The 132,468-nt window shown below is 46.5% G+C and overlaps 2 protein-coding genes and 2 non-coding genes across 5 annotated transcripts; 1 reads left to right on the forward strand and 3 right to left on the reverse strand.

Annotated features, from left to right (window-relative positions):
* Window positions 1-25,975: 25,975 nt before the first annotated feature.
* Window positions 25,976-65,975, reverse strand: LOC119461472 (uncharacterized). Of its 2 annotated transcripts, none has more exons than XM_037722790.2 (15): window positions 65,819-65,975; window positions 64,239-64,909; window positions 63,094-63,134; window positions 59,531-59,876; window positions 54,638-54,836; window positions 53,737-53,830; window positions 52,499-52,596; window positions 48,322-48,355; window positions 44,259-44,395; window positions 41,781-42,006; window positions 35,654-35,773; window positions 34,097-34,211; window positions 30,761-30,833; window positions 27,836-27,969; window positions 25,976-26,166 (listed from the first exon to the last, which is right to left on the reverse strand). In XM_037722790.2, exons 2-15 carry the CDS (start codon window positions 64,893-64,895, stop codon window positions 26,059-26,061), a joined length of 2,382 nt encoding a protein of 793 aa, XP_037578718.1. In that variant the 5' UTR covers window positions 64,896-64,909; window positions 65,819-65,975; the 3' UTR covers window positions 25,976-26,058. The 2 variants fall into 2 exon arrangements, with proteins under 2 accessions (XP_037578718.1, XP_049528781.1); XM_049672824.1 differs by having other exon boundaries at window positions 64,239-64,903; window positions 65,819-65,972.
* A 187-nt stretch (window positions 65,976-66,162) lies between these two features.
* Window positions 66,163-109,179, forward strand: LOC119461474 (histone deacetylase 11-like). The gene is given in 11 exon segments (XM_037722793.2): window positions 66,163-66,323; window positions 69,550-69,779; window positions 74,957-75,057; window positions 77,147-77,210; window positions 77,213-77,262; window positions 78,467-78,646; window positions 79,910-80,006; window positions 80,774-80,843; window positions 84,178-84,286; window positions 102,960-103,151; window positions 108,855-109,179. Coding segments are annotated over 10 exon segments (1,080 nt in total). The 5' UTR covers window positions 66,163-66,323; window positions 69,550-69,589; the 3' UTR covers window positions 108,882-109,179.
* On the reverse strand, window positions 98,883-98,954 carry Trnaw-cca (transfer RNA tryptophan (anticodon CCA)). The gene has a single exon. It is a non-coding gene; the product is annotated as a tRNA-Trp (tRNA).
* On the reverse strand, window positions 99,401-99,472 carry Trnaw-cca (transfer RNA tryptophan (anticodon CCA)). The gene has a single exon. It is a non-coding gene; the product is annotated as a tRNA-Trp (tRNA).
* Window positions 109,180-132,468: the final 23,289 nt, after the last annotated feature.

Below are 132,468 nucleotides of genomic sequence, written 5' to 3' on the forward strand. Positions count from 1 at the left end.
GCGTGCTGTGTTCTCACCGCTCAGTTTGCATTGAAGCGATAGACAGCACGAGGTCACTTCGCTCGCTGCTGCTGCTGCCGCGCTTCCTCACGCCAGCGTTTTGACGGCGAGTGTCCGCGGTCATCGAGCGTGATGTGTTCATGTTTGCCTGTGCGCGCTGACACCATGCTTGTTAATTGAGTTAGTAAGCAAATGTTTGCAAATTTATAAGGCCGATAGCCGATAGAACTACTATCCTTACTTCGTATCGCTGTCTACTAATTTGCTATCGCAATCGATGCTTCGCCTTTCGGGCGAGACTGCGACTTTTTATTGTTAGCTACAACCACACAATCAAAACATAATAAATCAAGCCAGGGAAAGCATAGGAGAAACCAATCGCCTTTCTTTTTTTGCTTGCAACGCAGATATAATAAAGAAACAATTATGGCAGAACGCATCTCGCCACGACTGTCGATGGTAATGCGATTAGCATTCGAGTAAAGCACGCCGTATTCCCGAAGTCAGTTTATTTAACATTTGTAGTGGTCATTGTGAGAAGTCAGTTGCGCCGGCATGCGACATACCCTGGTATCAACATACCCCGGTATCGACATACCCCGGTATCGACATACCCCGGTATCGAAATACCCCGGTATCGTGCCACTTTGCTATGGCACTCCTTGCCATGGTCGCCCATGAGAATGGCGGCATGACAACTTTGTGACGCCGACGAAGTGACGACTATCGAATGACGAAGGAATGACTTTGATCGAACGACAAAAGCGGTACACTTTTTTTAAAAAAGTTTGTACAAATGTAGTAACTGCAAGGAAAATGTTATTAACTGCAGCAGTTACTACTTTTCTCAGACAGTTACTATTTACTACCTCGAAAGTAGTGGGTGTGTTGTTACTACCTATATAGTGGTCAAGGTAGAAACAAAAAAAATCATCCATTAATAACGCTTGAGTGCACCTAAAACGCGCATTCGCTCATAGAGTAAAATGTTGACATAACTTCAGCCATTCAGCCCCTCGTACCTTCTAAACGCCTTCCTTTTCGCTCTTTTTGATGGTGGCTGCAAAATATAATTTGTACAGCCGCCATTTAGAAAGACATTGATATTTCCGTCAAAATTCCTTTCGCCTGAACGACCGGCAAGACCACAATGAAGTGACGATTCTACAATGATGACGATAGTACCGTATTTACTCGATTGTAACGCGACCACGATTGTAACGCGAGGGGTGACTTTTCATTGCGTCCACCAAGAAAAAATAAAACCGCGAAAGTAACACGAGGGGTGACATTTTGCTGCGTCCAGCAAAAAAAAAAAGCAGAAAACCGCTAAAGTAACGCGAGACCACCGGATGCATGAAAAAGACGTAGTTTCGCCCGAAAGGCGAAGCATGAATTGCGATAGCAAATTAGTACAGAGCTACACGGAGTAAGGACTGTAGTTTTATCGGATGTATAAACCTGGACCCATTCGCTTACTAACTGAACTAACAAGCATGGTGTCAGCGCGCACAAGCAAACATGAATATACCACACTCGATGACCGCGCACAACCACTGTCAAAACGCTAGCGTGAGCAAGCGCGCCAGCAGCAGCCAGCGAAGGTTCGTGCGGTCTATCGCTTGAACTGAAACTGAGCGGCGAAAGCACAGCGCGTACAAAGGTAAGAGCCGTGTGGAGATCGCTTTCAAGATACGGTGCGCGCGACATCCCGCAGCCGCGCAAAGTATGCAGCATGGTGGCAGAGTAGAAGCCCCGCCCCCTCCCTCCTGCGCTGCCTTCCGGCTTTCTCCCTTTCGCGTGGGAAATTGAGTGGCCAGTTCCCCTTGCGCCCTGTCGCAAGATACGCAATTGGTGCCGCAGCTAAACGTCGCCTCCGCTCCCTCCCTCCCATCCCCCCACGACCTTTCTCACTACGGAAGACTTCGCGTTTGCTCTCCGCCGTGCGTTCGCTCTCTGTGAAAGCGCGCGCTTTCCCTCGCACTTTTCACTCGCTGATTATAATTGGGTGCATCATTGCACTTTTTAGACAACTTGAATTTGGGTATTCGATTGTAACGCGAGGATCGACTTCAGGTAGCAAAAATCTGGAAAGAGAAGCTCGCGTTACAATCGAGTAAATACGGTTTATAACGACGACAGCGCGATGACGAAATCATTACAACGGGATGATGACGATGGCGTGACGACGACAGTATGACGCCAACCGGATGACAAAGATGGAATGACGATGACGTCATGACGGCGACGGTATGACAACGAATGCATCACAACTATACGATGATGACGTAGTGACGACGATGGCATAACAACGGTATATGAGGACAATGGGATGACGACGACTGCATCACGAATCCTGTATGACAACGATGGCGCAACGAGTGTCGGATGACAAAACTGGACTACGATGCAACGACCATTGCGGAGACCCGCCACGGAGGTTTATAGCGGCTATGGTGTTTCACCGCTAAGCTCGAGGTCGCGGAATCAAATCCCGGCCGCGGTGGCCGCATTTCGATGGGGGTGAAATGCAAAAACGTCCCGTGCATTCGGGTCACGTTAAAGATCTCCCCTGGTGGTAAAAAATTCATCCGGACTCCCCCACTACGGCGTGCCTTATAATCAAATCGTGGTTTTGGTACGTAAGACCCCAGAATTAATTCATTCGCCACTACGGAATCATGAATCGCAGATAGATAGATAGATAGATAGATAGATATATAGATAGATAGATAGATAGATAGATAGATAGATAGATAGATAGATAGATAGATAGATAGATAGATAGATAGATAGATAGATAGATAGATAGATAGATAGATAGATAGATAGATAGATAGATAGATAGATAGATAGATAGATAGATAGATAGATAGGCTTAGAACGCCTGAAGTAGGCAAAGAATGGTAATCGCATTAAAACTATACGAAAGCGGACGAAAAGACAACCTGCTGCAGGTGGGAGCCGAACGATCCCGCGTTGCCCGTGTCAATGTGCGTGCGCCCTTCCTACCAACACGTGAAGATTTTACAGATTTCGCCGATGATCGGTGAGTCAGCCTAGACCTCTGATCCTTCACTCATATTCTAAAATATTGTTCCGTATGCTTTTATTGAATTTCAAATAAACTAAACTTATTAACATTATTAAAAGTAACAAAGATGCATAACACAAACACGACAAATTGTCCTATCTCGCAGGTTGAAATCACTCTACCAAAGTGGTGCCTTCTTTATTTAAGTAGCACAAAATGTCGGCAGCCCCTAAAGCGGCGTTTAAAGAAACCTCATCAGTGCATGTGCGAGTTTGACAGCTCGAAGACGGCAAGAAATGAACTTGTACAATATTTTTGTAAAGTTGGCTTCGTTGGCACTGCCAGTGCTCAGATAGGCAGCGCGCGTACGCACACGCGCACACGCACGTACACAGACACACAAAAGAATAAGAAAAGGCCCACGCTGCATTTATAAAACTACACTAGAGAGTGACAAACTTACTGAGTGACTTAACTTACCTGATAACCCTGCCGAGCAAAGAAACAGTTTAAAGGGTATATATTCTTTCCAGAGACTGCTTGTATTTATTCGACGCGGCAAATGTTAGTTACTAGCGAAGGAAAATGCGCCAACGTTTCCCTTTTTTGAACTTAGAGCCGGAAAGTCAGCGTGACGTCACGGCCACAATGCATTATCAAATGTTTGGGCCGTTTGCTAGGGGCGTGCAAAAAAAAATGTGGTTGATCCCTCTTATATAGGAATCGGTATAGAACACGAAAGTGAAACGTGTCTTCACAGAAGTAGTGTAATGTTTATTGCACATTGATATATAATGTCTATTGGTGTTTTGTGGCTAAAGCGCCCTTAGGCGTTGATGCACCCACGCTGACGCCTGGTGGCACGTCTCCTCCATCACGACTACCAACGTCGATGACCATGAGCAACCATCGTGCATATGGAAGCTGCACTACGCTGCACACGCTAGCACAACGCGAAAGACGAAGCACGTAACTGACACACTAATACAACGCGCAAGACAAAGCACGTAACTGAATCGTCACCGAGTCAAATCAGCGCGTACAGCGCGTCGTAATTGCAGCCTCCGCGATCAACTTCAGAAACATTTTCAGAGCTAATTGCGGAGGCCACGCTCCGCTGTGCTGAGTACGGTGAACGCCACCTAGGTGGCGTTGGTAGTGCTTCTTGATGCCAGCGTCCCTTCGAATGCTGGCATCGAGGCGTCGTAGTGCTGAGACCACCGAAGCGTTCACTGTCGGTGCGCGTTAAGGCCCGACCACATTCGGCGTTTTCCCGGCGTTTCCTGGCGTTTCGTCACCCGGCGCCGCTCAGCGTCGACGCTGAGGGAGGCGCCAAGCCGAAACGTCGTACTCAAGGCACACCAGAAATCTCGGCGCCGGCGCCGCCGCCGGAAGCGGCTCGATGAACGCCGACGTGGCGCCGACCAATCAGCGCTTGGCCGCGGCCGCGCTGCTGGCAACTTTTGCAAGCGACTTCCGCAGCAACCATTTCGCTTGCGTGCCACCATGTGGCGCCAGTGTCTCGTCGGCGAGGCGGCGCCGTCTCAGAAAGCAGCCGCTCGTACCTTCGAGCGCGCTGCCGTGAATGTTTTAACAGGAAAGTGTTTTATGCCGGGGTCCACCAAGACTTCACTGACGTATTTCCGTCACGGAAATACGTCAGCTTACAATGTACACGAACATAATACAAAGAAAGAAACCAGAAGAAAAAGTTCCACAAACATGCAAAATCTGGAAATCGAGCCCACGACCTCTCGCTCCGCGACGATAGATCGCCGAGCGTTTAACCCATTGCGCCACAAACGCATTTGCAGAGAGCTACACAGACGCGCCTTATATATCTAACACTCCTCCGTGTACCCGCGCTCTTGCTCGGGGCGGTGACGCCGCCTACGAGCAGAAAAGAGAAGTACTGCATTATGACACTAACGCGCACCGACAGTGAACGCTTCGGTGGTCTCAGCACTACGACGCCTCGATGCCAGCATTCGAAGGGACGCTGGCATCAAGAAGCACTACCAACGCCAGGTGGCGTTCACCGTACTCAGCACAGCGGAGCGTGGCCTCCGCAATTAGCTCTGAAAATGTTTCTGAAGTTGATCGCGGAGGCTGCAATTACGACGCGCTGTACGCGCTGATTTGACTCGGTGACGATTCAGTTACGTGCTTTGTCTTGCGCGTTGTATTAGTGTGTCAGTTACGTGCTTCGTCTTTCGCGTTGTGCTAGCGTGTGCAGCGTAGTGCAGCTTCCATATGCACGACGGTTGCTCATGGTCATCGACGTTGGTAGTCGTGATGGAGGAGACGTGCCACCAGGCGTCAGCGTGGGTGCATCAACGCCTAAGGGCGCTTTAGCCACAAAACACCAATAGACATTATATATCAATGTGCAATAAACATTACACTACTTCTGTGAAGACACGTTTCACTTTCGTGTTCTATACCGATTGCTATATAAGAGGGATCAACCACATTTGTTTTTGTGTGTGTGTGCCGCATAACTATAAACAGGGCTTAAAAACCTTAATCGGGAACATTACTCATAGTTCATTTGAATGACATTGCACACTGCTTCTGGTTAAATCTGTCTGGTCACATTGTGCGACGCTGGACTGGCGCTGTTTGCGTGCGTCTCATGTGGCTGGGTGACCTCTCCGGTGCCGTTAATGCAACGACGCCGAGAGACGCAACGGCAGGAAACGCCGGTGAAAACGCTGAATGTGGGCCGGGCTTTAGTGTCATAATGCAGTACTTCTCTTTTCTGCTCGTAGGCGGCGGCACCGCCCCGAGCAAGAGCGCGGGTACACGGAGGAGTGTTAGATATATAAGGCGCGTCTGTGTAGCTCTCTGCAAATGCGTTTGTGGCGCAATGGGTTAAACGCTCGGCGATCTATCGTCGCGGACCGAGAGGTCGTGGGTTCGATTTCCAAATTTTGCATGTTTGTGGAACTTTTTCTTCTGGTTTCTTTCTTTGTATTATGTTCTATGACGTATTTCCGTGACGGAAATACGTCAGTGAAGTCTTGGTGGACCCCGGCATGAAACACTTTCGTGTTAACATTCGCGAAATTATACATATGCTGAATCAGGCGGCTGTGCGGTTCCCGCTTATGGACACGCAATCAATTAGATCCCGTCAAACGAAACCCCCGTAGTCAGAAGTTAGGGCGGAAACTCCAAAGAGGCGCTGCCATGTCGATTTATCTATATATATATATATATATATATATATATATATATATATAGTTAAAAAAATTGAAGAACGTAGGACAAACATAACAGGACGTTACTGACGTTTCGGCCGGGGTCCGGCCTTCATCAAGAGTTCAAAACGCCTCTTGATGAAGGCCGGACCCCGGCCGAAACGTCGGTAAAGTCCTGTTATGTTTTTCCTACGTGCTTCTATTTTTTGAACTACTTCTGTGCGGGCTCCTGTTATTATTTACTTCACTGATATATATATATATATATATATATATATATCAGCGAAGTAAATAATAACAGATATATAGATAGATAGATAGATATAATATATAAATATAATATATATATTTGCGCATTGCTTACCCAAGCCTCCGCTCGCGTAGGAGAGGTCAGTTTAGTATTTCTAAGGTGTAATTACCAATCCAGCCTAACATTATATTCATCTTGCATCTTCCTTTCCAACAAAAAGAGGTCTTTTAAACGGCTCCTGACCAAGCCCAGCCGTAAGAATACGCTTAGTATATGGGCCATCCAGGGAGTGTTCTATACCGCAATAACAGTTTTAAAGAGTATTTAGCAGTAACCGATATGGAGAAGCAAATGAAATTCCGGGTTGCAAACAGGCGAGGTATACCCTCCCTGCTACAGACGCCCTCCCCGTCACCTCCACCAGCACCCACAAGTAACGTTCCTCTCACACATCCGTCCACATAGGAGATGATGGCCCACCTCCTTTAAATGCCACAACTCCCTTCCCGTTTCATTCATTGATTCATTTCGCATGTTATTTTCTCGCTGCGCGGTCTGTTTCCAAAAGTGTTTTGCGCGCTCTGCGTCTCACGGGCAACTCCGAGTTCATGCTGCGTTCTGGCTGCTTCTGCGCAGATGGCACAATGCTCGTGAAGCACAAGCAGCCCGCCTGTGACGTCATATCAGAAACAAGCCGAGTGCATTTGTCAAGGAAAAGCGCGCGAAAGGCTGCTGTCGAAATTCGCACCTTTTTTTTTTAAGTATGAAATGCTTTTAGCTCCCGTTGTATAGACCACCTTCAAGTTACCTTGAGCAAAAAGCCAGAGCCGTTATCCGGGCACTCGAACGAGAACATCCGGGCATCGTTGCGAGAACAAAACAAGATCATGAGGGCAACCAGTCAAACGTTAGCAAATGCGGTCTCTCGCCCCCAACGCTTTGCACAGGACCGCATTACATACGCTAATTACTTCCCAAACAAGTTACAAAGAATATTGCTTCCGATTTCTTTCTGTTTGTTCACAATAGCACTCAAACTGTAACTTCTAGTACGCTGAAGTTTTATCTGTCATTACCAATAGCGACGTTCAAAAGGCAGATAGAGGGCAACATACACCTTTTGTTGCTGAGACAGGAGTGCCTGTGCTCTTTTGAACGCCAGCGGTCCGTGAGTCGTGAGCGGTCCGCGACAAGAACATAATTCATAATAATTTAAAAGACCGTAATAATCAAGCACTAAGCGCATTAATTAACAGAAATTTGTTAAAATCGCTTCTATCATCAGCAGAGGCTTTGGCTCCATGTGCGGGGTGGTTTGGCTTCATGTGCGTGGCGGTTTCCCACCAGTTGTGCCTTAGCACAGGTGCCAAAACGGATGATGTATTGCTAAATACAAGTTAAACGCAGGATAAAACAAGGTAAACACAAGGAAAACACAAGGGAAATCCGGCGAATCGATGCTCCGCACTTCCCCAGCTTTAATGTTGAGTGGAGCTGCATTACCGCCGGGTTTCCCATTGAATTAGCGCCGAGATTTTTCTTTTTTTTTTTCTTTTTTCTTTCGCGATCGCGACATGATTGTCATAGCATGAGCCACGAACTAAACTGCGCTTGTCCGTTCGCATTGCCGAAACATGCAGAGGGGCCCTTTAACGGGGAAAGAACAAGGAGGGAGCATGGCGCAACAGTAGTGAAGCCGAACGAATCGGCCCAGCACGTGATTGTCACGTCAGGGCAAGCGGTAGGTTCTAGTGCTCCCGCTCTGCAGGTAAAACTGCGGCAAGGCAGGCGGAAAAGTGCGCATCTATTAAAAGCTACCGGGAACCAAACATTCCCGGCCAATACGCCCAGCATGGAGGAAGGAAAAAGTTAGGAGAGAGCATTACGGCGCGCAGCCATCCTTGGCAAGCGAACGCTCCGTGACGCCAGTCCCTTTGCTTAATGTCGGCCCAACACGTGACCTCTTGCGTCGAAATCACGGAGCAAAAATCGAGATTTCCCGAGACGTTTGGTCTCGAATGGGCATGGAGGAAGGAAAATGCGAATGGGTATCGAAAAAAAAAAAATCAACCGGAAGTACTAAAACCTACCGCGCGCTCTCACGTATCCTCCACGCTCTGACGTTTTCACCACGTGTTGGGACGACACTCTTGGCTTCAATCGCCTTGCACGATGCTCCCTCCTATCTTTTTCCTTTCTCCATGACGCCCAGTCTCAGAGGTAATGTGTTGGGCCGATACTGTGAGGGAAATAACGAATTGAATGGCTTCGCGGAGAGTTCACTTGCCAAGAGTGGCTGCAGCGTGATGCAACGCTGCCTCCAAGTCTCCTCCGTCCGTGCTTTTAAGCCACGCGCACCGCGTTGTCTATACACGTCGAAGATGGCTTGCCTGAAGTCCTATAATATGCACTCACCTCTCACGCCGCGCGGCTGTCCACCACGTGCTCGAAAAGCTGTACCTCTCCTGTCTGCAGGATGACCGGTCGTGGAGGTAGGTGACTCGCCGTCACCCGCACAGGGCTGGCGGTCGCCGCGATTGGAGCGCTCCTCCTGCGTTCAGGCACCAGTGGTCACCAAAAGCACGTGACTACTTCTGTTAAGTCACATTCGAGAATTTTTCGCTTTCCGTGACAGCGCTCTCTCAGAGTACGCCGATTGGACGAAACGAAGGTCGTCAGGGAAACGTAAGGGGCGTTGGTGTCGGCACGGGATAGCTGTACAGCCGGTGACAGAAGTTTGTGGACCGCTTCCACATAGAGAACGTTGAATTCCGCCATGCCCTGTATGCCTGTAACTTCCAGCTTAGAAGGGTCGGCTGCCTTTCCTGGCTCAAGACTCGCGCGTAGTCTATTACTTAGCACAAGCGCAGTCACTAAGCGAGTTGTTTCTACGTCAATTGGCAAATAACAGCCACTAGAAAATCCAGAGAGCCGTTCTCACCCCGATACATACCGTGCTAGCCCTTATGATATATATATATATTGAGCAGAAAGATTCCTACGCTGACAAGCTTGAACATATAGTGAGCCCTCCTTCACAGCCGTTCTATATTAGTTCTGGTGAGCACCCCACCCTTTTTGATGATACTCTGGATCGCCCCTGCGGGCAGCCGGGCATCTTAATTTGAATTTCAGTAGCCCGTGTAAGGACGATCGCGCGGTTGTGTCCTTCTAATGACCACTCCCGACTTATGAAGTGTTCGTTATTATTCGGGATCATATGCCGTTGTTCATTGATATCAGTAATAATTATGGTCAAGAAATTAAACACAGCTCGAACTTTTCCTGCGGTTGCTAGCTGCAAAATTTCTATGCCCTTACCTAGTCTGCTCGTGGGTCGGAAGCTTTACTTGTGTCTAACGAACGTAATATCGTCGACAATTCAATCTACTATAGATGTTGTAGTACATCCAAAAGTCAATGAAGACAACCACGTCACAGGATGCCTCCATAGCTATAGCTCCGAAGGCAGTAATTTAAGCTGGGTGGTCTGTCATACTGTGATTCTAAGTAGCACTAAAAAGACAAGGACAGGCATGAGAACGGCAGCACCATTCGAATGCCTGCCCTTGCACTTAAAGGGCTGCTTAGGTTCCCAGCTAAATCCTTTTTAACACGAAAGTGTTTTATGCCGGGGTCCACCAAGACTTCACTGACGTATTTCCGTCACGGAAATACGTCACACGAACATACACGAACATAATACAAAGAAAGAAACCAGAAGAAAAAGTTCCACAAACATGCAAAATTTGGAAATCGAACACACGACCTCTCGGTCCGCGACGATAGATCGCCGAGCGTTTAACCCATTGCGCCACAAACGCATTTGCAGATAGCTACACAGACGCGCCTTATATATCTAACACTCCTCCGTGTACCCGCGCTCTTGCTCGGGGCGGTGCCGCCGCCTACGAGCAGAAAAGAGAAGTACTGCATTATGACACTAACGCGCACCGACAGTGAACGCTTCGGTGGTCTCAGCACTACGACGCCTCGATGCCAGCATTCGAAGGGACGCTGGCATCAAGAAGCACTACCAACGCGTTCTCGCAGAAGCACTACTAGGTGGCGTTCACCGTACTCAGCACAGCGGAGCGTGGCCTCCGCAATTAGCTCTGAAAATGTTTCTGAAGTTGATCGCGGAGGCTGCAATTACGACGCGCTGTACGCGCTGATTTGACTCGGTGACGATTCAGTTACGTGCTTTGTCTTGCGCGTTGTATTAGTGTGTCAGTTACGTGCTTCGTCTTTCGCGTTGTGCTAGCGTGTGCAGCGCAGTGCAGCTTCCATATGCACGACGGTTGCTCATGGTCATCGACGTTGGTAGTCGTGATGGAGGAGGCGTGCCACCAGGCGTCAGCGTGGGTGCATCAACGCCTAAGGGCGCTTTAGCCACAAAACACCAATAGACATTATATATCAATGTGCAATAAACATTACACTACTTCTGTGAAGACACGTTTCACTTTCGTGTTCTATACCGATTCCTATATAAGAGGGATCAACCACATTTTTTCATAAAGTTACTGGTGACTACTCAAGAACGGGCGTCCCCAAAGACGCTCCTGTTTGCTTGAAATAATGCACGAACTTCACAATTTAAAAAAAAAAATCAATCCTGGGGTTGTACGTGCCAAAACTACGATATGATTATGAGGCAAGCCGTAGTGGGGGACTAAAAATTTATTTTGACTACCTGGGGTTCTTTAATTTGCACCCAATGCACCTCAGAATAAAACGAGGCAGACGTGATAATTTTGTTTCAGCCACTGGCGGCACATTATCATGACGCGAGCATGCTAAACACACTGCTGTCGTAGCACAGAATGTTTCTTCTCTGAAAAAAGAAAAGGAAAAAAATTAAAAAATGTATGCATCTTGATGCATCAGTGCGTGCCTCAATAAAAAATAATTGATCGCACTTTACTTTCTGGACAAACCGCGCATTTGTATTCAAACACGACTTGGTATAAGGAGCAGACTTGTATTTACGGCAAAAAGGTAACCAATTTATCAATCTATTATTTCAAAATGCACTTTGATTGTAGTCTCTAGTTAGGCCAGACGATGATTGCGTGACGACGGCGAGACGAGAATGGCAGATACCATGTGACGTAACAACGTACCTAGTGCCACTTCATACCCATGTGAACTGTAGACTGCACTATCTACGGGATCGTCCCGCCATTGCGGACGGCGCCAACGGCGCAAAACTGAGCAGCGAGCTAAGAAAAAAAAAAAAAAGCAACGCTTTAGAAGAGAAAGCCGGGATCGATATGGGAGAGAGAAGAAAGAAGCCGTGTCTCTCCCATTTGTTTATGACCGGGGAGCGCAGCTCTTTACAAAGGAAGACGACGTGAAGAGTCGACGTTGAAAAAAAGGCGTTCTTCTCGACAGCAGAACTCCTCGGCTGCGCACGAACAGTCTCGCACACTCGCCTGGCTAAGCAATAAAAGCGGGGCACCTTCCGTCCTCCAAGTGTACTTAATGTCACGAGCCGATCAGGCCTGTGTGCTGATCGAGGGACTACTCCAATTACGCCCAGAGAAACGCAATGAACAAACGCCTTTATAGCTTAAGGCTTGCCGCTCCTGGATGGCCATTAGGTTCTTTTCGTGCGAGGCAGTAATAACAGGGGCGCTGAAGTTCAGTACATATTAGGGAGCCTACATGCAAGCGCTTGCATGTAGGCTCCCTAGTACATATACTCCGTATGGAGTTGTGGAATCGGCCGGACATACGTGTTGCGATTTGTGTTCATACGACTGTGCAACACTGTGTAATGTTCGCGTTCTTGTCTCGCTTCTCATATTTCTATTGTACATCATGCTACATGTCTGCTGTTATATATCTGCTGGTTATAAGCTAACCGCATCTCATTCTTTGTTGTTGTTGTTGCAAATCTCTCTCTCGCGAAAGCTGATTGCTCGCGCACGTGTTTGTAATGTTTATTTGAACCCATACCAGACGAAACAGTGCGAAGTTTACGGTGCGGTGTAAATAATTGCGGCAGCTACGCGTCACCGTTTCGGCCTTAGACTACTTCAGTTTCGGAGCTCCGCTTGAAAGGCGGCCGGTACGGCGGTTGCGAGAACTAGTGGCGCTGCGGTCGTGTCTTTCTGGAGGAAGAGGTCAAGGAAGTTGGCAACCAAGTACAGGATAATCGAAACTGTAAATAGACAACCAGGGGTCATCAGAAAGAAAGTGAGAGAAATAGAGACCGTGAATTGGATGCAAAGAATGGAAACGAAAAGGACAATGGAGATTTACAAGAATGAGAAGAAAGAAATTAGAAGGGAAAATCTGTACGATAACACAAAGGGCAGTGCCTTGCTATTCGAGGCTCGAGCCGGTTGCCTAAGGACGAAAACATATCGGAACAAATATTCGGAACTAGATGAGACATGTGTATGCTGCAGTAAAGATCCAGAGACCACTCAGCACATCCTAATGGAATGCGACGGGATCCACCCAGCGAGAACCGTAGGTAACGTGCAACTCCCAGAAGCGCTTGGGTTTAAAGTGGAAGGAAACATAAACAGATCAGCCGTAGAGATCAGCAAGAGACGATTAGAGTACTGGTGGAAAAAAAGCAGGGAAAAGATGGATACGACCTGATCTCTTAAAATCATAGGCAGCGGTACAAGCTAAATTTTTGAAAAAGGTATACAAAAATGCTAGATAAAGAACATGTGTAGTATACCTGATTAAATCAAGCAGGCTAGGTGACTATTTGTCGCCACCCCGTTTCAAAGGGGATGCCAATAAATCATCATCATCATCATCTTCATTAGCGCAGCTGCAGCGCGCGGCGCCTTATTTGCGCTGCTTGTGATACGAACGCTGGCTGGCGTCGCTACGGACTGTGATGTGATTCGCCATTTATTTGCACTACTTGCGATACAAACGCTGGCTGGTGTCGGTACGGGCTGTGATGTGATTCGCCTTATTAGCACTGCTTGTGATGCGAACGCTGGCTGGCGTCGCTACGGGCTGTGATGTGATTCGCGTTGTTCTGGTTTCATGCGCATTGGGTTATAATACGAAAGGTTCCCGTATGCCTTCCTGTATTGCACCAGGCTGCACAAGTGGCTATCGTAACGATGCTACTGGACACCATGCACTTCTTCGCACCACCACGAAACCCAACAGAATTCAAAAGGTGGAAGCAGGCGTTGCATCGAAAGGACAGGCGGCGCACTGGTACATCAACGGTATGCGAGCGTCATTTCGAGGCCGAAAGTTAAGTACTACAGACATATTGCAAATGGACAGGAATTGCTAATTCCACGTGGGAAATGGGAGCTGGCGCCCGGCGCTATCCATCGGCTATTTCCTGGCCTTCCCGAGCGAATCTCCAAACCAAGGTTGGCGTGCAGGCAGAAGCCGCCGAGACGAAGACCGCGTGGTTTGGCCGCTGCGCTCAACGAAACTTGCAGTGATGCTGCAGCTTGCGCGAGTGATACGTGCGTAGACAGTGCTCAAGAGACGCCGCCTCCGTGCCCGTCTGATTGTCACGCTTCTGGCGTCGAGGATTTGACGACCGTGACCCCGCCTTCCAAGAATTGGAGGCTCGAAGTGATTGACGACGAAACCACTGGAAAAACGTGCGGTGTTTTCTACATGCGTCAGCTCGTGGCAGAGCAGCTACAAGATATCAAAACAGTGGTCATAGACGAAAACGGAAGATGTGTCATAAGTGGCTACAACGAGCAGCATAAGCAGCTACTGCGAACTGCAACCAGTGTCTTCGACGTTGAAAGCCTGCTGGCAGAAGTTGATGCCTTCAACATCTGTTCAGGGATAAGTGGTCCGACTGAACAAGTACGGGCATCAGAAAACATTCATCACAAAATTGTATTGTGTTTTCAAAACAGCCAGTATGTGTTAGCTGTCTCTGAGGCCAACACCAAACAAGAGCAACATATTGCGGAACTTGAAAAAGAGGGTGCTTCGAGCCACAGCGGCCCGCCAGAAGTACAAGGAGGAAATCTTGGCACTGAAAGAAAAGCTTTCAAAAACTCCAGATCACGGCTTTGAAAATGCACTGGCTGAGCTTCCGCCTTTGCAACGCCTGACATTCATGACAGCATTCAAGCAGCTCAAGGCGAAATCGGCATATGGCATGCGTTACAGTGCTGAGTGGATCTTGAACTGCATGATGTTGAGGATATCAAGCCCACAAGCTTATTAGCTTATCAGTGACGCGTCGAAACAGAGGTTTGCTGCGCCGCTGCGGCGTCACGCGCTTGAATTGTGAACGTGAAGGCAACGGAGGCGGCTGAGGCAAGCAATGGACGCGTCACCACGTGATCAAACATGGCAGCGCCCACGGGAGCGCCGCGGAAAGGGTCATTAGGGCGAACGCGGATGTGGAAAAAAAGTTCACGTTATTAGCTCAAGGGATAAGAATAAGTATTCGCACAACCATACCAGCATACTTCATAACACGAGAGAACCTTTTGCCAGCCGTCACTATCCTCGAAAGCCGACGCCTCATTACGAAACCGAAACCAGTAATAGAACTCGACACGTGTGTCGCCATTCTCTTTGATCGCTCCCAGCATTTTGAAACTTCTCCAACAGTACAGTAAAGACCAACTAGCACCGACTAGATCAATGTACCAACTAACATCATATTAAGCTGTTAGGCCACCAGCGCCACGATTACTGATGCAACAGTTTCCAAAGCGATTTAGTTTCTTTATCTGCTAAAAGACGGCGCAAAATTTCGTAGACCACGAAAACGCGAACCAATCATCGTACCATTTTAAGCACGGTGTCTACAGGGAATTGCGTGACTAGCTCCAACTACAGAGCTTGTCTTTTGTCAGGTTTTGTCCCTTGCCTCCGGCTGTACCGAATAGTGCCGGACAACACCCTTGCAAAACGTCACGCTACCGAATGCTTGTCGAGCGCGAAGTAGCTGCGCGTGACAGCTATACATATAGATGTCATCTGGCAGGGTCATCGGCACACATCCGCGAACGAGAAACGTGAACAAGAATAGCAAGGATCCTTCGTTAATTAGGCTTTGCAAGACTCTTATACGTACCCATTATCGTTCGATTGTTTCCGCACGAAAAAACGGCTCCGCCGAAACGGACGCTACACCCTTGGTTACCACAGTGAGCTAACGAGGAGCTCATCCGGCTCCACACGAGAATGAAAGCAACGTACGAAATAACCGATGATGCTTACCGTCGGCTGCGTCGAGTAGACGTCATCGTGCGTCGTTGGAGGTCTCCGAAGGATCGTGTAACTGGCTCGACTGACGGGCGGTGTCTTCAGAGCCCCGGGGAATCGTGGTCGCGTCCGTGGAGACGCCGTAGAGGAGGTGCCCATGCGCCCAACCGAAGGCGCTGCGGCCCTCATTCCCTCCCTTTCGTCCTTCAGACGCGTGCAGATTTATGAAGCGTTCATACGCGAGATGACCGAGTGTTGAGACCCGCGCAACGATCGCGCGATGCAGTTCAACAGAACCGCCAACTGCGCAGCGATGGTCACTCGTCCTTCGGTGGAGCTCCATGCTTATTGTAGAAAACTCTATGCATATCACTATGTGCAAAAGAGGAGGCGTTGCTATGTGACATAAGTGGAGCTCCATGATAAAAGGCTTCTCAAGAAAGGAAGTAACGTAGCGCAACCTTGTGAGCAAAGTGCACAGACTTCTTTATTGGTTTCAAAATGCGGTTCAGATCAACGTTTATAGATACTTTTTCAAAGTATCTATAAACGTTGGTTCATATGACGCTGGTAGACAAGTCAAATTTACGTCTCTCTTTTTTTTTTTTTTTTTTGTTACGGCCGCTTGATAAAAAAAAAAATTGGCTGTGGCTTAACTCAGTTATGCATGGGTGTGCGTAGCGAGAGGTACGGTTAATCTTATTGCTTAGCGTGGTTCTGTCTACAACGGCCGCTGTCTCTACGGTTACATCTTTATCGTTTAGCTTCGTACGTCTGATTGTTTAAGTTTGGTTGTTACCTCTCGTTAAGTTATGGTTACATTAAAGACTAGATGTTTTTTTAAAGTGTAACGCATTTATTTTGAAAGTCTTCACCTTGTTGTTTCTCAATTGCCACAAAGACGGCCCGATGGTCGGTGAGGCGAGGATAAGGAGTTGTCGTCCAGTGACTTGAACATGTTTCGGGTGCTATCAGCCCAAGCCCCAGGGGACGCGTCGGCTTCCACGGGCGATAGCGTTCGGTTCTTTATTCTATGGGCGTTCCTAGCGCGTTCCTAACGCTTTTTCTACGCCGATCCCAAACAATAGTCGTTGACTGGTGGCACCGCGGCGGATCATGCTGTAGCTGCATTCACGGCACCTTGGCTAGCCCGAACGGCGCTACCTGACGAGGATAGGACGCGTCGGCTTTCACGGCGACGGCGTTCCTAGCGCGTTCCTGACGCTTTTTTCTACGCCGATCCCAGTCAATAGTGGGTGGTTGACCGGTGGCAACGCGGCGGATCGCGCCGTTTACGATGCACGCGGCAGGCCGCACATTTTTTTTTTTTTCTTTCTTTTTTTTCTGTGACAACTTTCTGTGGCAAAGACGGGAAAGCTCCGGGCGCGTGGCTGCTGCACATGCGTTACATTTTTTTTTCTTTTCTTTCTTTTCTTTTTCTGTGACAACTTTCTGTGGCAAAGAAGGGAAAGCTCCGGGCGCGTAGCTGCTGCACATGCGTTACCGCGCCAAGTTTCCGGCAGCGTTTGACAGTGCTTTTGTTTGCTCGGAGCAGACGCTGAATCGACGCAGCTTCCACGTGCGTTGGATTCGCGTATGCCCAGACGCGGAAGGGAAAAGCCGCAAAATAAGTAAACTTTTACACTCAGTGGTGTGTTCTGTCGTATTTAACTGTTGCTAATAAACTGTTTATGATTTCTCTTCCGCAGCCTAGACTAACGTTCATTAAAACGCTGGACTCTTTTAAGAAACTACAAGGGAAGGTACACGACGCCAATGAGCCGCGCCCGGCTCATTGAGCCCCGTGTCGCAGAAAATCCGACGTCGGCGTCGGCATTGCCGCCGACGGACGACAAAATCATCCCCAACCACGCAGGCCCTCCAAATATATTTTATCACTAAAGTTGCTCACATTTAATTTGTCTTGCATTCTTTACAAAGTTATTCCTCTGAATTTTGAGAGTGACAGCCCACAAACAATTGTCACGAAACAAAACACCGACAGCGCATGCCTTTTATTCTAAATTTTCTAAGGCTGAAATATTAAAGATGAAAAAATTAAAGAAAGCCGGCCCACGAAAAAGGCCGCGTTTCTATCAGAAAGCGCGCCTTCGCGCATAGCGTTCCCGCGACTTTTGTACAGCGGGGGCGCGGCACTGCGGGTCACGTGACTTCCGCTTAACACGTGTGGTCATGGGAATCGTGGAGCTCAGTGGCGCACCGACGGGGGGGGGGGGGGATTCGGGGGTTGTAACCCCCCCCCCCCCCTGAGGCCGACTTAAAACCCCCTTTTGTTTCCTTACGCATTTGAGTACTGTAAATAAGATGTAAGACGCGCAATCGTCTGCACACTCGCAAAAAGCGCATTTTTTTTACAATTTCCTGTGAAGAAATCGAAATTAGTGCTGTTTAGATGGTATTGGCAAACTGTCAACCCCCCCCCCCCCCCCCCCCCCTGGCAGAAATCCTGGGTGCGCTACTGGTGGAGCTCCTAGGTGTCTAGGGACATAATCGCTTAGGGACTTTAGAGGCATTAATCTGCGCGGCCGCGCGTCGGCTGCTAGTTAGTGTGGCCCTTATCTCCGAGCCCGGGCGCAGCGACCTCGCCGAGCGCAGCTCCTAGGTGCGTAGGGAGCGAATCGTTTAGGGCGAGTTGAATGTCTGGCGGTGTTTGGCCACGCCGGCCGCGCTTTATTACTGTAGCGTTTGTTCTAGTGGCGGAAATCCTTGCAGTAGTGGTGGTGTGGCATGACGGCTTTTGATCCCGGTGAACTATGGTGGTGTAAACAAGCGGATACTGCTCGCGTTTGTGCCCCGGTGCGGCGGTCGTTGGGGTGTTGCGGAGCGCAGCGTAGCAACACCCCAAATAAAGAAATACTGCTCCAGTCAGGTAAAATGCTTCCTCCCTGATAGTGAGATTATCTTTGGATCATCAAAACAGGGATGCGTTTATTTAAGAATACCATCGTTTCTCTCTTACAGGCGCGAGGACAAGCGGGTGCGAGTGAGAAACGATGGTATTCCTAAACAAACGCATCACTGTTTTGATGATCCAAATATATAATCTCACTATCAGGGAGGGAGCAGTCTACCTGACTGGAGCAGTATTTTTTTTATTTGGGGTGTTGCGGAGCGCAGCGTAGCAACACCCCAACGACCGCCCTTCGCGTCGGCGTCCGGCACCGCGGCTTCCGCCGCGGCACCGGGGTACAAACGCGAGCAGTATCCGCTTGCGCAAGAGCGTACGCAATTTTCTCTCTTGCACCCGCTTGTCCTCGCGCCTGCGGACATACGACTGGCGGTCCCTCCAAAGACCGTCTCGTGCCAGACCAGTACCTCAAAAGTCCTTAAGCGATTATGTCCCTAGGCACCTAGGAGCTCCACGATTGCCATGACACGTGTTAAGCGGAAGTCACGTGACCCGCAGTGCCACACCCCCGCTGTACCTACAAGCAATAGGTGACCCGTAAAAGGGCAAGAGATTCTGGGATGCCCCGTCTGCTCGCTGTTTGCGGTTCGCGGAAGCGCAGCCGCCGCCACCGCTTCGCCGCTAAGCCTATTGATACGCTTGCAGTTCGGCTTTGTGACATTCCAATATTACCCGGTTGCAGGCGCCTAGCAAAACCATGGTTGGCTGTTCAGCCGTTGGCTGCTCAAATTCAAGAGTTAAAGGTAAGCTCATGTAACTACTGCCTTGCAGCATCCCTTGCTGAGTCAGCTGTGCACAAGCATCAGAGGCATGGCTGCCACTTCCAAAACTGAACCATCAGTGAACAAAAAGAAAATGAACGTACAGTGCCACTTATCATGCGGCGATGAGCTGTGTAAATGCCGACACGGAATGATTCCCCAAGATATTTCTCTAACATTGACTCAAGCAACAATAACTATTTAAGTACTCGCATGCACATATAGAGGTATTATGAAACATGGTTTTGCGGCTCAAATTTAAACGGGACACAGCGAGATACATATATAATACTCGTAACGAACTAGCCCACCTTAGTTCATTGAACACAGCTAGAGGTAATGAGCAGCCGTAATATGTCGGCGATACGGCCATTTCCCCCATCTAAAAAAGCGAAAACTTCCAACTACGTACCACTTTAAATGAACCTCGAGTTTCGACCAAGAAATGCAGTTTTCAGCGCGCGGTTTTCAAACATTTTCAGCACTTCATTTTCTAATTCTGCTAGCTGCGCCGTTACTGACGATATCAGTTACCCGCCGTGGTTGCTCAGTGGCTATGGTGTTGGGCTGCTGAGCACGAGGTCACGGGATCGAATTCCGGCCACGGCGGCCGCATTTCGATGGGGGCGAAATGCGAAAACAGCTGTGTGCTTGGATTTAGGTGCACGTTAAAGAACCCCAGGTGGTCCAAATTTCCGGAGTCCCCCACTACGGCGTGCCTCATAATCAAATCGAGGTTTTGGCACGTAAAACCCCATAATATAATTTAACGATATCGGTTTCAGCCATGATCACAGCTAGGGCAGTATTTACCAGGCTACTATGGCCATCGCCTCAGCACTCAATTTTCTAAGTAATGCTTCTGTACGCTTGATAAATTATCAGCTAAAGATAGCTTTTTCATCTGTCTGAACGTGAAGGCAGAGCAGTCAGTGACGGTGCGTCCAAGCAGCAGCAAATGTTGAAGAGCTAAACCTGGCAAAAAAAAAAGGCTGCCGAAACGAAAACCAGAGTTCGTTTATGTATAAAAGTGTATTCTTGCCTTTCTTGGCTCGTCATCGTCGCGCCCAGAGTGAACTGAAACCTAGAAATCAGCTGCATGTTGGTCATGCAGCTGATTGCAACTGAGTGCAACGACATTGTTGGTCGACAAACCAGACGGAAAGCTTCGCACGACTGACAGTTGAAACCGCATAGAAAAACACGTGCGCCGGGCATGGCTGCTGATGCCGCCACACCGTCCGTCGAACCGGAAGCTGCTACCAGACGACGCGCCCTGCGATTGCTCGTTTTACGGGTCACCTATTGTAAAGTGGCTGCTGGGAAGTGTGAGAAACATTCAAGAACCTTTGAATGCTATCACGTTGCACTCCTGAAGGCGAAGCTTAAGCGTCCTCCAATTTTTTTCGGGCACATACATTTTCAGGACGACGTGATGACACCTTGTAAAGAGGTGGTGTGCTCAGGTTCACATGCACAGAAGGCAGACGTATTATAGGCACCACGATGCGCTAACATCAACATTTTATTCTTGGGAAAATTCATACTTTTATAGACCATGTTATCCAAGTTCTAATAACAAAAGGCGTAAATCGTACCCTGTAACCGCACAACTTGTGTCGTCGCGGTTAGATGAAAGTGGCTCGTTCGGCGTATGTGCCAACCGGACTCATCGAAAGGATACTTCCGGAGCTCGTCGCCGGTCAACTTAATTTGAAAGGCGAAGTCCATATTCGTCATATACGCACGTACAAATTGCCACATAGTCTGGATCAGAACCCCGGGCTCGCTTTGTTCTATAGGTTATTTTACGCGCAAGACCATGCAGTATATATTTTTTAGCACACCGCAGGTTTTGTGACCTTTGTGTATACCCGTGAGTCTAAACAAATGAAAAACCAATCGTTTGCATTTGCCACTGCCTCATCAGAGCCGAAAATTTAAAAAAAACGGCATGCGGTCGAGGCAGAGGGTACATCGGCTGTCATCTGCCGATGCGAGGACGATGTAATGGCGCCATTCTGGAGTCACCGCTGTGCCTGTGAGGAGACGACGTGGAGACGACGTGGCCTCCAGGTTGTGGCTTCAGCTCTGGTGAGGGATGGGTGCGGTGGCGGCATCGTTCTTCTCGAATTAGGAAGGAGAAGAAAAGAGAGGGAGAAGAGGCGATTGGTTTGTTGCATACATGTACACACGTGCTACCTCTTACAACTGCATTCTTAATCTGTCAAGGCACTTTCCGTCCTCGTAAAGCAGTTACAACGCACTAGGCCATTCCCTCTTTCGCAATCAGATTTCGTAATTCGTCGTTCTCTCTTTACGTCATATGCATATCGTTCATCGCGTGTGCAAATAATACAAGTTATGATGCCACGACCCAGGCCGATGCACCCCTCAATTGTACGGCGATAAGCGAACCAAATAAAGATTCCGTGGCGATTTATCGGTAAATGCGAAATAAATGCGCTATAGAATTATGTTGCACCTCTAGGAGAGAAGTGCAACGAATGGTGGTCCGGAGCAGACCACCGTCAGTTGCAAAACACACACACACACACACACACACGCACGCACACACATGCACACACATGCACACACGCACTCACGTCGAACATTGTGTAGCAACACGGAAATCTGGCTTCTCCACAACAAGAGGTTCACTGGGGGCAAGTCTGTTTGGAGATTTAGGCAACCGAGTCTGTGCAAGCGTGCGCAGCATCGCCGAGAGTGGGGTTGAAGATTATTAATATGCAGAAGGTAAAGAAAATGTTCAATAGCCTGGCAAGAGAACAAGAGCTCACGATCGCCAGTCAGCCTCTAGAGTATATGCAGGAGCACGTTTATCTAGGTCAGTTGCTCACTGGGGGCCCTGATCATGAGAAGAAAATTTACAGAAAAATAAAAATGGGTTGGAGTGTGCCTACGGCAGGCATTACCAAATCCTGACTGGGAGCTCACCACTGTCGTTGAAAAGAAAAGTGTAGAGTCATTGCATTCTACCGGTGCTAGCATATGGGGCAGAAACTTGGACTGGCATGCCGATCATCGCCTTCTAAGGGCGCGAAGCGACGAGATCAGGGGCCGTATTCTGAAACGTTCCGCTTCGGCAAAATTTCTTTTTCGCTTTCAGGCGCGCGATGATTGGCTGTTTTAGCGAAATTGGATGAGCTGATTGGATAGTTGAGCCCGACGTCATTCAATTTTGCTCAACCAGCCAATCAGCGCGCACCTGAAAGCGAAAAAAGAAATTTCGCCGAAGTGGAACGTTTCAGAATACGGCCCCAGCAAGACCTTGGTGATCTCGTAGCTTTTTCGCGCCATTAGAAGGCGCTGAGTGCCCGGCGAGCCTAGAGTTACTGTATAGGCTCGCTCTCTGAAGGGAGCCTATACAGTCCGCTAGGCCAGTCGAAGCTCGCGCGGTACTGTTGAAAGAATCGGTCGACTGTAACGTAAATTGCAACGTTGTTGAGATTAAAAAAACAAAAAAAACAGGCAAGTTTGCACTCGGTCGTGCAAAGCTTAAGCACAGCGAAACTGTCGATCCTCAAGTCTTACTGGCTGCTACTGCTAGGTATTAACTTGGTTGCTGCTAGGTCTTAACTAGGTTTACTTTAACTACACATGTAGGAAGGTGTTCTCGAGCGATCATTTTCGGAGGTACCTTCCCTACCGCGACATTTCGCGTGACTAGCGCTCGACGCATCGGCACCTACAAGCGACAGCGTTCCTGGCATGCCACAAACGCAGGCAGAGTAACCAAGGTTGGCACAGTGCCAAGAACGCAGTTGCTTGCCAACGCCGAACGCGTTGGAGGCTAGCCGCTCGATATCAATCGGCCAGCTTCGCTGTGTCTTGAGCTTTGCGCGGCCTAGTGCAAGCTTTCGCCTTTTTTTTTTTCACCGGGCTGAGAGCGCTGCGGAGAAAGAGAGGCGGGGGTCGGGAAGGAAGGGAGCTGGCGAGGAGCTGGCGCATGCTCCGCGCCGCCCTCCTAGTTGCCATGGCTACGGCGCGGCAGTTTCTTGATAAGAACCACAAACTACGGCTGGCTTAAAGAGCTTCGCTGTTAAAATGTTTTTACTTACTATAGGCACGCAAGGGCGCAAGCAGTAAACAATTATAGCAAAAGCGTTGGAATGGATCAGCTTAGCCACCCCAGGGGTGGGATTGGTCCAACTAAAGTATCACCATTAAATGTATAACCAACTAAAGTAGTATCACTACTTTAGTGATACTACTTATCACTAAATTGATAAGTTTATACAGTTTATTATATATATATATATATATATATATATATATATATATATACAGTTTATTTCTTATCGGTAAAAATGGGCTACATCCTGTTCCATGAGAGCCAAAGACTGAACTTAGGAACTTTGAATAACTTTTGCTGAACTGCAACGGTCAAAATAATAAACGCTGCAATCCGTCACGTGACGCTCACGTACCGACCATTGGGTTCCGGCACGAAATGCGAAGATGAAGCTTCGACGTTCACTTTCTCTTCTGATAATCGACCAATTACCGCGAAATCAACAAAAGTAGAATTCTGCAAAAATACTTAATCTAAACTGATTCAGTGTTTCTCTTTAATATCAGTTTAAGTAAAAGCGTTAGCTCGGTGCCAGCTCCGTCTTCTCTATTCAAATACATGTAAAACGCAGAAATGCTTTTATGAGGCAACCGCTGGACCGATTTCCATTAAGTTTGCTACATTTGGGCGCAAATAATTAATTTTAGTGACGAAAGGAAGCACTATGTTTTATTAAGGACTGAAATGCTTTACAAAAATTGCTAAATACTCTTTCATAAAATAGAAGCGTCAAGTTTACATACCCGTAACTCTGCAGCAAAAACAGATATCGCAGTCTTGTAAATTGCCTCTGTTAGAGCATCTAAAGCGGACAAATTTGATACACGAATTTCCAGCTTACATTAATTAGTTACAATGTTTACAAGGGTTTCGCACAAGTCTTACTCACCATTAAATCAGTGGTATATTTGAGAGGGGTGAATAATTTGTCAACATTGTCCACATTAGATGTATCCATAGGTGCCGTTCGCCGAATTGTGATACGATATTTTTTTTTCTTTCATCGCGATTTAAAGAGTTCTTAACTTCGTAGTTTCGTTTATTGAAATTTCGGAATTTTAACATTTTTGCTAAGAAATCAACGCCTTAAATAATAGATCTGCTTCCCACAGTCACCAAGACATAAATTCTTTACTTTCCAATGCAACAAGCATAACCAAACTTGAGGCAGTGGTTGCTGGGAAAAGCGATTTCTACATTGCTACGTATTTGGATAGCAGTTCCCGAGTTACAGCTTCCACGGTACACGAGTGTTTTGGCATTACGCCCCCGTTGAAGCGCGGACAGGAATGTAACCTTCGAGTTCTTGCTCAGCAGTGCAACACTACAGCCTCTCTAGAGGGCATGGCTGACACTTGTTGACGAAGTTGGTCTTGTATACTGTTTAAGAATATAGTGCAAATGAGACACCAAGTAGCGCCCGTCGACACAATGCAAACGTTTTGTCTGACAAACACGAGTTATTTAGGCGAAGTGATGTTTCGGCACTATGAAAATGTGCATCTTCACGTTTTTCAAAAGCAATACAATCTTTGCGGTTGTGTGGTATACAGTTGAGAGGCCTTCTTATGAAAACACCATATGCCGACTTGCAGGAACCGTGCACTAAGCAACGCTATGATGCACCAGTGAGACGAGGACGGATCCCAGACGTTCCTCATCGGATACAAATTAGATTTTAGTCGTTTTTTTATTCTCTCCCTAACTGACACCAAGAAACCCACTTGTTTTTCCCATTGCAATTACCAATATATGCGCCACTAAGTTACGTTAAAATTGTTAAAATATGGTACGCCTAATTTGTATAGGTGCGTAAATATAAATTTTTAAGACAAATTCAAATAGTGCCAGAATCAAGTAAAATATTTTCTGAAAATGAACAGCTGTTTTTACAATTAATATAAAATGATGTTCACATCCTAGTAGTATTTATAACCTTAGCAAGTTTCTCTGAATGATCACTGTATAGCCGGTAATGTTTGTCTCCCACACCGATGTAACCTGCTCCACTACATGAGTTGTGTTTTATGCCTATAATACTACGCCCACAGGGATGAAACCTATCACACTTTTGGTCTAGTCTTATGTTTGATTGCGTACAGTTGACACTTTAAGATATTAGAAATTCGTATTTACTAAGTGACTGGTATTCAATATGAAGATTGGAGCAAATATGACACTATATTCATTCATTACTCCAAAGCTTTGAACATTTGCGGACCCCTATAAATTTGGTACCAGAGCGGAGAGGGGCGCAATAATTTGACTTTTTCTGGGGCAGTGAAAATATCTTGCTGCATGTTAGTACACAGAGCGGCTCTATGTTTCAAATCGTCAAGAAGATCCTTTCGCTCTTCAGCAAACTCCGGGCAGTCTAACGCTCAATGCCTTGCATCACCATGTGTGCGACAGAACTAATACACTTCTCTTGTGTAGACATGCTGGAGTGTTCGTCATTGCCTTCGTGTTCTGCTTGAGTAACCACACAACATTCATGAATGGACACATATGCTAAATTGAAAAGTTGGCAGCCTGTCCTCCATCTTTTATTGAGCGAAGAAATTAAAAAAAGAAAAGAAAAGAAAGCAGGAACAACCCTTCAGCAGCAGGAAGCATCGTCACTCTGCTCCTCATCATCACTGCTGTGGTTGGGTTCGGACGACGCTTTCGCCACGTAAGGTGCCCATCCGCACTGCAACAGCTGCGCCTGACACAGCATGGAGAACACAAAACAAACGTTAAAGGCGCATTCTCATGATGACACACAGATAGACCGAGATGAGAGTTCAACCCTTTAACTGCCAAGCCCAAACTGCACTCCTCCTAGCTGTTTGTACTGATATTGTAAAAGACGAGCCATACTCTTCCAGGCCACAACTTGTGCTTTCCTTGCAAGGGACGAGCCGTGCTCGTGAACTGAATTCACGCCGTGCATTTGAGTTTCAACACTTGAACCCATTCCCTGATGCTTTTCAATCCATTTGGTTTACCTATGTCCAGATAATTACATGCAAACCTTGTATGGGTGCAGAGCCAGTCGTTTTTTCAGAAGAGATGTCTTTCATTAATTTGCCGGGTCAATATAAAAATGTTGCAGTTTCGCCTGTAAAGCGAAGCACTGATTGCGATAGCAAATTAGTAGTCAGCTATACGAAGTAAAGATAGTAGTTTTATTGGCCGTATAAAGTTGTAAACATTCACTCACTAAATAAATTAACAAGCATGGTGTCACGCGCACAGGCAAACGTGAACCCATCTCACTCGATGGCTGCGGACACTGGCTGTCAAAACACTCACGTGAGGAAGAGCGGCAGCAGCAGCGAGCGAATTGCCCTTCTAGCTGCATCTCACTTCAATGCAAATTAAGCGCTAAGCAGTGAGAACTCAGCGCACATCACTATGTTATTTGCATATGCCAGCACAAGCTGGAAATTGAAATAAAAAGCTGCGTGCCCAGACTGTGAAAATATTTGGCTCTTTCACGGATCTCACAGTACAAAAACGTTTGCAGTATACAGAGCGGCTCTATCATCTATACATCTGGCAGCCATGCATCTAGTGGACTAGCCCCGTGTAAAGAGGCAACTGGTAAGGAACGCTGAACGAGGAGTCAAAGCCACTGTCGCTTCAGAGCAGGATCCAGAGGGATGACACTGAGGGCCTAGCAACACCCCCTCCTGCCTGAAATGTGCCCACACTTCATCAGCACTGCCAAAGTTGAGCGGTAGTGTGTGCTACACAGGGGTGTGCAAACACTTAAAATTTTAAATACATATCAAACACTTTCATTCTAAATCAAAGTATTGGGATAGAAAAGTTCAATACCTGCATTCTTCAAGTATATGATTAAAGTTGAATATATGGGCGTGCTGCAATTATTGGTGCTTTGCTGCTATGACAAAAGGCCATGCACCAAACCATTTCAAGTTTCCACTGTAAGCCACCCAAAATCTCTTGTGTCATTTGACCTTTTGCTCATTTGGAAGCTGCTCTGTTGAACGGACGTCCAAACAGTGTTGTGTGTACTGAAGGAAAAAAAAAATTGCATTGTACTGCCTTTGTTCTTTAGGTTTCTTCTTATATTAAAAAGCAACAAAAAAAAATACCTGGTATTCAGCTTTATACAATATATTACTACTCGGACACTACTGATATTATTGAATGCGAAGTACCATTTTCGAATTTAGGAATGCAGCACGAAACAGTTTTGGTAGTAATAGCTGACATCAGAGAGCCAGGACAAAAATGACTGCCCTGTTACACTCACAATTCCTAGAAGGTTTTTACGCCCATACACGAGCAGTCCGTATCACTTGATACACCATCAAAGAGAGAGAGAGATGGAGAACACTTGAATTTGTGCTGCACAACTATACCTGAACACTGAGCAAGGACTCGGGCAAATGAATGTCGCCACGGATCAGGGCATTGACCTCTGCCAACCGCTCTGGTGGCTCAGGAGTGGCGATGTAGAAGAGGTGCTCCGAGGGATCAATGGCACGCACGAGACCTGCAATCAAATAGACTGCTAGCCTCTTCACTGAATTCACCTCTTGCATCTGCAGCGAGGCGATGTATGTCCAACTTTGTTTTGACAGCGAGCTTACCTGGAGAGTCCACAAGTTTGTACAAAAGTTGCTACACTGAATGATTGGTTCTGCTACAGAGCTACTACAACAATGCATAGGCGACACTCTAACCAGTTGCAGTCGAGATTATAATTTGAGCCACCTACAGCCCTTCAACAGCTCAAAGGGATACTGATACAAAAAATTTTTTATCCCTCTTTTTTTTTTGCTTTTGCAGATAGCTGTCAAACCTGTAACTGCAATGTCATACCAGAATTCCTTGAGCATGCAAAAAATCACCAATTATATCCTCTCTTTAAGGTGAATATTTCAAAACACACATGGAATGTGGCTTCTTGGCTTAGGGTTTGTTTTCAAGTTATCCTGGCACATCCCAAAAATTGTAGGTAGTGGTCACAAACCACTGACCCACATGCCAGACAGGCTAGTCCATTGGTTGCAAGCACACAATGACCGTGTGTCGCCAAAAAAGCTGACCACATGCCGCATAAACCATTCTCTCCTCTTTTACTGTGCACTTCTCCGCATTCCACATGGGATAATATGCTTGGTTCCCTGTTGTCGCTTCTGGCAGAACGCACAGTACCCTATGTCTCTCTCACCTTCTCTCCTTTATTCCATCGTCTGAAGCTTTCAACAAGACAATCAGAATGCGGCTTTGTCTACTGCACGGACACACACACTTGTGATACCATGTAATTCCCCTCCCCCCATTTTCACAACGTACAGAGGCTGCCCTTGACAAACACTACGACCACAAAACTTGGGGCACTTTTTGAATTAGCAACGTTAAAAGTTGTGGTAATCCAAGATTTGTTGCACGTTCAAGCCATTGAGGCATCATACTGTGATTATGGAGTTGGCAGCTGTGTAATAGACAGAAAAAAGAAAAGCAAGATAACCATTCTGTGTCAGTTCTTTGATGAGAAGACGCAGTATATGAGAGTTCATGCGCACCACCTTCATAGGGTGAGACCAGCACGTCCAGGAATTGAAACTCTGAACTTGTACTCTGCAGGATTGTGCCATAATCATTAAGCCAAAGTGATGGGTCAAGCTGGGATTCTGGCACTTGCCAACACATTCTCTAAAGCTTGCAAAGGTAAGCCGCACAAAATACAATAAGCCGTTTCAGAGAATTAAGCTCAATACTTTTGCGCAGAGCACCAGTGACCATATTGTACCGGTGATGACATTCCTAACAGTAAGAATTCCACGCAAAAGAACACTCGGCATCCCCTTAGAATTGGCTGGCAACACATGAGCGCAATGATGAAGTTGAAGACGTGAGAAAAAAAAAAGAAAAGAATCACGAACATGGTGCGGACTTTTTTCTCCCTCCTCTCCTTTCCTCGTCCTGAGGGCTGGGCCCATTTCTCGCTATGAATTACAAGCTTGCTCAAGCCTCTGCACTTGCACAATTTACTAAATATACCGGCGGATCCACTACGAGAAATTTAAAGGTCAAATTGTAGGTATTGTATAAAAATAGACTTACCATTCAATTATTTAGATTTGTGTATTGCAAGTGTCAGACATTACTACAGTGATGCTACAGTTGTAATTAAAAGTGCACCTACGACATGTTAATTGTTATGGTTCAGCATTTGCTTGCATTAGTGGCAGGGTGCAATGAACTTTTCTTGAAAATGCTCCATGTTTTAGAAAATCTTACTAGGCTGGGATAACATGAGACTATTCCAAACTGTTTTTATTCCAAATGTTTTATTAGCCATGCGTGACATTAGCCCGCCGTGATAGGTCAAAATGGCTCGGGCCCCGCCCATGTGGGCTGAGCCCGAGGCATTTTGACCTATCACGCAGGGCTAATAAAACATTTGGAATATTTTTACTTTACCTTGGCCTTAGTCGGAAAGACTGTACGAAGAAGTATAGTCTTTGTCAAAAATATAAGGGCTATTCAGCGCCTTCACAATATATGGCGTTCGGCTGTGTGGTGTGGTTTTTGTGGCACCCCTGACACCTCTGGATGACGGGTATGAAAATGCTTTCCATTCCCGAGGATGCAGCATGTAGTCATCCTGGTGGTCGCAGGCAACATAGCCCTTACAGTTTTGACAAAGAGTGTACACCCATGAGCAAAATATAGCGACCACAGGCTGGCCGAAAAAACTGAATTTATTTGTAATTTAGAGCTACAAATAGAAATTGATGAATGTACTGGAATGTTTGCAATGCAGTCCTCAATTTAATGTTACATTCACAGGGGAAGAAGAAAATCGGCCTTATCACGAAATTCCTAGTACGTATACCTTTGCTCAAGGAGCACGTTACGTGAAAGACAGGAACTGCAAATCAATGTTCTTAGTATTCCTTTTTTCCCTGCAATTATTCCACTGAAAAAATTGACTAATTTGCAAAAAATCTGCCAAGGAAAAACTTCCAGAGAGATAAAGAGATAATTTATTTACAGAAAGTGAAAGAGACTGACTTGCGCTACTGTTTTCTCTGGCCTGCTAATCTAAATCCACTACAAAATGTACTGTTCCCTAAAACCACATTTTTGCCTCTAAGACAAGCCTGATATCTGCTAGACATGGTGGCAAATTCACTTGGTAACATTGCAGGAGCCCAATGATGGCTGCCATTACTTCAACCAACAAGTGCCAAGGATATCTGTTTAATGAAAAACTTTCGCACCTGTCTCACAAATTCATTTGGTCAATGTGCAGTTGGCGAAAAAAGACTCACCATATCCAAGGCACTCGTACGGGCCACAGCTGTCGATAAACCTCGGGTAAGAGGGGTTCTCCGTTTCCAGGAGCTGTCGAGGTATGTGGAAAGAAAAAGACAAGATATAAAAATGATACTGGCAAGTACTTTTACTGCAAACAGCAGTTTGTTCGACAATTAGGTTTGTTCATGTTTGTTTGTTCATTACTCTTTTACTCAGCAGTGCTCTAATGCTAAAAAAACGTCACCAAGCAAGTACTATACCTGGAATCAAACCAATGACCATGCGGTTTCAAGTCGAGTGTTTGTCAACAAGCTAAAATTCACTAAAGTTTGGATCGACTACACCACACGGAGGACTACAGGAGGACTACACCAAACAACGTTGGTAGAGACGCAGTGCTTGAAACATTGATGCACGTGCACTGTGGTGTGTTCTTTGCTTCATCGACACTCCCATTGAGCTGCATGTGTGCTATCTACAAGATTTGAAGGATTTTGAATATGTGAAAAATGTGCCAGACGCAAAAACGAACTCAGTCAAGGCCACCTTGCTCAAACCAGGAGTGCCTTGTGTGCAATTATTTGCCAATGAAAGAAATAGTGGAAGCAAGTAGCATGCATTTTAAGATTGCAGGGAAGTCTTTTAGCATTGTACAGGAGTCTCCAGGAGTTCTTCACATGGCACAGCAGTTCTGTCAAAGTTTTCTAGGAAAACTAGTGCGCTCTCAAGATCATGTCAGAGTCTCAAACGTATTGAGGAGTCCAGGGCTCACAATTGCTGTTTACGGCAAATTGAGTCATGCAAATCAGACTCAATAGAGTTTGGGAATGCGTTCAACCATCCATTTACAAGCGTTTCTCCTTAGGGATGTTGAACTGGCTGCGGCAACGGCTGCACAAAGAATGTACTACCCCTTAGAAGAGCAATAAAAGTAGACTTACCAGACCTTACGTCAACCCCACAGCAAGTGTCAATATACTAAATTACAATGACAACCACTAGCTCTGTGATGCAAGCAACAGCAGACTGTTATGTTACACTTTCCAGCATGTGCTTAGTTTCACACAAACTGCAGTTATGATGTTGCACTTTAATGGTTCTAAAGTCCGTATTAAAGGACCTTTCTAAAGGTCCGTAATAAAGGACCTTTTTAAAGGCCCGTTCTAAAGGTCAAAGAACCATAATGAGAAGATTGCACCATTACTGCAGGTTAGTCAAAAGACAACAGAATTTGTATCAACATTAAGGAAGTCAGTGCAGGTTACTCTAAGGTGAAATGTCATGGTTCGGTAAAAATACATTAAAAAAGATTTAAATTAAATTCTGGCATTTTACGTACCAGAACCACTATCTAATTATGAGGCACGCCTTAGTGGGGGTTGTGCATTAATTTTGACCACCAGGGGCTCTTTAACCCTTTCAATGTTGGGTTCTTTTGGAGATGACACACCCCCAGCGTCGTATTTTTTTAAAACCAATCATCGCTATAACTGGACTGCTATAAAAAAAAATGCTGCCGAAGATACCTTTGTACATAAAATGTTTATTCATACTTCTCAACAGTGTGTCAAGCGTTAGGCGCGCTGAAATAGTAAGAAATGTGCACTTGCTTTCCCGGAAGTTTCAGGTTTACAACTGCACTGTGCAACGCGTCAAGTTATATATCGAATTATCTATACACAGTTAAACCTGGATATAACGAAATTGACAAATTCCCGAAAAACTTCGTTATAAAGAGGATTTCGTTATATGCAGATTCGGCACGAAAATTCGAAAAAGAAACACTTACCGTATGTACTATCGCTCAAGATTTACTCCCAATACACTAAAGTTGCGATGAACAAAAAAGTCCCAGTTTTGCAAGAAAGGCGAAGCATCGATTAATATACAAGTAAAGATAGTACAGTCAAACCTCGTTAATACGTACCCACTTAATGCGTAATTGCGGTTTAAACATAGTCGCGAAGATTCCCCCACCCAGCCCCCATTGAACCTCATGTATTGACCGCTTAAGACGTAGTCGCTCATTGCCCACCAAACAGTTAGTGCGTACTATTTTTCTTGTTCTACATGCACAGGCACAAAATCGGCAAAATCTAATGTGCGCAGACGTTCGGTTCTCGAGTTGCGAAGCCCGGACGACAATCGCCAGCTATAGTGAACTTACAACATGGCCACCATGACGTATTTCCTGCTCGCACAGCTGTTGCCGATTGCCATGCACAAAAGCATGGCCTTCGAGATAAGTTCCCGGTAACGCAGAGAAGCTGCCGGTAGGTGGGTACGAATTCGCTGTCGCCGTCGGAGTAGTAACCGCGCAGAAGCACTTTTTATTGCGAAGCGCATTTATGCGGTCACCGTGGACGCTGCTTTGAGGTTCCGTGTAAAGTCCAAACACGGCAGCATCGTCACCGCGCGCCGTATGCTGTGTGTGCGAGTGCAAGCTTGTGGGGGTCAGCCGACTCAATCTCGCGCGCATGAGGGAGAAAGGGGGGAGGCAGAAGCGCGGTTCCGCGCTAGGCACGGCGGTGGAGGCGAGAAAGGGAGACGTTTACTTCGGCGGCGGCCGCCATATCTTGAAAGCGATCTGCGATTTGGAAAAAGTGTGCGCCCGCGTGGGCTTATCTTCAAAGCGAACTGCAGACAAGGTCAATATCTTGCGTTTTACAGTCGCGAAGCAGCTGGCGCCATCTTGTGCCCGCTGCGCCAACCTGCAATGCTTTCCGTGGCTTTTGTTCGCAATCGGCGCACGGGATGCGCTGCACGGTAATGGCGGCAGATACGAACTCGCGTAGGCAAACTTTCACCCCGTCTTGATTAAGGGCAACTTAGGAACCCAAATTTCACGATTAGTCTGCACGAAAACGCTGCACAGAAGCAAAATTTCGATCGCTATATCCGATATGCGGTGAATAACATATCGTTATATGTCTTTTTTTCCCTCATAGCCCTAATGCATAAGTTGATACTGTTAAGCCAACTTATCGTTATAACCAATATATCGTAATATGTGGTATCATTATAAGTGGACTGCACTGTATGTGGTATTGTTATAAGTGGACTGTACTGCAAGTATGACTATAGTGCAGCCATTATATTGGTGACGTTCTTGAGACCACATCACTATAGCTATAACTGCACAGTGTCCTGCATTTATATTCTATTAACTTTCAAAGTAGACATTGCACTTACGGCTGCTTTGTTCTTGCTCAAATTTCTCAACAAATCTGCAATGTTTGTTCCAGGCCATTAAAGACTGGATTGGGTTGGAGGGTCATGCAGAGCTAACAAAAGTGCCAAAAGTCACATGACGGAAAAGTTTCAGCAGAGGCACCCATCCGCTCACTCACCTTGTCACTGGGGACGACACACAGGGCTACGACACTGCCACGGAGCGAGTACAGCAGATCCTTCTTGGGAACGGAGTTGTCACAATCATGTACAGCCATCGCACACCATGGGACCCTGTGCCAGCACATACAAGTGCCACATGAAAGATTAGGAACAGAGGTCCAGCCCTCACAGCAGTAGCCACGCAAACTTGCCATTGCAGCTAATGCATCGTGAAGGCACCACTGTTTAACGTTGATGCTTGGTCAGCTTGCACACTGGCAAGGAAGATGATGCCCGGTCATAATAAGCCATGGCCCTGATGTTAATTAAGCCAGTTCAATTTGGGCCCTGTTCAGATTGGTTGTCGCTCACTCTAGCTACTGACAAAATGGATGACTGCAGACATGAACTTGCATCTATGGCCACTGCTGCTGCCCTGGGGAGGGCACAACTAACTTTGGTACAACTGATCTGAGGAGAAAAAAAAAGAACAAAGTTTGTGATGTTTTGAGACCCAGACGGGTCCCTTGTTCACAATTGCAAAAAAGGCTGGGCCCTGTGTTGAAAAGGCATGGCCCAGCCCTTTCTACATTTGTGAACACGGGACCCGTACAGGTCTCGAAACATCATAAACTTTGTTCTTTATGTTGTCTGTGGGAAGTGTTTATCTCCAACAAAATATATGCCCCTCACCAGACGATGTTTCGTTGAACCCTGGATTAAATAACTATATTTTTATGGGTGTCCCAAAGCAACAGCTAGCCCCAATACGTGCCTTGCCACTGGCTCAAGATTTCTGGGGTACAAACAGAAGTGTGATTTATGGCTGTAAACTGCACATCTGAAATTACCGAAGAGCTAGCATAGCACAACACCTGGCGCAAGGAGTTCTACTGGGGTGTTGTGAGTCAGCGCAGGCTTAGATGCACGCTGAATAAAATACAGAAAACAGAGGACGAGGAAGGATGAGACAAAACAAAGTCCTCCATTTGCACTGTTCTATTCAATACGGATTACCAACATGCCCATTCCAGACCTGCCAACCTTGGAATTTGAAAAACACTACAGTGGAAGCCAGAAAAACACCAAAATTCCTTGAAACATACTAAAAGTTATTTGATTATTCAAAATTCTTACTGTTTATTAAAGATTCACAAACATTGTTCTGTAGGGATGTTGTCAACAGGCACTTTGCTTTATATAGTCGCAGCAACAATTATCTGTGCCAAAAACGAAATGTTAATGAGGTTTACTAATGAAATTTTCAAGTAACTGCTGTCGAAGATTCGGTTGCCGTTATATCTTGGTTCAATGAGTTGATGTCGCTGCCGCGCGAGTACAACAGTTTTTTCAAAGGGTCTGGAGAATTGGGCCACAAAAAGTTCACTCGGCAATTGTGCCTGCCTTTCCGTTTTGAAGTTAGATTTGCTCCAACTATATGCAAATAAAATAACTGGAAATTATTTGCTCAATGGGACGATTGTAAACAAAGGATTTAAAAATCGGGCATTCTGCTATAACATCGTGAAAATTTGGCAGGTGTGCCATTCGTATATACACTCAGACGCACGCACCTGAGTGGTGTGTTGTTCCACAGCCAGTAAGGTGTCTCGGGCAGTTGGGCACCGTCACAGTTGCCCAGCCGTCCCAGGTATGCAAGGACCATGGCCTCTCGCTTGGCACGTGCCCACGACCTGTACCGGGTTAAAGGAGAACAAGGGGCGGGAAAATCATGCGATTGGTATTCATTTCACGTGGCCACCAAGTTTGGCAACTGCGCTGTTGTAGATCTGCTTAGCTGATGAATGTTGCAGCTGCTGGGCGGCCATTTCGGGCATACAACTGTAATGCCATGGTGAATAAGATGGAGACATGTTTGTCTGGCAAAATGTTTGTTTATTTCCACAGAAATAAAATTTCTGCAGAGGAGAAAATAACACATTCATCACACTGCATGTGCTGAACTTGGCAAGAGCACTTGAAGAAAAGGAATAGAGGAGGAAGAATAGGACATGTCATATGGTACATGAACTTTGTGTGGAAAAAAAGAAAAAAAAAATGAAAAAGGGGGTGGGGAGGGGATAAGAGGAACAGCTTGTGCTCTTTACCATGTGCAGGATCAAGTGTCGTCAGAGCTCATCTTTACTTCTCGAGAAGATGCGCTCCAGCATATTGTACCTATCTTTCGCTAATCCATGTATAGTGCATGCTGATAGGCATGGGCCATGTCACTTCTGAGACCACAGCTCACCACTGTGTACACTGTGTGTGTGCTTTTGTAATATACTCAGTGATAAGTGGCCTGCACAATCTCAGCAGTATGCCAGCTCTGCTAGCTGCAGCAATTTCATGCATGTGCTTACGCATACAGTTTGCATCTCAATGTCCACAATGCTCGTCACAGCCCTTCCTGGACATGCGTGCTTTACAATAGTGCGTTTGTCTACAGCTGGGGAAATGCGGAGCCTTACCTCTAGGCCTCTGAAAAAAAACGAAAAGGATACTTTTTTTTGCAAGCACGGAAGGAAGGGAAAGTTATCCTAGCACTGCTTTTGAGTGAGAAGCTGCTTTTGTAATCTTGACTTATGAGCAACTACAGACATCACGCAGCTGCCACAAGGCACACTCCATGACATGACAGGTTACATCTGCTTGTGCAGTGAACATTTCACTGACGCTACATTCAGTATCTCATTTATGCAGCTTGAACTCGCAAATACTGCCACCCTTTTAAAATTTACCATTAAACATGTACTGACACGATATTTTCGAGTCTTCCTTTTTGCTTTAGGTGAAGGACCGGCACATCTTAATCCCAGAAAATATACTGTCAAGCTTCACAGCGCCACAGAACAATTGAATATACAGTTAAACCTCGATATAACGAAGTCGGTAGAATGGGCAATTTGATTCATCAAATCGAAATTTCTTTGTATTGAAATTCGACCTTTTATGCAAATAAGTACAGTCGCCGATCGACTTTCTTACAAGGAGGGGGCTGCAAACTTTTTCCGAATCATCGGGCAATCGAAAAAAGCAAATATGAGAAAAATAAAATCATTTTTTTGAACACAAGTCGGCAACGAAAAGCGTGGTTTCCTGCCGCGTTAACGATAGGTTCACATCGGCAGTATGAATTAAGTGAAGCTAGCCACTGTTTCGTGCTCACACCGCCACCGCAGCTGATAGTGTCGCCCGCAGTGCGACGACGCTATCATGAAAAGCGCCAGCAGCGGGGAGCGAATGCTTTGTCTGCCTCTCGCTTCAACGCGTCTCCGAACCTTCAGATTATGCAACCTCCAGTACTAAACGCGCGGGAAGACAGAGCACACGATGCCACGCACTCTCAGCATGCCCACTCTTTACACACATGGCATATTACCTCTAAAGCAGGGTGCGCGAGCTGTGTATGCGCTCAGCCACGTTGACAGCCATGCACGGCCACAGGAGATGCGCACAAATCTGCCCCTGCCCTCCCCCCCCCCCCCCCAACTCACCCCTTGCGCGTGCTTGATCGCGTTACTGTGAGCTCGCTCCTTTTCCCCACTTTCCCCTTGCTTGCACATGGAGACGGCACTCATTAAGCCACCATCTTTTTTGGCTCACCCTCGCAAGCTTTCACTTGCACCCAAAGCAAACAGCACGGGGTGCAATAGGACCTCGGCAGTCGCTCTTCGTCGAGCAGCGTGCGAATTGAGAGGTGCGCACGCAAGCAGCCACTTGTAATTCAACCATTTGACCACCTGCGTCCGTGTAGATTTCTATTTATTGCCTCGGTATTCCTTCACGGCGGCAGTGGCATTTCGTTATATTGAAATTGCGTATAAACACACTTCGTTATATTGAAGTTCTGAATACATGGTATTCTATGGCCAATAAGTTATGAAAAGTTAAATACTTTGTTATATTGAGGTTTAGCTGTAATAACTTTTCTACAGTCATTTTTGGTTTTGTTTCTACTGTGTCGCGACATCACGGCACAGCATGCGGTCATGCGGGAGCAGGACATTGAGACATTTTTACACTTGCTCCGGCTTGCTTGGTCGTTCACAAGGCTGCTACATTGGTCCTCACAACGAGTAGCAGCATACGACGTGACCAGGGGAGCTGGAGCAAGTGTCAAAATGCCGCAGTGTCCCGCTCTCGCGTGACCACATGCTGTGTTGTGACGTCACGACACAGTAGTCTCCTGGTAAACGAAACCAAAACTGGGAGCAGGAAAGCTATATCAAATTATTAACGGCGCTCTCAGACTTGTCACTATTTTTTCAAGGGTTTACAGGTCTAGAAGCTTCATTTAATGCAGAAAAATTGTCGAAAATATCATGTATGTAACCCTTTAAAGGGGCCCTGAAACACTTATCGAAGGAGAGAAATGCCTTTGAAGTTAAACTAGACTACGGTATTTCAGAAATGCTTGGCAGCAAAAGGTAGTTCAACTTGTTCAGTAGAAGTGGAGTTATTGGCAATCAAAGATGGCCTTTCATCCCTTTTCGGGGTGCTCTCGCTCTTTCTTGAATGCCTTGTGCTGCAAAGGCTACGGACGAGCGGGATGGTGCCTACAGCACTCCACCTACTGAACGTCAGCGTGGTGCACAGTTAAAATTCTGTTTTGGGTGCTCACGTAGATGCCGCTACTTCTGATTTTGGCTGCTACGATGTGCCAAAATACGACGCGCATGCAAGCAGAGCGCGAAGTCACCTTTCTCTCGAACGCTCTCATTTCAACCCGTTGCAACAGAAGCCATGATCCTTACTCTTTTCTGTGTGCTTTAGTTCGTAATAACGCACATTCCAATACGTGGCTGCTATTGGTCGTTGCAGTCGGCTACAGCACGGCCGCCGCGAGAAGATGCCCCGAGTCCACTGGCTAAGCACACTGCGACTCGCTGAGGACGTTTAGCTTACATTTAGCACGTCAGAGGCACCAAAATCAGAAGTCATGGTGTCTACGTTAACATCCAAAATGAAATTTGAACTGCGTGCCACGGTGACATTTCGAAGGCAGAGCATTGTGGCCATGCCCCACCTTGCTGCAGCGTTCACAGTGCAAGGCATTGAAGAAGGAACGGGAGTGTGGCGGAGGCTTTGTTTGATTGCCAGTAATTCTGCTTCTGCTGCATGTATTGAAGTACTTTTTGCGGCAAAGTATTTCTGAAATAGCTTATTTTCACTTCAAATGCCTTTCTCTACTTCGATAAAAAGTGGTTCAGGGTCCCTTTAATGCTAATGCCTTAAAACTAGGGATCTGATTCAAGTTGGTCATTGGCGGGACATCAGGGTTTTCCAGCAAGTACTACAAAGTTCGGAGGTTGTTTGTAAATTAACAAGTAATAATTACAGTAAAGAGCGTTGATAACTTCTACGAAATGAAACATTTTATTCACGAAAAACTGGTCATCGAACTTTTACGTATCCCTGTTAACATACATTATCATCTGCATGAGCAACATGTCGGTCTCCATCCGAGACCTGTCCGATGTTTGAACGTATCTCAGCTGGGGGAAAGTTCTCTCGACATCGCAGCTTCCATTAGCTAGGCACAACAATGTCAGTGCTGCATTTTTCAGCCTGGGGTAGCGAGCGGTAGAGTCATTCCAATACTTAATGAGTTCGACAGCTGTGTTAGTGGAACTTGCTTCCAGCACGTACTAGTTAAATTCATTGTGAAGCGAATCCACATCGTTGGTCACGGAAATGAAGAGAGCTCGATAGTCCTCAAATGACTGTGGACATCAAATGACGCAACGGAATGTCTTTGGTTGCGGTCTGGAGATCTTCATTCTCTTCCCACCAGTCATCCAGTGTCTTTCGTTTTCTTCCCATCTCCAATGCTGAATTTTTCCGTGCCGCATACCAGGGCCCTATGTTCAGCTTTGCACTCACCAGTCACCTGGGGAGTGGGAAGTGACGATGAGCATCATGCATCTAAACATCATGCCAATCAGATGCACGATTCGCATCATCGTCAGTTTCCTCTCCCCTAGGAGACTAACCTCTTATCACATCAATGCATGCATTCATCTCCACGGAAAGAGTGCAGTCGCCCTCTTTCCCTTCTGCTGTGCTTGGTCAAAGGGGGATTGATAGTCGCTTTTCTTCAGCCGGCTTCCGTAGAATGTCACGGTGAGTTACTAACTAACTGTTAGGCGCGCTCGTTGGGCGGTTGGTTGGGAGCCATGCAGCATCCACAGTGCTGCACGCGGCTTATGAAATGAACTATAGGTCACTGGAGTTCACCTAAGCCAAAAGGACCTAACTTCGTTGTCCCGAGGCAGACTAGCTAGCGCGTGTGCACCGCAAACTCGGTGCAGCATAAAAAAAAAAAAAAGGTTGGTATGTGGTTTTGAAATTGGGGAGTATCCAGTTCTACCCAATTGTCCTGAAACATGTTCGGGGTGTGAAAATCGGGTAAAATCGTGTTTTACCCGAAAACAAACAACCCTACCTACGTATAATACAGCGCAGAGTCTGAAACAGCCCACACCATCTGTGAGTTAAATTTTATCTTCTTGTAAGACTGGCTCACCTTCCTCTGTGACACAGTCATGCCAGCACTTCGCCACCATCCTTGCAGCGAATATGCACTATCGTCGCTGTATCAGTGCTGACAGTACAAGGACAAAATGCCGCCACGGGTTTGCAATGCCAGCCTGCTTGTTTGTCGTCTGCTGCCTACACTCATCGAAACCGCAGTTTTGAAAGTGTAGTTTTCATTCTACACTACAGCTATAAAAAATGTTTTCGTGTAAGTGCGCGGAGCTGCACTTTTCTACGCTAAGTAAGAAAAATGGCAACTTCCTACACTAGCTACACTCGTGTAGCAAATTTAGGTAAAAAAAAAAAAAATAGCCCTACTAGCTTACTATGAAGCGATATTTTCCAACGCGTCTAGCCAGGAGTGGCCAGGAGTGAGCAAACACTGGCAAGCGTGCTTGTGACCTGACCTTAAGTTTCACGTGGTTAGAGGCTAGTTGAGTGTTCAGAACTAATAGAAATTAGCGAGACCTGACAGTTAGAACACCAATAAGCATTGTGGCCAAAGTTACATTCCTACTTGCGCGGATGCAGCCGAGCTTGAGCAGACGGTAGTGGGCTTTTTCCAGAAGTATGTAATTCTTTTCAAAATTTGAAACCCAGATTTTCACTTAGTTCAGCTTGTTAGTAAACTGTACATGGAGTAACAGCAGGAAGAAGCACACTGATCCTAATGCGCTTCTTGATTAATGTAAACTGTCGACCAATGGCAGCGCTCTATGGGAATCTGCCAGCTGATGTCAAAGGGCAACCGCTGGCAGCCATGAAAGAGTGAGGAGAAGGCCTCTGTTAGAAAGTGACTGTTTGAGAGAAAGGTGACTTCGCACTCAGCTTGTCAGCCCCATGCACCATGCACAAGTGCAAAATTTGGCTGAAATTTTCAGATAGCAACATATGATATCCACGGAATGCGTTTTTTCATCAAGTCCGAGGAGTGGTTCAGGGCCACTTTAGAAAGGTCAAGAACTGCACATTTAAAGCCACTGCTAAACATGCTGATTGTGTCATGTGCCTTGCATTTCTCCTCTACACTGTTGTCTCCTTCTGAAGCCCTGCACGAAGTTTCCACCACAAGTGGCACTGCTCACTAAAACAACAGCGGTGGATTATGATGCGCACATGGTACCCATAGCAAATAATAATCAATCCAGCTGAGCTGCGCACCTTCCCCTGTAGGTGGAACCAGGCAACACATAGCACGAGAGATCGTCCAGGGGCCCGAGGCAGTCAGTGCCGCTGCGCGATGTCATCCAGCCACAAGCCGATCGCAGCAGTGTGTCGTCCAGTGGCGGAAGAGGAACGTCACTGTTCTCTTCCTCGGCGACCAGCTGCACCAGGTCCGTCGGACGCAGCCACCGGATCACATCCACCAGAAGCGAAAGACCCAGCCCTGCGTGATCATGTAGTTCTCAAGGTGTGTTCAACTCTCAGCCTAAAAAAACTGTGGGCAACCATACTGCCATCTCAAGCAAAAGAGGCACTGTGTTTGCAGGACACTATGGACAAATATGAAATTAGGCTAGACAGGTAAGACAGGTACACACTCTTCTCTTTCAGTGTTTGGTGGGCAGAAAACCTGAATTTCAGATATAATGCAGACAAAAACATACAGTTCCTAGTAATCTTAATTTACTGCTTTGACTGTGTCTGAACAGCGTGAGATCTGAGAACTTCCAGCTGCAACTAGTGATGGGATTTACTTCTGCCCAAGCAGGGAAATTGAGCTCTGCTACAAAGATGAAGAGAGAGACAAAGTTCGATAACATACATGGCGTGTGCTGTTATCACCACTGTGGAGTTTCAAGCGCTTGCAATAGTTGTGCGATGCCATTCTGTTGCGTTGTGTTTCCGAGAGCTCCATGTCCTGTGCCTCCCTGCTTGAACGGGATGGCAGCCGGTCATAAAACACTGTCACTCGGCTGTCATCCCAACCACAGGAAGGTCAACGGGCTTTCCCCATTGGCCAACTTTCTGGTGGGATTCGAGCCATGCTTGCGTGCACGAGAGAGGAGGCCTGAGGAGACCACATCCAGGCGTCAGAAGGTGCGTACGTCTTCCTCTCTCCCCGCGGCAGCCCCTTTGTCCACACCGGCCGGCTGTTACTTCAGCTCGTCGGGGTTCCAGCCTCGGCGGGCGCGCACACTCTTCTGTCATCTTGTTGTCCTGAAGCGGTGCCTTCTGATCGTGCCCCTGTCTGTGCCTGTGTTTATTCCGATATCTTATTTTCTCTGCTTTGGGGGTGTACAACGGCAGATGCTGGCTGAAGGATAGGTGGCCTCTCTGGACTGGGTTCTTTGCTCTTTGTTCTCTCTGCCGCGGTGAGCTGTTAGCTGCCACTGGTGACGATTTGACCATGTTGCATAGCAATTAGATTCAGATTTGGTCGTGTTCTTAACCTTGTGTTCTGCCGAAACCGAGCCTAAAAAATGCTTAGCCTTGCACTCGGCCACATAACACTTGAAACAGCGAAGCTGGGCAATCGTAGCCCAGCATTTTCCGGAAGTGCGCGTGAACTTTTGACCTAATTACTCATGATGATAATTTCTCTTTGCGCGTCTCAGACTTACGGCCGTCACGGTGCATTGCATAGCGCAGCTTGCAACACCGACACCGCGTTGAAATGCTGACAATACGTTCCAGCAAACCCGCTCCGTGAATGCGTCTTTCTCTCTCTCTCTCATAGCACACAATACCTCTTCACCTCGCAGAGCACGAGCGTACGAATGCGCCAGCTGTGGATGAAGACAACGACACTCGAACGCAATCATATGGTTCGCATAAATGAATGCTCTGCAAGCGTGGCTATATAGCCTAGTGGTTACGACGCTCGCCTTGGGACCGGGGGTACGTGGGTTGGAATCCCGCCTCGGCAAGAAAGTTTATTTTCTTTTATTTCTTGATAGTTTCTTGATATGAACCACGAACCAGAAATTACGGCTGGCTTAAACAGCTTCGCTGTTAAAAATATTGTTTGTTCTTTCCGGAGAGCTTTGCCTAGGGTCTCCCTTGCTGCATGCGCGGTCTCCCCGTCCACTAGCAGGGAGCGGCAGGGCACACACGTGCATCGGTGCGTCGGCACACGGAACTGGCCGAGCAGGCACAGACGTGGTGCCCTGTACGCATGGAGGCTCGTCGTGCTCGAACCCGCGGTAATCATTCGGCGTATACGATCAGAGCATGCGCGCCGTGAGTGGTATGTGAGAGGGACCACCACCATGCATCTCTCTTCGTCCTTCCAGAGCTACTTAATTTCGCATGATGCCAGACAAACTAGTACAAAATACTGCACTGGTTAAGTATCCCCAACCAGTTGCTTCTTTGCATCAAGAAGTAGGTTAACTCAACATACAGTTGACTGATAAGCTTTTCCCATAGTCACTTCGCACACACACTGTCGACACTATGTGAAGCTTGAAAACAGTGTACGTAAGGAAAGAGAGAGCAAGGCTTGCCTGATTCAAAATGCAACAGGACAACTTTGGACAAGGACATAAAAAAGAAGAGCAGACAAGGACAAGCGCCATCTTTCAACAGGCTTGTCCTTGTTTGCTCTTCGGTTTATGTCCTTCTCCAACGTTGCGCTGTTACATTTTGAATCACACAGAACTGGCACAACCTTCGACGTTACTAAATGATACTTACCATTGACCCAACCCATGGTGTTGACGAGAAGTGGCGTTTTGGGTGCCACTTGCCGAGCATGGTCAATGAGCGCACGTACGGCAGTGCAGTAGGAGTCAGGCTGGCTGGCTGGGCTCACATGACCCAAAAAGTAAGCCCTGCATGCAGAATGCGAAGTAATGTAGCATGACAGGCCATAATGTAAATTCTAAAAAGACACTCAATGTAAAGATAAAGTCACAGTATAGCCATTATAAATCATGTCACAGAACAACACGATGATGAAATTGACATTTTGGCACCTGTACGGTGAACCATGTTCAAATGTCAGAAACGGAAAGTGCTAGTTTTCCTGGACACATTCTTAAAATTGTGATAATTGAGGCTGCAGAACTGTTTTGCATTTGCACATCGTTTTGTATGCCGCAAAGTGTGATCTTTACTGTGCAACGCCGCCAGTTTATGCTGTGTTGCACAAATTCAGATCTGTGCTTTCCTTGTACATGCGAGCATAACTACTACTGTTCTGCACATGCACAGACGAACTTGGTTGGCACACCCGCCACTTTCGCAGTCCTCAGTCTAGCCCTCTGGCACGATCACCGATGAATGGCAAACTTCCCGTGATGGTTTAGCTGTTTGGCCTAACCAGGGCCGGTATAATGTAAAACTAGTCCAATCTGTTGTTATTCCAAATCGGCCATTAGCCCTCCGTGACAGGTCAAAATGGCTTGGGCACTGCCCACATGGGCATGCCCGCCCATATGGGCAAGACCCGAACAATTCTGACCTATCACAGAAGGCTAATGGTGGATTTGGAATGAAAACATACGTTCACATTTGTTTTCAAACATACGAATGGTTTTACGTTATATTGGCTCAGTGCTGCTTTACCCGGTGTCGGCAACCAAAGATATGGTTTAACGCCACGTTGACGCAAATCTATTCACAGGGGCTGTATGGGGGGAAACCAAGAAACCATCTCGCTAGTGAAAGTGAGTACATCGAACAACCGAAACGGCTCGATCTTCCCGGTGGCCATATTTAACGATATCGCGCATCGATCATGCGTCAAATCGAACCAGATACCTTACAGAGTTTAACACTTCAGTTACATTTGACATTGGTTCAGTAGAGAATGTGGTGGTGCTGTGAGATCAATGTTCGAATCGAACAGCTGCAATAATCAGTCTATGAATGTAAACAAATTCGTCTTTGGCTTGTGTTAGTTATGAGCCATGCGATGCGACTTGCTCATCGAAACTGAAACTACCGATTATACGTATTTAAATTAATATTCGTTCATTTTGAATACTTCACAAATGTGTAACAGCGAAATTTGAAGAGCATAATAATCTATTAAATATTCAAACATATTGAATATTCACAAAAGCCTAAAATTTGGCCTCCCTGGTGTTCTCAAACGGACAACTATAGGTAAGTATGTGAGCATTTGTAAATTTTGCCCACATCAAAATGCGGCTTCTGAGGCTTGGAATCAAGCCCGCGACTTCGTTCTGAGCAGCAGAATGCCACAGCCAACGAGCCACTGTGGCTGGTGTGCCGAATAAAACATGGCAGAGAACCTTTATAATTTTTGTTAGTGCATCAGAAACGGCATACAATCTAGTATTCCTCTCATAAGGTACAGCAGAGTGACCGTTCACCTGATATTTTCTTTCTTTCATTTCTTTAACTCCTTGTGCAACATCACGACAGTCCCTGCTGGTTCATCTACCGTATTTCTCGGTGTATAAGACACATTTTTTTTTTCTGAATTATTTGTCGGTGTGTTACAGACCGATGCGACTTATGAATCGTTTTTTTTTTTTTCAGGAAAAACTGCTTTGAAAATCGGATTCGATGTTATGGCCACGTGAAGCCTACTGGGTTGACTTAATTGTTACAGGTTCTGTGCACGCTATCGAGGTACCGGGTTCTTCTCGTGATCGAGTTCCCGAGTGCCGTGCGAGAAGGACGGAGCTGCAATGCAAGCAGCGCCAGTCGACCGACCCCGAAGTCGCATCTGCAGATCGCTTTCAAGACACAAACTACGCAGTTGCTACCAGAGTACAAGCCGCCTCCCCCCCCCCCCCTCCCTCCCGCGCTGCCTTCCCACTTTCCTTCCTTGTGCGCGATTCGGCTCGCACATACAGCATACGGCGCGCGGGGACGATGTTATCACCCTTGGAGTTCATACAGAACATTTCGGCAACAACAACGGCAGAAATGTGCCTGGAGTGTCCATATCATTGCTATCGTAATTATATAGGAAATATATGGCACCCATATGCTTGCGCATGACCCGCGCTCACGGAGTGAAATGTCATTGTAATTTTTTTAATATCGCTTACCGAACGAACAGGCACGTCTTATACACCGGTGCAACTTACATATGTTTTTTTCCGGAAAAGCTGCCGTTTCGAGGGGGGTGCATCTACTACAAAGATGCAACTAATAGACCAGAAAATACGGTATTCCTTTTTCTGCATCAAATATTTGCTCTTACAATAAGCTTGTTGCTGTTCCTGAAAGTGGAGCTCTCGTAACACATACCCAGTCTTGAGATTCTAATGTAACTCAAGTCAAATGTTTGTGGACTATCAGGACCAGCATAATGTATCATTCCGTTATTGGCTATGTGCGCAGGCTGCAATAATATTGAGCTTTTTCATGTAGCCCGCAGTCCACAATCCTTCATCTCCAACTGTACAATGTTTAACAGAATAGCCACTAAGCCACCACGGCAGTTTGATGCCTGCTTCCAGCCAGAAGAACAGTTTTCATTGCACTCATGTTAAAGCAAGGCTTTAGAACCAAAGATTGAAAACCAGCAGTTGGTGTACAGCTTCTGAGAGACTTGTAGGTTTACTAACAGCAAATAATCGTTCAAGCCGACATACCTAGCGCACGAAGCTGCAGTTCCTGCAAGAAGCACTAAATTATACGGCATATCCTTGTGCAAAAGAGCACACCTGTGTAATGCCACGTTCACACTGGAGCATTCGGCATCAACGGAGACCAGAAATGTCCTGCCGTCGAAATGACGCATTGTTCACATTGCTTGCCCACCTCACCACCAGAGCTCTCAAGATACCACGAAAAAAAAAAAAAAAAAGAAAGAGTGCACAATATTTTACTACTAGTGCCATCTATCAAGTATGCGCTTATTTAGAAGCGTCTCTGGGTATCCCGGATGTCCCCACATGGCCCCACGCTTTCACCACACGCGTCGAGTTTGCATGCTTTTTTTGTGTTTTTTTGTCAATCAGAAAGATAAGCCTCGAGGAAGACGCGATACTTCTGGGACTCCTGGCAAGCACGTCTTCGGCTACACATCAAGAGCAGAAGAGGCATTTGCCAAAGAAGAGACGACGACAGTTGCGGCGGTAGTTCAGACTGGTTCGCGACGACGGATTCCGGTGGCAGCCATGACAAAAATCGGCCTGGAACCGATAGGTGCAAATAGGGCCTTTTAGGCAGAACTCGCCGCCTCCGAACTGTATTCCGCGTGCAAGACCTGACCCGCAACCTTATGTGCAGTGCAAAGCACGAGCCCATGTCTGAGGATGGCTTTACCATTGAAAAATGCACCTCCAGTGGATCAGGTTCCAGCTGCTCCAGATCTACAGTTACGTGCCAGCAAAACGAATAAGGCAGAAAATGAAGCTAAAATGAAGGCTTCCCGAGGTCGTCGCGAACGGTGGCAGGCACATCTGTATTTAAAGTAAGTATACATGTCTCGGCTTCTAACTTGTGCATGAGACACAACCGAAACATTCTGACCCGGATTCAAGAAAAAGAAAACTGCGGCCCTTACATGACAATATAAGGTACTAACTCAGGTTTCCTAAATACTGTGTTAGAGGCAAGTTCCTGGGTGTGTCTCATAAGTTTAAGGCCTTAACAAAGCGTGAAAAATTTTGGGGTGCTGAAATGCTACACAGGCTCAGCAGTTGCCAGAAGAGGAAAGCCACAACAAAATAGATGCTGCAACTCTAATCAAGTGAAAATAAGCAATCAGATTATATGGTAGCATGAACACAGAAGCACAGCATAAAATATAAGGCCCAGCTACACTCACTTTTCAGGTGTCCGGACATGCGTAAACGGTGGCCCTGCAAAGATTCACACAAGCACTAGTCACATTGCTTTGAACATCCACATTAACCTGCAGCATGGGCCAATGTGACCTCCCATGCAATGCAGACATTCATTCACAAGCAGCATTTTTGCCATCAAGAAAGCGATCCCTGCTTTAAGGAAGACACACAATATCTTCGCCACTGCAAGAACCAATCAGTCCCGAGATGACAGGAATTTCAGCTTCCGACATTGCTCTTGTGCAAAATAGAAACAGGATTTGCTCTTTCATTCAGTAAATAAAAGTGCGTTGATGTAGTAAGTAAGCATTTGTTTATTGTTTTCTTGATACCCTTGACAACTTCACATTCGGTTAACTCGGACATTTTCTTTCGCTCCCTCTATTCCAAATTAACAAAGTTTCACTGCACATTGTTCCACTTGAGTCGCCAGTCTTTCTCGAACGATTGCCATTGATATCGTGACTGAATTACATTATATTTGTCGTGCATGGCACCACAATGGTCGAATGGCATTTGTTGCACCGAATGTCCTTCAAATCTAATGTGACAGTCATGTCACATTAGATTTCCTTAGATCATGTCACATTAGATTTCCGAATGTCCTTCAAATCAGTGTGACAGGGGTATTAATTACTGATAGATTGCTACATTTTTGTTATGCAATAACAGACTCTCGAGCATGGGCAGCACCACATTTTCTTGCCTTAAATTTGTAAGCTTGAAACTGATATTCAGCTCTTTTTTCTTCTTGATTCAATTTGATATTCAATTCGAAATCTACTGCAGTGGAACCCCGTTGATATGTTCCTCGCTGCTGCGTTTTCCTGGCTGCTACTTCGCGTTTTCGCGGTCCCGACCTAAATACCATTTAGTTCCATGTTAGTAGAACCGCACTGATACTTTTTTCACGGAATCGTAAAAAAAAAAAACAACGCAAGAGCCGAGAAACTGGAAAAATTCAGGTGAGAGTAGGGGTTAACTGCACACAATTTTATTGAAATTCTTACGTTTGAAAAAAAGTCGCAGTTTCGCCCGAAAGCCGAAGCATCGATTGCAATAGCAAATTAGTAGACAGCTATACAAAGTAAAGATTGTAGTTTTATCGACCGTATAAACTTGTAAACATTCGCTTATTAACTGTATTAACAAGTATGGTGTCAGCGCAAGCAAACATGAACACATGTCACTCGATGAGCGTGGACACGCTATCAAAACGCTGGCGTGAAGAAGCGCGGCATCAGCAGTGAGCGATGTAACCTTCGTGCTGTCTGTTGCTTCAATGCAAACAGAGCGCCGAGAACACACAGCAAGCACAAAGCTACGAGCCGCCGACGCACCTACAACGCAGATCACTTTCGAGATACGGCCCGCGCGACCGCTCGCGGCGGCGCACTACGCAGTTGATGCCAGAGTACAAGGCCGTGTGGGTGCGCACTTTTTCCACTTCGCAGATCGCTTTCAAGATACGGCGCCGGAGTAACCCCCGCCCCCCTACCTTGTGGGAGACAGAAGAAGCGCGCTTCCTCTCCGCCTTTCTGCTTCACGCTTGCAAGATTGAGCCGCAATCGTCGGCTGACCCTCGGACGCGTTCACTCGCACATACGGCGCGCAGCGACGGCGTTACACCCTTGGACTTTATATGGAACAACTATGTGCCACAACCAATTTTAGGGCCCCAACGTGTCACAGACACCATCTTTAGATAGCAAATACGGATCTCAAAGGCCACGCTTTTAATAGTGGAAACCGAAAATACGTCATAGGTGTTGCGCTCGGCACTTTGGGTGGCCAATCCCATCGTCAAGCCGTCAAGCCAAGTGACATAAAAAGTCAACATGGCCGCTCGGGCTGGCGCGGGGCGGCAGTTCGCAACGCATGATGCGGGAATGGTCCCACAGTTGCGACGCAACAGCGGGGTTCCCAATGCATTGGGTCTTATGGGAGCTATGCCGGGACTGGCCGAAAACGACATAACAGCCAGGAAAACGTAGCACCCGGGAACGTAACAGCGGGGATCTACTCTATCAAGTTCCCCCTTAATACGTCGTCAATCTGTAATATTTCTGCATGTTACGTTGCGTTTGAACATGGCAGTCACGTAAATTTAGTGGTGCAGCCAGTTTGTATGTTGCAACAAGCGACTGGCACGTTGCAACAATTGACCGCAGTTTGCAATAAGCGACCAGAGTTGCACAAGCCAGGCGCTGCACATGTGCACAAAGCAGTTGACGAAGCACCCAAAGTGAAGTGTGCATCAGTTAAAGCCTACTGGGAACCATGCACACTGGGCCAGATCCACCCAGTGCAGTGTTACATTTATTTTGGAGCCGGCAAGGGTCTTATACGATTAGCATAATCGCGGGTTCTCTCAAGTCAGCTTTGCCGCAATGGAGCTATGTTATGCGGTGAAGCATAAGTAAAATATTGCGGTCAAGCATATCACGAGGAGAAAGGGGCCACTGTTGCAAAACATTGTACAGTATAGACCACTTATAAGGTAACCCCTTAGAGTGCAGGACCGGATATAATACAGTCTTTTCAGACTCCCGTTACTTTTCCCATAGCAATCATAAATGCATATCACTTATAGTGCAGTTGCGAGAGACGAAATACCGGTTATAGTGCGGCTGCCTGGAGGTTCGGCAGTCCACCGAGAGGGCGAACGCTCCCCTCAAGCTGCAGATCTGCTCCGACGTAATGCGCGTGCCCGCGTCGAGCTCCGCGACCTCACAGTGGCCAACAACCGGCGTCTAAACTCTAACAACACAACGCAACCAGCGTGTCTGGCACAATCAAGCGCATTCTAACGTTGCTGGCGCATGAATACCTGCATTCCTATTTGTCGCTCGCCCCGCCGAGCCACACCGGCCACACATCCCAGCATTTCTTACACGGACCGGGCAGAATGATGCAATGGCGGGAGCACGCAAGAGCGCACCCGTCGCTGTGGCTCTCCGCACATTAACAAGCATGGTGTCACGCGTGCACAAGGAAACATGAACACATCTCACTCGATGACCACGGAAACTCGCTCTCAAAACGCTATAGTGAGGAAGCATGGCAGCAGTAGCGAGCGAATTGACCTTTATGCTGCGTCTCGCATTACAATCATAATCACAATCAATAACCACAACCTGATTATGAGGCACGCCAAAGTGGAGCACATCGGACTACCTGGGTTCTTTTTATTGCGATAGCAATTATATGGACACTTCAACCGGATTTCTGCCGTCGGCGTCGCCTTGAGGTTCTGTATAGATTCCAAGGGCGATAAAATCGTCGCTGCGCGCCATATGTGCGAGCGAAAGTGCGCGGGGGACGCGCACGCTATCACGGAGAGCGAACGCACGGCTGAAAGCAAACGCGACCGTCGCGCGAAAGGCCGTGGGGGTATGGGAGGGAGGGAGCCGGGGACGACGCTGTGCTCCGGCACCAAAGGCGTATCTTGCAATCGGGCGTACAGGGCCACTCAATCTCCTACGCGAAAGCAAGAAAGCGGGAAGGCAGCGCGGGAGGGAGGGGGGCGCAGCTTATACTCTGCCAACAACTCCGTTCGTACTTTGCCGGCTGTGGCAGTTGCCAGCACGGTCTCTTATCTCCACACGGCTCTGACCTTTGTATGCGCTGTGCATCCGCCGCTCAGTTTCCTTGGAAGCGATAGACAGCACGAACCTTGCCCGCTGCGGCGGCTGCTGATTGCTGCCAGCGTTTTGACAGTCGCTGTCTGCGGTCATTCAGTGTGATCTATTCATGTTTGCTTGTGCGTGCTGACACCACGCTTGTTAATTCAGTTAGTAAGCGGATGTGTCCACGTTTATGCAGCCGATAAAACTACTATCCCTACTCCGAATAGCTCTCTACTAATTTGATCGCAATTGATGCTTCGCCTTTCGGGCGAAATACGACATTTTTTATTAGGCACTTAAATCAAAATGCATGAACGTTGTTGCACATTGCCTCGATTGGAATAATGGGTTTGATACCGGCCGTAGCGGCCGGTATCAGACCCACTCAGCAGCAGAATGCAATATCCGCTGAGCTACTGCGGCAGGTACCAGCGTGCTCGAAATTGTGCGGCTGCCTCCACGGTGAAAGCATGAAGTCACCTCATCACCCGAGCAGTGAGCGCCATCGCAACAAGCTACAGTGGCTCACCCAGCAGTGGTTCAGTGACGCGGGTGAGTGAGACGGTGGCCGGCGGAGTGAACTCGCATTGGCCAGGATCGCAGTCCAAGTACAGCACCTCGGAGCAGCTGTTGAAACAGAATAGAGAGACATGTGGCATGAGACTTCACACAGGTCCCTCTAGAAAAAAAAAAAAAAGGCAAGTTCAGATCTTACTGCAAATGGCAGCTATGAACACGGCCATAGTCCAATCACGCTCATTTCTTCATCACGCTTTGGTTCAGGCATGGTGCAACATAATTTGAGGTAAAAGAACCCAAGACCAGTGAATATCTTATTTCCTTAAGGGGGGAAAGCTGGGCCTTAGACACTAATGGCGGCGTCAAGAGAGCGTCATGTTTTGCTCTGGCAGGCTTTGTACGCATCGTATACCGGCGTCGCCCACCACTTCGATTTCGTTTCAGTTTCCCGTTGCCATCTTAAAACACTGCGCAATAAGAAAATGCCAATATGTGCGACAGGTCACTCGGGCTCCACCTTCTTGACGTGCGTCAAACGTCTCGTGTCGCAACAATCTGCCCCGAATACACATGCCAAGACTTCCTGCTAAAATGCCCCGCTCGAAGAAGCTCCTGACCGATGCTGAATTTGAGGAGCGCAAGCGTAAGCTTGCCGAAGCCTAAAAAACAACGATGCAAATCTTGGGCCGCTCGAGTCCCACCTGCTCGGTACATCTCTTGCTACAACGATTCGCGCAACGCTTCGCATGACGTGGATGTCCAAGCACAGTAGAGTCTGGAAATTTTTTAGTCACTTCTGATCGCACGTTTTTCTGATTAGTACGTTTCCTCTCAAGCTTTTTCCGACACATATTAACGAGGTTCTACTGTACAGCACTCTGTTTATCACTTTCAGTGAGCGTCCCCGTGAAATTCAAGTTCACAAGCTTTTACTGTACAGTAATCACACTGACCGCACCGAAGTGCCTTAAGTAATGTAGTAACTAACGAAGTAACTGAAGTAACTTAACTGCATGAGCCAACTCTGATGTAACTTATAAACTAATTTATATTTTAAAAAAAGTAGAAAGCAAACAGTTTTCAAAATGGCCAATGATCTCAATACATGGCAAAGCACCTTTTCGACGTCGTCAGCTCCCAGCAGAATAAATGCAGCAGTAATGTGGCAAGGCAGCACTAGTTCCCTCGCGGGAGTCTCACTCAAACCAACAAAAGGATGACAGTTAAAGAAGCAGTTATAATACTTACAAGTTCAGCAGGCTGTTGACCAGTACTCGAAGCAGGGATGACTTCCCGGTGTTCTGGCGTCCACACACGACGATGCAGGGCACAGCATGGCCCTCTGTGTGAACACAACCAATTTTGTTTCAGTTAAGAGCACGCAAATTGTGTGCGTACAAGGTTCAGTTTTGTCACTGGTTACTTCTTCATTGAGAAATTTGTGAAATGACGAGGAAGGTTTGAAAAGAAAGTATTAAATATCGAGGCAAATATGAAAAGTAAGTGTGAAATGCTGATAAACATGTGTTGAGGCAAGTGTTTCAAATGTTGAGGTTTTCAGGAACATGAAGAGGGGATCGCAGCAAAATGTGCACATGTAGATATTGAACGCATGGCATGCAGTTTCATTCAAGACCGACTTCAAGGGTCTGTAGGCGACGGGAACCTCAAACAATATGGATGGCACAGAGGACGGCTAGCTTTGGAAGGGTGCCGATGAGGTAAGCTCGTCAAATGACGGGAACAGAAGCAACAAGTACGACTGAATAAAGGCGTTAATAATCGGCTGCCAGTGGCTGCATTATTCACACAGCTCGAGGCTTCAGTGAGTAGCCACGAGCCTGCCTCATGTAAGGCCCACACCTTGTAAAAATATCTGAAAAAAAAAAAGTGCACGCCATACACGAGTAAATACACGAGTAAATATGATATTTGCGTCATGCGCAGAAAAGACAAAACAAGTGCAGCTGGTGTTTAGCTTATCAAAGTTCACTTCACTTCAACAGTCTGCCTTAGAGGGAGCATTATACATAACCATGCACACTTGCTCACCCCAGCACAGCACAGCTTTGGGTGCATTACCAGGGCTTGCCGAGACAGACTGTGACGGCCCTTCGATTGAAGCATGCAACGAACTTGGGAGCAGAACCTGGCTTTGCTGTCCGCCGATGATCCCCAAAATCGACTGCACGGGCCAGGTGCCTTGCCAGGGCGGATGTCCGCTGCCGCCATGGGTCGCGTTGCAAACTGGACGGCTGGTCCATGGTCAGTCGGAATCCCAGTGACTGGAAGGGGCCCCGTAGTTTGGGCATGCTTTTGACCCCAATGGGCCAGTTGCCTCCGGGCACCTGCACATTGGTTATTCTCTCTCAAAAAGTAATTCCATGTTCCTGGTGGGTTATTTACTTATTTATTTATTTATTTCAATACTTTCAGGGCCCAGGGGGCGCTACAGACGTCTTCCAGAGGACATTAAAGAGAAATATTATTGGAGCTTACCCCTCTGCAGTAAAAAAAGAAAAGGAACTCTTAATGTGAGAGAAGGAGGCTCGTGAGAAGCCAAAAAAAGAAACAAGAAACGCAAGGAGGGTGGTGACACCACCTTGAATATCCTGGCGAGCTAGTGAAAGTCAGGTCATGGACATAGACTGCATCTGTTAGGGCCCAGTCAATTTTTGGGCTACAAGATGGACTGAATTTTAAAAATACTATGGCGGCTTTGCATACCCAAAGGCCCAAATTCCTTTGAACACCTTCTGCAGTTTTTTTTGTTCTCTGTCGGCATCTTTTAAATGCATGGCCGATAGCGACCACTAACTTTGTGTCCCCTATTTCTAAAACTCCTCATTAGTTTTGCTTTTTCCCTGCTCTCCTGATTCTTTCTATACAATCTAAACGTGCTTGATCAGGTTGCATTGCAGCAATTGCACTGCTCACAATTCTCGGCCAGTCGTGAACAACTGCAGACCATTTCTTTCACTTTCACTTTCATTGATTAGTTGCGGGATGCACCTTTTTCAAACAGCAATTGGTGGCTTTTATATTCAAGGGAGTGCACAGTGTGATGCCAAACAGGTAGGAGACATGGCCTGGGACTGAGTACGTTTGACTGTCTCAATAATAAAGCTGTTTGACTGATCAATTGATTGATCGGTTGACAATGTTTAACATGCCAAAGGATCACAGGAGCTGTAAGAAATGGCACAGTGAAGCATTCTAGATTAGTTTTGACTATCTAAGGGACCTTTAATGAGCACCCAACCTACTCAGGCATAGGAATCGGTCAGCTGATGCAATGCAAGCACAAATGGAGATAAGTGGAAGAGGCATTTGTCCAGCAACAGATCTAAATTAGGTTAATTATGATGAATCTGCACACACAAGTGCTTTTCTGGAATGTGGCTGCTGTGGTCACGAATCAAACCCGTGACCTAATGCGCAGCACTGCAGCCCCTGTTCCACTGCGGAAGCATTGTACTGTCTTAAATTCACTGCGCTATTCTGTTAGATGCCTCAACCTACCTGCCTTGTGACATTTACAACACGGTACGGTCTTCTTCAGACAGAACTGCTTCAATTCACAGATATGCCAACATTATTTGTTGAAAAATATTGCAGTCGAAGTCAAAAAATTCTAACATTTCATAAGAAATAGTATTAAAAGTTTTTCACCATTCAAGATTTAGACTTTGTATTAAAAATGTCGCAGCTTTGCCCGAAAAGCGAAGCATCAATTGCGATAGCAAATTAGTAGAGAGGTATTCGGAGTAGGGATAGTAGTTTTATCAGCTGCATAAACTTGGACACATTCGCTTACTAACTGAATTAACACGCGTGGTGTAAGCGCGCACAAGCAAACATGAATAGATCACACTGAATGACCGCAGACAACGACTGTCAAAACGCTGGTAGCAAGTGCAGCCGCCGCAGCGGGCGAGGGTTCGTGCGGTCTATCGCTTCGATAGAAACTGAGCAGCGAATGCACTGCGCATACAAAGGTCAGAGCCGTGTGGAGATCACTTTAAGAAACGGTGCAGGCGACCGCCACAGCGGGGCAAAGTACAAACGCAGTTGTTGGCAGAGTAGAAGCTGCCGCCCCCCCCCCCCTCCCTCCCCCGCGCTGCCTTCCTGCTTTCTTGCTTTCGCGTGGGAGATTGAGTGGCCAGTTCCCCTTGCGGCCTGTTGCAAGATAAGCATTTAGTGCCACAGCACAGCGTCGCCCCGCCTCCCTCCCTCCCATAGCCCAACGGCCTTTCGCGCGAAAGTCGCGTTTGCTTTCCGCAGTGCGTTCGCTCTCCGTGACAGCGCGCGTCCCCCGCACGCTTTCACTCGCGCATACGGCGCGCGGAGACAATTTTATCGCCCTTGGACTTTATACGGAACCTCACGGTGACGGCGACGCCAATGGCAGAAATCTGGTTGAAGTGTCCATATAATTGCTATCACAATAAAAAAAATAGCAGTCTTTTTCCGTATGAACACTGTGATCAAGCACTGTGCTCTGTGGTCACAGTCAGAATGATCTGCGACACACAGAGATGATCATAAACTTGTTTACCCGCCGTGGTTGCTTTGTGACTATGGTGTTGGGCTGCTAAGCAAGAGGTCGGGGGATCGAATCCAGGCCACGGCGGCCGCATTTCGATGGGGGCGAAATGCGAAAACATCCGTGTACTTCTATTTAGGTGCACGTTAAAGAACCCCAGGGGGTCCAAATCTCCAGAGTCCCCTACTACGGCGTGCCTCATAATCAGATCGTGGTTTTGGCACGTAAAACCCCATAATTTAATTTTTTAATAAACTTGTTCATAAACTATTCACAGATGGATGGCCAAAATTTTGGTTTGCTTTATGCGTTGGTTCTATGAGAAGTTGGCAATGCTGTTGGTAGGTCTGTATAATCGAGTGGGTTCGAAAAATAAGACTTAAAAATATCTAGCGTAGCTTGTACTGGAGGCACAATGCTAAGTGACAGAGGACCTTGCAAGTCCTGGCTTTTGGGCTAGGCTAAGCGCTACCAAGTACTTCCCAGCATTTTCTGGATTTTATTGAGTATTGATCAATTAGCTATTGATTGGCTATCGCAAGGTATTGGCCACATATTTGGGCTAGGCTAAGCACTACCAAGTCTTCCCCAGCATTTTCCTGCATTTATTTATTGATTATTGATCGATTGGCTATCGATGACTGACGAAGCTTAAGTAGTCCCAACCATGCTTAGCTAGACTTAGCCAGGCTCAGCTTCGCTAGTTCACAGGGGTATGTGCATTGCGCTTGGACCCTTTCTGCACTACCGCCAGGATTGGCCCACATTTTTTGTCGACAACTAATGGAATAATGGCTGGCTTAAACAGCTCCGCTGCTAAAATCAGTGGGTGACAGTATTTCTATTCCATTGAAGCAAGTTATGCCCTAGGCCAGACGAAAATACAAAAAAAAAGAAATACCTTAAAATGATTGATGTCAAGACGACAAATGTAAAGAAGCTCTAAAAACAAGGCATTTTACAATAAGATCGTAAAAATTGGCACGTATAGATTCATCTTTGTTTTGATTCACAAAAGTTCGCTTTTGTGCATTCGCGCCTGTTGGCGCAGTGTGGCAACACATATTTTTGAGCTGGCAGAGACTCTTTCAAGGAATCCAATCAATAGTGCTTTCTTTAGCCAGTGTGCATCAAATTATAGCACAAAGGATAGTGAGGATATCACTAGATTGGAATTTTGCTTAAGTAGTAAAGCAGGGACGATAATTTGGTAGCCCATTATTGTGAAGATCGCCACTGTTTCGTGCAGTATATTGGCAGAAAGCATTTACTGCTACAGAATTCACCGGTGTACCACACAGTTCTGTAGTACAGTGCATAACGAAGACTTTGTGGGAAAGTAATACAGGAAATGTTAATGCACTGTTCCGCAAGATTATGGATGAGTATCTTGAAACTGGCAGTGATTCTAGCAACCAACCAAGTGGGCGCTGGGTTGCTAGCTGCTCTCATATTGAAATTGCAACTGTCCGCTAATGTAACTAATGTTTAAGATACACAATGCATTTTAATAATTACAAAATAAATTAGTAATTAAAACAGTATTTATGATCTACACTGGCACAAATAATGTGCCACAAGAAAAGATAATAAATAAAGAACAACTTAATTATCTCAGCAGCTCTGCATTTAAAGTAAGTGCAACAAAATTGTGAGCACTGCAAAAAACTACCTTCAGATAGTGTAGATATAGAGCCACCCTCTGTGCAACATCTTGCATTTGAAATATGAGTGGATGCATTACGAAAGGCAAGCAAACATAGACGTTTTTCAATACCAAAACTAAAGGAAACGCCACCATTACTGCTCAGTGTAAGCGACGCTTGACTCGGAACATGTGACACCATGGCACGGTCTCCAAGATTACGTTGTGCCTGTGTCCTGCCTGTGGTGCACTAAAAAATCTCTGAGGCAATGTGTTCGGACTCATATCCTCTAACCACCAGGTACATGTGTCATCTGCTTAGGTGCCATGCGCCACACAATGACTTCTAATAAAAAATTTGAAAATTACCAGCCCTGCAGCTTTGCCAAAATTGCTTCGGCAGTACATAATACAAATTCATTACCAATTGAACCATAGAAGTTTTGTTGCTGCTGGCCTTTAAGAGTAAATTCCAAGTTTACTGAAACATCTGACCGGGATAATGTAAGGACTCCAATTATTTTCCACAACAAGCTTCGTCAGAGGTCCGGGCGGAACTTCAACTACATTATCACCATGATCGGCTTGTCACGAGTGGGGGATAAGAATCGAATAAAACAAAAAGAACCCTTACATCACACTGGCCCAGGTGCACAAAGCATTTCATATGAAATGGAAGAGACTGCAGTATCGTGAAAATGGTGCTGGACCCAAATGCATAATCTCTGCTCAAACATCTAATAACATGCAAGCATGAGCAACCGAAGTGACATTGTTGGTTAACCCCCTGCATGCGTTTACCCATCTCCATTTACGAATGTGTGCGCGGCGCGCCTGCCGCGCTGCCTCACCTTCTCGAGTAGCATGACCGCGGTCCCGTGGGCGAGCAGCGGCCGGAGTTGGGTCCACGCATCATCCATGCCCAGCCGAGCAAGTGTCCGGCGCAAGTGCGTGGCCTTGCCGCCGCCCCTGGGGACCTCCAGCGGGAGGGGCCTCACGTGTGCAGAGCCTTGAGGAAAGCCCGAATGGATGATGCAGCTGTCGGGCCGGATCCTCGCAGCCACAGGCCCGCCTATCACCACGTGGCCCTCGATGTCGACAATGCCGTGCAGGACACGCAGCTGCGCGCGCCCTGTGAGCCGCACCGCGGCTGGGTGCCGAATCACAACGACCACACGATCCGCTGCCATGAACACCCTGCACATGCCACACCGGTTGTCGACGGTCACTGGCTCACTGAACCGAAATGAGTTCATTGCTCCAGCATTAAAAGGCAAAGCTTTCTTTGTAAAGCAGCACGGGCATTGATGGTACATTAGTTGGACTGTAGAGAAGAGGAGGACAGCGGAAAGCAGGCTGTGAGAGGAGTGAGGTTGAGAGGAGGAGGGTATGTGTAAGGCACAGTGCAAGCTGATTCGTCGCGTCAGTGATGATATCATCCCTGCCACGACGAAGTGCACACCTACACTTGGTCTTTACCTTAATTTTAATTAAATTCTGGGGTTTTACGTACCAAAACCACAATCTGATTATGAGGCACGCCGGAGCGGGGGATAGCAGATTAATTTTGACCACCTGGGGTTCTTTAACGTACACCCAATGTACAAAACATGGGCATTTTTGCATTTTGCCTCATCGAAATGCGGCCTCCGTGGCCAGAATTTGATCCCACGCCCCCGGGCTTAGCAGCGTAACGCCATAGCTACTACGCCATCACGGTGGGTCACTTGGCCTTTCATCCCTGCTTTAGGTTGGTATGTTGTGTAACGCTACAGAGACGGCTCCAAATGAAGGGGCCTGTCGATAAGTGAAAAGTGATGTAGCACGAGAAGCTGCTTTAGCCAACAGAGGTGACACTCGACGCTGGTGGGAGGAGGCCGAGCCAGTCAAACAGTGAGAAGCTTGATGAACAACTTCAATGGCTTCTATACAGTTTTCATTTAAGTCATAAAATGTAATGTGTGAAAAATCTGTATAGGAAAGCTGCAGAGTGTGCCATCCCGTATATGTGCTGGTGCTGCATGCCATCATATACAGTGCAGGGGAGCAAAAAAAAAAAAAAAAAAGAGAGAGAAAGAAACAAAACAACAAAACAAAAAAATCTGGAAACCCCACTGCTATGAATTTTCTTAGAAGGCAAGACTATTGCACCTGGTCAAGCTTTCAAAAGTTACTTGGCAATTATTACAGTTCAAAACAGCGAACAGCAAAATAGAAAATGGTCATTTGCTTCTTTTGCCTGCCCTATGTATCACCATGGACCTTTGTCTACAAATGTTCAGCTTGCCTATAGAATATGCACTCTGTTACACTCTGACATCCTTGTACTCATTACGCATTGTGCGCTTGCTGAAAACGGCATTGCCATGCTACCGCAGCAATAACGGTGGCAGTTCCCACATAGGAAGCTGTACTTTTTTAGCTGGGTCCCCCCAAGGCAAATTCTGTAAAACTGTATGGTATAAAACAATAAATATGCAAATGATAATGAAAGATTTAAAAAAAGTTTCATATGCCATGGCTGTGGATAAAGAAGGATGAAGAAGCAAAGGTAACTAAGTGCTGAGCTGAGCCTTCTGGCATGCCAGGGTACAGAACATACAGAAAGGTGCCCCCATACCCCACCCCCCCCTTTAGAAGAAAAAAAAAATACAAAAAAGAAAAAAACAGAGGTGAACGTAATGATAGCAAGAAGCTGCAAGTCTCACAAATGCATGTATAATGATGCAAAAGTTTTGCTTTAAACAAGATTCTGTAAATGCATGCATCAAATTGTGCTCTTCATCAATTCCAGCTTTAAAAACAAAACATCATTTTTTGAATTGTTTTGCATTTCACAGATGCTTATCATTAATGAAGCAGAAAAAGAAAGAAAAAAGGATCTATACAATGTTCATTAGCAAAAGAACACTTGTGAGTGTTATGCAGTAAAAATTTCCCCGTATTCGTGAGCAGTCTCTCTCTCTCTCTTTTTTTTCTATATTTGGCCAAAGACAAATTAGTATAGAAGGAATTAACTTTCTTACAGCCATGCACTCTTAATTTAGGAACGAGAAGGGCAAAAGCTTGAAGCTGGATTTGATGAGAAAGGTCGTCTGCCCTTTCCGCTACACCATCATCAGCCTCGTTGCATAGGCCACCTCAGCATTCCAAACTTCATCCTCACAGAATGGCGAATAAAAACATAGCTTTGCCCGCCAACATCACTACGGACTGAGCTATGCTCCTGAGGCAATCAATGGGCACCTATACTCACGGATGACTTTCTGTAGCAATTTCTGTAGCAAACATTTCTGTAACAGGGGGCAGAGCTTAAACACACGTGTTACTACACCAAGTAGTCTGGCAGCATTTGACAGCATTTCCAGTTTTCTGGAACAAATACTGAATGAGCATAGCTTCCACGTACGAAAGGTTTCACATCTGCCCAAACGCCCCCCCCCCCCCCCTCCCGCAAAAGAGAAAATCAGAAAAATTACCAAATTGAACACTCCGTGGCATATTTTGTCGTAATCCGCATTTGTATATAAGATGTATACATTTTCTTCTCCGCAGCTTATGCTAACGCAGACAAAAATATGGGACTTCTTTCAGGACTGCTCTTGCTTATGTGCGGTTCGCTTCTGTAGCTTTCTATTCATTGCCACAGAAAGATGTCCATTAGTATAAGAGCCCGATATGCTTAGCCAGCTCGCGTAACACTCCCGGCTAGCAGTTTTTGTGAGGGCTTCATATGGTAACCAGACCTTAAGGGTGGCCTCTGTGCTTGTATTTAGAAGTGCTTAGCAAGCAATCCTGTAGCGGATGAAAATTATGTGCGCACCTCAAAGAAGTTGTTTCTGAGAAGATAGTGCCATTATTTGAGGTGCAAACAAAATGCCGCTGTCCACAGTGACAGTCTGCTGTTATCCCAGTAAATGAGCACAGAGGCAGATGAACTGTTGAACTTTGCTGATTTCTTTTTTGAGTTTTTTTGCGCAGGTTTTACATACAGTTGAACTTCATAATAACAACATTTCATTTGGCAGGAAAATACCTTCATTATAACCAATATTCAATATAAACATATATTCGTAACACACTGATACCAATGAGATATGTTTTATATTTACTCTGCTATATTCGATAATTTGTTATATCTGTTAATTGTTACATTGAGGTTCGACTGTATTATGTAACACAGAATTTGTTTTAATTCATCTTTGTACAAGAATGTGTAATCTACTGGCCATTGACAATGTGCAGAATTTGTGAGCATAAACTGCTGCTCAAGTGCAAAAAAATCCTCCCATCTACATAACAAGCTAGTAAGCTGCTATGCTGGTTCAAGAAACATGTTAGAGTTTACTAATAAAAGCCAGAAAACCGTAAAGCCCATAAAACAGATAGCTGTCTGTATGTACCAGGTGCTCACCTGAAAGTATTGTTGTTTCTGTTGTCTTCCTCACTGTTCACCTGAAGAGGAAAACTTCAGAATGAGGCACTTGTTTTTCTTTTTATGACTTGGATAAGCTGTTGCTATGACAGTCACAAAAACTGCACTAATGATTCAGTTCATGGCATGCTAAAAAAAAAAAAAAATATTCAGCTGAGTTAGAAGAATAGATAATTCACCTATAAGTCTCATCGTTTTCTGTGTGCCAAAAGATGACTTTGTTGCACAGAAAATTGCCACTAAAGGTCCCACTACTGTGCCTCACTTTGGATCGGCCGTGCCGGAATGGACAAGTTGATGTAATCCCCACATGAACTCCCTTGCTGTCGCTCTCTGTGATTCTGCCAGTGCTAAGATCACATGAAAGGTACCATAGTCTAAGACAGGTGGCACCCCTGCGATTTTCCATTTTTGTCATTTTCTCGCTAACAAAAGCTCTATTCTCTCTAAGAATGACGATTTCGTTATTACAGATGCCTAATCATTCAACCTAGATCAGCCGAATATTTTCCATTAGTGTCCCTTAAATAGGTACACCAATGCTCTGACAGCGTGCTAATCCTACCAGACAAGCCCATTTTTTAAAGCCAGTCAGGAAAAAGAATAGTTAGAGAGCCACTGGAAACTGACCCAAAGTGCGATCGTTAAAGTGGCAGTAGTCCTCCATTTGAATTATGCAACATGTTTATACAACTTGTTGCTATGATTACCTTGTTGCTACAGTAACCTAATGTGTAGCTAGAATCTAAGCAGGGAAGTAACATCTACTGTTAAAGTGGCACTGAGATTTTGCTCCTGCTGTCCACTTAGTTTTATTTTTTGAAATGGCTTTTAATTAAACCAATATGTCTGAAATATAGTTATTGTGTCCATCTTGCTTACTGTAGTGTAACAGCACTGTTCACAAAATGCATGCATGCATATGTTTGAATTTATTAAAATCACAATTATGTAATGCACTGTAATCAGGCAATGCACTGAAATCCTGTAACGTTGGTACATCTTTAGAATCACTTGTGTGAGATCACTTGCTGATAGTATTAAATGCAACACCCATTTTTGTGGTAATGGTGATATTTAGTTAAAAGAAATGCACTCGCATACAGACCCCCCCATGCACTGACCTGCTCATCAACGCTACCTTCTTGGCTGCCATCTTCGTAATCCTGCAGCAAATTTTGCGATTGCAGCAGCAGTCTGTGCACTTCCCTCTGACTGCACACATCCGCATTGTCACTTTCGCAAGACGTGGAGCTGTCGCCGCTGCCAGGCACATCCTCGTCACTAGACGCACCCTCCAGAGCGGCGTCCTCACTGTCACCATCGCTGTTGCTACTGTCGTCACCTCCCTCCGATGATTCGTACTCTTCGAATGCAGGCTGAATCGATCTGGCGACAGGCGTCCTGCGCCGTTCCTTTCGTTTCTCCTGCCGAGACAAACCATCACTCCATTCTTGACCGTCTTCCGAAACGTCCCGGCCTTCTTCGAAATCCCCATCCATGGTGGTTTTCTCTCCAGACTCCCCTCCGCTCGCTGTTGGGAACAGGCTGCCCTGCCTTGCTGCACGTGCTGAAACGCTGGCATTGGATCTGGATGTCACCGACAGGGTGCCAACGGCGCTCGGCTCCATCGGTGTTACAGTCCATGGATGTGGGTCACGTAACGGCTTGACTACCCGACCGGCTTGCAATGCTCGCCTGAGTCGGGGCATCAGCTTCCGGCTAAGCATCTTTCTTCGCCGCCGCTGCTGCGGGATCTTCCTCTGTGCAGGTGCCCGCATTTGACTACCTGCAGCTGGCAAAAGAAAACAGCCCTTGTTACAACGAGTGGGTTCTTCGATTAGTGGCAACAGTCTCTTGTTTACTATTTTGCGATTCAAAGAAGTGACTCTCATGCTGAAACGAATTTTTAAAAATCCTAAGTAATCTGCAATGCGTAATCTGTCGTCGTTACTATCAATTAAACAGAAGGGTTTTGAGCAGGAGCATGGTGCACAATCCGCTCTAAGAATGTCGTCATTTTCACCTGAAGTGAATTATCACTCGGCGAATCTACACGCGGAATACGACGCTGGTGGCGTGTACTGAGATAAAAAACGTCAATAATTCTCGAAGCGCCAAATTTCATGAGCTCCACGGTAGACACCAACAAGCCGTGAGCACGGTCACAGAGGATATGCGGTTCAAAGGATGCCGAGGTAAGGCAGTAATTCGGGCTAGTTGGTCATGTCACACTGTTTATAACTTACGATGAATAGCGCGAAGCATAAGGGACAAGAAAAAATAACCAACTCGCCCGACATTCTGTACATACTGGGAATCTGAGTAGCGCTGTTATAATTACAAGGACAGAGCACTGTGTGTTGTATTTTTAAGTGCGCTTTAGTCATTTAAGCGCTACTCCAGGGCTGAATTCATAAAGCTCTTCGTTCGTTAGTTCGCTTTCGCTAACAATCGGGATTGGCTGGCTAGCATGCAGGGACGGCTGGAATTTTCTCTTTCGAACAATTGTAGTAAAATAGCCTTTTGTGACAGGATGCCGAGGTCTTCTGTCGAGTCCATCAAGCACAAGGCGTATAAAACATGCTCTGTCCATGCGCACTTTACTTTCCCTCCGGCTTTCACGACTAGGAAGCACGCTTCTCCAACTTCGCATGTTCCCTGACGTCCCACGAACGCTTACGTCGTTAAATTGTCTACTCACCGGCAAACCCCGTTGCTGTTGCTTACTAAATCTACAAAGGTCAACTTTGAGATGCGTTGCCGCGCTCAAGTGTGATTCTCTTCCTTTTTACGCTACTTTCACACTTTACTTTCACAAGTTGCTTCTCGCCGCCATGCCGCAACGCGTGATGACAGCATCGATGAGACCGAGAAGGAAACCATGCAAACCTAGCCGAACAGATAGAAAGTGTTGTTTGTATGGATATTAAAAACAACATGAAACCTTTATTTCATCTGACGTAATTGAAGCAACCTTTATCCAGCAGGATTATTAGCTGCAGAACACTATACACCGTAGCTTGAAACTGCATTTGTGAAGTGGCAACGCTGAACTAAGATACAAATAAAAACGACAAGCACAAATAGCAGCAGAAGACGAATGCTTGCGCCCGTGTTTGTGCGCTCCGTCGAAAGATTCTGAGCTTCCTTATCGGGGAGCCGATGTCGCAGCTGCGCGTAGCGCTCCGTCTACGCGTCTGAAAGCCGTAAGTTTGTCCCCGGTTATCTCCCGCATCGCCCGCGGTTTTCGCGCGAAAGCAACCGAGCTGTGTCGAGACGCAGCCAGCGTACGCGGTTGGAGCGGTTTCGGTTTTGGCGCCAGCGCAACGGGTTTTCGCGGCTGTGTCCTAGAATGTGGATACGCGTAATATTTCGGAGTGCTACAAGCTTTCAGCTGGTCTAGTTGTCATTTGCAACCGACCGTCGCGGTCCAACGCAACTGGCCTTCTAAAATCATGTCGTCCGCGCTCCAGCTACGTCGACGCGCACGCGTCAAGTTGTGGCCTGCGCGTCTGAAGCCGATTTTATTTTATTAATTTATGCTTTTTTTAGCGCACTGGCAACTGGAACAGCTTCGTTGCTTGCATTAAGAGATGAGACAGGTTTTTAAAACTTATGTCCATTAATGCGCAGCGCGAGCTTCTCCATATTTTTTTTTTTTTCACTGCATGCGCTCGATCGCCAAGATCAGCGAAGTGGTGCAAAATAATTTAATTACAGGAACAAAGGGATCGATGCATCCCTAGGATTCAGATAGACGATGCAGCGTAGTCCCGTTTTCCCTCGAAGTCGTGCGATGACACGTGTATTGTTTCTCGCGCGCTAATTTGAGGCTGCATTAATTATAATTATGCATAAATTGATCCGCAACGTCGTTATGCGCATGGACACGTCTCATTTACATGAATGGTGCTTTTATTCTGTAGCGCTTAGTTATATTTTTTATTAGTCTAACCACCTTTCCGTCTATAATTATGTAACTTATTAGGCGTGTGAGGACAAAAATATTAGACTTTCCATGCCATGCGATATGACCAATGAAGAAGTTTACACAGATTTTGTAATGGCTTTCGGAAGCACATATTTGCCATCTTGCAGAGTGTACCTTCCATGCAATACTGATACCACAGATGTGTAGGGTTGAGAAAAAATATACGCGTCAATAACCCATGTCCCGAACAAATTGATCTTGAGGAAAATGAAAGTGCGAAGAGATCTGAAGGGCACAAAAAAATGGTGAGGAGGCAGGGCAGAAGTGCCCATCTCATTAATTTTCCTGTCTACTCAGCTAGCACAAAAGATTTACAAGGCTATACTTAATTCGATCTGTACTGATTCACTAGCTAAGACGCACATTTTAAAAACACTCCATAAAAGGTCCATTTAGAGGATAAAAATCTGTCCTGTATCTCAACTGATGTTCAGTGGGCACATGATTACTCCAAGGAGTTCTGGAATCCTTCTTAAAGTAGGTTAGAGAAATCCTGCCTTGATTAGGGACATGAAATCCACATACTCTATCAAGTAATCTATCATTATAGGCATATGAATGGATATAAAGATTTTAGGCAGATATGTGTATCTGCTCTTATGCTGTTCTACCCTTTCCTGCTCTTGCTCATGCTCTGCTTTTTTTTTTTTTTTTTTGTCTCTTCATCTCAGCCTACACGTCTCAGCTTGCAGAATGCAGGTTCACTTAATACAGAAATGACAGATACAGCAACATCAACAAAATTTATTGGAAAGGTTCAAGCGATCTGAATGTTTAAGCACAAATAATATACATGGGCAATACTTGTAGTGCAATATTTGACAAAAGAGAAAACACTTTACAGAAGAAGAACACAATCAAAATCAATTTGAAATGTTAAGATAGGAGCACCTGGTTATTATCTGTACATACATTATTTGTCAAAAGTATACGAAGTATACTATGTTGCCTGTCATCGCCAGGCTGACTACAGGCTGACTACAGGTTGTTTAAGGGAGTTCCTGTGGTATGCCAACAGTCCGAGGGAAAATAACTCTCGTATTCGCCGTCTGGATGGCTGGAGGGTCAAGAGTGCCGCAGAAACAGCACCACACAGCTCAACAACATGTACAGTGAAGGCACAGTGTAGCCCGTATATTTTTGCATAAGACTGTATCTGCAAATTGGGCCCAATGATTCGTGAAGAACCCTGGTTACCCTATGGTTACCTCGCTTCTGGCATGCATCTGACACACGCACAAGCAGTGCTACTCTGGTTTGCAGTTCACATGCATGCACTTTTCTGTATCCATGTTCTTCTCGGCACGCCCCAACGTAGAGCTATCGAACACTTTACTTCAAGTTGCAAAAACAAGGTGCTACACGCGCACATCCAACAGCACTGATGAATGCAACAAGACAACGGCGAACAAAACAGATTCCATCATACTCTCGATTTCATCCAACGGCACTTATGTCTTCAATTAGAAGTCCTTCAATGGCACATGCTGCCAAGGCATTAGCTAGGGCAAGCATGAAAAAAAAAAAAAAGCAAATACACTGTAGCAAGAGCACACGTGAGGACTGCCAACACAATGCGTAGAGGTTTGCTGCTTGGGCACCTGTCAAATGCAAGTGCGAGCTGATATAACTGCCTGGGATAGCACCATCAACCTTCTAACAATGAGCAAGAACATTGTTTATCTGCAGTAAGTGGGAGCCTAAAATATCTTTATTAATCAGTAATGTTAAGTTAGTGATAATCATTGGTTGTGCATGACTCCTCCTGGACACCCAACGGTTATCTCTAAATTAACACTACGTAATAATGCTGCCGACATGGGACATTCTCATCTTTGACTCAAAAGTTAGGGCTGCACAGATTTGCAAGTTCTAGACAGGCGTCTTCCGGCATATTGCCACATTACACACTATAATGCGCAGTTAATTTGGACCATATTCTACACAGAGCACTGGACAACCAACTGAAATTCAGATGCGAGGAAGTCGGAACATGTTAGACTGTGCCTTCCTGCTTCTAAGTTAAGTTAGTGTTTATGACACTGTTGTGATTTATTCCATAGGGTCTAGTTTTCGATTAGTGATGTAATTCATTAGTGATGAGATTCATCTAATCTCATGTAACGAATGTTGTAGTTTTTTTTAAAGGCAAATGAACATTCATTACAAAAAACGAAGAACTAAGTAAATGACTACCCAGAAATTAGCAGTCTGATTTCACTCAGTGTTGGTCTAAGCTGAAAAATGAGATGTCGTGTGGCGCTGTTTGTGTCCTAAAGCTGAATGTGTGAGCTTCACCACAGTGCAGAACGCACAGAAGCCGATGTGCACAAACCACCAAATTCTTATCAACACTGACCGTACAACATTGGTTATCTCTCGCTGTGCCAAAAGAGTTGGGATTAGTAAGAGCTCTGCTGTATAACTCTGCTGTGATGCAGGAAGCTACAGCGGCTGGATTCTGGGTTTGGCCGAGTGGCCATGCGTGGCTCCTCCCGAACTTCTTCGCAGCAAAGCACGGGGGGCACGGAGTACCATCCCGAGGGCTACGGCGAGCACGACCAGCTGCCCATCGTGTACAGCGATGCTTACAACATCTCCTTCTATGGCCTGGAGAAGGTGCACCCCTTTGACGCGGGAAAATGGGGCAAGGTGTTCACGGCACTCAGGCGTGAGTATCCTGCACGTGGATATAATGTACGTAACATCATGGAAAAATCGAATGTAAACAAAGAAGTTTAAAAATAAGGTATTTTCAATACACTTGTTAGAATCTATGTGGAGCGAAGCTTTCGTGAAGTGGTTAATTAAATGTTGTAAAAGTAAATGCGATGTGTGCAGTTCTCTTTGTTGTCATGCCATGCAATGTGTAATCTTATTCAATGTTTTGTTTATGCAATGCACAGGTCATAACTTTAATCTCATTCCATGCTTATAAGAACGCAAAAAGAAGCGCGAACCAGAACACAGGTGAAAAAGGCGCACACATACATGCATGAACGCACACACAGTATCTTTTTCGTCCATGTCCGGTTTGCGCTTCTTTAACGTTCTTATGGATCACCAACGTGCCCAGATTGTCACTCTGATGAGCAGTGTATATGCTTATACACTGTTTATGCTTATTCACGATTGAGCTATGCTGTAATGCAAGCAGCCAATCATGCAAATACACATCCTGAGATGCAGATCTAGGGATGTCATGATTACATAAACAATGTTTTATCTCTGTTGAGGAAAAATTGCTGAGGAGAGGTGTATGCAGAAAGAAGTACGATGCAGAAGACAGTAGTAATGTTGACTGTTATTCACCCATTTCATTCCTGCATCTTTGGCCTAATGTAAACCGGCACGTGCGCACGCTTTTGTGAGCATGTGCTTCATTCAGCTAGACAGCAGTGGTTACGGCCAGTAAATTCCAAAAGAGTTAGCAAACAAAGCTTTGCTTTAAATGTAGAACATCCCTTATGAGGTGGCCACTTGAGAGTGACTCTTGTTTATTTTAAGTTTTTTATAAGTGAAATTATATTTATACTCTTATTGCTACGCGACGTCAGCAAGCTTTGCTCTGTGTCAATATTCCTCAACAGTGTCAATGAAGCCAGTCTGGCATTTCGAGACCAACTTTAATATATAATTAGAATGTCTTGTAAGTGTTTCCAAAATTTTGTCATTTTGTATGCAAGACCATTTATATGCAACCATTTATAGGCAAGAAGCTTGTGGTAGAGTTCCTGCAACTTCAACAATACATGTCAGAACTTCTTTATATGTACTACACACATCATTCTTTGTCGGTGATAATGCAATTGTATGTCTCACACAAAGGATACACTTTCTCATTAAGTAGGGGCAACAAATTGATTGAATGCTTGGTATACCATACTGCCACCTGCACCAAGCATTATGTTGCAGCGCAATTTTTGTTATCTTGTTGTTTCTGGTATACAGTATAGACCACTTATAACATAACTGCTTATAGTGCAGGACCGGATATTGACCCTTTTCGCGGCGATCCCGTGGGCGCTGCCATGTTTGATCACGTGGTGACGCTTCCATTGCTTGCCTCGACTGCCTCCGTTGCCTCCTTGTTTACAATGGAAGTGTACGACGCCGGCGCGGCTTGGAAAACCTCTGTTTTCGGAGATATCGTAGACGGTGACTAGGTGGACGACACGAAGCTTTGATGACAGCTTCAGAGAACATGCAAAAGCGCCTTCGGAGCTGATTAAGCTGTAGGTCCAAATGGCGCAAGCAGCGTATATGGTGCTTGTTCTAAAAGCGGGGCTGAATATGTATTCCAAGCTATCCAAGCTTTCCGATTATGCATTCAGTCAGGATTAGTGTGTTTTGCTCTTTGTTCTTTATTCAGCAAATATTTTGAAGCAGTGGCTTGTCAGTTTCTGACTCAGCGAAGTTCCTCGATCGGTGCGGCCACTATCTGATTATTTTATGCCTAATCGCTCGCGGGTGGGTTCAGTTCCGATAGATTTGTTCTTGCTGCGCATAATGCTTGAAACGTAGCTGTTTTGTACATTCTAATACTTTGTAGCAAATATATATTACAGCTAGTAACTCGCTTACTCTTGTGGACCATCACGAAACATTCAGTTTCTACCATTCGTGCGCCATAGGTGTAGTCCGTCATTTATTGTGCATATACAGTGCGCATATATTCAAGAATGCGCCCATTCAGTTATTCTTGATACGTCGGCGATAGAGTGGGCATACGTTTTCCTGCCATTTGGGACAGATGTGTATATATAACGTGCGCGAAACTTACTATGACAGGAAGCGGCGCTACTCCCTTTGTCATTGTTTAACTAGTGGTACTCACTCTTGCCGACGTTCTGGCGATGAAGCCCTTTCTTTGAAGGTTAGCGATACAAGGCTGGCGGATGAGCAAATTTCTGTATCCTCGAGGAAAGCCTTACATCACGAAGTGCCGGTAACACGTTCGGACAGTTGCAGCAGCGGTCCGCAAACTTGGCCACACAGATTCATTCTATTCCTTAACATGCCAGTCACTATTTTTGCAGCCAACTACTGCACACGTCCTCAATCCACATGATTCAATCTAGCATGATTGGAGCACAGTGTGTTAGCGAAAACTCAGTTGCCTTTCCGACAGCTGATCTCACAGAAGCAAGATAGAAGCGGTAATGGTTTCGTATTCGTGCGCTGTCGCTGAGGAGAGATATGGCGCGCCGCCGTGAGCGCCATCTCGTTTCTCTAAAACAAACTGCTCCGCGAAAAGGGTCAATAGTGCGGTCTTTTCAGACTCCCGTTAATTTTCCCATAGCACTCCATGTATACACGTATCGTTTATAGTGCAGTTGCGGGAAACGAAATACCGGTTACAGTGCGGCTGCCTGGGAGTACGGAGGTCAGCGGAGACGGCGAACGCTTCCCTCAAACGGGCGCCCCCAGGAGTGCTCGAGGAAGAAAGAGAGACCAAGTGGAGGAGAAGCGCACTGTGGTGCGAACGAACAGCCAGTGAGGCTGAAACCGGAATCTTGAGTGCGAGTCGTGAAATATCACGGCGCGCATAGCGAGCGAGGGCCACAACTCTGCCAACTGCCGGCCAATGCTCGTTTCACGATAACAGCAGTAAACGAAACTTCAGGGAGCGGGCAGCGCCGGCACGGCACGGCGAAGTGGGCACGCGGAGACCGTGGAATGTGAGGGAGGAGGGCGGCAGGGAAGCGGATTTCGCCTCGGCAACTCCGCCACTTCGGTGGCTCCCCTCGCCCTCCCTTGTAGCTTCCTCACTTTCGACTGTCACCGTGTGCGCCCGCCGCCGTGCAGGCGCCGCTGCTCCAGCCGGCCCGGCGCCAGCTCCCCGAAGTTTCGTTTTCTGCCGTTATCGGGAAGCGGGCATTTGCCGGTGTGGGGCAGTTTCGTTGGCCAGGCTGGGACAGCGCCGCTGTTTCCCTCTGCGCCGTAGCCACAGCAAGGTCAACAAGTGACTAGAAAGTAGAGGAAGCATAAAGGAGAAAGAAGGGTTCACTGCCATTTTCTACGTGTGGCTACGGTAGCGTGGCTGAGACGTCGGCACGTACACGCATGTTCCGGCGCAACGCAGAATCGGCGACCTTGCCATTTGAGAGAGAGTGAAATTTCCGCCGTATTTTTTTTTCTTTCGTTTTTTTGTTTTGTTCGTGCGCGACATTGAGGGGTCTCGCCTAAGCTTTTACTCTATGGCGGTGCCGGAGCAATACTGGTCAGAGCACGCTGCGTGATTTGGTTCGAAGTAACGAGATTCGACTGTAAATTGAATGCAAACGTTCTAGCTGCATTCCTCGACAGTCGCATATGCGTGGCGGCTCGGTGCACATGTTTTGCATAAGTGTGGGCCTTGAAAATTGTTGCTTTGGTTATAGTCCGGTACCGCTTATAGTGCGGATATTCGTGACTCCGGCGACTTATGTTATAAGCGGTCTACACTGTAATATTGAAAAGGACGAAAGCCAACGTCGACGTGGATGGACAGGGGTCCGAATAGGGTGTGAATGTTAATGAACTGTCTTTTTTTCTTTTGTCCCTTATCATTTTCTGCAGAAGCATTAGGTTACATAAAAAGAGCATCACACGTCTTAGCTAAAGTACTGATTTAAGTCTGTTGTGAAGTATGACTGATTGGTGAAATTTGCATACTTCTATATTTTCACACAGAACAGGAGTGTTCAATTCCCAGAAAAGGTTCAACTCTGTGTATCTGTTGGATGGTTTACATACCTATGATCTGGCTGCATACTGTGGCTGGCAAGGCTCTGACTGGTGAAGGTCAACTGCAGTGAAATTTTTGACCCCACAAAAAGCCTAGTTTAAGGTAGTGTACATATAAAGGAGGCCTCCGTGCAAAATCTTACGTGTGAAATATGGGTGGAAATATTGCGAAAAAGCTAGCAAAAATAGCCGTTCTTGGTACTAAAGCTGGAAAAAAATAAGACGTCATTACGACTCACCAGAAGTCATGCATGACCTGGAATGTGTGAATCTTTGGCATGACTTTTGAGATGAGGTAGTAGCTGCGGCAGCTCGCGGCACACTGAAAACTCTCTGAGGCGACATGCTGAGACTTAGTCATAGCCCCTCTGCATGTGTCCTCTGCTTACGTGCTTTTTAGAGGTGTCTAATAAAAAAATTATGCAATTGCCAGCTGTGCAGCTCTGTCAAGATTGCTTCATGGGCACGTACTACTCACTTAAAACCAGTTTAGCCGAAGGGAAATTTTGTTGCAGTTGGCGTTTAAGGCTAAATTGCTTCTATATTTCTATTGTGTGACAAGTTTCAGTTTTGGTTCGTAGGCTCATACACAGTCTTGGAGCAGACTTCTCCTGTTAATTATCGCGTCCAACCTGTTGTTGTTGTTGTGCGAAGATTGTCCACATCTCTCGTGTCACAAGGCGTTCTCCATCTCTTTAAGTTGCGGCCAGGCTGGCCGCTCGCACGCGGGGGAAATTAGTGTGGGCATTTCTTAGGGCACTTCTTCATCGTCTGCACATGATTGTCATCACATCGGCTCCTTCGTCTTGATCGCTTGTGGGGACTCGTCTTGAGATTGATTTGTGCCTTGATTGTGATTGGTCCGCCATGTCTTCGTTGCGTATTAAAGGTTGTATTAACTGCTATGTCACACTATTCATACATTTGTATTCATATTCATTGCTTCTATTTCTATTAAAGAATAAAAAAATTGTTTGACCTTCATGTGCTATGAAAGGAGAAAAATTTTGCATGCCAAAATGTTAAGAAAAATTGTTTGTAATGGCTGGAAATTTGTATGGTAGATTGGAGTTACGAGTGGTAAACAAAGAAAATGTTTAACAAACATGCTCTGTGCAGGTGCTGGGCTTTTGACGGATAGCAACTTCTACGAGCCTCATGAGGCGACTGACGAGGAGCTGTTGGTGGTGCACACGCCCTCCTACATCAACAAGCTTAGAGTCAGTGCCTGCACTTATAAACATGATAATGATCTGTGAAAGTGTGTGACACTAGCAGTTAAGGTAATGCATTATGATTTTTTTGAAGGATTTCTGACTGAACTCAATCTAGCTTAAGGTAATCTCTTAGCACATATACGGTAATTGCCTTGCTGACATCGGTAAAACGGTATGCCAATAGTGACTAATCGATGAAGTAAATCAGTGAAGCATGCCGTGTAAAGAAAAAGTGGGCAGTATATGTCATTTAGCCCTCTGTAGTGCTCCATGAGAAGGCGCTTTGATATATGTTTGTGCGGAATGGCATTCACATGCTTCGCCATTTCTGATATGTTTATATGTTAGTGTCACTTAATGTTAGGCGTGTTGACAGATATTTCTAGCATCTTCTATGTTTTTGTTCACGTGTGCTCATGCACAATTTTCTGTTTTCCCATGCTTCAAAACTAAATCTTTGGTTGGTTTATTTTGTGAAACATGAAAAAAGCGCTTCCTTTCAACTGTGTCACTAATTAGATGAATGCAGCTCGATAGTTTGGTGTGACCCAAGGGCTTGGAGCATTTCTTGACATTACTGGTGAGAAATGTGCCTGTGTCCCTCCCTCTATTGGCTTCTTTATTGTGTACTCGCAGCTGTTGCTATTTCAGGTTCCATGATCATTTTCCATGTGCATTTTCTTTCCCCATTTTATTTTAGCACATAGTGTGAGTGGCTTCTTAATTTTAAGCGCACTCCCTTCCGTGCCACGCTATTAACCACAATACTGACCAAATTGGCCAAACTATTTTGAGAGACCCCATTTGCCGACTGTTTTGCTTCCTACACTGGAATAAATTTGCTCCTGCTTCCATTGGCCGACTGATTGTGTGCTGCCATCTACCAGAAGGATGACAAACCACTGAGACAAAACCAACTCGTCCATGACATTGCAAGAAAATAAAAGTACCGTCGATGTGCTGAGCTCATCCTTGGCTGTCTTTACCAGAAACAAGTGGCCGAACCCAGCTTGTCCATGGCACGGAAGAGGCTAACCTTACATTTTAAATAATTTGAGGCCGTTAAACTTCATTGAATAGGAGTAGCGTAGGGTGCCTCAAAATTGAATGTAGTGCCTAATGAAATGTAATGAATGTAATTCCAGGCCCAGTTGTTCACAAATTTTGGGTGATCTCCCAAAATTATGAGAGTTCAGTCCTTGAGAAAGCTAAGCCATTTACGCCATCGACAACCAAGCAAAAGTTAAAGCCCAAAATTTTGCAGAGACACTTGCGACTGCTTACGTGTGAGTATGCGAAAGCATTATAGTCCCTTTGGTGAAATAGGCCACATCTTTAGTCACCCCAGTGCCCTCTTGTGATGAGACGTGACGTCACGCGTGCAGTGACGCACACACTAATCACACCTTTAGCCAGCCAGAACCGTGGCGTCGGCGTGGCGTCGGGGAAGCGTGCCAGTCTCGCACCCTGGTGGCCCGGGTTTGATTCCCACCCAGACTCAAATGTACCAAATTTTGTTTTCAAAGCCATTAACTTACTTTGTTTGCAGGAACCTCCCTGATAAATGCGATGTCAATCCAGGCATTTTTTCACATGTTTTTGCTCTTTGCAGCGTCAGGCATTTTTGGTACCGTGTTTCGATCACAGCCGATGCCGACAAATTTTTGCGTAATTGGGCATATAATGCCTTTGAATTAATAGGCATGCATTTTCGTTGGGAGATAAACATCTTTTGCACTGGGAAGCAAGAAATAAGAACTGTTCGTAAAACAAAACAGAGCTAAAGAGACAGGACAGGCATAAGAACAGCAACACTGTCCTTGTCTGTCCTTGTGGCACTATTTAGTGTCCCAGTATGACTGACCTAATAGCCCAAATTACCACCTTTGTGTAGGTTGTGGTAGTTGGGAACACGTTACATGTATTGTTATGGAGACTAGGCCTCAGCGGAACCATAATCAGGGAAATGCATCACCAAGGAGCATATTACCAATGTTCTACCATTAATTGCTTGCAGGAGGGAACAACGCACAACATCAAAAAAAGTAAGGTTTGCTGATGTGTTATGCAGCCTTTTCCGTTTGGTGTGCAGTGGAGCGCATATGTTGCCACGGTGACGGAGGTGCCTTTCATGGCCGTCCTTCCCAACTGCGTGGTTCAAGACGGGTGCTCAAGCCCTTTCGCTTCCAGACTGCTGGCACTGTTCTGGTCAGTATATGGTCCCTACCTGCCCATCTTGCATGACTGTGTATAGCCTGAAATGAGTCCTGCAGCTCATGGAAGCTGTTAACCATTTTTTGACACCACCTGTCAGTGTTGTGGCAATTAAGAACTTTGTTGCCGAACTTTGTTGTTAGCCACCACAGCTGATAGAGTTGCCCGCTGTGGGAGGACACTATCATGAAGAGCGCAGGCAGAGGGGAGCGAATGCGTCTGCCTTTCGCTTCAATGTGTCTTCAACCGAAGCTCGAGATTATGTGACCTCCATCCAGCACTAAACATTAGGAAAGACAGCACACATAAAGGCATGGCCAACTCGGCTCGCCTACGTTTGCACCCGCCACAGATTACCTCCAAGATAGGGCACGCAGGTGCATATGTTTTCAGCTGCACTGACACCCATGTGCAGCCACGGTCATGCTAAAGGAAGAGACCAAGCACAGTTACTACATCCAAGCACAGTTGACCGGGCATCACTCGTCATCGTTGTCCAAGGCCTCCTTATCATTGTCAACTGCCCAAAGCATGTCATGTTCGGTTTGGTGCATGGCTTTTGAGACCTCGCATTTTTGGATTATGGGGCGGGATTTGGACAACACATATTACAGTTTTGATTTCATAATCGATTCTAACATGCGTGTCATGGTATAGCGAATTCTTCGGGAAAAAAGTGCGTGTTAGAATCAAGTAAATACAGCATGTTGAAATGAGGACATCTTCGACGCTGCGGTTCATGCACAAAATTCAGAACTGGCAACTTTGCCCTTAATTTTTGTTGCTATTAACTATCCTTTTCGCACCCGGTAAATCAGTTTCCGGAAAGATATGTCACAATAGCAAACTAACAATAAGGTTCTTCTTTAGTTGGTATCCTTTTGTTAATGGCTCCCTCACAGTCCAGCTATTCATTTCACATGTAAGCATCAATAAATGAATCTCACAGACAGCTTTTGAGCAAGAAGAACCAGGGCAACTGAGATGTGTTATTTTCTGTTAGTAACAACCATATGAAGCCAAAAAAATTGTAAGGGATGCTTTCCTTCTCTTCATTGTCTGTGTAGTTGATTTGGTAGTTACGAACAGATTTTGTATGTCAAGAGGATCAGTACTTCTACGAGGGTGGAAACTTGTAGTGCACTACCTTGCAAAAGTACAGTTGCAGTGTGGCTAGATGAATGAGAACAAATTGCAGGCTGCACGGCTCGCCCTGGATCATGGCTGGGCAATCCACCTGGGCGGTGGATTTCACCACGCAAGCGCCCACCGAGGTGGCGGCTTCTGCTGCTACGCCGACATCACCCTCGCTGTGCGCGAGCTACAGCGGCATGGCAACATCAAGCACGTCATTGTGGTGGACTTGGACGCACACCAGGTGTGTCTTGTTTGATGAGACAGCTGTGTAAATGGACGGACTCGTTAATTTTTTAGGTGTTGGTGTTTTTTCGAAGTGCAACAAATTTAATTTGTGTCTAAGTAACACATTAGCAGCCTTTAATTTCAAGTGCTATTGGCGATGTATTGCTGAACATCTTGCAACTTTTTTTTATCTGAAAATTTAAAAAAGAAAATTGGGACTTATGCTAAATAATAATTTTAATTAGCATAATTGGTGTTCCTTAGGCAACATGGCTTCTTTGTCGCTGTAATTGTCCCTTAACGACATCTCATAATCAACACTGATGTCCTCTGAATGAGAGTTGACAAGTAGTTTTGGAATTTTTGCATCGTCCAAAAAACGCATGGGCTTTGCGGCGGTCCTTCATGTTGGAAAACGAGATACGAGACAATGCAACAGTTGATATAGAGTCACTGAGTTGCTTTTCTAAGCTGATAAGCTCTGTCCCATCATCTGTTCTGTAAAAACAATATATACCATGATATTTTAATTTAACCAACTTCTGAGTAGGCGGCGCAACCAGTCTACTGATGCTTAATGGCTTAACGAGCTGACTCACTCCGATTCAGACCCACCTAAGAGTCTATGCTTGAATGAGCTCTGGTGACACCAAGGGAGTTTTTTAGGAGATTTTGCAGTTGGGCTAGTTTCTAGATGATTTGTCCCACTTTCTTGTCCCATCCTTTGAGCTCTTATTGTTTTTAGAATCCAAGAGAGTGTCAATATGAGCACCAGTGGGCCCGAGAAAGTCTTAAGTGGGTGTAAGTCACAGTTTCAATAGGTAAAATATATTCCTTGTGAGTGAGCCTGTGAAAATTCTGTTCATTGTGCAGATCTGTGGGCACCTGGGCCTTTATTTGTCATGTAATTTATCAGTTATTCTTTTCAAGCAGTAGCCGTGGTTGCAAATCGATTATACTTTCAACAGTCACTTGTGAGCTATGTTATGCATCTTCATTATCCAGCAAACAATACATAAACAGCTCGACCAACTCATTCATATTTGTGAAATCTTACTAAGGATGGTGAAGGGAAAGTAATGCAAAAGCAGTTGATTAATATACCTTTTTTTTTAATGCTTGATTGTTCTTCTGGGGCTGTAATAATTCATAAATGGAATCGGTTAGCTTTCCCTGTAACGTAAGTGTGCTAATAACCGGTCATATTTATTCTTCATCGTTTACAAAAATAGTGGCTTGAGCTGATGGTTGTGACTAAATTATGAAAATTGCAATGCAGGGCAATGGATATGCACGTGACTTCCTAGGCGACAAAGATGTGTATATAATGGACGTCTACAACAGAGCGATCTACCCGGGTGATGAGTACGCCAAAGGTACGCAGACAAGGGCAGCTGTAGGATTTTCAGCATTTTGCTACCTGGTGGGGGTTGCTCACTTCCCCAGCTTAGTGTGGAAGAAAGAGTAAAGGCAAGAAAGTAGTGAAGGCTTTTTTTCGTTGTGTTCATTTCTCTGTTGTCCTGTCTTTCTTCCTATGCATCTTTTCAACACCTCTGTAACATGCCTCCCTCTTGCAGCTTGTGCAAAAGAGCCAATCGCGACCATGAAATTCGATTCCAATTGGATCAAGCCTGATTGGAATCGAATTTGACAGTAGCGATTAGCTCTTTTGCACAAGCTGCAAGAGAGAGGCAATCGTGGTTGACAATTTCGGTCTGGGTCAGGCTCAGTCATGATCAAAAGTGCTCGTATGACACTGGTATGAGTTGCCTTTCCTGCACTTTTGCGTTTGCAGTTGAGCCTCATTACAGCGAAGCCACATCCAGCACATTGAAATTGACATTGAGACATTGACAGTGGCATAGACATTGAGAATACTTATGATAATTAACAAATAAATTGACAAGGCTTGCTTGTTATAATTAGGATGTTTTTTTGGGTTAATGCAGCCATAAGAGAATTCTGGAATAGGCCTCAGTGTGGCAGGTTAAACGGCTGAAAAAGTTGTGACAGCCAAATCTTGCTTTGTGGTGTTGGTGCGATATGTATTATGTGCATAGAGATTGCGTATTGTGTTCCGCTGTGGTGCTTAACTGTGTCATGGCACTCACTTTTGCTAACATATGTGGAATGGGCATTGCAGGGGCCATTCGGCGCAAGGTGGAGCTGCGGCCAGGCACTTCAGATGAGGCCTACCTCAAACTGGTGGACGAGTGAGTGACCGAAGCATGCCATATGCTTTGTCCAGTGCATGCTCATTCTTTTGTGCTTGCTCTCATTTGTATGGCACAGTGACTTGCTTTAGACCCTTTACGTGATTATGACGACCTCAGTAAACCATAGCATTTTTTATCTGTGATGAGCCAACTTGTAACTAAACTTATGCTTTGATATCGTATCTATAATGAAACCCATGAATTTTGTACTGTACTATTTGTAAAATATTTTTTCTGATTTATTTTGAATTTTGTCCCCGGTCGTCTCGGGAGGTGAACCAGAAGTGCTGCGCAAGAAACAATAGTGTCATTCGATGCTCGTGCCACTAAAATGTGATAACTCTCATCCAATTCACAGTGGCCATAACATACTAGTGCACGCTGCATCTCTCGTGTAGCCAAACTTTTCTGGCTAATCTTGATCACTCGCAATAATAAAATGTTCAGGATTTAGCACCTAGATCCTGTCATCAGATTAAATATGATTAAGTTTCATTGCAACATACCGTATTTACTTGATGGTAATGCGACTTTTTTTGAAGATTTTTGATACCTGAAGTCGATCCTCACGTTAGAATCGAATACCGAAATTCAAATTGCCTAAAAAGTGCAATCGTGTACCCAATTCTAATCAACAAGTGAAATGTGCGAGTGAAAGCGTGCGAGGGACCCGCACTTTTACGGAGAGCGAACGCACGGCGGAGAGCAAATGCGACGTCTCCATAGCGCGAAAGGCCGTGAGGGAATAGAATCGAATACCGAAATTCAAATTGCCTAAAAAAGTGCAATCGTGCACCCAATTCTAATCAACAAGTGAAATGTGCGAGTGAAAGCGCGTGAGGGACCCGCACTTTTACGGAGAGCGAACGCACGGCGGAGAGCAAATGCGACGTCTCCATAGCGCGAAAGGCCGTGAGGGAATGGGAGGCAACGTTTAGCTGCGGCACCAAGCGCGTATCTCGCGACCGGGCGCAAGGAGAACTGGCGACTCACCCACGCGAAAGGAGGAAAGCAGGAAGGCAGTGCGGGAGAGAGGGGGTGCGGCATCTACTCTGCGTACTTGTACTTTGCGCAACTGCGGGCTATCGCGCGCACGGTATCTTGAAAGCGATCTCCACACGGCTTTGACCTTTGTATGCGCTGTGCTTTCGCCACTGAGTTTCTGTTGAAGCGATAGACCACACGAACCTTCACTCGCTGCTGTCGCCGCGCTTGCTCACGCCGGCGTTTTAAGTGGTTGTCTGCGGTCATCGAGTGTGATCTATTCATGTTTGCGTGTGCGCGTTGACACCATGCTTGTTAATTCAGTTAGTAAGCGAATCTGTCCAAGTTTATACAGCCAATAAAGCTACTATCCTTACTCCGTATAGCTCTCTACTAATTTGCTATCGCAATTGATGTTTCGCCTGTCGGGTGAAACTGCGACTTTTTCATGCATCCGGTGTTCTCGCGTTACTTTAGCGGTTTTCTTCATTTTTTTTTCTTTTGCTGGACGCGGCAAGAAGTCACCCCTCACGTTACTTTCGTGGTTTTATTTTTTCTTGATGGATGCAATGAAAAGTCACCTCTCGTGTTACAATCATGGTCGCGTTAAAATCGAGTAAATACGGTACTTGATACAATATTGGCATTGTCTGCCATGACTATTCGAACTAGAGAAAAAAGAACTATGTGTTTTTTGCTCTGCAATCACCACAGATGGCATGCATTTCTGATTTGGTCATGAAGGTATACACAGATATTAATCAGCCCACAAGGCTACGTTTCTAAACTTTACATGATAATGTATGACTTCATTTGTTCTGAAGAGCTTCGAGTTTTCAACAACCTGCTTAATGCTTCCTTTGTGCTTTTAATAATTAAATCATGCTTTATAATTGGCAGTGTATTGACAGACATTTCCTAATGTTGTCAATGCCAGAATGTGAAAATTGTTTGTTATTAATAGTGAGTTTACATTAATGCTGTACAGTTCAATAATGTGGCTGTTTGGGCATGTTGGTAAGACATGGCAAAAGCTTCAAGCGCACAACCAGACGAGGATGGTGGAAGACGAGGATGGTTGTGCACTTACCAACACGCCCAAACACGGATGGTTATGTCATATGTTACCAACACGCCCAAACAGCCACGTTATTGATAACGCTCATGTGTCTCAGTCGTCTTTCACCGTCCTCGTCTGGTTGTGTGCTCGGAAGTTCTTGCTGGGCAGTATTCACAAACTACTATTTGAAAAGTATTCAATATTTCATTTGCTTCACTTATGCTGCTATTCGATTCACATTTGGTTCGATCTCCAAAATTACCAGTATTTGCACAGCCCTATCTTATCGTTTCTACATTTCAATTAAGCATAACAATTATATATCCCTTCTGCTTTCTCTGGCTTTATTCTCTGTTTTCTTCATGCGATTGTGACAGTTAGGCAGCCACATTTTTGTGTATTTATCTCTCCTTTTTTTCTGGCAGACAATCTTGTAGAATTCCTGGGGTAATTCAGTGCTATCATTTAGTTCCCAGGCTATTGCTACAGCAAAAGGGTACATACTCACAGAGTTCCTGTCAGTACCTTCTTAACTCCTTAAGGACCCATTTTCTATAAAATAACGGTACCAAAATGGCCCATTTTGGTATGATGCAAAATGCTTCAATAACATGTTTAGAACGCCAAAATAACTCTGCAAATACTTATTGCACAGCAAATAATAATTGCTTATTTATAATTTCTGTTGCCCACATCACTTCTGGAACTCAAATGGCAGTCGTGTATTGAATTGTTTTGAAATGCACTGTTCCACAATTGATGCCTTCCAAACTACTGGAGACTATCAACAGGGCCCGAACAGCGCCAAGCGACTGTCTCATTCGTACTTTCGTCGTCTTTGGAGTTATTGCCGCCTAGAGTGTCATCACGGTCTTCTTCGCTTAAAGAATGAAACACCAAGTCGACATCCTCGTCACTCTCGCTATCATCATCCGATAGACAGCAATTTACTGCACTGACACGCTGCACAGATGGTGCCAAGTTTGTTTGAAAGTGCAGGAAAATCTCTTGCAAACAGGGCGACCTCAGCACATAAGGAAAGCCTGCTGCCATCTAGTGTGAAAAAAAAAATTCGGTAAAAGCGCAGAATTTAGGATAGCTACTGCATTTATGTTGTAAATGGGAAAATACCCTTTGACGGCCGTTGTTTGTCAAAAACCATTCAGAAAGTGGCGAAAGACTCGTGATGAGATAGGCTCATCATGGGCCAAAAAGTGGCGATCTCTCGTGACGAGCTCTTGTCATCAAGGTCCCTTAAAAGGTTGATTCCTGCATTCGTATGTGCAGCCACTTGCAGATGGCCCTGGCTGAGTTCGATGCTGACTTGGTTGTCTACAATGCCGGCACGGATGTCCTCAGCGGTGACGTGCTCGGCCACCTCAACATCTCAGAGAAGGTATGCAAGCATCAGATCAAGAAGATTACATGATGCTGCCATCATTTTCAGTGCACATATGAAAGATAGTCTGCAACACATGTCTACGTGATGTATGTGTTGGCGTGAATTAGCTCGTGGCCATAATTAACCTAATAGCAACAAGCCTCGCTGGCATGGGTTTTGTCACAAGGCAGGGTGTGAATACTGTCACGTAGTAGTGGTGGTGAAGAACACAGTAGCAAAACTGTGAATGCCAAAACTCTTTATTGGGCGAACCTGTTCCCAGAAAAACAGGCTACACCCAAAGCACAACAATAGCAGCGAACACAGTTGGCGATCATCGAAATCTGATCAGCAGGTCAAGCGCGTCGGCTTTTATACATGAGTCATCGAAGCTTCCAGAATAATCGCTGGTGACCGTGTGTCTTTCAGAAAGTACTGCACAATTTGCGTCACGCACGCATGCAATCAGATTACACAAGGTTCGGTGACAACGGACAGTGGATAGAACCATCAATAACACTCGAGCAACTTCCAATACATGCAGGCGCGTCCTATGCTGAGCGATGACACTTGTTAGACGTTGAAATGCGCTCACCCGAGAAAGATAAACAAGTACATGTGTCAATACGTTGTGAAGTTTCAACCGCAGATTACCATTATGACTAACTAGCTCATCTACTCATTATGATTATTGTGCTGAGCAGCAGATGATGAAGATGTTGGCAGGCAGGAACTAGGGTTGCCACATTTGGCAAGAAAAACAAAGCTGGCACCGAGAAAAGGGGAGGAAAGGATTTTTTTTTATGTACTGTGTGAAAGAACACAAACAAATTAAAAACAATATACAGTGGCGATACGCCGAGTCATGGTAGCTTATGCATTAATTGGTAACAATTGGTTATCGCCTAGAAGATGTATTGGAGAGAAGGAGAGGATGCTTGTAATCATCAGGGAAACCTCATAAGAAACAAAAAAGAGAAAGCTTAAGAAATTAGGAAAAATGCGCTTGTAACAGTTCAGTTGCCTGATATATATGAACGTCTAACAGAGTGCTTGTGATGCAGCTTATAATGTGCCAATTTAGGGAAAACTGCAAAAGTGGCAAATGATGTGTTGGTGTGGTAGTCGAACCAGCCACCAGCACCATGAGGGAAAATCTGGCTGTACTGGTGGAAAACTCACCAGGTGGCAACCATAGCCGTGACTGTGTCTACTGTTCTTGCACCTCAAACTAAGCATCCTGGCTTGTGGTGTCCTCCTGTTTAAAAACATGCAGTTCTCGTGCATTACTCACAGCACCTCCCACTCATGTTGGCATGCCAGAAGCCCATATGACTCACGATGGGCTTTTGCACCTGCAGTATCTGCAAGGAAGAATATGCACATAACAATGTCCTCTCATTTTGAAATGTAACTTTACAACACTGCACATTCCATTACAGTACGGTCTACTTATGATGATATTCGCATAACACGAAAGTCTGATTGTAATGACCATATACTATCTGGACGGGCTACTGGCACCCTAGGATGCTTAGACACTGGTGTAAAGGCAGTACTTATTTTTGGCTATCACCCCAAGGTTCATCTTTTCCATTCTTTGCACGCCAAACAACTTTTCCTGTGCTGTGAAGCTCGTCAAGTTTGACAAACTTTTCCTAAAATTTTTACCTTTGGGGCTCGTTTATGTTTGTCATGGCATCACCAGTAATGTTATGCTTTCGTTTCATGCCTCATTCAAGACAGAAGCGCTTTCAGAAAACTACATTTGGCCTAGTAGTGGCCAGTTGTAGCATGATTACTTTTTTGTGTTGGCAAATGTCGGCTTTGTTCCCGTTGCACTGTTCCCGCCAAGTGTGCCACGTGCAATAGTTGCAGTTACGTGATGTCAGAAAAGCATACTGTCTAGTATGTTCTCCCAGTGTGCGTATCTCTTGCATTCAGAAGTTTCTCAGATGGGAGAGTGCACATCTTGTCTGCACCGCTGGGACGTCGATGCATCCTAAATATTTCTGTTTACCTTTAGCAGTGTGTGGATGGAGCCAACTTTGATAGCGTCAGCGACATCTCTCCGTGAATATATATTGCATATTTCTGTAAAAAAAAGGTGACATCTGCAGTAATCACGGAAACCTTTTTATTTTTTGTGAGATCCTAGTACTTTATGCTTGTGAACACAGTATCTTTATTGTTTCCACATTGGTTGGTCTGCCTACACGCTTGAACCAGCATTGAGCAAGTTGCTGTACTCGGTGAAAACCTAAGAATTCAGTACAGCGTCCTCTCGGAAAGCTTTTCTCCATCTGCTCTCTTTGCTTCCATGTCGCAAAACGCAGTTCTATAGAAACAGCGACAATTTCACCTCTGGGATATATCTCAGACTTTGTGCAAAGGACCTACTTCAAAGCAAACTATTATTTCTAAATGCCCCATAGTTTACAGGTCAGGAAGGCTATTTTGCTGAATGTAACCGTAATGTTTACCGGGAAATGCTGGCAGTGAATGCTATGCACAAAGGAGCTCCATGCCTAGGAGCTCCACGATTGCCATAGCAACACGTGTTAAGCGGAAGTCACGTGACTCGCAGTGCCACGCCCCCACTGTACAAAAGTCGCGGGAACGCTATGCGCGAAGGCGCGCTTTCTGGTAGAAATGCGGCCTTTTTCGTGGGCCAGCCTTCTTTTATTGTTTGCACCTTTAATATTTCAGCCTGAGAAGATTTAGCATAAAAGGCATGCACTGTCGGTGTTTTGTTTCATGACAATTGTTTGTGGGCTGTCACTCTCAAAAGTCCGAGGAATTTTGAGAGTGACAGCTTTGAATGTAAAGAATGCAAGACAAAGTGTGAGCAACTTAAGTGGTAAAATATATTTGGAGGGCCTGCGTGGTTGGGGATGATTTTCTTGGCTGCGGGCGGCAATGCCGACGCCGACGCTGGATTTTCTGCGACACGGAGCCCTAAACGCTATCGCGTTAAAAAGTCGCAGTTTCGCCCGAAAGGCGAAGCATTGATTGCTATAGCAAATTATCAGACAGCTATATGCAGTAAGGTTAGTAGTTTTATTAGCTGTATAAACTGCTGCAAACATTTGCTTACCACAGTGTAGACCGCTTATAACGTAAGTCGTCGGAGTCGCGAATATCTGCACTATAAGCGGTACTGCACTATAACCAAAACAATGATTTTCAAGCCCTGCACATATGCAAAACATGTAGACCAAGCATGTACACACGCTTTATATTATCGCGCGCACATCGCGATTACGTTTTTGCCAGTGAGCTAGCGAAGACATAATCGCGATGTAGCCGGTGCTCTTCAAGTTCGACAGCTTTGCACCAAGTCGAAGCAACTGTTTGCCGTAACCGCTGTGGAAAAAACCGTGACCACTATCGATGCGATTATGAACAGTGACTTTGCGGTGCTGAAGACACGCGCCCGACGCATGCACCAAGTCTGGACCAAATAACTACCATTCGCTGCAACAACTGCAGTCGAAACCACGGTTGCTATCTATGTGATCATCGATGGCGACTACGCAGTTTTTTAGGCACGCGGCCGACGCGCGTGCCGAGTAAAAACGAAACTGCTGTTTGCCACAACCACTGCGGAGAAAACCGCGCCCGCTATCGATGCGATCGTGGATGATGACTACGCAGTTACGAAAGCTCACAGCCAACGCGGTGTTATGCGCAGCGATAAACGCAAGAATACAGGCTTTAAAGACACAAATAAGCTCTAAGCGTTCCGGCATTGCTGTCATTCACGTACGATTTCAACTGATGGCTGTGGCAATGCGGACTCTGCCGCTTCGTTTCAGTTGGACGCTAGCGCTGTTCTTGCTCTTTTGCGTCGCACATTTGCGGCGCTCCTCGCTCACCGAGCTCCGAAAGTAGTCCGAATTAACTGATGTGTGGCCAAATAAGTCTGAATTAACGAGAGTTTGATTGCATTGAATAATGCATACGCCGGCTGGGAGCACGCACCTTGTTGAGAAGCGTGCTCGCTGCCGCCCTTGTCGGCGAGATTTTCCCGCGGAAGCCGCATTATAACCGGTATTTCGTCTCGCGCGGCTGCACTGTAAGCGGTATGCGTATACATGGAGTTCTATGGGAGGGTAAACGGGAGTCGGAAAAGGCTGCGTTGTAGCCAGTTCTGCACTGTAAACGGTTACATTATAAGTGGCCTATACTGTAGCTAAATTAACAAGCACAGTATCATGCACACACAAGCAAACCTAAACACATCTCACTTGATGACCACAGACACTCACTGTGAAAACTTTGGCGTGATGAAGAGCAGCAGCAACAGCGAGCAAATTCTCTTTCATGGGTGCCTCTCGCTTCATTGCGAACCAGTCGCGCAATAATGCAGTGCACATGAAGCCGTCAGCTATATCGGGTAACCTAGGGTGCGCATAGCCGTGCTCAGTCGTGTCATGCGCAGCTGCGGCTGTAGTAGACGCGGAGGCGGGCGCTACTCTGCCCGCCTTCACAGCCCCCCTCCTAGCGCGCGCACATCTCCCCGCTACCCCCTTGTGAGCGTGGAAAGTCCGCGCGTACTTTCCCCACATTCCTTTCTTGCGCGCGCAAGAAGACGCTGCTGCACTAAGCCACCATCCCTCTCGGCTCACCCTCGCTTGCTACCCCCCCCTCCCTTCCGAGCGCGCGCACATCTCCCCGCTCCCCCCTTGCACGCACGAAACATCAGCGTGCACCATCGCGCCTTCCTCTCTTGCACGTGCGAGGAGACATCGCTGCTACCAAGCCACCACCATTCTCGCTTTACCCTCGCATGCTCTTCCTCGCTCCACAGCGTATGGAATGCGTCCACAATCTTATCGCACTTGGACTTTATATGGAACCTCATGGCGACGCCGATGGCAGAAATTCGCCTGGAGTGTCCATATTATTGCCATTGCAACAACATTAGTGTACTCCAATCCAATCCACACTTCGTCTCATACGCCAGCATAATAAGTAAGTGGATACTTGTATTACTTTCTTGTATTACTGTTTCTTTTTTTTTCTCTCATTAGAAGTCCAATATATTTTTTATGCAATACTGATGTAACCCTTCAGTTTATTTGTCGATTGTTATTTTTTGTTGTTGCTATTTTTGTATTCTTATGAATACGACATTGAATTGCCTATTCTTATGTGAACTGTACCTTTTGTTATATTTGTGTAATCATCCAGCATACGCAGGAAATCATTCATTGTTATGCCAATAATGGTGCATGTATATTATGTACCAATTATGCATGCTGTTTTCCTTTTTTTTGTGATGCCCCCCTTACCCAATGCCTCTCACGAGGCCTGTAAGGACTTTTTAAATAAATAATAAATACTCACTCATAAATATTTTTCGGGCTGTATACTCACTCACACTCGTGTCTATTCACACTCATCGCCACTAACACCTATGCATTCTCACCAACATTCACTCGCGTTTACACTCACTTTCAATCACACTTACTGGCACCCACTAATGCTCGCACTCACGTCCGCTCACACTCACCAGCATTTGCTCACTTTCATACTCACGCTCACTCAAGCTCACTGTCACTCACTTCTAATAATACTCATGTTAGCTGACGCTTATTTCTCTTTGGGCTCACATCTGCTCAATTGCACGCGCACTCTCTCCCCTTCACACCCACGTCTAATCACACCTCGCACCTTTCGTCACTCACTCACGCTTTGATCTTACGTCGGTGAAATCAGTGGGGTGCAAGTATGAGTCGGTGTGAATGAGTGTGCCGACCTACGTGTCGAGATGGTTTGCTATTCTTGAAATTCCCCATTCTATCGTGTGGTCAAATGCACCATCTTGTCGTCTCTGGTTCGCTCAAAGGGTGGCTATGCCTTCTTTGATTGGCTCAAAATGCCAACATGGCGTAATTTGAGGATCTAAAAGAGCGCCCCAGTTTTGGAGTTGTATCATTGTGCCCACTTCGCAATTTAGTCAGGTGACACGGTCAGTAAGTCTGGCACCTGGGGCGCAACCAGAAATCCTTGTTCGAAACACGTTCTGTTCATTTGCTGCAACGTCACAATGTGGCAGTATGCAAAATTTTTTGACAACAGGAGGGAGAGTGCAGCCAATCGGCAATCTGTGACCATTTCATAGCCGCCGCCGCCTTTTGGATCCAATTCAATCCACCAGATGTGTCATGCGAAGCCGGTCTCATAGCGAGCGGATGACCGCTCGAACTTCACATCTCTCGTCGCGTTCTGCTCCTAGCAGACGACGTGTTTGTAATCAAAATGATTGACAGCAGCGTGTCGTCATTTTGACATCACCAACAACGACGAACTCCCCGGACATTTGTCATTCGGGGAGTACACCACTTACCGATTGGCTGCTCTTTCCCTCCCGTTGTCACAAATTTTGCGTACTGCCACTTTGTGACGTTGCAGCAACTGAACAGAACGCGAAACGAACAAATATCTCTGATCGCGCCCCTGATGTGCCATAGATGGCACTGAAATAGAGATGCTATGAGGCTGTTGATTGTGCATATCTGCCCAATCTCCTGAATTTTTCGTAAAGTTTACAAATTTTAGTTTGTTTTGCACTTTTGCTAATGAGACATTTAGAGTTTTATGAAAAATAAATTCTATTCACAAAAATATTTAAGCTCATTAGCACCATTTGTCGCGAATTTGCAACATGCCGAATAAGTGCAGCCTATGCTCTGGGCGTATATTTTCTGGCTCAAGTGCAGTTGTCATGCATTCGTGACAACCACTGTTTGCAGCCACGTGCTCACACGTGCAGCGTCAACTATTTTCTGCAGGATTTGTGTACACAAAGAAAGTAAGCTTGTGCTTCCAAAATTGGCTTTGTATTGTTTACATCACAGATATTACGACGGGTGTGCAGTGAGCTTGGGAGAATGCAGTTTATGCTAGCATTACCACTATGGCTATGGTATGTCGCATATTCGCGACATTTGGCATTTACGGCACTCAATGGTTGTAACACCATGTTGTCCAAAAACCGGGAAAGTGCTTTGTTTTCCGGCAGGGAATAATGTTTAAGCCTTTTTACGGCAGGAAGGGGCATCACGCACGGCTTCTGCCAGAGGATATAAACAACGACAGTTGTCCAAGAGGAAGAGAAGTCATGTGAAGTCGGTGCCTGTAGCCAGTGGCGTAGGCGCTAATTTCTTTCCAGGGCTGAAGGGCACGCACCTGACCGGGGCAGGGGCTCTGGGCAGGTAGGTGTTGTCACACCTAATTTTGTACCAGGCATCCCTGGTACACATAAATTTCAGGCGTAGGGCGGGTGAGAGGGGGAGGAGCAGGGCATGTGCCTAAGGCACCTTCCCCCCCCCCCCCCTGGCTACGCCACATTCCTGTAGCCTGTGTTAGCATTAACAGCACTGGACACTGGCCAGCCATCAACAGCAATAGCCAACCATGCAAGCAACCAGCTAGAGTGCAAGGGACAGGCAGATTTTTATGTGCGCAAAGTACAATGAGCACCTCTGTCTGAACATAAGTTTCAACTGTTTTCAGTATTTTCAACAACCATAGGTTACTAGAAAAAGTTGTATCGCCCGTTCATTAAATACGGGGCCATCTTAAGTGCAAAATAAGCAGTTTTATGCAAATTAGGCTAGGAACTGCAGTGGACTGATTTCGTTTTCTTGCGATATATGTGCAACATTTTTGGCCTAAGTGCTGGATGTTGCAAATTTGCGACGTACCCAAAACTGCATAGAAATTTGTCTTCTAATATAATGGTGGCATTCTATTGTGACGACTAAATGATGTTAAAATCTCCTGCAACATCTTTTTCTGCCGTGCCTTTAATAATTTTGGCGTTAAGGATTAAAGCTCTTGAAAGATTGGGCAGCACGAGATTACCAAAAGAAATTCATGCGCAAAAGAAATTGTGATGGTACCTGTGCCGCTCTCTTGTGGCAGCGAATGCAATGCGCCTCTTAAATCAGAAAGTACTTGCATAGAGCAAGTTTGTTAAAAGAAATTCCTTAGGTCAGTGAATTCAGTTACAGCTAAGTTGCTGAAGAGGTTACTGCAATTTAAAAACTGTGTTGCTTGTCAAAATCTCCTCTTGTAAGCTTGCAGCTGCTTGTGAGCTGCGTCTAAAGGTGCATGTTATTGCGTCCGCGCCCACCCGTTGTGTCTGCAGGATCTTTACCGATTTTTATGTTTGAAGGCTGGCAAGTATGATAGCAGTAAGAAGGTGTGTGACAGTCACAACGAGTCAGGCCCTGTTTACACTGGCTGGGGTTGAATAAATGTTTCTTTTTCTGAGTGAGAACGAATCACCATTACTGTATCTCTCCATCTTTCAATTACCACAAAAAGCTGGTGACTGGACTATCAAGGGCATTGCGTGTATCATTTTTTGAAGTATAAACATCTGGGTGCATTCTACAGTACAGGGCGTTGCACTTTTCATTTGTCGCTGTGAAAATTGGGTGCATGTTATACTCGAGAGCACATTACTATCAAGCAAATATGGTATCTGCGTTATCCACAATAAGATCATGCATTTAAACCTCACGCATAGCTCAGTGAAAACAAAAAAAATTTGCCGTTATTCCTGCATATTGTTACACGCAGGTTGCTACACGGGTTATTTATTTATTTATTTATTTATTTATTTATTTATTTATTTATTTATTTATCTCATATTCTAAGGGCCCGAGGGCATTACAGAGAAGTGTGGTATTACTTAAGGCGGCGAGGTCTTCGATTGCAGCGATGCAGCCATGAGAGCGGTGTTAAGTCTTTTGGCAGAAGTTAAGCAAAACTGTAAATACTGCGGAGAATTTAATCCTCATGTCATTGCACAAGAGTGAACACTGTGCTTGCTGATTGCTATAACTTCTTGATGAGTCTCTGCAGCAGGGAGACGTACTTTCAAGACAACATTTGCACAATATGTTTGCTATGTCAAAAGCACTGTGGTCAAAAGGTAACTTCTAGGAGTGACACCTAAGGATGCTTGGACAACTGTATACGATATAAACGCAGGAACACAAGTTATGACAAGGCTGTCATTGTTAGAATTAGATTTGTTTATAACGACACCATACCATATTAAAGGTCGTCTTCGTTGTGATGTCTCAGAAATGAGTGGCCCTATTGTCGAGCCCACTTAGAGTGATCCCAGCTACAAGGAATGCTCAATTATTATGAACTGCACGACAGTCATAATTTTAGTGCTTTCTATGCTAGTGCGCCTCAGGATGAACACGTCGCGGGTCAGGTCTTATTTAGAGCGAACACAGAAGTACTCTCTCTCTCTCAAATGAAGGCGCTCTCTCTCTCTCCTTGCATGCCTGCCGTTTAGGCAGCTTGGATGGGGGTTACTGCGCATTGCATCAAAAATGGTTTTCGCAAGACTGAATTCCTGTGTGGGGCAGGAGAGTCTGGAACTATGGCACTTGGAAGTAATAATGACTTGCCGGTGAACTTATGGTGGCTAGCACATCGTTGAAGCGCAGTCCAGTGCTACTGTTGTTGGATGCAATGACTTCGTCAATGTGAACAAAGAATCCAGCGTCGCGGTGTGATGCATGGATGAGGGCATCGTCTATGAGGTGCAAGACTCGAAAGCCAGCAGACCATGGAATTGATACCACCACCTGTAAACGCATCAACCACGGTTGAGTAAGTCGGGTCGCTGAAACATCTTGTCCATAGCAAAGCTCTGTGTAATGAGTGCTTGTAGACTTTGAACAATCTGGAAACCGCAAATATTGGGGTGGCATTGAAGGAGCAAAGCAAGGTTACAAATTTCTTTGAAAAATAATACAGTTAAACCTGAATATAACAAAATTGACAAATTCCCGAAAAACTTCGTTATAAAAAGGATTTCGTTATATGCAGTTTCGGCACGAAAATTCGAAAAATATACGCTTACTGTATTACTCGATTCTAACGCGCCCTCGATTGTAACGCGCACCCGTTTTCCGTGACCAAAAGAAAGGAAAATAAAATCCTTTACAGTACCGCGCACCTCATGCTTTCATACAGAAATGCAACTATCGCTCAAAATTTACTCCCAATACACTAAAGTTGTGATGAACAAAAAAGTCCCAGTTTCGCCCGAAAGGCAAAGCATCGATTGCGACAGCAAATTAGCAGACAGCTATACGAAGTTAGGATAGTAGTTTTATCGGCCGTATTAACGTTTAAACATTCGCTGCTTAACTAAATTGGTAGACCAATCCCTAAGCACACATACTACAGCACATGGTCGAAGCTACGGAAGCTAGGCTCGAAGTGGCGTAGGAGGCGGCCGTATTGAAATGCCGATGGCGATATGGTAGCGTAAATTTAGGGTCATACTCTATTCTAACGCGCAGGCAATTTTTGCACCCGCTTTATCGGGTCCTAGTGTCAGGTTAGTGAAGTGAAGCGCAGAGATTTGTGCAGTAACTAGAGTGGCACTGCGAGCGCAGTGAAAAAAAAAAAACTTTTTTTTTTCCTTCGGCAACATCAACTGGAAAAGAAAAGTGGCTTGGCAGGCTAGGCCAGCTGCAGCAAGCGGCGGGATCAGGTTTGAATGAAGGGAGGGGGAAAGGTCACGCCCGCGGCAGCAAGATCGCTGGGTTGAGAGATGCAGGCCCGCCTCGCGCACGCTCGCACACATGCGCTCACTCTCGCGTCGCAGTCGCCGTGAATCCGAGCGCGCCAAGCGCGCCACCGCCGCTTCGCATTCCGTCGCGGCGGAGAAGGTGCTTCCGGTTGCTGCTCGAGCAAACATGACTAAATTTGGGGCGAAATCTCTAGGTTGTCGGCGGGGAAAATTTGTTATTTCAAGGGGGTCTCCCGCTGTCACTTCGTTCCGTAGAGGTCTCAAATACATGTGCTTCTATGGAGTAACGGCGGGGAATAAAAAAACTTCGTTATATCCAGGAATTCGTTATATGGAGGTTCATTATAAGCAGGTTTAACTGTAAATGTTTTTTTTTTTTTTCATTTTGTTGGCTTATTCTTGCGTGTATACTTGTTACAAACGCTCGGCTATAATGAACGCATCCTACATGACTGTGATGTTCATTATAAGTGGGCTGTACTGTAAGTGGCTGGCATGTATCCTATACAAACCTTCTGTGTGTTGAACAGAGGCAATATTGCCATTACATTCTGAAGATGTTTTCAACTGTATAGTGCAAAATCAAACTGCAGAAAAATGTAGAAAACTTAAAACCTTGATTTCCCTTTTTCAGCAATTACAGTAAAACTTCAGTGTGACAAAGTTAATGTGACTTGGGAATGATGTTATAAAATCAAAAACGCCTATAATGCTTCTGCAAATAACGTAATGTTTATTCAAGAGTGAAGGACAACATAATTTTTGTCTGGGTCAGCTTCACAAGGCTAAGAAAATCCGGAAGAATGTGGCATTGGGCTAACTGGTGATCTGCAAAATTGAACATGTTGTGCATAGAAGAGACACCACAAATAAAAAGAGACAACAATGAAGCGCTTCATTGTTTGTTTGTCTCTCTATCTCTCTTTTTGTCTCTCTTGGTCCTAAGAACATGTTCAATTCTGAAGGAATTTCGAACTAAGGCTGCTCCGAAAAGATTACGCTTGTTCAACTTGGCTGCGGCGGAGCAGCTGGCAACAACTGGTAAAGCCAACGGTGAGTTTACAGTGCTGAGAAACTGCAATGGGCAGTTTCGTAAAAGGAAAATGGCCCACCTTCAACTCGCGCGGTAATGCGCTTACCCTGTAACAATGTGCGAATTAAATTCTGAGTTGGTCTTGATCGCAACAGGTTTTCTGGGATACGTTTCCTTACCCACATTTCTCCCCAAACTTGATTAAATCAGGCGAGACATTGAGATTCACTTCGTTGCTTTGAGGTTTTTAATGCGCTTGGTACTGTGAATGGGTTGAAAAACCAAAAACACTTGTGTTAAATTAAGAATTTTGTAAAATTGGTTTTGTTAAACCAATGTTTGATAGTAAATGAAATGTTGTCTTCAGTGTTGTAAGCAAGCTGGAAAATTTGTTTTTGTTCCTGTGACATGCCGATCGTACTTGATGATTGCGCTATTTAGCATCCAAGTCCTTCAATTGTGCCAGTGGCAGTCCTTGAGATTGTATAAAATTTTGTGTTCAGTCTGGAGCACCCTTAGGCTGGTGTCATATGTTGCCAGCTTGTGTAGGCACCATTCACTTGCTGAAATTTTCCTGCGTACTTATGTCAGAATTTCCCAGAAAATAGCTTTTATGAATACAGAGTCTCGTTGTATCCGATAGGCTATGATACGATCGATTCATTATTGTGTGCATGGTTCATTAGTACATAGAGTTAATGCAAAAGTTGGTAATGTTAAAGTTGCCAATACTAGTTATAACTGATACATTGTTACATAAGGTGTCGTTAAACTCGGTATTGTATGCACACATGATAGCCTCTGCCAAGGGAAGAAAATTTTGCTCAAATTTCAGTACAGTGCATCTTCAAGCAGCCGAAAATGGGGTGTTAAATGCAGTTAGATCTGTGAAATTTTTCTACTTGAAGAAGTAAAGGCTGCTCAGTAATGTGCATCTCTATGCCAAAGTGGTAATTAGATTTACAGAGAATGCTGCATGCCTTGGACGCACATATAATGAATGAGCATTTCTGGCTTATGTATATTTTAGCTGACACCACACCCATTTGTACGCTTTTACGTTAGCTGGTAAGTATGTAGTGGCTTATATGCAGTTTCATTAAATTCTAGAGTATCACTTGCCAGAACTAGCTATGATCTGATTATGAGGCACGCTGTATAGTGGAGGACTCCAGATTAATTTCCACCACCCAGTGTTCCTTGACGTGCACCCCATGCACGGTACACGAGCACATTAAGCCACCATCGGAATGCGGCCATCATGGCAGGGATTGAACCCACAACCTCATGCTGATGAGCTGCGCAATGCCATAACCACTTAGCTACTGCACCAGCTAGGTTAATTATGTGCAGTGAACTCCATGGAGTACTCTCTCTGTATGCTCATTCAGAGTATTCTCCATGGAGCATACTCTGAATGCATGAGCCAAGCCTCATGCTGATGCACTTTCTTTATTTTGAATGCATTTTTGGCAGATATCAATAAGTTGTATTTTAGTTGATCACGGTTCTTTTTTTTTTTTTGCAGTAATGACTGTTCTGTGTTGTTTTGGCCTTTGATGTCTCCACTCGTGCATTTGCACAAGACAGTCATGAATATAAACTGCCAAATTTAAGAACTGAAAGGTGGGTGCATTGGTATCGATTAATTTTTTGCATCACCTTACTGTCGTTACCATTAATTCTTTCGCACTGTTCTAAAATATATCATCATGATGTCATCGTGGTAGCAGTAATTAAAACAAAGATTGGGCAAAAGGCCCTACATAGATGCAGGGGCATGCCTCACTGAGGTAAATGTCATCTTTGAGCCAACTAGCACTCTCATGTGTGCACAACTCACTGCATTTTTTTTTCTTGGCACACTTTTATGGCTCGTTGTAGGGAAATGATGCCCAACAAGCAAATTACCTTTATTGTGGCACATGATTCCTAAAAGTTGAATACTGTATATATATCAGTGTTAATTTTGGCATGCAGTAACATTTGTCTGATTTGTCTGCAGAGAGAGCAAACAAAAAGCATTCTGGTGAGAAATTTCTGAAATTGAGGTTAGCTTGTAAGAAAAAGAGGTTTAGGTGAAACTAAAAAATGTCACAGTTTCGCCCTAAGGGTGTAGCAATGAATGCGATAGCAACACAGCAATGTCATACGAAGTAAGGTGAGCGGCTTTGGTAGCAATATGAATTGTAGTAAACATGAGCTGATTAGTAAGCAGGTGTGCTGCGGCGTAAGTAGACCCACATGAAGAGAGACTCGATGACCACGAGAAGGCGCGTGTGAAACGGTGGTGTTGATGAGAAGCGCTGCCCGTGGGCAGCGCGTGCGAAGGGACACCCCTGTAGCGCTGCACTGCCGATGCACAGCGCATAAAGCGCATAAACGCACAACGCACAGCGCATAAACGATGCACAGCGCATAATAGTCGGACCACATTTTCCAACGCACGCATGTGTAGCGTGCGTTGGAAAATGTGGCCCGACTATTACTAACTGTGGTGTGAGACAAACAAACATGAATAGATCACACTGAATGACTGCAGACAACGACTGTCAAAACGCTGGCAGCAAGCGCATATACGCCGCAGCGGGCGAAGGTACGTGCGGTCTATCGCTTCAATGGAAACTGAGCGGCGAATGCACAGCGCATAAAGGTCAGAGCCGTGTGGAGATAAGAGACGGTGCGAGCGAGCGACGAGCGCGGTTGTTGGCAGAGTAGAAATGCGCCCCCCCCCCCCCCCCCCCCCGCTCCCTCCGGCGCTCGCTTCCCGCTTCCTTGCTTGCGCGTGGAAGATTGAGTGTGTTTGCTCTCCGTGACAGCGTGCGTCCCCGCACGCTTCCGCTCGGGCATACGGCGCACGGCGAAGATTTTATCTATACGGAACCTCACGGCGACGGCGACGGCGACGCCGACGGCAGAAATCCGGTGGAAGTGTCCATATAATTGTTATCGCAATAAAAAAAAAGTTTGATAAAAGTGGCAAAAAAAAAAAAAACTGACCCGGACGTGATTCGAACACGCAACCTTCTGATCTGGAGTCAGACGCGCTACCGTTGCGCCACCGAGTCACTTATTTTCAGGCATTTTTTTGGACGAACTGCGGGTAGGCACGCGCACATTTTGCTGGTGTTTTGCCTGGAGGATAGCGTTTATGCCAAAGTCACGATCTGCGCAAATTATGCCACGCAAAAGGTGTCAGCTGATCGAAGTTTCAACGACGTGTTTAAACACGTAACACAGGGGCTATTTTGGCATGAAAAAAGACACATAAGTGCTACTAGACCGAAACGGCCTTGGTGGAGTAGAATGTACTGAAACGTAAGTAAAATAACCGCTGTAGCTCAAAACTGCGGCCGCTCGATCAAAGTGCATATTGAGAAAGCGGTTGGTCATTGCGATCGTACTCATGAAAGGGGAGAGAAAAAAAATGTCATTCATTCACTTAACTGCAGTACTGCAGTCGGGTAACACGCTTGCGATGGTAGTTAAAAAAAAAAAGGACAAAAAAAAAATATGACCCGGACGTGATTCGAACACGCAACCTTCTGATCTGGAGTCAGACGCGCTACCGTTGCGCCACCGAGTCAGGCGCTGCAGTAGATGCCAATACGACGACTTTACAGTCGGGACGGAGGGTTTCGGTTTCTGCGTACCTTCCGTTCTGTCAGGGTCCTTCAAGAAAAGTATTGAAGGACGCTGGTTCTGTTTTGATGAGTGTGCGAGTTCGCGGCGACTTGCCCGCTTGCGCTGTTAACAAACCTCGTTGATTTGAAACTCGATTGTCTGCGGTGCGCTAGTGACTAGAAAGTGTGCACGACGACAGCATCAATGCCGGACTTTGCAACACAGGCTTGCGTGTGCGTCCTTGATCACGTTACCGCGCGTTCACTCCTTCCCCGTCCCCCCGTAGAATAAAGTACCAGCTTGCGCAGAAGGAATCGTCAGCTCTCGTATTTCTCCGAGCGCTGCGAGCTGTCGCGCGCTAGGGAGCCTACCGCGAGCCCCGCCTCCACAATTTGTTTACCAACGCGACAAATGGGCGCAGCGGCCTTTCCCGCCTACCGCGTCCCGGAGCGCGCGCGCTTTGACGGCGTTTTGGCCGCTCGAACTTTTCAATGCGGAAGGACACTTGACATAACTTCGGCCTCGGCCAACATTTTTTAAGTTCTTCGCTAGATTTACTAGCCATACGGGTGCCAAGTACAGACGTGAGCAGCCTTGTTACAGTCTACTCTTCTTCTAGTACACTGTAGCCTTGTCTAGAACGCGGGAACGGCGGCTTCGGGGGCTCTCCGGAGCCAACTGCTGGCTGGCTCCGGAGAGCCCCGGAATCCGCCGTTCCCACGTTCTAGACATGGCCGCTCACGTCTGTACATGCTTGAAATGGACGAAAACGTCGTTAAATCGAAACAGTGTGACGAAATTACTTCGTTAAATCGCGAAAAAAAATACACGGTTTTCAATGGAATTATAATGGGGAAATGAAAATAGTTCCTCATATCGCGAATTTCGTTAAATCGAGGTTCGTTATATCGAGCTTTGACTGTACTGAGATTATTTTTAGCATTTTGAGAAGTGATTTTAGAATATTTGAGAAGTTGTTTGAATAATTAAGACTAATTATATAATTAGACGGAATGAAAAAAATTATCTGAGCATCTCCAAGCGACGGCAAACAACATTACCTTGTTTCGCTCCAGCTACGTGGCATTTGCATATTTTGAATTATTGGTGCATGATAATTGGGAAGTAAGGTTGCTACAGAAGTTAATAGAGAGTTTTAGAATAGGGGCCCCAAACGTTTTGGGGCCCCAAAGAAATAGCGTCGACACCACTGCGCATGCGCGAGACTCTAAGTGCGTTTGGGTTTTGCGTTGGGCACGCTATTTCGCCGATTTAGCGGGAACCCCAAAAGCAGCCCCAAAAGTTTTGCGTCAACAAACATGGCGGCACCCATCGAAGCGGCGGCTCTCCGAGTACCAAACTCGGCTTGATTCGTGGTTACGCGTGAAGTTAGTAAGCTAGGAGAAGTGACTGCGGTTATCGCTTTCTCTCAACTAACGTGTGTAATGAAGATTGATTCATTAGACGCCGCTGATTCTGAATTCGATTGTAGATTTCATGGCTCGTAGGCCTAACGTGGATTAGCTTGGCTGGTGAAGGCACGTCAAGTTGGTTACTCAAAATTAGGCGCAATAAATCGCTTGCTGCTAATAGAATAACACCTTAATTGCAATTAAACGCAAAACCACGAAAGTCAAAATTACTCTTCCTATCATAAAATGGTATAGCTTATTTTAATATTTATAATAGCTTTTCTTTGACACCGTAGTGGTGCTGCAAGCGCAAGACGGTATTCGCAAACGCAAAGCCCTATTCTAAAACTCATCGCTCTTGCATGCCCCAACGCTAACACCCGCAAAGCTCTTTGGGGCCCCAAACTTTTGGGGCCCCTATTCTAAAACTCTCTACTAAGTTTTTTCAGTTAAAGAATCAATAGAGCGGTCAGCAGCGAGAATAGTAGTGTCATCAGCGTACAAAAAGGGTCGCCAGCTTTTTCCATTTGGGAAGGTTTTAATATAAATTAAAAATAAGAGTGGACCGAGTATTGATCCTTGAGCCTTTGTAATGATTGTGGAATTAGATGGGACTTTAGAAACAAAGACCGCTTGCTCTCAATAAGGGAAGTAATGTTCAATGAATGGTAATGAGTATATAATGAAATTGTGATCTGACATTCGATCAAACGCTTTATTTCAGTGGGATCAATTAAAAGCCAAGGGCGATCGTATAAAGTCCAAGGGCGATAAAATCGTCGCCGTGCGCCGTATGCTGTATGTGCGAGTGAAAGCGTGCGAGGGTGACTCGGCGATCGCAGCTCAATCTCGCGCACGCAAAGGAGGGAAGCGGGAAGGAAGCGCGCCGTCTTCCAGTCGCGTGCAACGATCCGGAGAGAAGGGGGGCGTGCATTCTACGCCGCGCGCGCCCGCCCGAGCGTCTGTATCTTGAAAGCTATCTGCGACGGGGACAGAGTCCGGCCTTCGCTGTGTTTTTGTTGTTTAGTGCGATCGCGTTGATGCGAGCGGCGGCACGAAGGTCAATTCGCTCGCTGCTGCTGCGCTTACTCAGTCCAGTGTTTTGACCGCGAGTTTCCGCAGTCATCGAGTGAAGTGCGTTCATGTGTGCGCGTGACACCACACTTGTTGATTTACTTAGTATACTTATGTTTGCAAGTTTATATGGCCGATAAAATTACTGTTCTTGCTTCGTATAGCTGTCCACTAATTTGCTATCGCAATCGCTGCTTCGCCTTTCGGGCGAAACTGCATCTTTGAAAAAAAAAATTTGAAAGGCTGATATGAATACACGAGGTCTGTCTGAAAAGTATCTGACCATGCCCCTCGAAAAAAGCAAAAAGTGTCGCCTTGTGTATTCGTGTACGGTTCGAGGTGGTTCCCTCGTGCTTCCACATACCGAGTCTCGCGATCCCGCTCTGTACTTTTCAAAAGAGTCACGGAAGCCCCCATCAGGAAACATTGTTAGGGGAGCCATTGCGTTATACTCGATGTCCTCCCAGGTATGAAAGTGCGTTCCTTGCAGCTGCCTTTAGATTTTCGGGGACAGCTAAAAGTCGCATGAGGCCATGCGCGGAGAGTAAAGGAGCTTGACGAACCACCGAAAAAAATACCGAATCACGTGGGCTACGCAGACAGCCGTGTTATCCAGGGTTGCAGTTGCTAGGTCTTCGAACTCCTCTGTCAAATTCCGGGGAAGCAGTCCTGACGACCAGCCACGGTAGATCAGTGGCTATGGCACGAGCTAGCTGCTTTAGCACAAGATCCAGGATTCGATCCCCGCAGCATCTCGATCGATGGCAGACGAATGCGGCCGCATCACGTGTCATGACATTGAGTGCTCTCTAAAGAGTCCCAATTGATCAAATTCAACCGCCGTGCCTCACGCATAATCATATCGGGGTTTTGGCGCGTAGAACCTGAGAATTGAATGTTTTAACCCTCTGGTGCATCGCCCCTCCCCCCACACACCTTCCTTCGTTCTCATGTCGAGCCCAGGGCGTGGTGCAACGTGACGAGCTGGTCTTCCGGCGAGTGCGCAAGCAGGGCCTGCCGGTGGTGATGCTGACCAGCGGTGGCTACCAGCGCCAGTCGGCGCGCGTCATCGCCCACTCAGTGCTGAACCTGTGTCGCCGGGGCCTGCTGACGAGGCGGCCGCCGCACCGCAGGACAAGCGGCACTGCTCAGGAGGTAACCCGTGTATACCGTGGTCAGACAAAGGCCGATCATCAAAGAAAAGAAACGGGCCTTGTGTTTACTAATGTTATCTTGCGTACACATGCAGTGTCAAAGAGATTAGGACAGAAGAGAAAACTTGCGTGGGGAACCAACACGAATGCGTGGGTTTAGAAGTACCGGCTTAACGTACTCCAACATACACCGAGGGCTTTGCTCATGTGCATAACCCTAACTTGGCTCCCCGATACCCTTTCTTTTTTTTCTTCTTTTTTTGTTCAATATCCGCTAGCTTTGGGTGTTTCCTGAATGCTCGTTTGAATGTCCTGTATTGGGGGAGAAGAAACAGTAGAGAGGAAATGGGGAACCGAAGATCTGCGCATGAATGGCGAAACGCCTGACAACGTCAGTGGTCTGTCGCACAGTCCCGATGCTGTCGAAGAACACAGCATTGCTTTTAAAGCCACTTGGGCTGTCGTTCGTCGCTACTAGCAGAGTCATTCGTACCAGGGTACGAATGACTCATGCACGAGGGGACGGTTGCCAACTTTGTCGTGCATGGTCAGCAGTTATAGGTTAGTCAGCACTCCAGTGTTCGTCTCATCATCACATAGATTGCTGTCATCAATGACTGGCATGCAAGCGCGCTTACCAGTCAGAAAGCGCTATTGCGACGAGCGTCCATAAAATCGGACATCACATTAGCTTCTCATTTTGAGCCGTACTCAACACTTGCACAGGACTCGATCATACCAATGAACTGCTAACGAACAACATCGCTCCGATCGCACTCACAGGTAAAGTGCATGTCTAACACGCATTGTAACATGAAACAGCTACACTGCACCAATCATAACCACGACGGCTGGCGTGCGATCATTAATTTCACCACACCCCTATAATCTGCGCTGTATGCCTTATGCAGCGCCGGATACATTGCGTTCACACTCGCATATCTGCTTTGCAGCAGTATGGAATGATCACATTGCCAAAACCACGATCTGATTATGAGGCTCGCCGTAGGCGGGACACCGATTCAATTTTGAACCCCCGGGAGCGTATATTGAAAATCTAGAAGGCATGGCGCCTAGCAACCGCGGTTGAACGCGATTGGCTGTAACGTCGCCGGCGACGCCGTAGCAATGCGCTGCCATTTTGTACTTAGTGCCCGTGACGGATTACGTTACCAGGGGTGCTATGCAGTATGCCCCGAGTTTGGCGAAACTCGGGATCTTCACGAGCTCTGGCGACGCCCCAAGATGAAAGAACTAATGGTAACAAGACAAAGTTTGTCCGTCGGCACACCTCCAGTTTCATTGGTTTATCTAGATTCACTCTGGGTGGCCATCATCCCTTGGGCGTTGCCATATGGGCGGTCGACAAACTGGGGCTCACGCGATCATACGGTCGGTGCATGGTCGTGCATTCTTTCACTTGTTTGTCGTTCCACCGAGTGCATTAGAGGCACAAGCAAGTTATCAAATAAATGCATTTAGTACAATGATATTAGTCACATTACCGTAGGGTATAGGTGTTTTAAAGTTTACAAATTGTACACTGAATGTGTATTAGACTAATTTGTAGTTTAATCGTTTCGCGTTATACCACGAGGGCACGCTCGCCCTCCTCTTTCTTCCTCTGGATTGGATTGGCGCGGCTCGCTACGTGCTTGCGCTAGCATTTCCGAGCACAGATTGGTGTGTGCTTGGTTTTCGCACTGGGCTTTGAACAGATCGCTCGTTGCTCTTTCTCTTTCCTCTGGATTGAACTGGTGCGGCTCGCTACGTGCTTGCGCTCCCATTTCCGAGCTCAGATTGGTGTGCGCCTGATTTTTACACTGGGCTTTCAACAGATCGCTCGTTGCTCCCGATAAAGTAAAGCTTCGAGACGAAGGGAGCGTCGGCTAGCGCAGAAGTGGTTTGCCGCGCGCTTACCGTGTAAGCACTCAGGAATGTCGGAAAACACTCATGCAAGGATAAAAAAACTACGCTTTATTTTCTTTTACATTGTGACGCATCTTCATACTGGCTAGCGCCGAGCGATGGCTTCTAACAACCGCAGGAAAGAGTCTTTATACTGGGTAGCCCCAGCGATCCGTGGCTTCTAACAAACGCAAAAAAGGGTCTTTGTAGCGCACGTGGCCGTTGAGTGCCACCACATTCATCCCAGGTGGGACTTCAGCATCAGTGCAGTTACTCTGTACCCACTGCTGACGAGGTGGCGCTTCACTTTTTGACAATAACTTTATATTTTTTGCGTGTGAACGCCCGTGTTGGTTTCCACAAAGTGCACGCTGTGGTTAACTGTCTTTTAATGCAGATTGAGGCATAGCCCCGTTAGCATCCGCTGAATTTGGGATACAGTTGTATGCGGCCAATTCGTCACTATGAATAATGGTCCCCGGTTGAACATTGGCTGCAATAATGGCGCCTAGCGTCGCCGCCTTTCGTCGGTCGACCTTGAAAAGTAGCATCACCCCTCAGGTCGCGCAGACCATGCCGAAGACCCATGGGCCACCATCTTTAACACCACCGTAGTTTTGGCGGCTCGGCGGAACGTTGTCGCCCGTCATTAGGCGGCCTCGATTGCACTTTTGCTCGCCGCGAAGAAGGCACTCGTCAATTTGCGCTGTCTTCCCGGGGCCACCGAGTGGAGGTCGCGCCAGCAGCTCGTCCCTCGCGACCTTACGGGGGTAGCTCCTCCAGTCGGCGATGGCGTGCTCCGATAGAGGAAACAAGTCTACGGTCTCTTTCAACATCCATATGTCTACGCTTTTGCTCACGCAGTACGTGAGCCAAATCATTTGCCGCCTGGAGAGGTGGTCGTTCGGACGGCCGAGGCTGCGTGTTGGCGCAGTAACTTCCTTCGCCTCTCTGCCCGTGCCGTGCAGCGGTACCTTGTACCTACCAAAACTGATTTCGGCACCTGTTGCACCGGAAGGCAGCCCGACGTCCATTCTGAGTCTTCCAATATAATGTGACTACTTCGCCTTCGCAGGTTGGTTGGTCCGGGTTGAACCCCAGGTGCTCGCAGGTGCTCCAGTACTCCGATGACGGCGCCTGACCTGGCCTGGGGCTGGGGCGCGGTGGACGAGCTTGCTTGAAACAGGAGAGAGCTGAAGCGATCGCACGAACTATTCCTCCGCAGCCTAGTCACAGCAGTGTACGCTGGGAAAGCATAATTCGCCCGCCACCCTATCTCCACACACGACGGCCTTCGCCTAACTCGTCACACAGCCAGCGCACTCACGTTTTGGAAAGGCGAAAATGACGCTGAAACTCGACGTCGGACATGTAGGTGAACGGTTCCAGACGGTCATATTGACGCTTGCTGCCGCTGAATGCGATTACACAGGCTGCTGCTGCCGCCACCATGTTCCCGAGTTCAACTCGAGGGGGTTTCGCGATGTACGAGTTTGGCCCGAGTTCGCGTGTCAATCAAACCCATACGTCACGCCCCGCGCGAGGCATGTAACTCTTGTGCGCGCGCCCACCACGGTTGTGCCACGCCCAACTTATTTTCCGGCAACAGCGACGTGGTGTGGAACTGAGAGGCATCAACAATCTTGACCGCCGACAGAAAATACGCACAGCACACTGTCATCGGTGATGCACTGTAACAGAGAACCACTATCAAAAACAAAGTGGCGACTTTCGCTGGCTCATGCATCTATCTTCTTGGGCTGTGATGGCCCCACAACATGGTTCATTGTCTGCATTGTAGCGACGTAGTGCACAGCAAATACTTATCGGAACGACACTGTAGCTGCTCGCAAGGCGTCGATGCGCCGTGGTGGATGACGATGCTGAGCAGTGCGTAGTGTTTTCCAACGTAAAGGTATCGCAGCTGTTGTTTGAGATGGCTGCTCTGTCAACGGTGGTGTATCGGATCTGCAGTGTCGCAAACACGGTCAGCGCCGAGAAACGCTCGCTTTTTAAACCCAGTGCGATGGCATTTCTTCATCACAAGCACGGCACACTAATTAGTTGCCACCCCTTCCTGCGTTCGAAGTTTAATTTCCTAACTGCACACAGGAGCCATCACCCGCCAAAATGCGATTGCTGCGCTGTCGTTACTATATCTATCTGCGATCGCTGTTAGCTCAGCAGCAGAGGCAATCGGCAAGCACATTGGAGAGAACAACACACTCAAACTCTGCGTATACATGCGAACGGAGGCACCTTCACTGGGCAAGCAATGACAAGCGATGAATTGTGTCACTGCTCGCAGATAAACGGGCGCATTTTCACTGTGCTGCGTCACTACGGACCCTAGAATACCGCACAGCCATTTTGCAGTGACAACCGTTGCTCCCGTCGTTTCATTTGGTAAAGCGGCGGCCTTAATAGCCGCCTAAGTGAAGCACCTGCGGTGAACAACCATGCCGTAGCGCTGCGTTGCCATTCCCCTAATAGTCAGGAAATGGAAAGATCACTGTCATGACTGGCTTTATCAATGATTAGAGTGCCTCGATGCGCGCGGGCATCAAGGCACCCTATCAAGGATAGCACTGCAGTGCCCCTGGCGACTGCTCACCGTATGAACTCCCTCGTGCGTGCGACCCTCTAAAATGTATCCGCTTGTAAGCTTTCGCCTCACTGTCGCCACTCGCGTCAAAAAAGTGCAAAATTTAATAATTCGCTCAATCGCTGTTTGTCATCAAACATTTATGGCATTCCAAACGAAAAACAGATACTTCAAGAAATAAAGTGTTTCTTATTTTATTTGTTGTATTTGAACGTAATCGATTGATGGAAAGTGTAGGCGCTACAATGCACCGCATGTGCCCTGTTCGCATTCGACGGAGGATAGAATAATGCTCGAAAGAGGAGGCACGCCCTTTACGCGCCCTAGAAAGGCGTGGCAAGTGGCTCACGGCAAGTGTGCAGATAGACAGCGGTACAGTCGCGGTATTGCTAAATGGTGATAATACGTTGATAACAATACGCGGCGCTGGCGCGTTTTGCTGCGCACTCTTCTGTGCTTGAAGCACGGAATCACTGTGCCGCGCAGGGTGCGCCCATGTTGTCATACGCGGCTTTATCTCGACATTTCTTTTTGCCTGCTGTTCTTGCACGTTCCTTGCTATCTCCGTTCACTGACTGCCATCAAGCAAACTCGGGTGAAACTCGTGCGAACGAGAAACTCGGCGCATCCTGCATAGCACTCCAGGTGTTAGGTTAGGTTAGGTTAGGCGTTAGGCCGCGCGGCGTACTCTCACAGTGATTGCTAAGGGCGTCGCGGCATCGAGCGTCGCCGGCGGCGTTTCAGCCAATCGCGTTCACCCGCGGTTGCTAGGCACTGTGGCTTCTACATTTTAAATATGCGCCACCCTGGTTTCTTAAAAGTACGTGCACCTAAATCTAAGTAGACGGGAGTTTCCGCGTTCCGTCCCCACCGAAACACGGCCGCCGCGGCCAGAAATAGAACCCGCGACCTCCTGCATAGCAGAGCTGACGGCAACAGTACATAAACGCATAGTCAAGCCTCCGAAGTTGCGGCTGATCAAGAGTTTATGCTGCATGAGCCAATTTGCTCAGGAGTATATAGCGTTCTATTCTATATACACAGTCGATCCTTGCGAGATTACTAATCACCTAACTGCTTCGATTTGTTAGCACTGAATTTGATTCAGTCTGCTATATATTGGTTGGTGCTGGCCTGTATGCCTCTTAAATGTGTGTCGTCTTTGTTCACCGTCTCTGTTGTTCGTTTCAGGACAAGAGCTCCGAAGAAGGCAAGTGATGAGGAACTATGCCTGTTGACTCAATACACCCGCGACCATAGCCACAGCGTTTCGAATTTAGGATAATATACGGGATCCCGCCTATGTGATCTCCCTATACGCCGATCTGTCATAATTTCTCTGGCCTCTAGTTGTTTTGTTCACCGGTGCTTCTTGGTTATGTATTTATGATAGATACATATAACTACTACGTTATTTCTTGCGCGAACTCTGTTTAACTGTACATATAATATAGACACATATACGTCATATAGAGACATATACGTCGTTGTTGGTAATAAACGCTATATTGTTAGTGCGAGTGTGTATTGTGTTGTTTGCACCTTTGCTATACTCCCTGCAACCATGCTACGGCTGCAGTTGCCGCACGACACGATCGACGGGTGCCGACAGGCAAGTTGTACAGGGGCTTTGCGCACAAGCTCTTCAGCAAGAAACAAAAAAAAAGAAAAAAAAATAGAGAGGCACGTCCGTCATGTTGTATTCTTTTTACAGTTCTGTCTTCTATGAAGATCAATTCATTTTCTGTTAATACGTGGTACCTTCCTTGCGTAAGAGCTGTGTAGACGCGATCTAGCTCTGACCATAACATGGACTGCAAAAAAAAAAAAAAAACAAGAAAAAAAAAAACAGCAGCAACCATGGTCGATGATTATCTAAGTCAATGAGAAGCATTTCTCCTAGAGATGGGCAAAACGGCTCACTTCAATGAGCGGCTCGGAACGGCTCACCGGTTCACTTAATTGTGTCACCTATGTTATGCATATTCCATAGCTATTTGGCTTTGAAAAAAAACGATATATGCATAATTGAATAACCGTGTTATTGGTATTTTCGCCATGTTTAGAGAATATTTTTAAATATTTTAAAAGCATGAATTTTTAGTTGTAATGAAACTTTCTTTTGTGATATTGAGAATAAAATGCTTATAATACTGTAACAGGCAGAATGCGACGTACTTTTCTCAGAAAAAGAAAGTGACTTCATCGTCATTACAGGAGCTTTTCTGTTTTAGTGGTACTTGAAAATCAACTTTGGCCAAAATAAGACCACAAAATTATTGTACATTATCTTTCAACTTTATTCATTTATTCACATACGCACGCTCACTATAATATGAGTGAGCTGTAACGCCATGCAAAATGAATGTCGAAATCATTTCTTGAAGTACAATACAAAAATCACACTAAAGATCCACAAAACTGCCGCACGTACCTTTCGTTTTTTTTCTCTTGAACGCACGCGCGATACTGGCGATCATACCATCATACGCCAAGAGAAAAAAAAAGAAAAAAAAGAAAGGAATGAAGTTTTATTACAACTCAACAGATCATTGGCCTTGTTTTAATGACGTGCTAATGATACACGCTCAGAAAATGCACTGAAGTGCATCTCATAGGCGACATTTTCATGACTACACTAATTAGCACAAATGAAGAACAGGACGTAAACTGTGCGTTCACCTGTTGTCTTTAAAGACACGAAAGACCATCTTCGAAGTGTTATTGCACCAGCGCACGATGTGCGATCGGTGAGAGTCGTGAGACATCGTTCGAACAGCAGCAGGCAACGAACGGTACCATCCTTTGCCAATTAAGACTTATTTACTTCTCCCCTCGGTGGCATCGGGGCGGACAAAAAAAAAAAGAAAAAAAAAACCACCAAAGGGACTGCTGCGCACACCACACTGCGAGCGAGTACGAGTAGCGCTAGTCTGCCCACGCCGGCCGCCACTAGTCGGTCAGAAAACGAAACCTCGAAACACAGCAGAAGACCCGGCTCTGACGGCACGGTCCGGCTCACTGAACGATAGAGAACCGGCTTCCTCTCTCCGAAAGAACCGCCGCTCACTTACTGAACCCAGTGTTGCCAACCATTTTTTGGGAAATATCCTACGTCATAGTCGAAATTACCCTACTTTACCCTACACAATTTTTTTGTATTACCCTACATTTTACCCTACGCCTAAAATAGAACAGTGCAGTAATAATACGTTACAGACTATACTTCACAATACGACGTGATAGATGTGCGGTGGCGCTAAAAGCGGTAGCGACTGTCACCGAAATAGCAAAAAATGTCGCAGTTTCGCCCGAAAGGCGAAGCATCAATTGCGATATCAAATTAATAGGGAGCAGTACGGAGTAGGGATAGTAGTTTTATCAGCTACATAAACTTGACACATTCGCTACTAACTGAATTAACAAGCGTGGTGTCAGCGCGCACAAGCGAACATGAATAGCATGATGATCGATGATCGCAGACAGCCACTGTCAAAACGCTGGCGTGAGGAAGGTTGGCAGCCGCAACGAGCAAAGGTTCGTGCGGTCTATCGCTTCAATAGAAACGGAACGGCGAAAGCACAGCGCATACAAAGGTCACAAACGTATGGAGGTCGCTTTCAAGATACGGTGCACGCGACAACACCGACAGCCCGCACCGGCGCGAAGTACAAGCACGCGTCTGTTGGCAGAGTAGAATCCCCCCCTCCCTCCTGCGCTGCCTTCCTGTTTTCCTCCTTTCGCGTGGGAGATTGCGTCGCAGTTCCCCTTGCGCCCGGTTGAAAGATACGCAGCACAGCGTCGTCCCCCCTCCCTCCCATACCTCCACGGCCTTTCGCGTGACGGAAGTTGCGTTTGCTCTCCCCTGTGCGTTCGCTCTCCGTGAAATCGCGCGCTTTCGCTCCCACATACGGCACCCGGCGACGATTTTATCGCCCTTGGACTTTCTACGGAACCTCACGGTGACGGTGATAGCGACGCCAACGGCAGAAATCTGATTGAAGCGTCCACATTATTACGATAGCATCGAAAGATGTTGAAGAGACGAGCCGCCGCGCGAAAGACGACGAAGTGTGTCTGTGCTCTTGGTGCGAGCGATTGTGGACCTGGCTGTCTGGCTTCTGTGTAAATAGCCTGTAAATAGCCTCTTTCGTCTGTGTCCTCCCACACGTAACATTCTGGTGGAGGTTAGCGATCCCCGTCCTCACCACGGAACTCCGAAGTGGTCGGTACATCGAGCTTGTCACCATGCCCCCCGGTGACGAGACCGCCTCTGCAACGGCTTCGGCTCGCCCGACTACGCCTATCGTCACGGTTGCCCAACATCGCGACCCTGGTGTGTTCTCTGGCCTGGAGGGACAGGATGTTGACGAGTGGATCAAGCTCTATGAACACGCCAGTGCTAATAACAGGTGGGACCCAACGATTATGCTCGCCAATGTCATCTTTTATCTCGGCGGCACCCCACGCGTGTGGCACCAAACGCATGACGACGAGTTCACCGTGACTGGGACCTCGCTCTACCTTACATTACCTTTGCATACAACTCTTCCCGTCTCGAAACTGCTGGCTTTTCCCCGCGCGCGTTTTACCTATTGTATGGCGGAGAACCGACGCTACCACTAGACACTGTGTTTCCGTTCCCCACAGCTTCAACTAGCGATTATGCCCGTGATGCAATCGCCCGTGCTGACCATGCTCGCCAACTTGCGCGTGCTCGTCTGCAAGTGTCTCAAGAAAAACAGAAACAACGCTACGACCTCCGTCACCGTGATGTGCATTTTGCGCCCAGCACCCTCGTGTTGCTTTGGTCACCATCGCGTAAAGTTGGCCTTTGTGAAAAACTGCTCTCCTGTTACACAGGCCCATATCGCGTGCTCCGCCAAGTGACCGATGTCACCTACGAAATCGTTCTAGCCACGCCCACTACGTCCTCCGCTGTGACAACCAGTGATATTGTCCACGTCGCCCGGCTCAAACCCTACACCTCTCCAAACACCTTGGATATTTAGCAGCACCGTGACGGCGCTTTTGCCGCCGGGGGGGTAGTATTACGATAGCATCGAAAGATGTTGAAGAGACGAGCCGCCGCGCGAAAGACGACGAAGTGTGTCTGTGCTCTTGGTGCGAGCGATTGTGGGCCTGGCTGTCTCGCTTCTGTGTAAATAGCCTGTAAATAGCCTCTTTCGTCTGTGTCCTCCCACACGTAACAATATAATTGCTATCGCAATAAAAAAAAAGCGCATATCAAAAGCGAGCGTATAGTGCCTTAGCGCACATCGTCTCCTATAAGTGTAAGGGACCGAGAGAGAGAGAGAGAGAGAATAAAGACTTTATTGAGCAAAAGATTCTGGTGTGGCTTGCTGGTCCGGTGTGGGTTGTTGTGTTGCATGTAGGAAAAGGCCGTAACAAAAACAATACACAGCAAATCAAAGTAAGCAAAGCAATACCACAGGATCAGCGCTCCGCGCCGTGCCGTCGCCTCCGATTCCAACGGCTCCTAAACTGTATATAGGAAAATAATTGAAAGGTGGGCGAGGCGGTTTGCATGGTTTTATGATGTAAAAGACAGTGCAAGCAAACCAGACATAAAGTGAAGAACAACACAATAAAATGCAGTTGCGAGTTCAGCGTCCGTCTTGATCTTTCTGAAGAAAAAAAAACAATGCTAGCACAGATATATGTGAAGTCTGATCTTTCGGCTCTACCCTATGGTGGTGAGATGTGAATTAAGACAGCTCCACTTTTATTCAAAAAAGATTTAGTTTTCGGATTTGTGTCGAGAATAGCACCGTCGGAGATGTCACGTCAATGGGCTAGTTTTTAAAATCGCTCGTCAACTGTTCATTTGTCACTGATAGTTGACGAGCAAAAAGTTCTTTCAGGTGTTTTACGTGCCAAAACCAGTTCTGATTATGAGGCACGCCGTAGTGGAGGGCTCCGGATTAATTTTGACCACCTGAGGTTCTTTAACGTGCACGATAACGCAAGCACATGGGCGTTTTTGCAAAAAGTGGAAATTACCCTACGCCTGGTAAGAATCGCATTACCGCCCTACTACCCTACACTGCCAGAAAAATTTCCAGAATACCCTACAAGTAGGGTAATTACCCTACGGTTGGCAACACTGACTGAACTACAGATCACTCGCTTTTTTTTTGAGCGGCTCTAAAGATCCGGCTCGCTCCTGCGCGCTCTCTAGTAACGGTTTCTCACGGCTCACTGAACACGAGAGAACTGGCTCCCTTTCTCCAAAAGAACCGCCGCTCACTTTTACTGAACCACGGCTCACTCGCTCTTTAAAGAGAGCCGCTCACAAGATACGGCTCGCTCCTGAGTGATTCATCTCTAATAAGTTTGAAGCGGTACTCTTGGTTAGCCTTCAGCATAGAACATAAAAAAAATCGGTGCTGTATTTAAGTACCTAATGATCCCACGGTTTTCTTCTAGTCCTCTTAACATTCTGTTCCGCACAACTAATAACTTTCTGCAATTAGTTTGCGATGTAACTCTAGCATTTAGCATGCGGAACAACGCCTCTCATGTCAATATAAGGTTAGATTGAGCAGATTCTGATGCAGTCTGCAGAGTCCCCCCCCTAAATTGTTATCGTTATCGGATTGGATTCTCGACTTCTAAACCTTGCTTTATTGTAAAGAAGCCGAAACCATTGCGCATTTCCTGCGGCTGTTCTACCGTCTTGCGCGACATTTTTCTTGAACTCCCTTTCCATCACCTTTCATTCTCAATGACTATTGTAAATCTATTAGCATTTGGAGATGTACAGTTTGGCGGCAGTTACAGGGCCATGTGCAATGCACTCCATAAGTTAACCGAAGCATCAAGCCGGATACGATGCCAAGACTCAAGAGTTCCAGCTCTCTGCTAGGGTTTGGCCACACGTTCCTTCAATATCTTTATTTCTTTAATTTTGGTATGTTTGGCCTGTAAATACTTTCAATGTCTTGCTTTTTCAATTTTCTTTATTTATGAACTCGCACTGAACGTCTCAGTTGCGTGGCCAATCCTCCTCGTGGGCACGTGCGGTGATAAACAAATGAAAACTAAAATGCTGGTCTTCACTAGGTGATAATTCTGCCATCGCAGTAAATGAGTTCAGAGCCGCGAGAATCGCTGAAGTCTGCTGTCGGTTTTTATGATCCCTTCGCAGATTCTTTTTCCTAAGGTATTGCAGTTGATATACGCAATAAACGCTAATTGTTAGCGCTCTCTCTGTCTCTCGTGTGCACTACATCCTGCCTATTGCGCTGTTTGATTTCCTGCAAAACGTTCTCTAACCAAGTCAGTTCAGCGCACTTCCACCACCTGTGAAATAGCGCCACGCAGCAAGAGAAGAAAGCAGACAAAAGGAGGCAAACTCAAATCACAGGCGCGCCGAATGTCACAAAGAGGTGAGTCATCGGCTTCGATGTGGATGGCAGAGGATAAATCTTGCTTGTGGGTGCTGGTTGAGACACGGCCGGAATGGAGTGCGTGCGCGCTAGACTCCGGCCGTGGTTGAGGCAATGGCGAGAGTCCATGCTGCGTCAAGCAGTGTCCTGCCCTCTTCCACGAATTCACTGTCTTCTAACGAGTAATGTTTCATGTCACCATGGGCATGGTAGAACGAACACGTTGATAAGGTCGATGGTCCTATTTTGGGTGGCCACACATTTGTTCGCGCTCAACGCGTACGAGTATGGTGCACTAAAGAAAAGCTATGCTTCAGATTGGCTGAGTTCTTTTGTCATGAAGGGCTGTATGCTATGAGAACAAAAAAGAACCGAAACACAAAAGGCTATGCAAGCTATTGTGCAAAGCCTAAGCTTCCCGTGGCGCTCTGTATTTCCATAATGGAGGTGTTTTGCTTGCTGCGCACCTCCTTGCTGCGCACGGACATAAATATACGAATACACAAAGAGATAGCAAACAGATCGCAAACTTGTTTAGCTTGTATTTGTAGAATTACACCATTTTGCTGCAACATAAATACATGTGAGCATGTTTGTCTGAAAATTCTTTATTTCAGTCCAGCACTTAGCGTAATACGAAGCTGTGTGGATGACCACAAGAATTCATGGATGCAGTGATGTGAATGCACACGACGTCTGCCCAAACTTTGCACCGATGGTGAAACGGTAGTCATCCAGTTTTATACATCTGCCATGAATTCTCTCTGTGAATACCGACGTGATCGCATCACATCAGACGAAAACGCCCTGTGACGAAATGTGCCACCAAGTTCGAAACTGAACGCTGTGGCTATTAACGGCAGGTACTGATGCGGTACGTTTTGCCTGGCAAGCAGCTGCCACGACTTGCCGTTTGACTGCAGTGCCTATAGAATATACTGTATATTCTAGGCACTGTAGTTTGACTATTTGCCAAGACGTGCAATCATTGAAACTTCGTCACACACTACGTCACGAGGTATTTCCGTCTGGCGTAGCAGCACGGCGCGTTCGTTTTCGATATTCCGTTGAATGAGCGTTCAAATTCGTTGATAAGTACGTAGGATAAGTTGCGACTTTCAAGTTTTTTTAGAAGACGGGTTTGTAATAGATTACGACTGTCTACAAATCTGCCATTTAAACAACTGCCCCCAAGACTAAAAACATTCTGGTTAGTAAGGGTGGGCGAATGTTCGAGTTTCGTAGAGGAAGGGAATATTACGCACTGTGATGAACGCGCTTCGCGTTGTGAACGCACTGCGCGTTGTTATGAATGCGCAGCGCCGAGCTGTGAGCATGTCGGAACGCGCAGCACCTGTGCAGTGCCACGGCCCCTGGATAAAAAAAAGGTCGATAAAAAAAGGTCCTTTTTATTGCGATAGCAATTATATGGACACTCAAAAGCAGATTTCTGCCGTCGGCGTCGCCGTCGCCGTCGCCGTAGCCGTCGCCGTCGCCGTCGCCGTCGCCGTGAGGTTCCGTATGACGTCATTTGGAGAAGAAATCGTCGCCGCGCGCCGAACGCTGTATGTGCGAGTGAAAGGGCCCGAGGGGCGCGTCTTTCACGGGGAGTGAACGCACGGCGGAGAACAAACGCGCGTTCTGCGCCGTGCTCGCTTAAGGGCTGCAGAAGTAGGCGTCTCTTTTCTCCTTTACAATCACCATAAATGTAGAGCAAACGCACATTCTTCCGACGCGCGAGAAGCCGTGGGGGAGGGAGGGGAGGCGACGTTTAGCTGCGGCACCAAGTGCCTATTTATATCACAGGCTCCGGCAACAGTCACCAACGCCGCACGCATTTTGAGCGAACGCAGGCAAAACGCCGATGGCGTCGGCAACAGTTCTGCGTGTTACCCATGCTGCTGCATGTCCAAGTTTATACAGCTGATAAAGCTAATATTATTACTCCGTATAGCTCTCTACAAGTTTGCTATCGCAATTGATGCTTCGCCTTTCAGGTGAAACTGCGACCACTTTTTTATCGAATTGGAATACTCGTCACGCCGCGTATCGCATTGAAGGGCAGACGCATGGCGCGTTTCCAATGCAAGACGCGGAGAATAGATCCGCAAAAGTTTTCAGACGCAACGAGAACTTGAAAGGCGGAGAAACGGATTAATTAGAAGTCGCCCAGACGTTACCTAAAGCTACTTTGAAGGCCGAGAAGAACAAACAGTTTGAGGCACAGAAGTCGATAACATGCTATAAGTGTCATCAAACGGGACACATTGCCTCTGGTTGCAGAAATCGGCGCATTGTATTCTCCTACGTCAGTGGCAACGATGAGAACTTAGCGCTGCTCAAGCCGTTCATGAAATAATTTACGGTAAACGGAAAATGCTGCAGAGCTCTCCGAGATCCCGCAGCCACCATGGATGTCGTTCATCCGCTTTACGTCAGGGCGAAAGATTTCACTGGCGACTGTGCATGGATACCGCAGGTGGTGCAGGAGACAGCGTTTGCCTGCCACTCGCTCGCCTACCATATCGAGGGGCCCTTTGGAGCTCTCACTACTGAGGCGGTTTCGGCCAGACTTCCAAAGGAGCACCTCAACCTATTTTATTGCGATAGCAATTATATGGACACTCCAAAGCAGATCTCTGCCGTCGCCGTCGCCGTCGCCGTGAGGTTCCGTATGACGTCAATGGAGATGAAATCGTCGCCGCGCGCCACCGAACGCTGTATGTCGTAGGAATTGGTATCCGCAGACCCTCTGAGTTGAAGTTGACTGCTATCTCGTCATACCCACAGCCGAAAACTAAGAGCGCCATTAGGGCATTTCTAGGCCTCGCCGGATATTACAGGCAGTATATACCGCAATATTCTGAAATAGCTTGCCCTCTCACCGATGCTTTGCGCAAGAACCAGCCGGAACAAGTTGCATGGAACGATGCAAAAGTTAACGCGTTCTAGTCACTCAAGAAAACGCTTATGAGTAATCGGGTTTTGAGCTCACCGAACTATAACAAGGAGCTTATAATAGTGTGACGCAAGCAACAGGGGCAAAAAAATTAAATTATGAGGTTTTACGTGCCAAAACCACGATATGATTATGAGGCACGCCGTAGTGGGGGACTGCGGAAATTTGGACCACCTGGGGTTCTTTAAGCAACAGGGGCATAGGCGCGGTGCTTTGTCAGAAAGATGGAAGAGGGAAATGAGCATCCGATCGTGTACATCAGCAGTAAATTAACCGCCCGAGAAAAAGCTTACTGTGCTTCTGAAAAAGAATATGCCTGTCTTGTATGGGCGATTCAAAAATTATCTGTTACGTGTCCGGCTTGAAGTTCGTAGTCGAAACCGACCATTGTCCTCTGTTCTGGCTGAAAAATTCCACATCAAGGTCATGCGGGCCGGCAACTTGCATTTCGGATTCCTGCAAGACATCTCTCTGGACAGTGGCTGCAAGCCCTTGTCCATCGCGATAGACTTCAACCCCGGCGGGAAGCTGTTATGAACGCACGGCGCGTGGTTGGGAACGTGCTGCGCCGAGCAGTGAGCATGTCGGAACGCGCAGCCCCTGTGCAGTGCTCTCTCCCTTGTTGGCACCCCTCTAGTGCCCGGACATGCAGAGCTGCAACCTCCTCCTCCTCGGTAGATATAAAAGGCCGACGCCTCTGGCATTCAGCGCCCTTTTCGCCATCATGCTTCGCCCTCGTTAAGAAGTAAACGCATTATTCTTTAACTACCTCTTCGCTCGTCACTGTCACGATCTGCTCGAGTTATACCTACGGCCTTCGTGTCATGCTACCCACGGGAATCTGGTACCTCTTGCAACAACACTAACTATTCGTATCCGAAAATGGTCTATTCGGTATTTTCGAATATCGAAACTAGCCACATATTTCGCGACAACCGACCGTTAAAGTCGGGTTACTGTTCTTCGTCTGCGAAAGAAAGCATCACAAATCATTAAAAGTGAGACGGCAAAAAGTTTGCGAAGCAGTGTAGTAACAAATTGAGTACTAATACAAGCTCTGTTCTCAGTTTCGCAGCGGAAGCTTGCATGACAACCTCCGTTTCTTGCTTGTATTCCATCATTTAGTGTGTTTGGCAATTCAGACAGGCAGCAGTTTTATCGTTTACGCTACCACTAGGAGCACTCGGCGCCATCGAGCGCCGCCGCTGCGCAGCGTGCGCTCCGACTCCCAAATGCATGGCTCTCCGGTGCGTGCGAACAGCGAGAAACGCATCTTGCGGCGACAAGACCCCCGTCTTGCGGCTCTTCTGGACACGCTGCGACACCTAGAGGCGCTGCCGAGAAGTCCGCGTGGTGCCTCCGAGACAAGAAGCGTGGCGTACCGTGCCTGCGAAAGCTGAGAACTGTTCCCTCGCTTGCCGCACACTCAGTGACACATACTCTGTCATTCTAAGTTGGCTAGAGGCTTCGTTGAAGAGTGGCACATACCCACTGCATTCATGGCCAGCTCGCTAAAGTGTTGGCGTGAAAGGTGTTCATTGAAGTGTCACATACCCAGTGCATTTGTGGTGCAGCTTGCTAATGCCTCAGGTTGCTGTCCTTGGAGAACCCTTGTGACGAAGTTACGATGCCGTTCAGCATCGTAAAAAATTTAAGCGATATCTTCGTCATTGTAGAGGGGCTCATACCGAGTGAACGTACCTAGTCACCCGAGATGGCGCCAAAGGCGTGGATTGAAGAGCGGCACAAACCTGCTGAAACATACTCCTTCACCCAAGTTGGCATCAAAGATTTTCATTGAAGACCAGCCTAAACCGAGTGGCACGTATCCATTACTTGAAGTTGGCGTCAACGAGTTGCTTCGAACAGCGGTGCCTACCCAGTCCCACGTTTATACAGTCACTCAATGCCGCAGCAGTAACCCATGTCGGGGTGCTGTGGAAGAGTATTCGAAATACTGTACCGTTTTCCTGCCTATCTGGGCCAATGAGTAGTTCGTGGTCGAATGGGTCGTGGAGCTGATGTACTGGGAGAAAAATTATTGCCCGCAATAACATGATTGTGACCAACTGCCTATCATGTCGTCTAGCGACATATCGTGGCTCAGTCGTACATCAATGAGCCTGCCAATGCCAAATCTTCGGGAACCTATCCTGTAGAACCCACGGAACCCCCGTTTACCCAATTCGCCATTATGCCAACTCGGGCCAGTCTATAAATGTCAACGACGCAAGAGCTGCTTTGATTTATGCTAGTCGGCTCACATAATAACGTTTCACCTCGGTCAGTTTGTTGACCTTCGCTGAAGGCTTAGAAGACCGGGCTAACAATGGCCAAATGCCCGGTCGAGATGAAAACGTTCTAACCAAAGGCATAATGGTGAAACAAGACATGATACCCATGTCTCTCCCTTCACTACAGCGACCTTATGTCCCGCCAGCTGATCGCATTCAAAGTTCCAGCCCTAACTTATCACGCCAATTTCATTTGGCAAGCCAACCAGGGCCGCTAAAGATCTGGCCGGTTGCGGTTGTGAAACTTGAAGGCTCTTCGCATCCTCTTGCGAGGAAGCAGACGCACTCGGTAAGTAATCAGACCCGCCACCTCCTATATCCAGCTACACAATCCACATGGTCACCGAATCTAGTGTTCGTGTAGGTACTGAATGGAATATATGAATGGAATCGGTCTTCACACTAAGAACGAAATTGGTTTCAACAATGCAAAATAAATATTAAACTATTCTCTTGGGACTCGCTATGTGCTTTGCTGAGCACCGAGAAATAAAGTATCGTGCTTTTGAAAGCTGATTAGTTTGAAGCTGTTATACCTGTGAAGAAGAAAAAAAATTCTGACGATTACGATACTCCCTAATGCAAAATTTGAGCGCAGCTGTATGCGTGTTTTTATTTCGCGGTGTGTTGAGGCAAAGAATTCGAGACGGAAATCACGGCACCGACTGGCAGTGGGCCAGTGCCGTCAGCGCATTCGCAGAGGGAGGAGCAGTATGAGAACGACACTGGCGGGATGAGTGGCATCGGAGTCATCTGTGGAAGAAGACGACGACGAAGGCGCGAGCAGTGGCACGATCGCGTTCGCGTGGGTATGCCGAGGGACGCCGACGCTGAAGCCAGGAAGGCGGCCCCAAGAGCCGAGCTCTAAAACGCTACAATTTCAGAAAATGGCTAAGGAGTCCGAGAAAAATGAGAACGGAATCATTGTAATCAAAATTATTCCACATCACAAAAAGCTGTGCATGCGAAAAAGTTTTTTACCTTCATGAAGTAGGAGGTGTATGCCTAAACAAGCAACTGGCACATTAGAAGTCGCTGAGCTGTTTAAGAGTGTTCTCATGCCCGTCAGTATAGGTGTGGTTTTATTTTACCAAAATTCTACCCAACATTTCGCCAACACTTTGATATACACTGTGTATTTTCTTCTCAAGCCTTGTAAATGCCTAGAGCCTAAACAATGCAGACCAAGGACATCCTTGCTTCAGTTCTTGGTGATATCCACCACTTAATTACAATTTAGGCCTTCCCATGTACAACTTGTACTCGGTTGTCTCTCTATATCTCCCTCAGCCGCTCCACAACATCGTCATGTATGCCTTCGTGCTTGAGAATATCCCATAACAATTCCCTTGTTGTGGGCTCCCTTAATGTCTCGAAGTTCTAGCCATAAGATATATTTTGAGCTACCGAAATTGGTGTCAACATATTATTGTCTAAGCATCTGCCTGGTCTGAACCAATTCAGTAGTTCCCTCAGTACATCGTTTTCTCCACTCACTTCGACAGTTCTTACTTTATAGCTTCCATTGGCATTCTATATACCGCCGACTATCAACGTTTTAGCCGAAAGTTCGTCAAGTGCACCTGCCTCGAGTGTCCGATCGGATTCCACTCGACCAAAGCTGCGTTTCAAGACCAAGTTCAAGTCCGTGAGTGAATATTTCGTCATCCCACGCGACTTTGAAAATTCGAAGCGGCGGAAGCCCCGTTAGGCCTCGATAGGCTTAGCGCGTGAGCGACCGCCTCCCCACTTGTTAATACCCGGATCACCCCTACCGAGCGTAGGAGAGGCTTCATCAGAAGATATGGATCTCCAAATAACCACTCCGCATCCGAATAACAACGCGGCCGAAAACGGGGACACAAGACGAATTTCCGAAGCGGGGACTAGCAAAAGCCAGAGGATCGCCGCCCACAACCAGGCGACGGACGGCTGGCAGTTAGTTCTATCGCGGCGACAGTGAGAGGCTGCCAAGCACAATGACAAGGAAAAGGCTTCCAACAAGAATAACATTAACGGATGGCCATCAGCTGGCGGCGCGAAAGGAGACGGGCAAAACAGCGAGACGGGCATTGGTCGTCGCAACATGCGCCCGGCGAGGGGGAAGCCTCTACCTCCATTACCGAAGAATGACATCAAAATAATACTGAAACCCCACAAAGGACTAATGCTCAAGGAATACCTGAAAACAGAAATACCACAAGCGATTATTCGCTCTACCGGGACGATAATCCCAGGAAGCGGACCGAACCAACGAAAAATTACCGGAGAGGACTTCATACTGCGAATCCGAGAGGGGACAAATATCATCATCGTCTCCACACCCTCACTGGAGGTGGCGGACGTCATTCTTCAAATAACATGCATGGAGCTGCGAGGCAAACAACACCCCTTCAACGTGTACGTAGCAGATCCAGATGATAGCTACAAAGGGGTGGTACACGGATTCCCAGCACACACCGAATCAGCAGATCTCCAGCAACACCTGCGAGTCAGGACCCAAGGAGTGACCATCGAAAGGGCCCGAATGCTTGGAAGTTCAAACACCGCTCTCCTCACCTTCTCGGGCGGCACGCGCCCCAAATGCGTGTACTACATGGGAGTAGAAATGCGGTGTATGGAGTACAGGCCGACAGTCCAAATGTGCCTGGAGTGCATGCAAGAGGGACACCGCTCGGACGTGTGTCCGAACCCCAAGAACATATGCCGGGCCTGCGGGCTCGAAAATCCACCCCCACAAGGACACGAATGTGACGTGAGGTGCGCCGTGTGCAGGGCGGCGGGGCACGAGACCCGTCGGTGCCCGAACAAACTGATTGCCGCCAAGCGCGGGAAGACGACTCGCCAGTCTCGATCGCGGGAAGCGGTCGGAACAGAGGACCAAAAAGGCACCGGGGCGCTGGTTCGAGTCGACGGAGGAGGAGGACTTCTATCGACGCCGATCGAGATCCAGATCGCCACAAGGAAGCGGAGCGAAGAGCAATACACCTTCGAGTCACCCCTCCAGCTCCAGGGCTTCGCAGAGGTCGAACTCGCCACTGCCTAAAAAACAGCAGGTGAGCTGGGCGAGGTTTGTTTCTCCCACTGCTCCAAAACAATACACTGGAGAAAATGATAAACGCATTCAGAAATTGGAAAAGGAGAACGCGCGACTTAGAGAACAGCTCTTAGAAGAAGAACGCAAACGAAAATCACTAGAGAAGCAGATGTCAGAGTTAGAGGCGCGACTAAATAACAAAATTCAACAGCTGGAAACGCCGCGTCAGACTAAAGAAATAGCCGAAACGAACGCGGCGACAGATGTAACCTCAGACTCCGCTCCGTCTCCGACAACCTCAATCTCAAATAGCGCGCAGACAACGGCAATGCAAATTCCAAACAATGATAACGGAAATCCTAAAAATATTCATGCACGGAATGATGACGTTAGTCAATCCAAAACTAATGGAATTTCAGCAGCTATGCACGAACGATATTGAAAAACATAAGGTATTTGTGGCAGAACAACTTAAGGCACTCACGAAGGCTGTTCCGACCAAAAAACGCGCAATTGCGATTGGAGCGGGTTCGGCAAAAGCTAAAATAAGCCACTGCATAACAGAATCCGATGGCTCGGACACGGAAACGTCACGGGCATAAACAAGACTAATCACACTAAAAAACCACAACGAATAAAAAATTCAGAACAATTGGAGATCTGGCAATGGAACTTCCGCTCCTTCTCCAGGAAAGCGGCAGCGCTCCGACAGTTTACCAAAAACTTCGAAATCGCTCCGGACGTGATATGTCTGCAGGAGGTCGGAGCCAAGCCGGCCAAAATGCAGGGATACTACACCCTGAGCGATCCCCAAAATTCGAAGGTCGCCACGCTGGTGAGCAAGTCTATAAACGCTCAATTATTAACACTTCCACAAATTGACGGAGATACTCATTCCATAGTTATCAGTGTGATGCCAAAGAAACGAAGTAAGGCACACACAATAATCACAAACTTGTGCAGTCCTCCCAAAAGCAAAGGGGACGATCTACCACAAATTCTCTCGGCAACAAAAGATTTAACGGGCACCAGGGATAAGGCGGTGATAGCGGGGGACTTTAACGCACCCCATATACTATGGGGATACGCGAAAACATCTCCCAAAGGGTTCCTACTCGAGCGTACCGCCACAGCCTTGTGCTTACGGGCAAACAATCAAATTGGCAAACCGACGTGCACGGGTAACAGCGTCAGCAGAGACACGGCGCCCGACCGTGCATATACAATTAATGTCAGAGACGTACAGTGGGTTTCCCTCGACGAAAACCTGGGAAGCGATCATGACATAATCAGAATAGCGCTCTCCACGCCCAACATACGGAGAACAATAGGAACCACCAAGTTAACCGACTGGCCTCGTTATAGAAAACTCCAGAGAGCACTGGAGGAGTCAGATACCGCCCCGACCAACATGCGGGAATGGACTAAATTCTTTCAACAAGTGCACGGGGACACCACCAAAGCCATAGAGCGCACAGCGGAGGCGCCGGTGATAGACTCTCACCTAGTCAGCCTATGGGAAAGAGAGGCGAAAACTCGTCAAGAGGCGGAAAAGACAGCGCCTAAACAAACACATAAGACAACGCATCGCTCTATTGGCAGAGCAAGCCCAAGGCCACGCCAACGAGCTAGCTAAAAACGAGTGGGCGACGCTCTGCGGAAACCTATCAGGGACTCTGGGAGCGACCAGTACGTGGCGAATACTCCGGAGTATGCTAGACCCAATGAGCACACGTACTGAGAATAACAAGAAGCTCCAAATTATAGCAGACAACTTCGAGGGTACAGACCAAGAACTAGTCGACGTCCTTCAGAACAAATACATAGGACCCTCACCCACGGCGGGATCGCCCTACACGGCGAGACCATACGCGGGAGAGGCCAACCCTAAATTAGACGAAGAAATAACGTACGCGGAAGTGTACGAAGCGGCACAAGCCGCAGTTAAAAACTCGGCACCGGGCCCAGACACGATCACAAATTCAATGATTCGAAACATGGATTCGGTGGCCCTAGCGAAAATAAAACATTTTCAATAGCGAGTACTGGGCCAAGGGAGATTTGCCCCAAGAATGGAAATTGGCTAAAATAATCATGATCCCCAAACCAAAAAAGAATCCCTCGATCGATACACTCCGGCCGGTATCGCTCACGTCCTGCCTCGGTAAGGCTCTATGAAAGGGTGATCCACAGCAGACTACAGCGATACCTAGAAGAGCGGAGCTGGTTCCCAGACTCCATGATAGGATTTCGCACAGGTTTACCGTGCCAAGACGCGTTCCTCCTACTTAGGGACGAAATTCTAACCAATATGCCCTACGGTGACGAGAGACTAGTCCTAGCACTAGACCTCAAGGAGCCTTCGACAATGTCTCTCACGGCGCAATACTCGAGGAACTCGAACAATCGGGTTGTGGTGAGCGCACCTACAATTACATAAGGGCGTTTCTTTCCAACCGCGAGGCCAGCATCAGCATTGGCCAAATCACACCGCAGATATTTAATATACTGAGCAAAGGAACCCCTCAAGGAGCGATAATATCTCCTCTGCTCTTCAACATGGTGATGTGTCGCCTCGCGCGCGATCTCGATCGGATATCCGACCTAGGTTACACGCTTTACGCAGACGATATCACGCTGTGGGCAGCAGAGGTTCCCTAGGGGATAAAGAATACACGCTCCAAACCGCGGTATTAGCGGTGGAGAAATTTTCCCGAACGAGCGGGCTGAAGTGCGCGCCTGAAAAATCCGAGGTCATCCGGATACACGCGAAAGGCTACAAATCCAGAGGGTCGATTAACATTGTGGTTGAGGGCCAAATGGTCCGAGAGGAACCTACGATGCGAGTCCTGGGTTTGTGGCTTCAGAGCGACGGGAGAGCAGCACAGACGCTCAAAACCATTAAATCTGCAACCCACAACATAGCCCAAATGATACGTCGAGTGACGTATAGAAAGGCGGGAATGCGAGAAATCGATACCCTAAGGCTCGTACAGGCCTTAGTGATTAGTCGAATCACATATGGCTTGCCCTACCAAATCCTGAACAGGGAGGAGGAGAGACAGGCCAACACGATAATTCGAACAGCTTTCAAGGCTGCTCTGGGCCTGCCTAAATCTACCTCCACGGAGCGCACGCTAGCTTTGGGAGTACACAACACTTTCGACGAACTGAGGCAGGCCACTCTGATGCGACAGAGGGAGCGCCTCAGCTTCACAAAAACTGGTAGCGTAATATTGGCACAACTTAATATCCCAGCATACCCGATTTATCTCACCGAACAGGCCGTACATCTCCCTCCTTCAGTGAGATCCAAAATTACAGTAGCTCAAATTCCCAAAATATGCATCCCGAGTACAACAAGGAAAGGCGCAAAGCACGCGCAAAACATCTTCAATCGATGTACTCTAATAACGCTAGGTACAATACGTACTATACTGACGCAGCTGCGTATGCAGAGGCTACCGGGCAGCGCTAACCAAAGGAGGTACGCCCTGCAGTCGTGAACACGATCAGCCAGCAGCAAATTACCGCGTCGACCACGGCGGGCTCCCCCACCTCGGCCGAAATGTTAGCAGTGGCGATCACGCTCGCTAACGCGGAGCGTTCGGAAAGGGACTCGGTTGTGGTCACTGACTCCAGGGAGACATGTTACATGTTTCTCAAGGGGCACGCGACTGCGGCTAGCCTCGCGATAATCCCCAAATCGTTCAACCACCGCCATCGCCTACTCTGGTGCCCGGGACATGCGGGGGTACAGGGGAACGAACAGGCTAACGCGTTAGCTCGAGCGTCTACTAACCGAACGATGGCGTCCTCTTCGAACCCCAACCCTTCACACTATCCCTCACAAAATCCCATCAATTTAAATGTCAAAGACATCCTTGCTCATCAGCGCGGAGTCCGCAGAAAATACCCGCCGCCTCACCCACAACTTAGCGGGGAAGAGGCCGCCGATTGGCGCAAAATACAGACCGGGGTATTCCCCCATCTAAAACTGCTAAATGCCATGTATCCCACTCGCTATAGGGCCACATGCCCTTGGTGCGGTGGCATACCTACATTAATACATGTAACCTGGGAGTGTACTAAGCACCCTCATAGGCCATCTAATAATATCACAACGGAGCAGTGGGAGGCACAGCTCGCCCGTTCCGACTTGGCAGGACAAAAGTCCTTAATTAGAGCCAGGGCAGGCAGGCGGCAGAGGCCAGTGGGGCCCTCGACTGAGGGACTCCTACCACCGCTCCTTAAAATATTTACCAGCCAAATAAAGTTTATATATATATATATATATATATATATATATATACATACATACATACATGTATGTATGTATGTGCTTGGTATGTATGTGGTGGTATGTATGTATGTATGTATGTATGTATGTATGTACATACACACATACATATATACCACCCCTCCTACTGCAACTGCCCTGTACGAGTTTGTCTTATTACCTGTGTATAGACGAGGTTGATCTTGATTTCACGACATCCAACCAGGATATATATATATATATATATATATATATATATACATACATACATACATACATGTATGTATGTATGTGCTTGGTATGTATGTGGTGGTATGTATGTATGTATGTATGTATGTATGTATGTACATACACACATACATATATACCACCCCTCCTACTGCAACTGCCCTGTACGAGTTTGTCTTATTACCTGTGTAGACGAGGTTGATCTTGATTTCACGACATCCAACCAGGATATTCTTCATTTTAATCACTTGCTCTATGACATTAGTCAGCAGTGCCTTGCTATTTGGACCGAGGTTTTGGATTAGCTATGCTGGGATTTAATCGAGTCCTTCGGCCGTACGGTTAAGGGCCATCAACTGCTTTCACAGCGTAAGCTGTTATGTGCTCATTCCAATAGCCGTTTCGGTTGGCGATGGTGCCCGCCACAGGCGCTGCCGCCGCCGCCGCCGGTAGTGTCCGTAGCAGTAAATGCCGGGAATGAGAAAAAGAATACCTAGTTCCCGCCGGGATCGAACCCAGGCCTGTTGCGCGGGGAACAGCTGATCCCCGCGCAGCAGGCCTGGGTTCGATCACTTATGTCGGTCCCGTGTAAAATATTTGAACATATCTTATATAAAGAAATAATCAGCCATTTAAATGAGCTTAAGGTAATTAACGAGCAGCATGGATTTCGTAGTGGACTGTCTTAGTTGAGTTTTATCATGACATCATATCGAGCGTAGATGCAGGAGGACCGGTAGACAGGGTGTTCCTGGATTTTCGGGAATCTTCTGACATGGTATCCCATTCACTCTTATCGTTTAAGCTTAAACGAACATGGTAAGCCCTACAGTTCCCATGCATTTTTGACCATGTTGAGGAACCGTTTTATCAGTAACTAAAAGAGGTATCTGCATAATGCATACACCATTTTCTTCTAAATTTCGCGCTCTTTTACCTGTGCTTGACTAATCCAAATCGGACTAAAATTGCCATTTTGCTGAAATTGTTCACACAAGTACCTAAATTCTGGGTATATTTGCATATTTCAAAATTTGTAACAAAAACCGTTACGTGCATATTTTCAATTCTAGCACAGTAGTTGCCTAATTATACAGATGACAGGGAAATAAAATCAACTGGTTGTCCGGGCAGACAAAGGAAATAATGGTACCAATGTAATTAAAAAACTTGATCTTAAGATAATTGAGTTCAAAATATAAAAACACGTGAAAAACACGCATTTTTTGCCACAAACACCGTCCAAGTCATATCTGTAGTAGTCACCAGTTTGGTAATTATTATGGAAATAATTTTTTCGCTTTTCAGCCTGTCGTCTTGCTTTACTTGCCTCTTTTGTGAGCTGTGGTGCAGCGCTCTCCGCAATGTATTGTCGGTTGTGGTCAACTTCTTTCAGCCATTTTGCTGTGCTGCGCCCAGACTTCAGAGTTCTGACTCCAGAACGTTGGCACATGCGATACTACCATCAATGAATGAAAGAACGGCATCCGATGTCGAAAAAAAAAAAAAAACGTGCACAGCGTCTTTGGATTGACTTGACTGAAAAATCAGTGGCGCAACAGTTGTGAGACAATTTCTCATATATAGCTGATTTCAGACACGCTTATTGTGGAAATTTTTTGTTGGAAAAATTACTGGTAAGCACGGAGCGCATTCGTAAAGGGGGCGTATTCACTTCAAAACAGTTCTATCAACCAGAAATAAGACTATAGGAAAAGCAAGAATATGGAAAATGTGCGTAAAGAGATACACTTCCCACATTGCAACGAAAAAAAGTAATTTTTTTAGAACTTCGCCTTACCCTGTGCCCTTAATATCCTAAACATTGATGCAACTGTTCTTAATTGGATTGAATCTTACCATTCCCAAAGAAGACAATGTGTAATACTGAAGGGAAAATGCTCTGAATATGCAGATGTTACATCAGGAGTCCCGTAGGGCTGCGTTCTGGGTGCGCTATTATTTTTAATGTATATTACTGATATTTTTCTGCCGGAATTTCATCTTCAATACCGTTGTTTGCGGATGACGGTGTTGTGTACAAAAAAAGTCGCAGTTTCGCCTGAAAGGCGAAGTATCGACTGTGATAGAAAATTAGTAGAGCGCTCTACGAAGCAAGGATAGTAGTTTAATTGGCCGTATAAAGTTGCAAACATTCGCTTGCTAACTAAATAGACAAGCACGGTGTCACGCGAGCACAGGTAAACACGAACACATCTCGCTCGATGACCATGGAAATTCGGTGTGAAAACGCCGTAGTGAGCAAGCGCGCCAGCAGCAGCGGGCAAATTGACCTTCACGCTGTCTCTCGTCTCGCTTCAACGCGACCTAAACGTCGAAAGCAGAGTGAATACGAAACTACCGGCACTCTGCGCATGCACTTTGTCCTCGTCGCTGATCGCTTTCAAGATACGTCATGGCCGAGCTGTGAGCAGCAGCCGACGGAGCAGAACGAATCCCTCACCCCGCTCCCCCTCCCTTTTCATCGCGCGCGAAAAACGACCGCGCGCTTCCGGCCGGCCTTCCTCCCTCGCGTTCGCTACACTGAGCCGCGATTGCCGCACATACAGCGTACGGCGCGCGGCGACGATTTTATCGCCATTGGACTTTATGCGCATCCTCACGGCGACGGTGACGCCGACGGCACAAATGCGCTTGGAGTGTCCATATAATTGCTATCGCAAGAAAATTTGCCCATCACAATGATACAATTGAACTTAAGAACGACTTATCATTTATTCATGACGTGTACTAAATGGAAAATGAACATAGCAAACTGTGTACATCTCTCATTTATTAAAAAGAAGAAACCAATTCAGTCACAGTACTATCTGACTAACATACTATTGAAGCAAGATAGTACGTATAAGTATCTAGGTGTGCTACTGTCATCTGAATGTTCGTGGAAACCTCAGGTAGACATTATCATAGCCAAAGCTGGTAAAGCTTTGAATTTTTTTAAATCAACCTGCGATGTTCGCATGCGAATTTAAAACGTATGGAATATCCAGTTTGCGTTCGACCAATCTTAGAATATGGCTGTGTTGTGTGGGACCCCGCCGAGGTAACCTTCATTGCCGCTCTAGGACAAATACGAAACCGTGCTGCCAGGTTCGTCTTGGGGCGGTAAGGAAGGAGCGAGAGCTGCACTACAATGAAGGCTGAGCTAGGATGGGAATCTATTTCTGCCCACCGCAATAAACTGAGATTAAAATTTTTATATGCGATTTACTCTAATAAATCTGGAATTAATAGGGAAATTTACCTACGGAGACATCATTACATTTCAAAGTGTACTGTTCATAGTTACAAAATCCCAGAGTACCCTGCCAAGACGAACATGTATGCCAACTCATTTTTTGTTCGAACATTTAAACAGTGGAAAAGGGTGACTGAAAAGCAAGTGCATTGTGTGAACGAAGATGTATTTTGTTCCATGTTGTAACCCCCCCCCCCCCCCCCTCCTGCTGTAACGCCTTTTGGCGCTGCGGGGTAATTGATGAATAAAGAATAAAGATAACACCTGATGTCGGGTCGAAAATATGCCGCGTGCACGAAATCATGTTTGCAAGTTGGTAGCGTTTCCTCGACGCACATGAGTCAGCAGAATTTGGAGGCGATGAAGAATCGCCGGCTACGCGCATTCTCTATAGAGTGGGAGGAGCGACATGTGAACTAGAACTCACTGGCGCAACATATATAGCGCTGACATGCCCTTCGTCCAGCTTTACGGTGAGCGAGCAAAGCTGCGCATCGCGCACTTAAATTGTGGCCGCACGCAACGTGCCCTGATCAGCGTTCTGCATAAGATTGAGTAGGGGAGACGTCATGCTAACCAACTCCCAAGAAACCATGGGTTGGACCGCTGCGCGTCGTTTGAACGCACAGGTTTCAGTAAGTTGTGACAAACATTTTAGGCTATACCAGTTTAAAACAAAACTTGTAATACTATTGACAATACACTGCTCGATCTTCAGTGCACAATAGAAGAATTTGAGGAACAAGTCGGAGAAACGTTTCCCATTCACCTCACAGCGACCAACCATTACCAGACATATACGCCCTTAATGACCATTTGCCGTGAAAAGGATGGAAAGCCGCTTTACGATGGCTTAACTTGTCGCTGCTCTCGAGAACGTCAACACTTGAAACGCACCTGGCCAGGATGGATTCACTTGGCAGATGTTGAGGAATCGCCCAACACGAGAGAAAGCAAGCGCTACTGATCGAAATCAATGAAATATTGAACATTGGTGAATTACTCAGACAGTGGAAACACGGTGTCGACACCACTACCGAAACCAGGCAAGGAACCTTACCCTATAGCCAACCTTCGACCAATCTCGCTCACATCGACAGCGTGGAAATTGCTTCAGCGAATGTGCCTCGCGAAGCTGAAGTACCATCTGGAAAAAAACAAAAGAGCATTTTCACTGGCACCAGAATGATTTCCGACCCAGCTTTTATATGTGCGACAACGCCTTCTTTCTGCATTGACGCATCGCCTAAACCAGCCGCCGCTGAGGAGAGATACCAGAGTTCCTAGCCACGGTTGATCCAATATGGACGTCCACCACAGTCTGCTCTGAAGAGGTA

This window comes from Dermacentor silvarum, chromosome 8 (genome assembly GCF_013339745.2).
Source record: "Dermacentor silvarum isolate Dsil-2018 chromosome 8, BIME_Dsil_1.4, whole genome shotgun sequence".
NCBI classification, from domain to species: Eukaryota; Metazoa; Arthropoda; class Arachnida; order Ixodida; family Ixodidae; genus Dermacentor; species Dermacentor silvarum.

Bases quoted from the DNA above. Each gene is read 5' to 3' on its own strand.
- LOC119461472 (XM_037722790.2), bottom strand. From the start codon at position 64,895: ATGCGGGCACCTGCACAGAGGAAGATCCCGCAGCAGCGGCGGCGAAGA. The intron at 42,007-44,258 runs GTAAGTATCATT...ATGATCACGCAG, and splicing joins CACCATGGGTTGGGTCAATG to GGCTGGGTCTTTCGCTTCTG. The intron at 27,970-30,760 runs GTGAGTCTTTTT...ATTTGATTGCAG, and splicing joins GTACGAGTGCCTTGGATATG to GTCTCGTGCGTGCCATTGAT.